This window comes from Phalacrocorax carbo, chromosome 15 (assembly GCF_963921805.1).
Source record: "Phalacrocorax carbo chromosome 15, bPhaCar2.1, whole genome shotgun sequence".
NCBI classification, from domain to species: Eukaryota; Metazoa; Chordata; class Aves; order Suliformes; family Phalacrocoracidae; genus Phalacrocorax; species Phalacrocorax carbo.
In genome coordinates, this window is record NC_087527.1 from 16,720,467 (window position 1) to 16,860,304 (window position 139,838).

General features: G+C 44.8%; 1 protein-coding gene across 1 annotated transcript; it reads left to right on the forward strand.

Annotated features, from left to right (window-relative positions):
* Window positions 1-39,744: 39,744 nt before the first annotated feature.
* HIC2 (HIC ZBTB transcriptional repressor 2) lies at window positions 39,745-121,463 on the forward strand. Its single transcript, XM_064466600.1, has 3 exons — window positions 39,745-40,178; window positions 105,727-105,870; window positions 112,086-121,463. The coding sequence occupies exon 3, from the start codon at window positions 112,122-112,124 to the stop codon at window positions 113,832-113,834; it is 1,713 nt and encodes a 570-aa protein (XP_064322670.1). The 5' UTR covers window positions 39,745-40,178; window positions 105,727-105,870; window positions 112,086-112,121; the 3' UTR covers window positions 113,835-121,463.
* Window positions 121,464-139,838: the final 18,375 nt, after the last annotated feature.

Consider the following 139,838-nt stretch of genomic DNA (forward strand, 5'->3'; position numbering starts at 1 on the left):
TACCATTTGGCAATGGACTTCAAGGGTGTTGAAAGGATAACTGGCAGGTCTTACATCCCAGGAGGTGTTGCTTTTGATTAAAACAACTGACATTTCCTCAAGATCAGTTTCCTCAAGATCAGTCAAGAAGACTCAAAATACTACAAAAGCATCTGTGTATTCACAGGGAGATGGCATTAGATGACTGATTACTATTTTCATGTCTAATTTCTATGTTTAAAAAGGTCCATAAACCCCTAATTTTATATTAAAGGTGTATTTCATTCACACCCAGGTTTTAACCTGAAGAACTATTGAGGGGTAATAGAATGAACCAGAATGCTGAATGTAGGTTTTAATAAATTAACTTTGAAGAAAGGCATCATCTCTCAGGAACCACACTTCCTGCACGAAATCAGAGAACGTGGTCCAGACTCCTGCGACTTTGCCTGTACCTGTGCCCTCAAAATTAGATTCCCTTACTGTACAGGCTATGAGCTTCTGAGCACGGCCTCAGGCATGGGGGAAATTCAGCCTTCTGAGCACGCAGGTATGCAGCATGACTGATAGAGCAGTGGCTCTGCCAGACACACAGATATCCACAAGGTAACCCCGTAAAACAGAGCCAGAACACTCATGCTTGCCTCACTCCAAGAAATACTCCTTTTAGAGCAAAGCTGACACAGTCTGAAGATGCGCTGATAGGTGCCCTTCCCAAGCAAGGCGTACAATACTCCTCCCTTCTTAGCTCAGGTACCTCTGTACACATTTGATGGAGCAGGCTCTGAAATAACATCACATTAAGCCAAGTCTAGTTTTATTAGATTTCAGTATTTCAACAACCCTAATATTATTTTAACCAATGAAAAGCAGGAGCGTCAGCCACTTGAAGGAGATGTATTTTGCTCTGACTTTTACCCCTGACCTTTCCTGCACAGAACATTTCATTCTTATGACCCAAGCACAACTGGTGCTTGCTGTTCAAGCTGTTACATCCATGTAGAAGGAGGAAGCAGGGCTGGCATTAGCAACTTGCTGCTCATTCATAGTCAGGCCTGTGACAAAGCGACAGATCCCACAAGCAGGACCCCGCCTTGAGGCTGGCACATTTAGAGCATGCTGGTTGACAAGAAGATTGATCTGTGTTAGGTAGGAACCTTCTTCATGGCGTACTATGGATATGTGCTCACCCCTTGTTGCCTGTAGGTAAAGATGTGATGAACATCGTTTGGCAGGGAAGGTTTAGATCAGGATCTTCTTACAATAAATCACTAAAGAAAATAATTCCTTAAGTCACTTATTCCCCCACCACATGACCAAAACCATGTCCCCAGCCAAAACGCTGGCATCCTCCATTACACGATGGGTTCACTTCTGGTTACATGCTAAGGGACAAATGCCTTCAGCCCATGGGTGCCTGGCCAGTCACAGCAGAGCCCATCCTTTCATGTATTAAGGGAGGAGATTAACAGATATGCCAGCTGAACCACAAGTGGGCTTTTGTCCACACAATGGAAAAAGCAGTCGAGTGGGCCGGAGGAATTGTTCTGCCCCCTTGGATCTGGCTCCCAGTCTGTGGTTCTTCACACTCGCTTGACTGAAAGGATCTTTTCTAAAATAGGTGGAATAACAGTGTTTCTCACTCAGGCACTGACTATCCCTGCTGCATTCCCCAATTCAGCTACCCTTCAGAAAAACAGAGAAGTGGCAGGAGTATTGCTAGTGCAATATATGACTATCAACTTCTGTTGTCACTTATTCTCATAATTCACAGAAATTAAATTATTAAAAAATTAAGAATACGCTATATTTTAGGTCACCTTCATTTCTGGTTCTTCTTTGCTAAGTGTTATCATAACTTTCCTTCAGCTCATACAAGTAACTTAGTTCAGAAAGTTCCAGCACAACTGGTTTATAACTGAGCTGTGAAACATGAGGACCGAAAGGCTGTCCTCGTTTTTCACTAATGCTGTTCATCCCAAGATAAGAGCACACGGAGAAAGTTCTTAATGCTTTGAATAAGCAAATCACAGAGTAGGAAACCTATCTGAGTTTTAAGACAAGCTCACCACACATTACTGATGATCCCAGAAAGGGCTCCCAGGTGACAAGAAACATGATAACGACAAAGATATCTTTTCAGCAGCATTTACATTGCATTCTATATTGAAAAATAGCCCTCCAAAATCTCACAGAAATCACTATTACTTACCTTACAAAAGGCCCAGGGAGAACAGAACTTCCATGGCTTATGGCTTTTAGAAATTACCTGTCAAGTGTGTAATTTTAAAGTGATTGTCTTCCATTAGGGCTACAGTAAACAGCATGGTGGAAAATTCAATCTGATTAGCTTTTCTAATGAGCTGCAGGAGGTTGTGGAGGCCACAGCAGAAGAATCTTAAACATTTCATCACTGATTACAAACCTGCCTCTGAATTAATCAGATAATGAAGTGCATAGATTTAATGAACCTAATGCTGATCAACAAATTATCAGTGGTCCTTGTACATTTTTGGCAGGCTAAACACCTTTTTTCTAATATTTCCTAAAGCAGGAAGGTTACAAGAAGTATGTGCTTCATAGGTAGTTTTTCATGCAATAACCAGTAGATGTAAACTTTATAATTTACACATTTATTTAATTTACTCACAATGTGTTCAAGTTCCTGTTGGGTCTCCAGGACGCCTGTTGTTGTCACAGATGCAATTCAGTTTAGACAGCAGCAATTAAAAAGATGAGCTAAATCCTGAGAACTTTTAACTACACACTCACTGGAACAAATGGAGCTCTTACTCTGGAAATGAGAGCAGGACAGGATTTGGAGATTGCCAGTGTACTCTGTGCAAGGCCAGATTGCTAAACCCAAGCCATCCCTTTGGGTAGAATTACTCACCACAGCTAGGATTCACACTGCACCCGCACTGACCTCCCGGGGTCCTCTCTGCATCCTTCCCTCCTCCAGCGTTTCTCTTCCCTCCACGTTTCATTCATGTTGCTAGAGTTTACTTACATACTTCCATTTTGCAACAGAAAAACCGGCCCTAGCACCCCAAAGCAGCAGTACCTAGTGGGGCAAGAGAACAAAACAAATAGAAGCCGCTGGTAGGCAGCACTATGTTTGAGCTTCAGCAACGCCAGTGCTCCCTGCCAGGGTTACACCTCCGCGGCGGCTCATCAGCCTGATACCTATTTCTTGTCAGGCAGAGACCTCGAGCTGGTTTGAGACGCGGGGAGAAATGGCTTCACTGGCTGTTTCTTCTGAATTTCGGATTACTCTGCTCTTGGGATTCCTTTTAATTTTCTGCTTAGTCACCAACTTAATACTCACTGAAAGATCAAAGCCATTACCGTTAAAATCTAATATACTGCTCTTGGCTACTGCCAGAATCAGGGTATGGACTAGCTAGACCTTTGCTCTGATCCAGTATGGCAGGTCTTATGTTCTTATTATGACTTAAAATTTACTTTCTCCAAAGGGATGTGCTTGTAGAAGTCCATCTGCCAAGTGATTCATGAGAAGTGGACATAAAAGAGAACTGAATATGACTAACTGAATACATTAAAAAATTTAAACAAGTATTCCTGGCAAATGAAAACTTGAAAGATCTTAAATAAAAACACTAAGAACTTGAATTTGTCACCTCTCTAGTATCTGTTTTGCATTTTAAATGGTTGCACCTTTGATGAAACATTTTTTCAACATTATGTATTGCCCTTTTCTTATAAAAACATATGTGGCTTTTCCTTTCTATCTCAGTTGTTTTGGATTAAAGCAGAAGAGGCAATTACAGAAATATCAAAGAGAGAGACAGAAGCAATCGCATGGATCAAATTATTATCTCATTGAAATCCAGGGGCCTGTTACTTGCAAGTTCAGTCAGACCAGGATTCATCCTTGGTGCTTGGAACAGTGGCAAATTTGTTTTAATCCTCTTGCATTACTCATCTGTGCCCAATATGATTTATCCTGCAATGTCAGGTTTTTGGTATTTGTCTGAATAGCTTTTCATACAGATAGCTCTGGCAATCAAAGGTACTCTGAATAAAAATGCCAAACTTCATTTGTAAAGTAGATTTTGTAAGACATTTCATTTTTACCTCAGTTACTGACTTTGAACATTCAGAGTCACTGTGAAAGTAGAGCTGATTGATAGACTACTTTTTAAAAGTACTTTCTACAACGTTTGCAATCGAGGAGTGGGAATAAGCTCAATATTATGGCAATAACCATTTTATACATTATTCCTGACATCACTGTGTATGCTTTCAGGTGGTGGAATGCATTTGTTGTAAATACGGTATCTTTATGACTCTGATAGGGCACAATCAGCATAGATCAGCCAAGCCAATAGATAGGTGACTACATCTGGAGGTGGAAAGACGTTACACTGGCACTCATATAAAATAATCTCATTTTTCTGCCAACTGCAGACAGAGCATTGCGCACGGTGGTTTTGAGGGTGACACGTGTCTCTAAAATGTCTTTTTCTAAGCACAATTTCGAGCATCAACTGTCTCATTGCTTTGGAGTTTTCATGACAGGCTTCATTTATAACATTAGAAAACAGGACGCTGGAGCATCAGCAAGCTTTTCAAACCCCTAAAAGAATAGGAATTCTGCTGGATGCCATTTAAGTGAAATGGAAAGACAGTGACATCCCAAAATAAACAAAGACTAAAACTGTGAAGTGCTTCACGTCCCACTCTCTGCTGGCGACGCTCAGCTTTCCTCGATATCAAGCCCTACACATGTAAACTAAAAATAACCTAGAAAACCTAATTAATAAACCTGACAGCCAAAAAGTAAAAATTACTTTAACTGCATTATTCATGGCCAATTCAGAGTATTGCTATTTGTTTACCAAAAATAAACTAACCTGAAACATTTCCCACTGGAATTTGGGCACTTTGGAATTGTTTTTTGCTGTGCTGACTGGCCTCTTCTCCCCCGCATCTCTTTACAGGAATTCTGCAGTGGATGTGAAACAGCTTTAACACCTCACACACACCACCCCCCCCCCCCCCCCCCCCCAATTAATTGGTTATTTCTCAACATAAAATTCTTAAATAAAGATTTGTGGGGGATGATGCCTACTTTCAGAACCTTTAAATTAGCACAGTATTTTAAAATGGAAACTATGAATAACATTTATATATTTTTTTTGTCTGATGCCATTTGTTCTCATTCTAGATCACTTGGGGATAACTGATTAACTTATTTCTAGTTATTTTGGGGTACTCCATGCAGGCTGAGGCCACTTTCAGGCAGCCCATCAATAAGCCACCAAGACCTCACCAGTTTCCGGAGGCAAACGTACATACAGAAATAGGAGGTCGTGTTTATCATGTGCAAATCATAGAAAGGACCTGCCTAAATTCAGGCTCAAGGTGGCAGTTTGGGTTTGTTTGTTGCTGCTTTTTCTCTTCTTTCTTGAGATGAAACGCAATGGCAGCTGTATGTATTCAAATCTTAGTCTCACCAAGTTTTTCCTTTAATTTTGGGGGGCTAGATTTGTTCACGAAACATCAGTCTTCCCAACAGTACAATTTAAATAACTAATTTAATACTAAACAATCAGCAAATTTTCTGCAGAGCTCTGTTGCTTCTGCCACATATCCCATCCTGTGAATCAAAAGTACTTCTGTCTGGGCATTTTTCAAAGATGTCTAAAAACATAGGGCTGGATGGATCCTCAAGATATCAGTGACCTGAACTCTCGGTGGACCTTCACAAGCAAAAGCTATTGCTATACAGGTGGGTTAGAACTTGGGTGAGGCTTTAAATGGAGTAAGAAGAAACAGGGATGCTCTTTGGACAATGTAAGAGCAGTTTATAGCAATAAGAAATGCACAGAGAGGGCTGAATTCACTGCTGTCGTCAGCTACTCTGACTCTTGATTTGAATGAATTTCTGCCCTTTTAGTCCAACCTGGCCAGACCTCCTCTCCTGGCCAAATACTTCTGAAAGCTTCCAGAATACCTAGTCACAAAACTGAGGACTTGCTAGATTAATGGCTTGTACAAATTTGAGTGACCCAACTGCCACACGTTCACTCATCACTCAGGCCTGCTGGCACCCTGGACCTGTGGCTGCGTTTTCAGGGGTGCAGAACTGTGAAGGTTGCAAGTCAAATCCACTTTAGCTGAGCAAAGCGACTCATATGCCATTTTTTGAATATATAGCTCTATAAATCTCAGTATGGCCTTTTGAACTGTATATTACTATAGAACTGTGGGAAACCCCTTTTGGGAGAGAAGTGGCACAGTTGATATTTATCACTACAAAGTCTATTGCAACACGCTGTCTCTTTCCTTTGAAATAAAAGCTTTTGAATTACAGATGATCAAATATATTCACACCCCAAGCGAAACCAGAATATTTCTGGCTTTTTGCCAGTATCGGCCTGGGTGTGAAATATTTGACATTTTGCATTAATTTTTCACAGTAATAAAAGCACTTTCTCAGCTAAAATCTCCTTTGCCATCCAGCAGGTGCCACTGGGCTCACAGCTAGTTTAGACACATAGAGGTGAATCGGTAAGTCCCATGACTGGAGACAGCAGTAGTCCTGGGCATCGCGCTACATGACTGCTTATAGATGCCACCACGGTACAATCATCAACCACATCTAGAATCTGACAGATTAGCGACAAGCAAGACTTTGAGATATATTTTAATAAAGGTAATGACATTAATCTATGCACATGACCGGTGAAACAAGGCTGCTATGTGGCCTGTGTGCAATGTGTCCGAGTGGCCCTGATACAGCCACCTCACCTCAGCATTTCCAAAATCTGTAGCCCTGCAACCCAAATGTTGCATTGACTTATCTTCCTCTTTCATGTATTGGCATTTCTTTCCTTTGGGGAAGGAGGCACAAGACTTTAACGAACTGAGAGAGAAGATGTTAACCTTGCAGGAGGGATCAGTCGCAGAGTGAGTTCTGAGTTCACCTCTAACACCCGCGGTCGTTTCAGTGTTGCTGCTAACAGGGTAAGTGCCCCTCTCTCCAGGAGACGAGGAGTCACCCCATTAAGCCCCGCTCTCGTACGGTTAGGGGAACAGGGGCTGGCGGACCCGCGAGGACCCGCAGAGCAGAGGCGGACAGATTTCATGCCGCTGAGCTGCCCAGCTCCTGTTGAGACGCAGCGAGGGAACAGATCACACTGTCTCTGCAGGACCTCGGAGACATTCGCTTTCTCTTTTCTTCCTGAGAAAGTAAAGCTGTCAGTCCTACTTCCAATGTCTCAACCAAATTGTCATGGCTGTAATTAAATAGAGAGGAAGAATACATATTTCTCTTCCTGCTACAACAGTCACTTGTAGCACTCGATTAATCTCCAAGCAGAGACCTGTCACTTGGAACCTCACGGGACAGAAAGGATGCTGCCACTCATGGGTCTGTGTTTTTACAAGGGAACATTTCTAGCTGTGAGGTTCAGACTCTCACTTCTGGCTCATTTGAAGACAGCCACCCTGGGCCTGATTTACAAAGGTATCAAGGCCCCTCGTGACGCAGATGGGAATCCAAGACCCTTGAGTCACGTTAGTCTCTAGCGCCATGATCTGAACAGGAGTTCTGTGCTTAAACTGCTTAGAAAAAAAAATTTAATTACTTTTGGACTTCTATTCTCTTCATATAGGTATTTAAATGCCATTGTGAGCCAGCAACAGTTTAATTCTTCAAATGTTCTCTTTCTTGAAAGGAGTAAATAACCGCTTTTTGCCTCTTTACACAGGAAAAATTGCACCATGAGACCTGGTCCTACAAGCCCTCCAAATTCTGGGAGGTTACCTTATGGTAAGTGGACACTGAACAGCAGGACTGCAGTCGGCAGAATTTTTGTGTTTGGAAGCTACCTAACTTCCACCTAACCCTGTTTTACAAATATATTTCTACAAAAAAAAAAAAAAAAGTGGGGTGTGTGTAAAAAGAAAAAAAATCCATATACCTTAAAAATGTTTAATTATATGTGAATGGATCTACATAGGCATCTGCTGGCCAGCAGACTTTCCTGCTCATTTATGATGTTAAGGGTTGGGATACATGACCCAGTGGGCAGGAAATTAGGCGCACACACGCAAGTTTCTCTTTCTGCCTCACATAGAAATGGGATAAAGAAAACCTGGGGGGGAAGGGGATGGAGCAAGAGAGAATGAGAGACAGAACGATCACAGTTGTTCCAGCTCTCCACCACACACATTTTACCAGCTGCCACCTCCAGCCGCGGATGGCTTGCACGGGGGGAGGATGCTACGGGAGAGCGCTGGGCCCTGTGAACACCCATGCGCATGCGACGCACAAATGACAACAAAAGGCACTATGAAGCCCGTATACGCTCCACACTGCCTGAAATGCAGAAAGCCACTTTCAGGAGACAATTTACAGAAAAAATAAAAAGTTTACAAACTGGTTTATGAGACAGTTAAATGGTTCTTGAGGGGGGGTCTTTATAATTGAATTATAAGAACAAAAGAAATCTGAGGAGCAGGCAGAGGCCTTAAGGCCCAACATGCTTGACCTCATTTGGTTTAATTGCACTGCTGGCTCTCTCACTATAGCCTCCACTCGGAGAACAGTCTCTGGAAATCATTTAAACTCCTTGCTTCAGTTGCCTTTGTTAGTGATTTAGTCAATAATTTTATTACCTCTTTGGTAAGATAGCTCTGAGTGCCCCAGTCTTTGATTAAAAGCCTCTTCGGTTTGAATCTTTTAGCGATATGAACATATCTACCCAAGATCTTTATCAGAACCTTCTATAAATTTTATAACTTCCTCCTAGTCATCTTGAAGATGCTGTTTTCCACTGTGAATAAACCCAGCTCCCTTTGCGTTGTCAGTCTGTCGGGAGCACGGCGCAGAGCTGATGGCAAGCTGAGCTCTGCAGACCTTCTCGAGCAACAGAGCAGTGCCAGCAGGAGGGCGGCCAGGGCTGCGGTCGTCATTCGGCAGGGAGATCGGAGAAGTGTCTGCAACCAGGGCCAGGCGGGGCCAACAGAGGTACTGCAGCACCGGTGAATCAGGATTCGGTCCTACCCCTGCCACCTTTAACACTGTAGCCCGGGACTAACAGAGCGCAGATTTTGCCTTTCTGTGTGCTGTTAGTGGTTATAGCAGCGTCGACGCCACAATCCCCAAGACTTTTCCCTCTCTTTGTACATAACGAGTGCTAAATTTTGATCAAGCCCTGGAATTCGTAGCTTCAGACTGACCTTTTTTTTTATATCTGCCCTCCATTAACTTCTTTCTTTTTCTTCTTTATGTTATTTCTTTTCAAATCAGCTCCTGTTTTTCAGGAGGGTTTCTGTTCAGCCACTGATCTCCCAGAATCACAAATTCAGTGCAATATTTTAAACTCCAAGCGATCTGAAGTGAATGCCTGCAAAGCTGGAAAGCCGTTATCCTTCTGAATATGGCTGTGGCGTTCAGTTTTCTGGGAGCAGAGCGAGTGGCAATAATAAAATGGGCACCATTAAAACACTCAAACTCCTGGTAGCCTGATTCCACCAGGGCTCAGTCCTGCTGTGAGAGGGCTGTGGAGGGCGGCCTCCTTGGGAGCACATTTTGGAAACATTTGGGTCTGATCCTGGCCTGTCTCATGCTCCTTGTGCAAAGTGGGTCTGCTGTGCTCCCTGAGCAGCGCTGCTCACCACTGTCAGGATGCAGTTAGGCAAAGACACAAGCGGTGTTACGTGGGTCCATCCAGATGGTCTCAAGTAGGGCTGCCAGGGAAACTCAAGCTGCAGGAGATTATAGTAGGAGGTGGCAGTTTTTCACCTGTCTCTGAGGGCCTTGTCCAAGTGCTTCTGGAACATCGCCAGGCTGGTGCCGTGATGCCTCCCTGGGGAGCCTGTGCCAGGGCTCCCCCACCCTCGGGGTGAAGCCCCTTTCCCTACTATCCAACCTATACCCAGTGCTCAGCAGCTCCCTGTGGAGGTTCTCCAGGGCTGGAGGAAGGCTCCTTGCACCTCCAACCCCACATTGATCTTGAGAACAATCTGCTTCCTAACACCAGAAGTTCAGCCAGCTCTCCCATAAAGCAGCACCTGCACACTAGTGCCCGAACACTGCCCACCTGTGACACTGTCCTCCAGCCCCAGGCTCAGTCACAACCTTCCTGCCTCAGTTTCCCTTTCTGCAGGATTAGGGTAATTGTGCCGGACACCTCACGGGGGGGGGGGGTGGGGAGGTGTGTGTGTGTCAGGGAGATTAATGAGCTCTTTGTAAAGTGCTTTGAATACGAATACTGCTATGGATAGTACGTGCTAACTATCAATTATTAAGTGGGAGTCAGGTTTCAGGAGCCTTATAACAGGGAAAGGTTAAGCAAGTGTAATAGCAGAAGGCATGTAATGAAGCTCAGTACTGCCCTGTAGCACTGGCTATGAAAAGCTAATATCCACAGCAAAAATTCCAGCTCTGTGGCCTATGCAGAGTATTGTGCTCTGCTGCTATAATGATGACACTTAGAATTAGACCGACATAACCTAGAGAGCTCTGGGGACTCATCATCTCTGAGATTTCACTTAATTATTGGCAAACTCTGTCATTTAGTATCCCGAGCAGGCTGCGCTATGTATAACCAACACATCTAATTTGATTTCATCTTGAATTGCTCCTATGAGTGGTCTTGAATGGAACTGCATCTGGTATCTTGGCAACGTCTCTTCTCTTGGAGAGAGCTGTCCTTGAATCTATAAAATGGATCTCTTACGGCAGGGGGTGTGTGCGTGCATGTGCATGTGTGCACGTGTTGGGGGGGATAAACCCTCTGAGAGCACACAAAGGGAGGCTTTGCTTACATGCACGTTTGATGTGTTTAAGTTTTTAATATTTTTTCCCAGATAAATTATATCAATGAATTTTTGTGTAAATCTTTTTTGAGCTAGGGCAGTGGATTTAAGAAGCACTCAGGCTACTTCATCCTTAATTAGAGCTTTCAAGAAGGAATTGGTTGCTGGTCTGTACAGACAAAACATTATTGCTTTCCCCTCTTCACAATATACAATTAGAGGGGAGGGTGGGGGGCTCAAATGTACATTTCAAGGAGAAAAAAATAGTCATTATAAAAGTATAGTTAGAAACTGAATTTTCTGTGTAACCTGATGAAGCTCAGAGTTCTGGCTTGTGGGATATAGGGATCACTCACCTTCCCACTAACTCAGGATTTCTCCGTCCCCTGCTGGAGAAGAAAACTCACCCCAACTTCCATGTACAGCATAGAAATGGGAGACAATTCACAACCCATTACCTTCTGCAGGGCTTTGGACCTTGTACTTTACATGGGGACGAGCCCAGGTAATTTATTGAGTGGTTTGCTCGACGATGATGTGCCTTCCACCGCTCTTATGGGGGAACACGGGTAATGTGCAAACAGAGCATATACACTCACGTGTGACATTTTTTCAGTAGCTTCTCTCAGCTTCTATTAGGACTTGATAAAATGTCATTTTCTGAATTATAGGAACTTCACCTGCCACTTAAAACTTGTCCTCTGCTTTTGCTGTAACAGACTTAAATCACTGGAGTTATTCCGGATATTGCAGTATCCTGCTTGTCAATAAGACTCAATCCTGCAAAGCTGAAAGCACAAGGACTTCTTTCCATTTGTTCCCAGAGATGGAGTATCTTATCACGTTTGGAATATAAACAGCTATAGAGAATCCTCTCCCTTTGCTTCATGATTGGAACACACCGAGGAGTCACATTTTGGAGGAAGTATGGCTCTTTCAGCTATGACGAAGAGAGGGGTACAGCAGGGAAGCTCAGGATAAAAATAAAATGACAACTCAGGTTTGTTTTTATGCTCTATAACTCAGAAACTATCTGACACTTTTTCACTCTTCTCTTGGTCATTCCCAGACCACCAAATTAAAGTTGTGGTGGGACTAAAATATAGATTAGAATCCTGGTAACTTGATTAACTGCTTGCTTCCTTGACAAACTGATATTCATAGAACTCCTTTTCCCACAGGAAAAGAAAGCTGTAGGTACTTCTTGCTTTAAAGACAGGTCTTTTACCAGAATCTAGGATGGCACGAACTGCCTGTGTGCAACAGATATTGTCTATTTACCCCTTTACCTTCCTCAGTTCTCTTAAGCACAGTGAAGCCACGGTAACGCAGGCATTTGTGAATATACTGTGTTTGAGTGGTCAATGTACATTCATCAGCTCTAATAAAATGCTCAGTGCTTCCTGGATGTACAGGATATGAATCAGTTAATGTGAAGAAGATGACCACATAGCATCATCATTACAAAGCCGTATTAGCATTCTGCTGCCTGCGGAGCAGCTGTGGTCGTGTGTTACTCCGCACATTTCAACAGACTGAGCCAAAGAGAGGTAGAGGAATGCAATCCTCTGCTCAGGCACATAGGAGCTAATTATGAAAAGGTGTGATCTTTGATTGGTATTTTCTTCTGTAATTATACCCCTTCCTTACAAGGGCTTCTTTCCGACTGTTCCTCCCGATAACAGTATGCTTTTAAACACAGAGTGATAATCGCTATTGTTACTTGCACTGCAGGTTTGGTCAGAGGCAGGAACTTTGTATGACCTTCCAAATAAATGGAGAAAAATTGATGCTAACATCACGATATTTTGGGTGATTAATAAAGGAAGCAATGTTCGGAATCAGGATGGAGTTGGTAGTGTTGCCAGGAGATCTCTAAGTAACCCTGCTGAAGCACAGTTCCTGCAGCCCGAGAGCGACGCTGCGTGTGATGCTTCCAGTTCATGCATTGATTCCACTACATTTCAACAGAGTTGGACTAACTAGCAAGGAAAATGTTCATAAGCATCTATGAAAATATCGGATGTCAGGATAAAACTAATCAGAACAAAGCGACTTACGGCTATTTTAAAGTGTAAGTAGATCTGCCTTTAATTTTTTGGAACACTTTTGCTCAACATGGACCTTTCTCCAATTTAAAGAATGAAATACTATTTTTTGTTACTTTTAGATCCAAACCATTGTGCTGGCACTGCGCAATGGAACAGGCTTTTTTTAAAATTCCAGGACAGCCCTTTGATTTAAAAAAAAAAAAAGATGACTGCCAGACTAGACAATCTCTGAAGGTCTCTGCCAGCCTTATGGGTCTATGATTTGTTGTCGGCCTGGAAAAGTCTCTGCTCTCGTTCCTACCCATGTAGCTGCACTGTCTTCATTTTACAGAGGGGTGCTGTCGAGAAGCTGAAGCAGCTTGCCAAGAATCAAAAAAAGGGATCAGTGATCAAGTCTGTGCAGAAATCAGACTTCTTGTTTTCCACTGTCTAACCAAACACCTCGGACAGAACTGCTCAGCTGTCAGATCTACCCCGCAGACCTACATTCTTTACTGACCTTGGTGCCTGATCCTTCCAGTCAAATGTCAAATCCACAATCGTTTTCATGGATTTCTCTAACGTTCCTTCACCCTCCTTCCTCCTTCCCGTCTCTTTCTTACTTCCATCTCTTCACATAGCCACAACATTGCCTGCACGCCTCCCCAGGCCCCCATTGCTGCTCTGCTCTCCAGGTCAGCCTTCCCATCACTGCCTTCCCAACGGCTTTCGGGGTCACAGAAGGAGTGAACACATGTGCTGAGGTGGGGAGAAGAACCGGAGACAGGTTAGACTTGTGAGAAGAGAGAACGGACCGAAGAAGGGGACCCAGGCTGTGCTGGCCTTACTATAAACTGGAGCATAAACTGAAGTTTGTGAAAACTCTCATGGGAGAATTTAACGCAGAATTACCAGGAAATGCCAAGAACATTTCAGGCTCCCTCCTCCCTGCCATCAGCAGGTACAACATGCCTGGGCATATGACACACTCTCAGCCACGAGACTGCAGAGTTCCCTTCCTTATTTTAATCAAACTTGCAATGACCCCTCAGTATTTGGCTTCCAAAGAAGATGAGGGTTATGCAGTCATGCTGTCCGCCTGTTCCTTGTCCCAGTAACGTTTGAACTGGACGGCCAGTTTCAAGGAAAACTGTTTCAAAGCTATTAAGTTCCCACATGTTTCATGAAAGTGAGTGTCTGGACAGAACATGAAAGCTTTTGCCATAAAAAGTCCCTAGGCCTCACAACACAGATCTGGAGGAGGATGTGTGGTTGTCCATCCTGCTCTGAGTTAGGTTCAAATGTATCTACATTTTCCCCAGTGATTTATTTTTGACTCTGAATCTGTTCTTGAAAACCTCTAGCGAGGGGATGCCTCAGCACCCCCTGGCAAACGCAGAGCTGCCACCTAAGGCTTTGCCTTCCTCCACATGCTGCTGCCACATCATCTCAGTATGGAAGCCAGTTTTAGAGAAACATAAATAAAGAAGCCTAAAAGGCAACAGAAAAAGGACAATACTTCTGAGTAACAATGCCAGGTACCAGCTCCGTATCCTAAGAAAACTGCTTCAAAACACAGCAGCTGTCTAGAGAGGCAGGCCCTTTCAAAATTTAAAAGACTATTTTGAGAAACCAGTCCCAATAGTCCCATAAGCACAGATCAAAACGCAGCAGTGCTGGATGTTGCCAATTTGTTGCTGACAATGCTTTGTGTCACTACCCTCATTTAGGAACACGAGATGGAAAACACAGTCCTAATACCTGCTTATCTCCAGTAGCCTCTGCTCCTTGTGTCATTTCATTTTTGGTATAAATCTACTCTATGTGCCATATTCTTTAGTGAGAGGCAGGGACCTGGGGCTAAATGTACAGAAATATCACCAAGACGCATCCCTTAGCCTTGAATCTGAGCGAGGAAGCATTACCGCATTTTGAAGCGCCGTGAGATAGGAGCACACAGCCAAGTGCCACCTGCACTAACAGCCCTGCGAAAGGCGTAACGGTGCACAGCGCACAAAGGCACCCGAGCCTGCAACGCAGCAGCCTCCGGCGCCCTTGCAGCGCCCAGGACCAGAGCCCCGCAGCAGCTCAGCGTGTTGCTGACCTGTACCACGGCTCCCGGCCCCAGGCCAGCCCCGGGCTCCGTTCGGGACCCAGCAGAGGGCACTCCGTATCAGGCGCCAGGAGAAGATGTCCTGGCGGCCAGGGCGAAGCCGCCTTGGGATCCCGCTTTGGCCTTGGGATCCCGCTTTGGCCTTGGGATCCCGCTTTGGCGGTTTGCGCGCCTCAAGGGCTGGCCTGCTCGCTTTCCGCTCTCGCAGAGGCATTCATCGAGAGAGGAAATCCTGACAGAAAATGAGCTTTCTGGGAAAAAAACAGAGACATTCACTGGCACGTTGCTTGGTTTGCCAGGGGAAAAAGTGATAGCTTTCCATGTCCTCCAGCTCATGGCCCCGGCTCCGATTGAATTACTTCTGCCAGGTTTGCTGGCAATGCCTGAGAGCTAGGGGTTGTATTTCAGTATTTATTAAAAAGAAAGAATACAGGGAAGAGTAGAGAATCTTGCTTTAATGAGAAGGGAGAAGGCAAATGAGGGATTTGCAGTATTTGCCTTCCTTTACGTTTCTGTGCAAACTGGTCCCTGACTGGTTGACCTTCCCCTCTCCCTGCCATCCTGCCAGACCAGCTCATACTCTTCTTCCACTCATGCTACAAGAGCGCAAAGGACGTTTAAAAACCCATCAGCACTCATAGAAAGCATTCGGCAGTGCTGCTCAGTCACTCTGTGCTTGGGCGGCACCGTCCCTCATCAATAGCGCGCGCGCGCTGTGATCGCAAGCTCCACGGGCCATAGCTGTCCCTGATTAAGAAGCACTGAGGGGATTTAGTTCCGGCTTTCCCCTTTCAGAGCTGTCCTTTTCTCTGTTTTCAACATTATGTTTTATTTACTCTATGCTGAATGCTCTGTCCCTGGACCTTCTACCTTCCCGGAAAAGTTACTTCAGGATTTTGCCAAACATGCTGGGGTAGGGCAGAGGCTGGGCCACGAGGAAGCCGGGCATCCCACCTTCTTCCCAGTACCGGTGGCTCCGAAGTGTGCCAGCTCACAATAAATCTTCCTGCTGCTTGCCAATGAGCTAACTGCCTCCCCACACGCAAACATCACAACAAAGCTGCAAGAAAGGCTTTGTTAAATATTTTGGGGTACAGGCTGCCGTTTAGAAGCTAATCCCAAAGATGCGGGGAGGGTTGGAGCTGGCAGAAGGGTGTGGGAAGGTGGGTGGCAGACACACATTTACGCCTGAACCCTGCCTGAGTAACACGGGGGCCTGGCCCCACGAGTAGGACTGTGCTGTGGGGTGGGGATGCACGTGCGATCTCCATTCCGCCTTGGCTTATGCCTGCAAGAAGAGCTGAAACACTTCCCTTCCCCTCGCCCACAGGAGAGAAGTGACAGGTGCGAAACAAACCTCAGATGACTTTGGGGAAATAAAAGCATTAAAAATCAGCTCTCCATATGCTCTTTTGGCTTCAGATTTCAGTTAAAATCACCTCTTTCTATTGACAGGTTTGGTTCTCGTTTAAGCGACAGCGGTGTCTATTGGGCCCGTCGCTCAGGCTGTGGCTCAGCCTTGCTGCACAAAGGCTCGTCCACCTATTGCTGGCTGCCTAGGTTTCAGGTTTTGCATTCTTGCAGGTGACTCAAGGAAATAAATCTGATTTAGTGACTTCTAAAAAAATTATTGCTTGTAAGAGACACAGACGGATTGCAAACAAAGGGCTGGTTCCTGCTCCTGTTGAAGGCACGGAGTTGAGGCACCAGAGTTCATTCCCGACTGCTTTAGGTTTTCAGGGACAAAGAATGAAGTAAGAGCCAGCTGTAAGGCCAAAAGCGAGCACTGACTTGCTAACAGACCCTTGTGATTACCTCTGAGGGGAGAAATGCAGCTTGTAAAAAAAAAATATAAGAGGATAACTGCACCTTCTCCTTCATGAAAATGAGCAAATTCCAGAGTGTTTCTTCTTCTGCCTGTGAAGCGATTTGCTTCAGCTTCATTTCACGTGCTGTCTCACACAATAGCCTCCGGGGATTCTCAGGGAAAAAAATTTAGCTGCCTCACCTTCTATGCCCAACTCCTGCCTTCCTGCAAGAAAATTATTTGCTGCTTTCCTAACAAACCAGCTTCAGTTGTCACTGTAGTTAAGGTTATGTCAACACTTCTATTATAAACTCCTCTTGTCAGGAATTTACAAGTCGGCTGTAAAAATTCCCTTTGCACTTAATTCTGGCATAGATGAAAAAGCCCCAGGAGCACATTAAAAAAAAAATAAAAATCAACATTTATGTATTAGATTTTAACACTTTCCAAGAAATGAAAATTTCAGTGTTAATGCAGACACTGTATCATCAGACAAAGACCTAACCCAATGGCTCCGGTCAGCGTGTGAATCCTCTACTGAAATAAGTCACCTTGGAGCACCCTGCGGCTCCAGTGTTGCAAATATGGAAACGTCACTCTGAGTGCTACCGCAGGAATGAGAACAAAAGTCCCCTGAAAAAGTCTCATCTACTTATACTGCAATAATTAAAATGCACGCCATCCTGTTTATTGAGGGTTACATCCTGTTTTTCATACCAAGAAGCTGAATTTAATGTATGAAGGTTTCACAGGAGTTGAGGAAGGATTATTTTTATCTGTCTAAAATATTTATCTCACCTTCAGTCTCACCTGAGCCCCTCATAATCACCAGCACATTTAGCTTTTCTGGTGCATTATTGTCGTTTATTTTCATTTCAGAAACAGAACAGTGATACGGAGAGAGGTTAAATGATTTGCCCAAGGTCGTGGAGGACAAGCCTCTGCTCTGAGAGAGGCACTCATGCCCCTGCCTGGGATCCACCCAGCAGATTCTCCATCCTCTCATGGCTTGCTAAGGAGTAACAGCAATTTATCGTCCTTAATACAGCTCTGAGACTGCAATTTCTTCTGTCTTCCCTGGGCTACTACATGGCAGGATTAAACAGTCGCTAGTTTCAGCCTCCCCCACCTCCACCCTTGTTTTTTACAGGTTTAAGAGGAGCCTGAAAAGGTCTGGATTTGGCCCCGGGGAAGTCTAGAGAGCCCATGTAGGGGCTCCCCAAATCCTCTGAGTATCTGATATTTTGCTGCTTACCGACTGAAACAGTGACAGGCCAGGATTTGCTGTGTAGGCAGAGGTGTGTGCTTTGGTATTTTGTCCAGCCCCATATTGAAGCCGAGGAGTACATGGCACTAGGCTCAGCCCTGTATGTTTTGAGGGGAAAAAAGGAGAAGGCCAGGAGAAGGAAAAATAAGATACAGAACAGGCTTAAGCATTGTCAAGATAGCCTTTAGTTCATTTTCAAATGCTACAGGAAATCAACAACTAAAAGAAATTATAAATAATCCAGTCAGAACTAGTGCAGCTTCAATAAGACCACATTTTTAAAAGTATGATTCCAGCTCTGTAAACTCTTCCACATACTTAATGCATGCAAATATCTACACCCATGCGTATGACTTACCTTTGCAAAGTTATGCTCATGTTTGCAGCATTGCAAGCCACATTTTAAACAAAGACTGGGATCTCTATCTTTTACCTTCCTTTAGCTGTACTGGCACATGCACAAGGAACACTCGTGACAGCTAAGGAGGACAGGTAGTAACCCTGAGACAAGCCAGGTCCAGTTTTGAGCAAATGATAGTGCAAGTCTGGAAGGAAAAGCACCGAATTCTGTGTAACGGCATCAGGCCCAAGAAGCGCAAAAGGAATTTACAAAGCAAGATTTTCTGTACTATGGTCCATTGGCTTTTGATAATAAAAACCACATTGTAAATGGCCAAGAAATTAATCTTTTAAAGGCAGCTGTAGCCCATGTGTATTAACTATTTTTTCAAAGACATTTCCTCTGGATTTTTGTTACCTTCTTTAATACATGTTTCCAGCCAGCAGAGATCTTATGCTCTGTGGGCGAAATATAATATGCATTTTTAAAACATTTATAAATATGTATACACCCTATGGATTCACATGGCACTGTAGGAGCTGTGTTCTGGTCTGCCTTGGAATGAAGGCAGTCTTTAAAAAATAATTAAAAATATACTAAGGTGTACGTCCAACACAATGCATGGGGATTCAGCCACATAAATTTCATTAGCGCTAATGAGAGGTGTGCAGCTAAAGCCCTGCATATCAAGACATCATGCATAAAGAAAAGCCTGTCTAATGATGTATTTACTTATTAAACCAGAACAGCTCTGAAGGGCGTGCATGTTTATCTATTTTTATTTATTCATTTTCAAAAGAAATGAAATGCACACATGCACGCACGCACGCACACACATCTACACTCCGTAGAACACAGAATTTCTAAATTTTGATAAATTGATATATGGAAATATCAGTTAAAATGATTCTTTGGTTATTATTATTTTTTGCAACAGACAAGATTAAAATGTCCCTTGAGGTTGCAAACCAGAAACATGCAAATAATTTGACTATATGGCATGGCACTTCTGTGCTAGAATAAACAGGTGTGATAATAAAGGCGTTGGTGGTATATTTTAGTAGAGTTGAGATACAGTACTCAAAGCTGGGAAATTCTCAGTTCATCTACCTCGTTTTCTCAGCTCTCACTTTCGTCTTTATAAAACTTCCTTTTCTCAACAGCAGGGCACATAGAGGGCATTCAGTCTGTGTTAGGGGAAAGCCTTGCTTTTAGTGCACGCGTGTGGGTCAGAAACTGGGTATTTTTCATCAGTTTTGTTAATTTCCGGACATGAAAGAATGCATTTTATGCAATTGTTTATTTTCTTCTCCAGATTAAGTGGGTTCCCTTGCTGAATAGCTACAACATGCATTTGCTGCCAAGTTCAGGGTCCGAAGATGTTGCTATCATTTGAACACTTCGATGCCATCTACTAGATCATTGTGTATGGGGCCAAGTTAGGGCCAGCAGGGTAAAGGCAATTTATAACCCACATAGTGACATCAATCTAACCTAGCAACCTCCCTAGCAACACTGCCAAAGCATCACAATGTGGCCCCTATAGCTCAGATGATATGAAGATAGTAGCATTGTTAGGGTGGGAGGTTGCCACTTTGGCCTAGCAACAAATAACAGCCTGACCTTGGGATCTATTGAAAGCTGAGAAGCCAAGCAGAACAGAGGGAGAACCACCAAATGAAAACCCACGGGTTCCTGCCTGTTTCTTTTATGTAACCTAAACAAATCCTTCAGAGAAAAATATGGCCATGCTTCCAGACACGCTGCATGCATGTATATTCAGCATTGCTTTTCCACATGGCTGGTTAAGAGCTGTACAGCTTTGACGTTGTGGTTTGGAGATCATAAAATCTGGGTGCAGAAAAAGGACGACTACAGAAATCGCTACAGCCAGTTCAGAGTGGTGACAAGCAGGATGCATGTCGCTACTGAAGTGCACTGGTAGGCAAGGGCTCACACACACAGGTATCGCACGTGTTAGTCGCGGAGCTACATGCACACTGGGATTTGGGTTCACTCAAGAAATCTAGCTGTAGCCGGCTTATATGCAGCATTTTGTCACTGAAAATAATGAAATGGCTATAAATCACCCCCCCTTCTCTTTCTTCTTGTTACCCATTCAAATGAGCCCCCTATACATGCCATTGTGCCAGTTCTCCACATGCAGCTGCTGAAGCAAGGTAACGTCTCTCTCCCATACACACATCAGGTGTAGGGCATCCTCGAAAGACACTGGAGCTATACGGAGTTGGACCTGACCTGCTTGATGCTTCCAGCTTCTAACGATGAACCCATATGCCTGGGGTTTGTAGCTGAATACTGCTTACAGCCTCTTCACAGTTACAGTGATTCAAAGACAACTGAGAGAAACAAGTGGGAAGTATGGAAAAAGTAAGTGATGCATTTGTTTCTGTGCAGGTGGCCCTGAATCAGTGTGCTGGAGGTTACCTGATCTCAAGCTTCCAGCCACCGTTCGGTCTTAAAAAAATACGTAGTGGCATTAGGCCAGCAGTTCCTATGTGAATCATGACGCCTGTAATTTCAAAGCTACCCTGTATAGTGACCACTTCTAAGACCAATGAGTGGGGCTAATTCACCTCCCCCTCCCTGTTTGCTGGCTTTAAGCTACCAGCTGGCCAGTGCAGAGAAGCTCAAATTGCAGCTGCCTTCGCCCTCTTTAGCATTCAGGATAAACAGATGACTTTGGTTTGCAGCAACAAAACATTGCATATGTATTTTCAAAAATGTAATTTCTTTTGTTAAATGAAACGGTTTTGCACAAATGTGTGGTTCTGCACGTGGGTGTGTGTATACACACACATTTACATATAATTACATATATTTAAAAGGGGATTTTTTAGGTTTTTAATGCCTTCCATTTTGTGCCTTGTTTCCCCCTTGTATAACACTTGGTATCACTTTCAGTTTATAACTTCTCTTGAGAGAGTAGCCACAAGCCACAAATAGTCAATTGTCTCCTTGCAGCAGAGTTTAACAAAGGGACTGATAGAGCTGAACTGGAAATGGTATGTCTATACTGCAGTCGCTGCTACAGTAACCACAACCGTAATTTTGGTAACACGAAGTACGGGGCAATTTATCTTATAAAACCTTAGTGCAAGTTTCATCACAGCATATAGCATCTGTCCATTAGATCCATTTCTATTTTCAGCCAAGACCGAGGCAAATTCAAAGACATTGTATGAAGTGTTTGAAAGTTTGCTCTTTTGCATGTTTCTTAAATTTAAGTGCATCAAAAAATAGTGAGGACTGGGAGAAACCTCTCATGTGTTAGTGCCACTTCATCCATTCCATACTTTTTCAAACTGAAAATGTTCAGCTGGATTTTTTTAATACCTTGAATTTCCTGTAACAGCCCTTGTTGGAGATGCGCGTATGCGAATGGTAAAGCAGAGGGGCGCAGCAGTAACCGAAGCAGTATCCTACCTCCCTACGATGCAGATCTGCTGGGATTCCCACAGACATGAAGAAAAATGAAATTTCAGCTTGCCGAAGGGCTTCCCAGACACTCTGCTCTGTCTCCTCCCGCTGCCATCCCCGCAGCATGGTCTCCTCGGAGGGTAGCTTCCAGACTGTGAAAGAATGGGAGGACAATGGGAACGTGGATGAATTCTTACAAACTGACCATATGACTTTCTCCATGTATTTCCTGCTAAGCTTCTTGGTAAACAGTGATAATCTGTCTCTAGCCCCAGTGCTGGCCACAGCTTTCCCCTCAGGGAACTGCTCCACATCAGTCAGCGAGCCCTCTCTCCCCCTTTTCCATCTAATTTCCTTCCCCCTTTGAACCACGCTTCCCGACAGAGGGAAGGGAGTGGGGTGTGGAAGTTACTCCTCCATACAGGCCTGCCAGAGAATGAATGGTCACTACTGGCTGTGCATCTTTTCCTTGGCACCATATTTTGCCAATCTGTGGAACATAATGTGTGAAATACACTTGCAAAAAATAACCGAGAAGCAGCTCATTTCCTACTCCTTCCTCATCACTCGGCACCTCTAAAACTCCACCCTGAGCTCTCCCCAGTCCCAGCCACAGTGTTCAAAAGCTCCATCTCCAGCTCTGACTGTCCTCTGCCCTCCCAAGGCAAATCCAGCCCAGAGCAAGAGCCCGCTGTAACGAGGAACCCAGGGGAGGTTCAACGGGACCCAACACCAGGAAATGACTTGATTTCTCTGCTTACAAAATTCAGTGCGGTTCGTAATTTTCCCAGTTCTGAAACTAAGTAACTGAGGTAAATACCAAAGTCAGTCTCAGCTACTTAGAGGAGATAAAAGACTTTTCAATGAATGTTTCAAGAACCAGGCAATACTTTTAGATGATAGAGGTCAGGACTGCATTGCATGGATTTCTGTATGTGTGTAAATTTAAGTCTTAATAGCCATGTTCTTTAAAAAATAAAACCAGTGTTTAAAAACAAATACACCTTATTAAATACTTAAAATTCCTGTCCTTTCCCCTAGAGATCATGCATGACTAGCGCTGAAGCTGGGCCATCGCAACCAAAAGAAATGACTGATTCTGATCAGCAGACCTCGATCGGAGCATCAGGGAGCTGGTGGGGCTGGGGGAGATCATAGCAAACTCGGCATGTTTGGGTCTGGGTTTTGTTCCACCTGTGAAAGGGAGGATGAGAGATGCAGAATCTGGGATCCAGTTTATGTAGAGTCCGTCCATATTCCATGTAAATTTATGTGCCTCTCTGGTGTAAATCGGGTTAAACCTCATACACAAGCGCTTGGGAAAACACAGGCTCACCCAAACACATTCATTCCTGCACAGGAGGGAAAAAGAAGCGGCCCTGCATTTGTGAGAGGAATGCAGCTATATATAAGGATCCCCAGTGCCTGCGGTTAATGCCAAGGTCAGCTCCAGCTGACACCCGTGCCTGAGGCTGTGGGGGAAGGGATCGCTGTACTCCGCAGCGAAGCCACAAGATGTCAGGAGACTTCTGCACTGCTGCTGCGCCGCTGCTGCGCTGCTGCTGCGCCGCTGCGCCGGTGGGGCACTCGGCACTGGGGCCTGGGCAGCGCCTGGAAGCTCCCGCCATCGCCTTTCGGGCCAGCTCGCTTCTCCCCTGTGCCACCCTGCCTCCCTCCCGTGTCACTCCGTTTCTCGATGAAAAGGTGCGAGCAAGAAAATGAAAATGCTCTGCTTTCTGATGGCTTTTCCCAAGTCCCTATTTTACAGCTTGCTGACTCCCTTGCCATATATCTACATGTAGCTTCCTCTAATATAACTCGCTTTAAATGGTTAATCGTGTTCGTATTCTCCACAGGGTGCCCGGCAGTTACAGCACGCTGCGAGGTCACCGATTCTCCCGTGTTTTCAGACACCCGCCGTATAGTCCCCCCATGTCAAACTGAAAACTGGTCATATGTGAGAGAACAGCAGTTTGCAAGAATGGTCGCGCCGAAAGGGTAAGCAAGCTCTCGCACAGAACTGCGCCCGGGCTTGCATCCAAACACGTTGTGTTATATCTTTAATATGAAGGGGTATTCGTACGACGCGTTTCGTTCTTGCTGCGCGCACTCTGCTAGCGAGAGCTCTAATCGCCAGACACTAACTGTGTGCTATGCCCAAGTCCTGCAGGAACCTGCTGGTGGAATAAAGCCTCTTCCCACACTTAAAGTACACCCCTGTGCTAGTTTTTGCATGTCAAGCAGCCAGAGCACAGCTGTGCGTGTTTCTAAAGCGGCAATGGCCGTTCCACGTGGTTCAGTTCCAGCAGGTGGTATTTGGGGCGTTCACGATTGCTGGGAAATTGCACCTAATTGCAATTCTTTAAAATATTCCTTCAGATCCAGACTGGTCCGTAGCCAACATCTGTCTGGTGGATTGACGGAGCACTGTCCAAGTGACTCCCATTTTGTTGCTGCTGTCAGATCAAACCCAAAATGGTGTCCTAAGGAAACCTGCTGCATCCCTTTCCCTCTCACACCGACACACTGCCATTTACTTGCCTCTACTTGCAGAATGAAACTCTTTTATGGAGAAGTAATTTTTTCCAAGTGCAAAGCTGGCGTAAGCAGCGGAGATGTGCGGCCAAGATCTGCACACTGCACAAACTGGGAATTTCAGGGCCCAGTTCTCTACTTTACTGTTATTTTCCTACCCTTGCTTCGGCTGTAAGCTATCGCTTGTCTGAATCAGTAACTCTGACCCCTCTCTGCGAGCAGGTGTGAACAGAAACACAAGGCTCTTACCTGCAGGGAAGAGTCAGTCCCTTGCTTTTCCACACTAGAAACTGCCTCTCCCTGATTGGAAAGTGCTGTGAAAGCTCAGTTGCTTTAGACAACTTCCATCTTAAGATACTTCCTAGTATACACTATGTCTGATTTCCCAAGCGGTTACACCACTTCATGCCAGTGTATCTCCAGTGACTTTGGTGAGACCTACTAACCTACGTTACATGACAGCACTGTTGCAGCCGTGAAAGGATGAATCAGGGCCACTGAGCGCCTGGAAACTGCTGTGAAGCCAAACGCACTGTGTGTTGCCATCCTTCATGAAACCCGGTGTTCTGCCCAGGAGTCTGTGCAGCAAGAGATGTACTGGTCCTTCAGCACTGCATCACCTGTGTCACACAACAACTCCTTTTTGGGTTACTTTTTCAAGGTTAGAAAACACTACAATTGCCTGCTGCTGTTATTAAATTGTGAAAGACAGCTGTCTGAGTGTCCCAGCCACCAAGATCAGCTCTGGTCCAGCAGGTACCCCATGCTGTTCACAATCTTATCTTGCTTCTGTATCCAAGTTCAAGAGCTCCTGGATACCAAATTGATGCAATGAAGCCTCTCTTTTGACATTAAGCAACATCTGCACACCCAGGTTTTGGGTGTCTTGCTAAGATCTAAGGAAATCAGAAGACACTAGGGAAAAGTGAAGAGTATTAACGTTATTAGGGTGATAGCTCATTTGCCAGAGCAACGTCAAGAAATTCAACGCACATCCCAGTGTGTCTTGCTCCCGTTTCAAGAAGAGTCATTGCCATAGCTGTTGAGGTGGTATGCAGAAATGGATGCCTCGATACCTCGAATTCAAAGCACAAGTACTGGTATACAGGATATTTTTACACATTGAATATTGAAACGTTGAGTTTGGTAGTGACCGGAAATTTTTGTTCCACAGATTTTGAGTCAGTCTGTGAAATGACATGAAAACCACCGAGTTTATGTTCACATGAAAAAAAAAAAATACAAGCACAGATGGTACCTTGTCTTTCTGGCAGCGTCAGCAGGTTGAACAAGGATTAAGCAGGTAAGAAGGGTGAAACATAGGCTCCATGGCTGCCACTCTTAGAGCTCCCCTGCTAGAACTGATTTTGACAGAATTGTGATTCTTTCTGAACAAGAAACCGTCCCGCCCGGTCCCCAAACGCCCACGCTCTCCGTCAGGCCTGAGGCTCATTAGCGGAGCAGCCCGGGATGCTCGCATTGTCGCTCTGCATTTGGCACCTGTAACTAGAAAATGCCTTCTTTCAGCTCAGTCAACCCAGCGACCAGCTAGCCGGTCAGCGATGGAACGAGCTCTTCTGGCCATACCGCGCGGGGATGAGGGAAGGCAGGAAATCAGTGAGCGCTGAGCGCTGAGTGCAAGCGGGGGAGGAGGATGTGTACAGGTGTGAGCCTACAACCCTGTAAATCAAGTCGTCTGTTCAACTTGCCACTGTTACTGTGAATTCTGGGTTGAGCACCGATGTGTAAGAAGTACAAGCTCTGCAAGACAAGGCTGCAAATTCTGAGCTTCTGTGCAATGGCTCTTACCCTGCATTTGATATAATCAAATCATCCTATTGTAATGAGGGAACAGAGCATGCAGATTCTCTTCTTGTGTAATTCAATACTGCTGCGAATTAAAGGAACACCAGGGAAGCAAGAACTACAGCCCTCTGTCTCTTTTAGGGATGGTGCACACGTTAATGTACAGCTTGACTGTTTGGTCACAGCCGCTTCGTGTGTACGATTTGCTGTGCGGCCCACGGCTCGCAACAACGAAACGGATGGCTTTGGTTTTGTCATTGCGACACCAGACTGGCGAGGAAAATACGTACCTGGCCTTTTAGAGTGGGTGCACATCAGGGAATTATGGCGCTTTCATTTTATCTTAACAGCACATTTCCCAGAACTACAGGGAGAAAACCGTCTAGATACCAACTGACATTCTCTTGTCTTATAAAAAGAGTTGTAAGAAAGTAAAAATAATGCTAACGAGAGTTGCTAGGTACAATTCTTATTTTCTGTTATAAATGAAGTATTTGATTGTAAATACTGACACCCACCCAGTTCACCAGCTCTGCAGTTTATATTCTGGAATACATTTTAGCTTCTTCCAACAAACACTGCTTGGAGTTCGGTAAATTTACAGTTTTTCAGAGAGTCAAGGAAGAAAGTTTAAGTCTTAATAATCCTGACAAATAACTAAATTCCTGTATTTCAACTAAGACCTTCCTTCCACTGAGCCAAGCCCTCAGCACACTGCATGGCACATCTCAGGCACTGCAGTACTTTGTCGTCAGGACCGTCTTTTGCTTGCACAGCTCTTAAAAACTGGATTCCACCTTGAAGCAAAACTTCTGGTGACTAGTAACTGCATGGTGTTGGTACCTTGCCTGAACTGAAAATGAGGGCTGACTACTTGCAGGGCTGCAAGCAGGTAAAAAATGACATTCATTTAATTTAAGTTTATTTCTATGTCCAGGATAAGACAAAGGAGAGAGGCAGCAGATTTGGGCAGCTGAACCAAACTTCCCTTAGGTATTTGCAATTATTTTTAGGAAAAATATTCTGATTACCCAGTAACATCTTGCTGTCATATATGACACTAAACATTTGACGAGTGAATTTTTGCACTGGGTAGAATGATTTAGCACCTTCTTACTTTCTGGGACAGTTTTCTAGCAAAACCAGCAGACTCAGGCTGAATACTGGCATGATGGATCTTTTCAGAAATAAATGTTAAAAGAACTTGTGTTCCGTAAGTCCAACCCTTTCACAGGGAAACAAGGACAGCAATGTGTGAGGACTGCTATGTGGTGTAGTGTGGTTTTGTGCCTCACGCTGGCGGAAAAAACAAGTTGACAGCAGCACAATTTGTAAACCAATTACTGCTCCTGGAATTGATAGTCTAACTGGGGATCTAACGGCATCAGGTGTTTGACTGCAGCACTGGCCAAACAAGGACAGACAGCAAATTAAGTGCTATCCTGAACAGCAAAGAAAATATTACATTTCTTGCTCTGAATTAGCAACACTGAAGTTTTTATTTAGACTTCAAAGTCTTACACAGAGACCAAAGCAGTATGCTGCTTTGTGGTCAGGTTACATTAAAAAAAAGTAACAATGCTAGATTGAAAAGAAAACAAAAAGTCACAGAATTTGCTCTTGCATGGAAACGACCACAGGCTCTGGGAGCATTTGCCACTGAGCCATGTGACCGACCTTCCCCTGCCCGTGGACGGTGGATTATCGTCAGAACTATTTGGACACATGCACATGACCTCACAAAAATGTGCACCAGCACAAATATACTTTTTCTCAAGCCAAAAAGGGAACAAAATTTTTCATAAAAGAGACCTAAGCCTTGCTCTTGTGCTAGTGATTGGCTTAGGTAATGACTAATTAGATGAGGTCATCACTTTCTATGTCATATAGGTACAGTATTTATGGAGAATTTGCTCATTCTAATTAACAGAGTAGAAATAGTTTCTTGACAAACTTCATTTTCCTGAAACTAAGAGCCTTGAATTTGTTCCACTTTTGATCTTTCTTCGGTGGCTATGTTTGCTTTACATTAAAATAACTTCTAACATTCCCATTAAGGATAATCCCTCCAGCAGCCACAGTATGACATTTCTATATTAATCTTTTAAGCATTTTAGAAAAGCAAGGTTTCATGTTTTAATAATCACAGTGTTTTTCTCCGAGGAGTTGTAAAAATTTATGGGGCCTTTCTATCCTATTTGACTTCTACATCTTTAGAGTTTGGTGCTAATGGCCCATTCAGCCTGCTTACTCTTTGACTCCTTCTTTATTTCTTTTTCATCTTCTTACAAAAGAAAAATTGCTTCCGTGCCTTACGCTGTTGCAGATGCTATTCAAGTGGTAAGTAATTTCAATCTAACTAGCTGAAAAAACCCCACAGTTTACCCTCATCTCGGAATCACTTGGGGGTCTCCACTGTAGACATGTGCATACAAATCCTTTAATTCTTAATTAAGAACAAAATATAGCCATTTGTTTAGAGTAGCAAAAGCAGCAACAACGATACACATACATGCATTTTTAACAGGTTATCAGCCCATCTTAAAAAATCCCAAACTTTTTCTGCGTTAGTATTTTATCCCTTTCTTGCTTTTTTAGCAGAAAAATAAAAGTAATAGATTAGCGATTTATGTTTATTATAATTTTAAGATGGCCATAAAAGTGGCTGTCCATTGCCCCTGGAAGCATTCTTGTCCCACACTACTCACACTTTGTTCTATGTAGATCCAGGAAAGCCATTGCGGCTAATAAAAACCCAGCCACGCAATCACAGTAACAAAACAAGCAAATTCCCCCCTCTGTCACCGAGACCTCTCTCACTGCTCACAGTTTCACGTTCTGAGAGCCAACAAATCTCAGCCCTTTTGGACAAAGCAATTTCCAAAGTGGAGAGAAAACAATATGCCTGCTTTAAGTCAAGATTGCCTCAGTTGATTTCTGTTGATGAAATCCCTGCAGAAGAGGAGATACAGCGTCTCAATTAGGCAAGTCTCAAAGCATTTGTGGTTCCAGAGAACAAACCCAATATTCTCTGTTCCAATGCAAGTGGAAGACACTTAGTGGGATCAATTTCTTGTGAGATGCTTCACTCAAGAAATAGATTGACATGACTCGCGCAAACAGCATTACTGTCAGAAACGGGGTCTTACCCCTTCCTGAAGCCACCGCAGCCTAGTCTTGCCTGACTGCCCTGTAGAGAACCAAGGGGATCAAAAAGTTTTGCAGTGTCTTATATAGCAGCAATAAGCTGTTTCTTGATACAGACTACTGCGGCCCTGCAAAGAGGCTGGGACAAAGAGGATAAAGAACAGAGCAGTCAGCAGCGCTTCGGAGTAAGTTTGATAATGAAGGAGACGAGAGTTTCAGGGGCTGGGAACGCTCACCAAGGAAACTGCAGTAACTGTAGAGGAGTGGGAAAACGTAGTTTCTATTGCATATTCAGGACTGTAATCAAAGAGATAAATGCCAAGAAGATCTGCAGCATCCAGGAACTGTCAGGGTTGTCTTGCCACAGCTTCCTCGGCGATCTTATCCTAAGACAAGTGTTTCATAACAGACTGAATGATATCTAGAATGCAATTTAAGAATAGACATGGAAGAAGCAACCCTTTTTTGCACCAGAAGACTCCATGCCCTATTTAAAAATAAAGTAAGGGCATGGAGGCAACTCAGTCGCCACCACCATAGTCAGCACTGCCTCAATGCCCCCGGCAGCCAGTGGGCAGACGGGTCTTCCCTCGCTACAGCTCTGTGATTTACTGCATGCGCATAAAGCCTGAGTAACATGAGTGCCTCCTGTATGATTTATAGAGGCGTGGGTTGCTCATCTAAGCAGGGGAGTGGGATGCAGAAGTGCTTGTGCTCTAACCAGTTTCTGACACGGACTCCTGAGCCCAAGGCACGTCATGTTGTTTGTCAGCCTCTGGCCAAGTTCTCAACTCCTAAAGCAAATCCCGAGCGTTTTCAGATGTGCAGTTAGAGGTTCCAGGAGAATGGGGAGAGCTTGCAGAAGTGCCCAGCTGTTCCACTCCAGGTCCCTTCCTTCTGTGTATCCAGCTGTCCCCTCATTCAGCACCCAGGAGTGAGCACTGCTGGGTTCCTTGGTATGCAGGAAGGTGCAGTGATTTTCTTCAGCAGCCACCCTTTGCCTCCCACCTCTGGAAGGGCAAATGCAGCATATCTACTGTGCTGGATGAAGAGAGCAGCGATGATGTTCAGCTGTTTCACAACCATGTACTTTTGGTCCTTCACTACTCCAGAATTTCCTTTTGGCCCTTGCTTACCTGAGCACTTCGAAGAAAGATTTGCCTCTTTGTTTCTCTATTTGTACAATTATGGGTATAAAATTTACTGCTCTGTATCCTTCTCTAGTGTTTGCAAAGCCAACAAAAAATGTAATATCCTAAATGCTGCATTTTTGCTGACAAACTAAAGATATTTTTCAGCAAAGATTGTTGATCATATATACAGTTTTGCTCTCTACATCAAGGTTGATCTTTAGCGGACATTTAGGATAAGTACACTATTACCCAGCAACGTGTGACAGTTTGCAAATGTTACACCAAGGAATGGGGCTAGCATCACAAGTTGGGACATCAAATCATCACCAGAAGTCAGGCAAAGGTTGAAAATATCTTGCTCTGATCCAGACCAGGTCCTGCTATGGCCCTCTTCAGCCTGTGAACAGTACACGTGTGGTACTGGGTGGCCACTGTGATGCTTTGGTGTTCAGTGGTATTCGCACTTCCCTGTCCCCGCACCATCCTGTCACCCACCATTGATTAGAGCAGGCTAAAAGCTGCTGTAAATGACACTCTGGCCCAGGGGCCCTAGAAGAGCACCAGGGTTTCTAGTATGTTGCTTTTTACATGCATTGTCCTTAAGCCAAAACAGTGTGAGAACATTGCCAGAGATGTTGTGCCTCCAGAGAAACAAAAGGAAAAAAAACACACAAGTATTAAAAAGAGGAAGGAGAAGCAGAGGGCCTGCATTCCCATGGATAACCCCTAAGCCGGTACTACATCTAGAAATCTGCAAGAAAGCGCCACTCAGCCCTCGGTGCCTATACAGAAAACAGTGATGCTAAATCACGCACAACATTCATAACCAGTCTTCTGTCTGCTCCTGAAAAAAACCCCAATCTCTCGTTCTTTGTCCTCTGAACTATAGTCACCTTGCATTACACGGTACGAAATGACTAGCCAGGCTTCCTATTGTCATTGGCGCTAATCGCAGAAGATGAATATGAGCTGACCAATGGTCTTTATAACCTTGTTTAACAACATCAGGCACTGGGCTGGAGTCTCCCTTTCGCCCATACCATTCCAGTGCCTCCAGTGTAGTTACTTCTGGTGTACACCAGCACCAGCGAAATCCGACTCAAACAGAGAGGCACTTCTAGGGCAGAAAAAATCCAACAACACTTTCAAAAAAACAAAAAGAATGGAAAGTATCAGTACCCAGCGAGTTTCTATGCTTTGCAGCTCAGGTGCACAGAGAAACCACTTTCCATGAAAACAGCATAGCATGTGCTAGAGTAAGAGAAGCTGGCCTTTGCAGCAGATCCCCCGGCAGCATAAAGCAAAATGTGTTTCACACCCACGTATTTCCACTAGCACTTGAAAAATCACAGTAAATACAGTCCATGTTGCTACCAAACAAGAAAACGTCTCTCTGGTGGTAGAGAAACTTTTATCTTTGATCACCAGTGCCCTGCTGGCACTGGAACATATTTATTTTTTAGCATTCAGTGACCTTTGATACCAGTAACTACAGAGGGCTGCCAAGCTGCCCATGGGCTCTTCCATGCCAGTCTTTATCTGCTTTGTATACCGGGCAGTTTGAAAATGGACTCTGCCTGTTTGTGGAGAGGTAGGTGGGACAGGTAGTGAACCCTATAGGGACTGTGCCCGAGTCTGTGAGTGCACGCGTGCATGTTATGCACGCACCTGTGAGTGTGACACTGATTCTGAGGCCACTGATATTCACCTATGTATGTGTGCATGTAAGCAAGGGAACTGCAGGTTCCTTCTCTTATACAGTATAAAAAGTGGTATTTGCGTGGCCATTGGCTTTGAAGAGCAGTCTCCAGCTGGGCTACTGCATACCCTAATATTCTGGTGTCCACTTAGTGCGGTGATGAGCCTTTTTATTGGCCTTGTATCTTGTGGTTATCTTCTCTACGCCATTAATTAAAAACACTGCTGCGACCTGACCAAACCCGCAGTGCTCCCTGGGCTTGTCCTTCACCCTGGGTGCTGGGGACTCTGCATCGCCCAGGTGCTCTACGACGGCTCCATTTTTGCAGCGGAGTTCCCAGCCAGAGAGGCCTATGTTGCCCTCAGCTAGCTGTCCCAGCAATGGCGGCGCATGGCTCATGTTCACCTCGATGCCACTCGCTGAGAAAATGCCAAGCTGGGGAGGAGCAAAAGGTGGCTTTTAGTTAGACCTCCACCAACTAAATCAAGCTAAAATTACCGATGCCCTTTGCTTACGTGCCACTGCTTGAGAAGCAATCTCATTACGTGTGGTAAACACGCGAGCTTAAAAGCATTCAGCTAAAACCAATCCTTCTGCTGTCCCCTGGTCACCAACTGGCAACAAAGCTCCACGTCGACACCGATCTGGCAACCTGTAGAGTTCGCCCTCTATTACATTTTGCTTCTATAAGCACAGCTATTATTGGAACTGCTTACTTGACCATATTGTATGCTTTACCTCCATCTGACAATAATTCATTCTTCCAGCTCGCAACATTAATTACTTATGCAGACTGTACACACCACCATTCAAACTACATGTACATGATGAAAGCAAACAGATTTTCTGTGCGGCTGGATTTGGTGGGCTTTTTCCCTACTATTTTTATCTAACGTGAGGACAAGAGGATATTTTTAGGTTACCTGTACCTTGACAGTCAGCACCCCAAATACTCAGAAATGTAGCATATTAACAGATGCTGGCTGTCTCTGTGCATATTACAGACAATACAACATATAGCTCAGTATCTCTGTGCTACCCAATAAGCAACAGAAGCAAAGCTTCACTTAAATATGTAAATATGTATTTATGGATGGATGTGTGTGTGTGTAGACATACATATATGTACTTACATGCAAACACACACACAAAAAAACCCCAAAACAAAACAAAAACCAGGACCAAAAAAGCAGGTCAAAGTGTACACGTGCTTTTGATGATTAACACTTTCCTATCTGTAACATTAGCAACAGAAGACTGGAAGAGATCCTGGCACCTCAAGAATTCCCAGCCACTGCCAGCAACGTACTGCACATCTCTCCTACCCGTGGATCAGCATTCGTCTGTAAAGGAGTGGCAGATTTCAGCGCTCTGCTCTTGTTATAAAGTGTGTCTTATGATTACCCTGGGCATCCTGATGGACTAATAACTCCTAATTCCTGTGGGGAGGCCCTACACAACAACAGACACAGCGGTCCAGCAGCGCCCTGTGTAACGCCAGCAGTGCCTTCCTATTGCTACTGGAAGGACCTTGTCTAGGGTCACATTTGTCATTTCTAGTGCTGCCTCATGAACTGATGGTCCACAGTCATCCACTGACAAACTAATGCATCCTTTTTTTTAACTTTGTTGTTGTTGTTGTAGTCTGTTTTCTTCCTTCAGGAGAATCTATTTGTCTTCATCCTTCTGCGTAGGGTTCTGTATAGTTGATAGAGAGACAGACACATCCACAGAACAGCTCCTCTTCTCCTGAACTAAGCATCCAGAAGAGGCAGGATGGACCTCCATTCTTAAGGTACCTTCCTGGTTTTGCTGGCTGCAGAAGAAGCCCTGATGACCAGCTTGAAGAAGACACCTGATTTTGGATGGCTAATGGTGAAGTGCAAGCCAAATGGATGTTGTTTTTATATGGAATTGCATCCCATTTCCATTGCTCGTTGCTTTCACTGTCTTCCACCTCACCAGCCATGATACTCTGATCCTGTTAATAACAGTGCCTCTTGACTGTTTCATCAGAAAGTGTCTTTAGCGTACTCCAGCTTAAATGGCAGTAGATCGTTATAGTGAATATTAAACAAGTTCAGTCTTGAATCACTGGTAATCTCCCTATCCCAACAGTAATCTATTGGCACCTCTCCTTCAGACACTTCTGTATGCATTTTACTGTTCCTGTACTAATCCCCATCTTCTCCATCTTAATTAATAACTTCCCATGTGGCATCATATCAAATGCTTGACTAAAACCCATATAGATTAGATCTACAAATTTCCCCTTGCTTAGAAAGTCAGTTATCTCAGCAAATAAATAGTTCAGGATACTCAGCAAAACCAGCATTCTGGTTGCATTTTATCCTACTTATCTTCTTTCGCTTTCTCCGCCTTTTTTTCCTAGTTAATTATATTTTCCTTCAAAACTCTTCTGAATGCCTGAAATGGTCTCAGAATCAATGGGCTCAGTGGCTACTTAGATAACTTTCTAATAAATTTAAAAATAAGAGTATTATATCTACTATTTTCAAACCATGCAAGAACAACCTCCAGCTCAAATATTTATTTCAAATTTGTGGTACTTGTTCCATGGGAATTCTGGTCTGGAATTTACCTGGTCTCCCTTGCCTGAAGATGTTGAGCTCTTTTAGATTTGCTTTCCCCTTTATTGGGACAGTTTCCACTTTCACCCCCTCATTCCCACTAGTCATGCTGGTTTTGCTCCCTTCTTCAACAGCATTTTTCCTCTTAAAGCTACAGCAAAGCTTTCTTTTAGATTTTGGGCACAAAAGTATTTTTAATCTTTTCCTTGTCCAAAGGCTTTGTAGTAGCACCAGTTCTTTTCTGTTCTGTTTATTTGCATGGCTGAAGACATGTTTCCTTTTTGTTTTAATTTCCTTCTGACATCTATTTCAGAGTCATTTTTGGCCAATCTCACTTTATTCTTAACACGCAGTGGTAGTGGTTTTGTTAATCAGTTGTTTTCCTTACTTTTTATTGCCCTCCCATAGTCTAGTGAAATTATGCCATTGCACAGACTATATTAACTATCACGGTAGACATAGTTAAATACAGATGTTTAGTAGATAGGTACAGAGTGAACATATTAGCGATGAAATTCACAGGCCAAGAGAAATCAAAGATCTTGTTATAATGGAAGCAATGTTTTTTATTTGATTAGAGTCGCAAAACCCCTTGCATCAGCCCTGCGTATGCCAGAATGCCCAGCAAAAAGCTTCAGCTCGTAGCAATAAAAATATTGTATGTTCCTTCTCTTCTGAGGAAATTAAAACTTTCTATCACTAAGAATACAACAGAAGCAGAAGTGTACAAAATAGTGCCTTGTACAATCACTATATGACTAGCCTAATTTCTCAAACTGTTACCTTCTGTTTATTTTTTTTTAATTGGGTTTCTAAGCCCATGATTTTGAACAGAATCCTTACAACGCAAACCAATGCAGAGCTGAGCAAACCTGTGTGCCACTGCAGCAGAAAACTAGCTCTGACTTGGGGACCTTTGTGGCTATCCTTGATATGAAGGGTTCAGTTTACATTCACAGTTTCTCATTTTTCTTGATTACATATGATTTTCCTAAAAGATTGTATTTTGATTTTCAGCTGAGGAAAAATGATGTGTAGAAGTTGTGCACTATCAATTTTAAATTAGTAAAAATAGGAACAGATATGAGAAATCAAGGTATCATTACACAAAGGTCAAAATGTAATGTTTGCGTCCCTCCGTCAACTGCACTTGAAAGACCCTAGATAGCGGTGGGGGAACCAACTAATCCAGCTAAGTATAAAGGGGCTATACTGACGACAGTATATTCACATGTAAAGCATTTGCAGCTAAGAGACAAAAAGTTTTCAAGACCCATCTTAGCATAAGGTTGGAGTCTCCTCCGTGGACACGTCGGAGTCTCTTGGAGAGACCTTCCAGACACATATGTCTGACTGTAGAGGGATATTCCTATTGGAGGGACAGTAAAATAAAGTTTAAGTGTCATGAGCCGTCGCCAGCTGTTCTGTGTGTTACCATTCAAGCACAATTTTCCTGGGTCACTGCAATGCTTCAGAGGATGCCTGTTTCAGCTGCAATCTGATCTTCTGGTCCTCAGCATTTTTAGTGGCACTGCCAGGACTACCCCACTGGAGAGGCAATGACCACAAACCTCTGCTAAGAAAGTTTTTTTTCTTTCTAAATTTTTAGGGCTAAAACCTTTTTTATTCTCGAGGAGCAGGCTGGTCAGCCCCGCTTTCACTTTGCTTTCAGACATACACCCTACGCTGGCATTCTCTGCCCAGTATGTTTTGCTTAGTTCCTTGAATTATAGGTTTTTTTTCCTTTTTGCTTCAACTTTTCCGCCCAGCTTCACCCATCAGTTTGCTACTGTAAACAACTGTTTTGCCTGCTAGATGGCACTGGACATCCACCAGCGTTGGGACTGAAGGCAGGTGGCACTGAAGAGCCGTAAGGGCACATGGCCACCCTTTGGTCGTTATTCTATTTACTTTCTGCAATGGCATTTTCTTTGCTCAGATTACTTCATTCCTCACCCACAGCACTGGTTTGCCACTATAACAATTCTACCCATGCCCTCTTCCTCTTTTAGGATGAGTTTAAACCTGTTATTAGCACAGCTACGAAGGACTGGAGCTGCTTCTGAAGCCGTCAGTTGGTTGAAAATGGCTACAACCAAACCGAAGGCCTGAAATTCCTCTGGGTTTCAGTAACTGACTTGATTTGAGTCTAAGTAATTTGCAAATAATAACTTATTTTGAGGAGTTAGTATTAATTAATCTTTTCTGCCTGGAAGCAGCATTATAGAGCTATTTGTGCATAGATACTGAGGGCTAATATACAAGGGTGGTGTGAAATCTGTTTTTCTTTGGATTCTATGCTGAATTCTTTGTACGCTGCTAGGACAAAAGTCTGTTCATCATAGCTACCTTGGATGCGCTGTATTCAGCACAGTCATCAATACACCGAGGAGGAAGTTGAAGCTTTCGTTCGTGTCTGCAGAGCACCCGGCACAACCCACTGCTGCCATCCGGACTGTGCTCTTTTTAAAATAAATGTTAAAACCCCCAGTCAAACAAAACCAGGAATCAAAGTTAATCCCAAGTATCTGGCTGGTAATGGAAGTGTCTCTTTCTTCAAAGTATCCGCTCGCCCAGACCATCCTTCAGCACACGCTCACTGCACCGCAGCGCCTGTAACCAGAGTGCCACCATTACCCTTCTAGTCGCGTCCTTCACCTGAGAACGCTGTTCTCTGCACCTCAGGAACGCGCTTGCTTTGCTCGCACATGGGCACATGTTTCACCAGTGCCAGACGTGCCCACAGTGGGTGTGATTTCTTGGAACTGGAGGGTGTACCCTCTGTTTGGATGGCAAGTTCCCTGGCTGTGGTTGCTTGGAGACATTATAGGTATCACGGTATCTACCTTGCGTGCCTGTAGATGTTTTCCAGGTAGGTGTGGTCATACTTCTACTTGGCTCATCAGATTCTCCACAGATGTCCATGTTTCTAGTGACAGCGCCAGGTCTAGCTTTCTCATTAATTCTTTTTCAACCTTATAATTATCATGTATATATGAAGTTGAATGCCGTGTTGCATCCTACCATATCATTTCTAGGTGCCAGACACCTAATTTCTATCTTTTTTTTGTCTCCTCTCCACTGAGAATGTGCCTCTCTCTCCATTTCCTTAGGGATGCTCAGAACTGATTGTCCCCAAACCTAGAGAAGATTCAAATACAAGTAAAGCTTTTTGCAGACTAAATCTTGTGGTGGTGTTTTAGGATGTTTCTCCCCTTCTTCTCAACCTTCTTCAGTCTCAAAAGTTAATCACCTGCCTAGCAATGTTGGCAGACAGACTGAAACGCTTGTGCTTCAAGCTGTTCCTGTGCAAAGCCTGGCACCTTTAACAAATGTCTGATGGAAGTGGGTTTGAACTGAGGTGTTGGTCTGTGAACTGGCAGGGGCACATGGACCGTGCTGCTGACTGTTTCTGGGGCAGTCTCAGCAGAAGGAAGGAAGACTCAGGGCAGAGGATGGCATTCTTGAGGTCTTGAGATGCCATGCAGAGATTCACAAAAGTGTGTCTTTCTAAACCCAAATGTCTAAACTTGCCTGAAATAACTCTAGGATGCATTTTCTCCCTGTTTAGATAACAAAGCACAAAGACTTCTGTGTATTTGCCTACCAATTCCTCTGGCACAGCGTGAAGCAAATGGCTACCTACACCTCCCTGGCTATTTGCAAGGCCACTTAGCTTTAAAATACAGCTAAAAGCAGCACCACAATCTTAAATTAACTTTCCTGGTGGGGGAAGAGTCTTGAATCGATCCTTATCTACATCATTGGGTCTTCTGCTGACAGTCAGGTTTGCTGTTCTCACCACTGTTAAAGTGTTCTGCTCTTTATTGGGTGTACTGTGAACAAACCACCAGTCCAGACCTTTCTGATACGGCTGTTGTGATTTGCCTTATCTTTATTTGCTCCTCAAGCCACTTTGGTAGAGCTGAAGAAACCATCTCCTGCAAAAACTTTGAACTCTGGATGAGCAACTAGAAAATATCTTTATTATCAGGGAAGGAGAGCTTAGGCTGCAGCTGGGATCCAGCTGAAGTGCATGCAGACTGCAGGGATCGGCACAGGAAGTGGCTGAGAGGGTCGCTGGCGTTGAGGCTATTAGGGAATTCTTAGGGATGTGTTAAATGGTAGGCTCAGCTTCACTAATGAACCACCTTGCTCAGGCTACAGAGAATTTTGGTTATGGGTGGTTCTGTGGGCACAGAAGAAAAGAGAACATCATCTCACACTTGCAGCTAATACAGTGATTCCTACACGGGATAGTGGAAGAACTCCTGTGCACGACTACAAGAAAAATGTTTACACGCATTTCTCCTGTTATTACAGATCAATTAGCTACGGAAGGGAGAAAGTGCTACAAAGGTATAATTCAGATTTCTGCGCAGTTGTACTTTGTGGCAATGGTCAGCAAAATTGAGATGGTATCAGTTCACTTAACATTTTACAAAATAATGGCTTGAGCTTGCAGGCTGCGCACATGCTTAGTGTAAGCATCTGAATAGCCCCTGCTTGCTCAGTGTGATTGCTGATGTGCTTAAAGTTAAGCATGCATGAAAGTCTTTGCAGGACCAGGGATGCAAAACACAAATAACTTTTCCCCTTGATATGCTTCCAATAGGTAAATAACTAAAAAAAAAAAAAATGCCCAAAACAAAACTTCAGATTTCTACAGGTTCTATGTATGGGTGCAAAGGCCATGTCTTCATCTGCGTCTTGGGTGGTGCAAAATGCACTGTCAGCCCCTAAAAACTGGACAGGAGTGATAAAAAGCTAATATGCAAATTGCGTTCTACACGAGGAGGTTTTCTTCATTTGCGTATAAAGCTCATTTCAGATTCCAACAGAGGTACAAGCTTAATCTATATCATTTCCCTTAACGCACACTTGAGACCTCCTCAGTGATGGGAGAAATAATCTTAGCAAGCGCCTTTTTCATTGCTCCAAACCCGGGAGGGAGCAGCAGTATTCGGGCTGCCGGGAGGCAGTGGTGGGGCTCCGCGCTGGGTTTCGGGGTGTGGGTGGCAGGGAAGGGGGGGCGGCTCGGGGTGGGGGAAGCCCTGGTCCCTCGGTGGGAATTACCCGGCTCCCCGTCCCTCTCCCAGCCCCGCCGCGGCAACATTTATTGCAAAAGCAGGAAATTGCTTATTACTAAACTAGCTGGCAAAGGAGCGGGAGCCGATGCTGTTCCACACTGGCGCAGCACTTGCTTAGCTGCAGCTTTCCCTGCCTCTCCTTGTTCCGCTCTTTCTTCTTCTTCTTCCCCCTCTTTCTCTCCTCTCTCCCTCTCTCTCTCCTCTTCTTTTTTTCATTTTGGCTTCTATTCAAATGTGGGTCAGGGGTGAGCGGCTCCCAACGTCACAAGCTTGCAAGATGGCGCTGGGAGGAAGGCTGTGAGATGAGGAACAGGCTGGTATAAACCGAGAGGACAGGAGAGGGAGAGGAGGAGGAGGAGGAGAGGGGAAGGGGAAGAAAAGCTGCTGCTCCAGATGCAATAAGAAGGTAACGCGGAGCGGGGCGCGGGCGGGGGCGCGGGGCCGCGCGTCCCGCCGGGGCGGCCGGGCGCTGCGGGCTCCGCGGTGCAGCCCAGCCCCGCTCCCCCGCTCTTTATTCGCAGCCCCGGGTATTTGCCCATCCGCACGGGTCCGCTCGGGGGGGTGGCCGGGGCGGCGGGGGTGTCCCTGGTTCCCTGCCCTGCAGCAGCCGTGCCCGGCGCCAGCGGTAGCTCCATTCAAAAAGCCAGCGATCGTTTTCTTTCCGCTCCTGCGCCCCTCTCTCCGTGCCCCGGGCCCCCTCCCCTCGCTCGCCCGGCGCGCTGCCCCGTCGCTTTGGGGGCCGGGTGTGCCTACGGTGTGACCGCCACCGCGCCTGCCCGGGGCTTGCAAACGTTGGCTATTTGGCTGAAGCGGCTGGAAACTTTCCCCCTCCTCCCGTGCCATTTGTGCGTGTGAGTGCGTGTGCGCGCAGGGGTGCGCGCTGCCCCTTCCCCGGCGGCGGTGGGGTCGGGGCGGGGGGCGCAGCTGCTGCCCGCCGCGGCCGGCCGGCCTGGGGGTGACCGGCGGGGCGGGCAGGCAGCCCCCGAGCGGCAGCTTCTGCCCATCCCCGCTCGCCCCCCCTGCAAGTAAGCCGCATTTTATTTATTTTTTCTTCCCCCCCCGAGAGGAGGGAGCGGAGCCTCGGGGTGCCGGGGGGGCGTGTTTGCGCCGGGGATCCGGCCGCATTGTGGAGGAGAGGGCAGGGACGGGGCTCCCGGGACTTGCGTCGCCTCCTTCCCCCAGCAGCCCATCCGCGGGGCTGCAAGGCGACGAGCCAGGCCGGCATCCCCCCGCCCCAGCGCCGGCCCCTGCCCCACCGGGCACCCCCTGCCCTACCCGGACCGCGGTGAACTTTTGCCCCGGCTCCCCCCTTCCCCGCCGCCCCCCTCGCCCTTCGCGATCGCGAGAGAAGGACCCGCCGGCCCCGCTCGGTCTGCCCGGCGCTGCGGGTCTCCGGCTTTTGTTATGGCACGGTCTCGGATGCAATGGCCGGAGCGCAGGAGCGCGCACCCTCCCGCGGCCGGGGGCTCGCAGGACCCTGCCCGCCCGGCTTTGTGCCCCGGAGGCAATGCGCGCTTCCCCGGCCGCGCCGGCCAGGCGCGGAGCTGCCACCCGGCTTAAAAAAAATTAAAATAAATGTAAATTGTACGTCCAGGCCAGCAATATTGTTGCCGAGGCGCGTAACAGTGTAATTCGGGGAGCCGAAGGGCCGGGGGCTGCCCGCGGGCGCCCGGTGCCGGTGGCTCCGCATCCCCGGCGGCCGGGGCCGGGCCAGCTCGGCGGCGGGGCCAGCCGGCCCTTTTTTTGGTTTTCTGGTCGCATTTAAAAGCGAGGCGGGGGCGTGGGGGGGGGGATGCGTGAGGCTGCGCGGCGGCCCGGGAGCCCCGCGGGCGCGCAGGGTGGCCGCGGTGCCCGCAGCGCCCAGCCCCGCTCCCGGCCCGCCCCCGGCCCCTTTGTACGGGCCGAGGCCCGGCGGGAGAAGTCAATTATTGACTTGTGCTTGGACCGGCCCCAGGTGGGAGCGGGCACGGCGGCAGGAGGGCGGCTCTCGGCGCGCCCCCCGCGCTCCCCGTTATCGCGGCCGCCAGCCGCGCTCCCCGGGGCGCCCCGCGGCCGCCGGACACCGCGCCCGGCCCCGCCGCCGCCGCCCGGGCCTGCCCCGGCCGCCCGCGGGGACGCCGTGCCCCCAGCTCCGCGCCGCGGCCGCCGGGAGCCGGGGCCGTGCGGGAGGCGCGGGCGGTGCGGGCGGCCGGGGCAGGCCGGGGCCGTGCGGCGGTGCGGGAGGCGCGGGCGGTCAGTACCTGCGAGCGGGGCGGCGCGGCCCCGCGCACCGCGTTCGTGAGCTCTGCGCGAAGCCGAGGGTGGGAGCAGGCGGCTGCCGGCCCGCCCTGGACGCCGCTTAGCTGTTGGAATAAATCTGAGAGAGGAGCCAGAAACCGGTTAAGAGGAGCATCAAAATTGCGTCCTGATCATACGCTGTCCTTTGACCAAAACTGGTTTAAATTTATTGCGGAATGCTGTTTATATCTGAATGGCTCCCATGTTTTTCCACAAATTAAAGGGGAAAACAATATGCAATAGTCACTTTCATTGGAAAATGTCAGAACTATAAGCAGATGTTTGCTGTGCTTGATAAATACAGTGTCTAAACAACGAGCATTTCAGGATGACTTATTACTATTTTTCCTGACTCAGAACTATAGTGTATACCGCAGCAGCTCTGGAGGGAAAGCTGTAAATGGCTCCTTAGGATTTCACAGCAAATCTACACGGGGAAAATGACATATGGAAAGAAAATTGACTTATTTCCACAACTGCAAGTGGCCTCCTTTTTGCGCCTTTTCATTAGCAATCTAATCCTAAAAGCATTACGAGCAATTATTTGCAGTGGTGCCTGACATTCTAGGTCTAATTATTTAAATCAGTTTAACTTTTGATGGTTGACCCATTAGGTCAAATCTGTGTGCCCTTTGTTATATTTATTAAAAAAAAAAAAAGGAGGGGAGGGGGCTCTTCGAACTTGCCACCTGCTACTGACATATCATTTGAGCTCTGGAGGAGATCCGCATTCAGAATAAGCAACCTCTTACATTTGTTACTTTCCATTCTCACCCGGGTAAGGAAACCCCGCATAAGTGCCTCGTTCTTTTGCCTCTCAAATCCATTGCTTAATCACGGCACACGTGCACGGCCACAGGGCTGTAAGCAGGGGGAACGGGAGAATCCGAGGGTACGGCAGGTTTTTCTTATGTCATGATCCCTAATCCACGCGAAATGCAGACGAGGTGCACGTCACAGAAGGGATGATTTTTCAGTGTTTGGGGGAAAAGCTTCTTCCAAGGATCCGGGAGAGCTCTGAATCTTTAATGCATAAAGAAATCGCTCACGTTAGTATTCACATACGTTGCTGGGCGGAATGACTTATGGATGTGTAGATAGCAATAAGTATCGCAAGATGCTCGAAGCACTTGGCATCACGTGGCCCGCTGCGGTGTCAGTGCTGAATTGTTTGGCAGAAGCCAATGTGTGACAAGGGGTGGGGAGAGAGGGAAGGAGAGAACGAGAAGGTTAGAGGCCTTATTCCAGGAGGGTTCAATTTATGTTCAATTTATTTTGCCTAGTCGTTTAAAACAACTAGAACGCAACCTAACGCCGGTCAGTTTGGCTATGTAATGGATTGAAACTCCCTCCAACAGCCACCACAGCCCCAAACTGGCGGCCACGGCATGAAGTCTGAAGTTGCGAACAGCAGATCTTGCTAGGAGAGTTCTCGTTTTCTAGCATCTTTACAGCTCATCGTAATTAAGAGCTGTCAAACAAGAACTGTATGTTGCACACTCGTTTGACCTTGTATAGAAAATAGGACGTGGGTATCCTCTGAGCTCCTGCTAGCTTCTTTGCTGACAGATGTAGGGAAATAGGATAATGTGTGAGAACTGAGGTGCGTTCGCCTCCGCACCAGCACTCCTGTTCGTGCCGACTGCATCATTTAACCCTCTCGTCCAGCCTGACGAATGTATCGCAGCCTGATAGGAAGAAGGTGTCGCTATGACGAGGTTGTCACGTTTTCTCTACACAACCCAAGTTCCCCGTCCCCTAACCAAATCTGACTGACAAAGCGTACAAACAAAACTGCAGTTTCTGACAACATCTGGGGAGAACATCCTTGCCACAAAGTGGCATTTCAGCGCAGCAGCAAATGTGGTCTTGGATGGGGAGAAAGCAGAATCGCATTTGTGACATAGCCATTTTATCGCTGTTATGGTGACAGGCAAAGCTCAATGGGAAGGGGGACCGTTTCAGCATCAGCGGACATGCCTACCCTGCTGGGCTTGGAGAAAAATTAACAGGGCTCAGCTGCGGGACTGCAACAACAGAGTGCCGACCCAGCCATAAGCAGGAGAATATCTTTTAAAAAATAAAGGTGACTTCTCCTTTGGTTTGATGTGGATTGAACACAAGTGATTAAACCACTAGGGCTGCTTAAATGGATTTTTATCTTGCTGTAGTATCGGGAGCAAGGACAATGCATTGCAATAGAGATTCACTCTGCTGTGCTGTAGCTCATTGGCAAAGCAACTGCACTCGTTTGTTTGGGTCCTTTTTTAACCGGCAGTGACAGTGTGGTCACTTCTCTGAAAAGCAGCAGAAACAATGTGGAAAAAAAGTGTTCCTGAGAGTTGCATTTTCTTGTTCAGTGAGCATCTCCAGGTTCCAACAGGATGCCAATTTTAAGCTGGGTTTCTTTCCTTGAAGTGTACGTGTATTACAAGCTAGCTGTCCAAACTTGTAAGTTACTCATGCTTCTTGTTTGCAATTCCTGGAAAGAAAATTCACCCTCCAGTGCTGGCTCCCACAAAACAAGGAAGAAATGAAACAGTGAGGTCAGTGCTGAACTTTAAGCTGATATAAAAGGGGTTGTTACAATAGCTGTAAGGAGGAGACTGCAACACTGCAATAGCCGTACCTGCTGCAAGTGACAGGTGGGAGAAATTCTGCTCTTTTTCATCTGTGTTTGGATGATGGCCCAGTGCTGGCCACAAACTGCAATCCAGGATTAATCCTCACATAGTGTTTTCTTTCTATATATCAGATTTCTCATTTTGTTAATAAGCACAGCCTAGCGTGCACTTCAAGTCAGCTGTTCTGGAGTGGAAGCAACAGGGTTTTGCATCATTGAAATGACGGATCTTACGCTTTCCTAGAGCCTGCATTGTTTGACCAGTGCAGGGTGGAGGGTGATCCTTGTAATCACAAATCCTAAACAGGGATTCTAGTTCCTGATTTTACTTAATGGAAAGGGGTGGGGAATCTCATTTATCCAGGATTACATATGTACTGTATCGCATTTTCTGATGTGCACGCTGCAGATTTGAAGGGGCTAAAGAGTGATCTTTTGAAGTCAAGCAGCCGTTTGGAAATGGACCTGTTGTGGGAAACAGTTCTCAGCAATGGCCTTCCTTCAGCACTGGCTTTCCTACTAGTGGAGAAAAGACAAAATTGCTCAGCTCTTCTGCAAAAATTGTCAGAAGACACACGCACTGGCAGCTAAGCTGGGAGAGGCAGCGTCCTGGTCTTCAGCTGGCAGTAAGAAAAGCTTAGAGAAGTGCAGGGAGTTTCCTGCTCAAAACTGTCATCAGGGGCTGCTCTCCCAGTAAAAATGGCCCTGAAAACAGGGTGTACTTCTTGCTTCTGTTGCTAAATGTTCTGAGGGATCTATGCAGGAACTAGGAACAACTCCCTCTTGTTCTTCCAGCTTTAGATACTGGATGGAAAAACTGGCCAATGTCCTCGCCCAGGTTCTGGACGGGAGGTAGACGCATTTCATGGCAGTATGCTGGCCTGAGGCACTCATTGTCCTTCAGTCTCTTGGAAGAGGGGGTAGCTTTCAATAATATATCAGTTTGCCCTGTCCGCTCCCTTCCCCCACTGAACCAAAACACTATGCAAGATAAAATTGTCTTCAGATCAGCCTTTGGCTGTGAGTTTTAAAAGACAGACATGATGGACTGGCTGGGGAAGAGGCCTCATATGGTAAACAACCCTACTCTGCCCTTCATGCTGGGCTAGTCCCATTCATTCCTGGACTGGTTTAAGATGACAGGGGTGTACAGCAGATTCCTTCCCCTAAATGTGGGCTCATTTCCTGTTGTATAAAGAACCATTCAGTGTGTGGATTCAGTTTTCCAGGAGTCATATAAAGACACTGCCATGTAGGACTCCACTTACTGCATTTCCATCTGCTGTCAAGATGCCACCAGCCAGTTTGACAGTTTGGAAATCTTTTCTCTTGTCCCATAAAGAGCAGAATAGGGTAATTTGCATTGCCAATTTTAACTGAGAATTGAAATCAGCCGACGAGAAACCTTATTTTAAAGCTTGTCTGTTTGCCTATGTGGTAGTTACTCTCCAGTGGAAAGACTGGATCTCACTAGTTTGTACCTATTAAGACATGATGTTGTGCAACTAAAAATAAAGTAAATTTGATATTATTTTTTGTTAAGCAGGAGGACAGGGTTTAACACATTCAGGCTATGACTTAACATCCAAATCAGAAACAAAATTAATTTACTGTTATTGTTTCTGAGAAATGTATCAGGCAACTTCTTATATAGCATTAAATTCAATGGAATGCCAAACCTGAGTATTCTGAAGTGTTAAATAAAATTATTTGGAAAATATTTTCTCAACAAAATACTTTCTGATGGCATCCTGAGATCCCTTCCTATGTGACCTATTCTGTTATTCAGGTCCATTTTAAATGCAAAGCAAAGGAAATGTACTTTGAGCAAAAGGGAATTTATTTTCTAGTTACGCTGCTCTTTTATGAGTTCAGAACGAGCAGATATTAGTCCCTAACACGTCATTTTAATTTGGAGGGAAGAAAGCTTTCCTGCCCTTCTGCCCCTCCTCAAATCTCAATTGCTTTCTCCAGTCTGAAAGAACTAGTTATTGACCTAAAACTGAAAAAAACATCCTCTCTGTCCCTTTACAAGAGGCTCCCAATGCAAAAGGTTAGCTAACTGCCCAGGACTGGATGAAACAATGGAGTAGTGCCTTTCTCTGTTTAGGTATTGACTTTCCTCAAAACTTCACTGGCAAACACATACAATTGAAGACAGACTTTTTTTTAAACAAGACCTATTTCAAAGAAGGTTTGAAATTATGCCAGTGTATAGCGAGACTTGGACTTGTGCTGTTATTATTTCATGTTGTTTCCCCTGCCCCTGGAAGGGTGAGGTGCTTTGTTATTCCTGGTTTCCGTTTACCCTTATAAAGTGTTCCGAATGGTCCTCATGTGGAACTTCTGGCATCAAACTTCTCGAGTCCTTGAAAAAGGCTCTTTGTTCATTTTCTAGGCAGTTCAGATGCTCTTTGATAATGTGATATTAGTGACATGATTATGCCCAGTCTTCAAAGAAGAGTGTGGACATCCTTCTAGGCAGGAAAAATATCTACCAAAGTTGTAGATGGCAGGGAATCCACTAAAAACGATAAATGTGCATGCGCATCTATGAAATCTGCATAGCCAGAACTGTAGTACCAAAATGTTCAATAACAGGAATTTTGGCATGAGAGTGAGAGTGGTCTTGTAATTCTTCAGATGTCAGCAGGCTGATGTTTGGCTGAGTGGTTTAAAAGTAACATAACTTACAACTCGAAAAGTTTTACCCAGAAACCTTGGTTGTAAGTACTCACTGTTACGAATCGGTGCAGTGGTTGAATGTACGCACGCATTTAATTCTTCTGGGTGAGCTTGTGGTCTAGGGAACTCTGGGTTCAGTTTCTGCCACTGATTTAAATTTTCCATGCTATGGTCATGAAGGAAGTTAAGCAACCTAAATTTTCTTCATCTTTAAAGTATGGAGAATACAATGTCCTTGGTTTGTCTTGTATATTTATCTTATAAGTGCTTGTAATATTTAAAAGTTTGCATAATGGGACCCTGACCTTAGCAAGGGCCTGTAAATGCTGTCATCATACACATAATTCCAATAAAACTTCAAAATGGTAAGGTTGCCAGAGGACTAACGCTTTAGTATTGTGCAAAACCCGCGGTGGGGGAGGAAGAATAGAGAAGATTGCTCTCCAGTCCTCCAGAAATGCTACATTTCTTAGTCTCCACTGTACTTTATCAAACAAGGCTTTCAAAATTGCAATGAAAATTGAAACATGCCAGCCATAGAAATTATTCACTTTTTGCTACAGCATTGAAAATATTAATGAGACTAGACTTCCCTGCAGTGAACACTGGGGTTTTTTGGAGGGTCTGTTTTGAACTGCCGGTCTCTTCCTGGGAATAAATAAATGCCTCTAAATAATCCCTTTCGGGATGTGCAGAGCAGCAGCTTGCATTTTTTTGTCTTTCCTCCCTGGGTTGCATGGTGTGGTGCCAGTGTACCGCATGACGCAACAGTCTTGGAAATTCTTGGAAAAGCACTTCCGCTTGCTCTAGGTAAAAATTGTGTTGGCAGCAAAGTTGACTGCTGTTTACAAGCTGGCAGCATTCTTAAGTGAACTCCAAGAGAAGTAGTTTAATATATGCGGTTCTGCATACCCATCCAAGATGCAGAGGTGTTTGAGACTGTTGGCCTGTTATTATGGGTGGTGCCTCCGGAGAAGGAATGCCTTGAGTATTTCCCCAAGTGTGGACCTCTTTTTAGTAGCTGTAGTCAGCTGGCTTACCCCAGTTGTGCTGGGTCTCCCAGCTTCTGGTTGCTTCTTGTAAACGATGGGTTTAATTGCCATAGTGATACTCCTTAGCTCCCAAGTGAGGGAAAAGGTGACCTGAGTGAGGAGAGAGGACTATACGCCATTATCTTCATTCTGACAATCTGTTTTGGTGGCTAAAACAGCGAGTTGAATATGAGAATTTGTTTGCCACTGATTTGTTGTTTGATTGTGGAAAAATCATTTAATCTGCCGGTACCGCTCTATTTCTACCTGTGTAAGGGCATGATATTTTGAAGATGGGCTGAATTTCCATTAGCATTTAATGAACAGTAAATAACAGTAGTAGCCGCTATTGTCTAATATTTCATCCTGTTAATAGTGCAAGAGGATTTCAAGCTGAATGCCGTACTAATAATTCAGTGTCTTGTAAGTGGAATCAAATGCGGTGAAAACTAGTACATTCAATAGCACTGTAGTACTGGAAATCATGCTGTTATTGAAAAGCTGCACGGAGGTGTAACTAATAACAGAGGACAGTCATGGAAGGAAAATATATTTTAAGGGGCCTGCCGGAACAGCGATCATTGGAGTATGGAATTAAAATATTTGCCTATCCAGCAAAGAGAGCCTTTCCACCCAAGGATCTCAAAATGCTTTCATAATTAGTAATATGTGACTTACAGCTGTGTCTCTGGCATCTTCATACAACTCTTTCTGAGACGTTTATATGACTTTCTGAAAGCTGCACAAGGGCTCTTCCCTAACAGAACAGAAGCCATGGTCGTAGCCAGACAAACTAGCTTCCTCTCCCAGTAGACAAAAATGACTGATTAAGCAGCCCAGTTGCCCTCTTTCATTGGTAATAAATGAAAAATCTCCCTCTCCCTTCCAAATTTTGAGAGTTCATATGCAATGGGACCTGGGCTACATGACACCAGCTGCACCGTTTCAAAAGACTTATCAGTAGTTTCCTGCCTAATACCTAGAGCATCTAATACCGTATGCCAGAGGCTTGGGATGTTCCCCATCCATGAACTGGTTGGACAAGAAAGGGGAAAAGGAGTCCATGTGAGTCCAAGCAAGTTTACATGTGCGCCTACTCTGCCATTATTCAGAATATTTGCCTATTGGTGCTCACTTCCTCCGTGGTTACACACGGACCCATGCTACCTCTGTGTTTCCCTAAAACAGCTTGGGTTGTACCCCCACCAAAAAGCAAGAAAAATACCCCAAACAACCCCAAACCCCCTCTAAACCTTCTTGGTGCAAAACCAAAGCACATCCCCTTTTGAGGTGGAGGGGAAGCTGCTTCGTTACAATGGCTTTGACCATCAAAAGCGGGGAGTGGGAGGGTATCTGACAGCGCTAGCTCTCTAGATTGACTGGCTGGGGTCACGTTTTTGTAAGTGAGAAGGTAGCAGCTGTCCTTTGTGGCATGCAGGACGCAGCATTTCAGGGGAACTTGCAGATTTTTTTTCCATAAGAACTGCTCCATGCTGTGCCATGCTGCTGTCCCACCCCCCCCCCCCCCACCTTCTGTGCCTCGGGAAGGGGGGAGCGGCTGGGTGCCCATCAGGAATGCTCGCACTGGCATGGGGAAAGCAAGTCTGCCTCTGCTAAACCTACACATTAGTGGAGACTAATCAGTCAAGTTTGCTGCTTTAACCTTATTTTCAGTTCCTAGTTTTTTAAATCATCAGGGAAGAAAGGATGGCAGCATCTCGAGTGAAGTCAGTGTAATGCCAGGGTGTGGGATTTCCATAATTCAGTGCCTGTCTTACTGTTTTTTAACAAAATGCTTGAAATTAAAGACACAGAGAGGTAGTATGAACATGGTGGTTTTGCAGTGAAATAAAAAAATGAACAGTGCAAACTGGTTGTTGGTCAGATCACAGTCTTCAGGGGAAGCTGTCTCTAATAGATGTCAGTGTAAGGGTAATGCTGCACTTGGCACCAAAAATTAGATTTAATGCCATAAATGGAGATAAAGCACATTGCAGCTGACAATATACTTCCAGACCATGTCCCTGGCTAAAGAGCTTGCAATGCAAGGCACAAATAGGTGCAGTATAGATAACTGATGGGGGGGGGTCAGATTCTGCAAATGCTTGCTCAGGCACTTTGCTCGAACTCATTGTGACTGCTGGAGTAAGAGCTTGCACAATCCAGCCTGAGAAGTGGGGCTGGAGCCTTATAGCTGTTGGGTAAAACAGAACTGCTTGGGGGTTTTATTTATTTTTCAAGTGCCCGGTGAGGCGGGCTTTAAGTAAAAGCCCGCTTCCGACCCTGACTTGCATGCCTGTTTATTTGCTGCAATCGCCTGTAACCTAGAATTGCAAAACTCCCGTGGATACACCAGCGATGCCTTTGTAAAGTACCCCTAGCAAAAATTCAACTGGATTAGAAAAGCACATGCTTCTTTCAAAACGCCTAGCTATAAAGTTCAGTCCTGCCAGCCTGGTGGGCCGAGAACATTTCGGAAAAGGTCAGAGGGCCACATCGCATGCTATGGGTCCAATTTCCCAGGCTGATTTGTTGCCTGAACTCTCTGAAGGGAGCGGAGCACCTGCAAATCCCCTTCTGGGGATTCCCTTAAAATGTGGGGAAGCCTCCAACAGGTGTGTGGAGCTGGCATGGCCGTGGCCCAAGGTGGGGAGAGGTGTGGCTGGGACACGTCTGAACCTGCACTTGGGCTGGAGCAGGGAATCAAAGAGGCTGCAAGTGGTAGCTGTTCTCAGCTCCTCGCGTTCCCCTGAGCATAGGGAAGGGATGCTAACCTTCGCCAGGCAGAGTTCAGTAAGCTACTCCTCTTTTCTGCAGCCTGTTAGGAAGTAGGGAGTTGCAGCTGCTTGTCCCCCCCTCTGAGAGGCAGCGGGTTGGCTGCTGGGGCAGATGCTGACTAATTGTATCAGCAAAGAAGTGGGAGGCGATAGAGCTGATTCAGATCCCTGGTTTAAAAATCCTGAGCCTGGCTGAGTGAATGCCTGATTAATGTATTTTCTTCTCAGATTCATTTGCTTTGAGGTCACAGTTCAGAGGCTCAAGAGGCAACAGGCAAGACATTATGAGTCTCTCTGGATGTGTCACACGCTCACCGCCGAGGTGCTCTCCGTGTAAAACGCTTTGGCAAAGTGAAGTCCCAGATAGACTGCGGTACTGCCGTGTCAGAGGAGGCTCTGGGTTGGAAATCTGCTTGGCCCTTTTTCTTAGGAGGCAGTTTGTTGGCTGGCATTAAAAAGTTACTCCTTCTGGTGGGTCACTGGATCTTCTTCATTAGACCTTTCTGGCTTATTTCAAAAACTTAATGTTTAAGGGATAAACAAAGCATTTTTTATGCTTTCATTGGAAGAGTGTAAGCGCTTCATCTGAGTAGGAAAAGAAAGCACAATTATTCATATGAAGTCAGCCTCTACAGTGAACGACTGAACAAAACTCTGACTGGAAGAGTACATCAATTCTACTGAGGGCAACAGACTTTTTAATTCTGTTCATCCCCAGAAGTCCTACAGAAAAATATGTTTTCTCCCTCCTGCTTCTTGTCAGAGGATTTGGCAGATGGAAATCTACCTTCTTCCCAATCTAGTTTCCAGAATGTATTTGCTCTTCAAGAACAAGTCAGCACAGTAATCCTGTTTCATGTTAACCGCTATGAAATATGGTGCTAACTTTCTAGCCCTATGCTGGCAGGAAATGGGATTTAAGATTTTTTTTTCCTTGAGTATAGAAGAGTTTAGGAGCAGGATTTAAAAAAGAAAAGTTCCTTACAGTCGTCTCTCTGAGTCTTATTTCCACAGGCTAATCTTTTGATTAATCTAATTGGTCTATTGTGCAATTTGGTGTATGATCTTAACCACGATAGTCTTTAAATGCAACCGGACACTTCAGATCCCTGTTCAGGCTTCAACTCTTAGTCCAGTGTCTGCTTCTTCCAATTTATGCTTTGGTTGTCTAACCTGTTGGAGCCTTTGCTTCCTCCAGAACCCTCAGTTGGGCACACACTTGCTTTTTCCAGCCATTTCTATGTATTTGCCGTATCACTGTAATCTCTTCATTTTCTAGGCTGTGCCTATTCCTATGTTTTCTCTGTCTCTTTCCACACAAACTTTGCACCATATTTTGGGCCATCCTTCATAAACGTAACAGTAATTTCTTCACTGTAAGCTACTCCAGAACTTCACAGAGTCACCAAATAGTCTAGGATTACATCCATGCAAGTGCTGATGTAGCATCTGTTTGTGCATGAAGACTCTCTTTAGAATAAGATCTGGGTTTCAAAACTCTCTGCAAACATCCTTCCTATTATAATACTTGAAGGCCACTTGGCACAAATCTTTTTCTTCCTGACTTCCATGAAACTGATATCCCAGTAAATAAGAAAGTATCATTGCAGATACTTTTAGGGACAGGGAAAATGAAGAACTTCTACTGTGACTTGCAGGAATATCTTCTGGCTGTTCTACCGTCAACGTCCCCCCGCTTCCCTTAGTATACTTTTTAATGTTCGATTAATTCTTCTGGAGCGGAAGAGTCATATGATAAAGTTCCAAGGAATATTCCAAAAGAGACAAACTTGAATGCGTTGCTGCTTTGTCTTGCTAGATACCAGTGGTTAGATTAAAGCCTCTGGTTGTACAATTCTCACTTGTTCTTGACCTCAACCTCCAGCCTGTGTCAAAGTGTTGCCTTCTAGAACTGCATGCCCTTATGTGCAGAGGAAACTTGTGACCGATGGAAGGTTTGATATCAAATGCTCTCAAATCCTACTGAAATGAGTACGTTGAGGGTGCTCATTGCTAAGATCGGGCCCAACTGCTAAGATGCAATTTGCAGATCAGATCCCTCCTGTGGTTGTGTCACAGAGCCTTGGAGAGAAACAGTAGATACTCTTATTCCCTGCCATAGACAGTCTTGAGCCTTCTCAGCAAATTGATCATTATTTGTTATACAGACACAGGTATCACTCTCTCTTTAATTTAAATATATCTTAATAATACCAGGCATGAGTGTTTCTGTGTGGAATAACTGAACTCAGTTACGCTTGGCGTTCAGTTACAACAAGAAAAAATGGGTTTTGGTACTTAGTGCTGAATAGCAGAGGCCAACTCATCAAGTTTTGACGCTGCAAAAATGCTATGTCTGAATTTCTTAAATAGTGTGCGTCCATAATAGGCCCAGAGACATGACAGCACATGTGGAGCACATGAAGGGGAAGACACAGGACATGAATTTTTCTGCAGGTTTTAACAAAGCCAGAATCTTCTGTGCCCTCTCTGCTCTGCCACACAGAACAAAAGCCCCAGGGGGGTTTGTTTCTGAAGTCATCTGAGAGCTGCCAGCACAAAATGAAAGCCCTAAGGGTTTCTCCAGTCATGGAAGGGGCATCCACAGCCTATAAACGTGAAAATGCAACTGAGCTGCACTTTGAAAGTGAGAGGACAGTGGCCTGGCACAGTCACTGGGGAGTCACTGAACAGGCAAGACTGACACAATGTGGAACTCATGAACTTGTGCCGAAACAAGTCATTTGCTTAACCGGTATGTGACTTACTGCATGCTGGTGGCTGCTGGGCCCCACATCCCGAATGTTCCTTTACCACCTTCCCTGTGTCTGTGCATAAGTCAGCTCCCCTTTGGGAGGGGAGGGATACTTGATGTGGCACAAAGCCTGCTGGAAAATGCCAAAGTCATGCCTAATTTCAGACCTGGGCACGTGGGATGCCTGGCTCTAACAAGTAACATGAGTTTTCCTCTGCTGCCTTTCAAGAGGGACTGCCCAGCGCCGTGTCGGGAGGCAAGGATCCACGGGGCCCGTGTGAGGAGCAGCATGAGTCTGCTCGCATGTTTGGCTCCATCATACAGACGGGCAGGCCTTGGAAGTGAGTGATGTTGTTGCTTTCCTCTGGAGGCCTCAGCATGCTGCTCACCCTGGGGCAGAAAGCGCTGCAGGAGGGAGCTGCGTGGGCGGTGCAGGGGTTCTTGCTCCAGCCTTGGCTGTCTGAATCCCCGGCAGGCAGAGCTGCCGCGTGGCCACTGCCATGGACAGTCGCACCTGATGTGTGGGAGTTACTTGGCACCTTGTGGATGTAGTTTCCCATTGATTTTTGGTGGAATTGATTTATAGAGCTATTTAATGGAATTGATTCTTTTTACAACTTTTTCCCCCTCTTAAAGACCAATTGTTTTTCTTGAGTGATGGCTACAAGTTTGTGTTTATGTATTAATATGCTCATGCACCCGCAGTCCCAACTGTGTTCCTTCTACTTGCACTGCAAAAGAAAGTCTCAATCTCAAATGCCATCTTAAATTTTAACATTCTATTTGATGTATGACCTGGAATAAATTAAACGTGCTAGAACTTGCAAGGTGAAATCCTAGTGGTGGGTATAACCACAAAGCAGTGTTCTATTAAGCCAAGGACTGTCGAGAATGTCTGTTGTGGTTGTGTCTGGGTTATGAGTGGCTCCCTTTGGTTTAGTGTAGGTGGATATTTTTATTCTGCCTGGCTTGTGAACAAGGGGATGAAAATTCAGAATTTACCTACTAGAAGTGTAAGACTCTGCTGAGTTTTCCTTTACAAGCCCATAGGTAGGAACCACATTTTTATCCTAAACCCAGTATTTTTATTGTACTTAATGTCTTTCATTGATTGTCACTCCAAAGTGGCTTGCATTAAAAAAATATGATATTCTGTACCTGGAGGAGTATTATGAAAGACTGAATATCATAATTCTCTGCTGTTATTTTGCACTTCGCAGGTCAGTTCTGTCAGTAAGTTTAACTCGCAAATCTGTGTTGTGGTTTTGGGCTTCTTTCTTTTTCCTTCCTTTCTGTCTTTCTTCTTTCAAGCAGCACCAAAATAAATTTGGGCAGGATCCTAGCTCTGGGTGGGACTCCTGAGCAGATATTATGCCACCCAAATTTCCAGATCAGAGAGGCTTAAACATGTGTGCTGAGGGCTTAGGACCCAGCTAACAACTGCCTGCCAGGATACAATGAAATACATCTCTCAAATAGCCAGCACCCAAGTCATACAAGGTATTAATAATCCAAAAGTACCCCCTTGAATGGCCATGTGAAACAAACAGGACATCAACCAACACAGTTGTTCGGTGTGATCCCGGTGTGAAATTCAGCTAAGCAATTTGGCAGCTGTATGTGGTACTAACTAGAGCTTCCAAGTGGTGGTCTGATGTAGCCCTAAGCGTAGTACATTTGGGTAATCTAGTTGTCACCAGAGAAGTGACAGAGAGAGAGTCTGCACTAGTCAACATCCTATTTGAATAGGAAAGCTCTCAACTTCGTGACTGCTTATCAGAACTTCCACCCTTGGCCAGCCATAATCTGTAGCCATCCCAAAACTGTTGAGAATCCAGCAGGGCCCTCTACTGTGCATTTAATTTATATTGTGAGTTTAACAGGATGGCCAAGAATAATATCATTAGTATGCTGAATGTGCAGCTGCTGAAGAAGTGGGTTGTACATGTGAACAGAACTTAGCAGGAAAACCGTAGATGGTACGTGCATGATGCAGAGCAGATAATAGCAGTTTATCCAGTTGTCTTATATCTACAACTCTCAACCCCACATACCATTAATTTCAGAAAAGGACTCCAAATGTAAGCAAATTGCTCTGACCCAGATTTTAAACTGGTAAAAGAACTTGAATTCATATGCAAGACAATATGGGCCCTTTTGCAAAACATGGTATTTAGATGTGGCTTGCTTAGAGAAGCTTCCAACAACAGACAACCTTCACCATGTGTCCCAGAAGACAGCGAAGACTTTACTCAACATCTTAGTGATCTTAAATGGCAGCCTTTGAAAGGGAAAACTATATCATTACTTTGTAAATTAAACCTGCAGCAGTTGAATTATACAGTAGTTTTACAGAGGTGTTTTATATACCACAGCCACGTTGTAAACTAGATTTTGTTTGCTTGGAATTATACTAGTGATTTGTAGTCTGTCTCTGACAGATGTGTGTGTGTCTCTTTCTAACCATCACATGCCCTAAGCAATTATGCAGAGTTAACAAAACCTGGAGAAGGCAACTGCTCTTATCTGTCTTGCCCCATGCCAAGTCTTTGCCTTCAGTCTCTGCTGGGAAATAGTAGAAATTCCAGGCATTCTTTGGAAGGGAGAGGGTTAAGTTTAAAGAGAAGGGTATCTTGTCTTTCACCACTACTGGGGTGGAAAGATTTTCACTGTGCCTGCTCCCTAGAGGTGCTTCGTTATGGGTGTGATGATGTGGCCTTGGCATGTCCTTGTGGGGTAGGTTGGACATTAAGGATCTGTACTGCCAAAGTTCTTCCTTGTCATATGGACAGATTCTGGCATTGTGATTCTCAGGACATCAGAAAAAGCATTTATGTGAGAATACGGATTTCATAGTTGGTGTTATGTAAACTGGTCTATAGCAAAGTCTTTGTATAAAAGCATTGTTTGCCTTAGGGACCGCAGAGCCCTAAGGCTGTCACTGGGTGCTCTACAAGGACAACCTCTTCCCTGAAGAATGTCACAGTCTAAATGGACAGCATAGGCAAAAGGTGAGAAAGGAAGCACAGGCACGAAGAGATGCATTATTCAGCCAAGGTGATGTGACAGATGGACAGAACTAGGAGGAGAAGCTAAATTCCTTCAGTGCCAGTTTACTTTGCTGCCAGAACGGACTACTGTTATTACAGCACTCTTTTTTGCATCCTTACTCTCCCAACTAAATTAACTTTCCTTGCCTCAAGGACTGACACAGTCCCTGTACAGTCTTATGGTGTGTTTTAGCTACTGCAGAGAACTGAAACAACAAGCACACAAACAAGTTACTGCACATGGACTGATCGTTGCTTACTCTCTGTGAGGCTTTAGCTCATGGCAGTGAAAGGTAACCAGATCAAACAGTTTTGTGCCCAGGACGAAGCAGCCACACAAGCACAAGTTGCTTCTGGATTTGCACAGCTACACATTAGCCTTGCTAGTTCTGGAGAAGCCTACCTTCTGTTTCGGTCTCTGGGCTCGCGGTGCTGTGCACACTCGGGTGTAAGGCTAGGCAGTGGTGATGGCACGTGCACGTGCTCCTTACCTGGCCTGTGTCTGAGCTGTAGCCAGCTCTCCCATCAAGTCACAATGGTGTTAAGTTGTTCTGGACTGTGTAACTTAAAAAAAGCAACCTCAAAGTCCGACCAGGCTCAGTCTGACCTCTGGCCACCTACCCTCAGAACACAGAATGGACCCTGTTTTTATGAGTCTCCTTGAGACAAAGTGGCAGTAAGCAGAAACCAATGCAACTTCTTACTGCCCTGTACTCCGCCCTGGCTCCATGGGATGGTTTTATCGGAAAGCTCCTGTGGTTGCCCACTCTAATCTTGCTAGTGTTTTAAATTCCTTGCCAGACTCCTGCCTTACCAAGAGTTTGAGGGATTGCAGTTCTCTAGTGCTCGGACTCGGAAAGCTATGAGATGGAAACAAATATTCTTGCTCCAGAAAATGGTAAATGGGACCAAACAGTTACTTACTCTTTGTGTGTTGCCTTGGTAAATTTAAAGACTTCCGTGTATTAAATGATGCAATAGCAAATTCCTTACAAAAAATAAAATGCCTGTAATAAGATAATGGTTGCTCTGGTGCTAGCAGTAACATGGCATTGAATATCTCTTGGTTTGGCTTCCACAGTTCAGGGGCGAGGGGAACTGGAATGGTGTTTACTGAGCCAATAAACTTCTCACTAAACATAATTCATGGGCTCTGGCTGGCTAATAACCAGGACCTCAATGCTCTAACAGTTGGCCCCATACATTTTAAAACAAAGCTTTATTTGAAGTGGAAGCTTTAAGAAAAATAAACTTTAGGATTTAGTGGCCTCTAATATTATCCGCCTCCACAGGCCATGAGAGATCTCATAACTAGAGAGTGCATTTTTAAATATTTCTATTGCAGTCTCTTTGACCAATGCTAAAGGAGTGCTTGCTCCGGAGACTCCCTCAGCATCATTTTTGTCTGTTGTTTTCAAACTTACAGGAATCCATATGCTTCTTTTAAAACAGCACTGTGCAGGGATTTTTTTTCCCCAATTTTTGTTTAAAAGGAGTTTCTGCTGACCATTTGAGTGCCCTAGGCAGTCAGCATTTCTTCAGCTGTAAGAATAAGGTGAACAGCTGAAACAAGGCTTACTCTCTTTAAGATGGCATTTAAAAAATTATTTCCATAACCTTTCTTACAGCCCTAGTTTTTCTCCAGAGAGGAGAGATCTTCATCTGAACAGGTTTATTTAAACACTTGCTAGATTATGTAGCAGGATTTCCCTTCCTCTCCTCATGAATGAAGACCTGTGCTTTTGCAGGTTCACTCAAGGAGCGCTCCTCCTCAGAGCGCTACAGAACTTAAGATTTGGATTGGTTTCAGGTCCCCGTCATTTCCCTGCGTGTAGAAGAGTATTCTTGTGTTCCGTGTTTGTTCAGTTTCTCATGAATGAAATTTAAATTCTTATAGAATCCCTAGCAATTCTCGGAGGGGTGTGGGTGAGTGGTGGTTCGGCTCTCTGCTGCATGTGTTATTTGTACTGGGAGCAAAGCAGTTCATTTTTAAGGACTGGGAATTAGTTAATTTAGATTTCTGCTAATGGTTTTACCTTTTCTGGGAGACCTTGCCACTTTGAGCTTCAGCTTCTTCCTTGGACAGATGAAGAAACAACGCCTGCCTGCCTCCTGTCAGATGCTTTGAAGTCTGTAGATGAAAGATACCATATGAATGCAAAGTACTTGCCAGTTAATGTCAGCAAGTCATTTTGCTTGTACCTTGATGGAAAAAGCTTTATTGTAGGCTTACAATGAATGGATCTGCATATGCACCAGTAGTTCCTTCCCTTTCACTCAAGTTTTTTTTGAGAGTTATAGTGACTACCTCTCAGAAAGATAGAGGGTGGTTAAATCACAAGCAATAAAAGATTATCAGAGGAAATTTCTTGTCATGCGATAACTTATAGATAATGCTTAGTCATATTATGAAAAGGAAAGAAAATAGTGACTATGCACCCAGTCACAAGGAGTTCCTGCTAAATACTACCTCGTTCTCTGTCTTTCAGAGGCTATCTTCTCATGCAGAGCTAACCCTAGTTTCATCAATGCATAGAGAAGTTCTATTATTATACACCGTTTTGATAAGCTAATATAATTAGTGTCTTGGTCCATAGATGAGGACCTCTACTGTCCAAAAAGAACATTAGGTTATTAAATCAATTCTCGTATTTTTTACAGTAATAAGTTAAAATAGCATTATTTATATACTGCTTGTCTAAACTTAGATAAGTAATTCAACTGTATCAGTGTTTGCTTATCCACATTCTTCTGCTCTTAAAAACCAGCACAAATTCACTAGGTAGGTGTAGGCTCTGGATTTCCCGGCTTTCGTTGCTTGGTGTGGCAAGGTCTTGCCTGTCAGCTATTTGTGTCTTGCCCGTGTGGCTCTGCCTCCCCTGCAGCAGATGGGCAGTAAGGAAATGAGGGCTCCAGTGGGTAAATGCAGCAGCAGCAGCAGCAGCAGCTGCTTTCAAGAAGAGTATCCGTGAAGCAGGTCACAAGTGAGATAGTGTCTGGGCATCTAATCTGGACAGATATCTGCTAACAATTTCTGCTGCCACACAGACTGGGAGACCTGGAATTGAAGGCTAAACTGGCACAGAGCCAAAGTCAACAGAGAGAAGAATTTTTGGGTAGAAAGGCAGGTCTAAGTTTCCCCAGACTACAGTTGTCTTGGGGAGCTTGGGAGCCTTCTGGCTCCACAGGAGGAAGAAAGAGGCCTTGCCAAATGCCCATTTCAAGCATAAACACTACCCCAACCCCCTAGTTCTTAGTCTGATACAGGTATTTACTATTCTGCTGGAAGTGAGTTGACTTACTCAGAGGTTGTAGGGAATTGGCTTTGCAGGTAAACTTTGATGTGTTTTGATTTTTTTCAGCTCTAGAGGCACAGATCCTATAGGGCAATGACTGATGTAGCCTGATGCTGAGGGACGGTCGTGTCTAGTGAGATCTGCTGGTTTTTTTTAAATACTGCATTTTGTATTAACTTGGGCTGCAGACCACAATTCTGCTCTCTCCCCTGGTTTTGTAACACATTTAGTTGCATGGGAACATCCTGCTTCTTGCATGCGTTGGGACTTCCAGGGTGAGAGCCAAGCCCTGCTCAGCTTTGTTCCCAAATTCTGCAGTAGAACACAGGACTCTGAGAATGCCAAGGGCCAAGGTGCTCTGCCGTATGCTCCTGGCATGCTGCTGGCATGACTGTGCAGGGCCAGATGGAGATGGAAGGCGATTTAACGGGGCTGTGTGTTATTGGAACTTGCCATCTAGCATTCCTCGCTTTCCCCAGTGTGTTCTCCCCCTTCCAGGGTGGAATGCAGTAATTGCCATACCAGAAAGAAGCCATGATCTGTCTGTCTAATCTGCCCTCCTTTCTCCAAGAGAGGCAAACGCCAGATGCTTAAAGGAAAGGTATAAGAACTCCTAAAACAAACAACTATGGAATAACTTGCCCATAGCGGACGTTAGTGGTTGGCTTATGCCTTAAGGGGAGAGAGTTTCTAGCCTTTACATGAGCATTCTGTGTAGCTGGGTGTTCTCTATCACATTCAACGTACTTGCACTTAAGCCATTCTTGCTGACTCCCTGCCTCTTGCTTCGGGGACCAAGGAACTCCACAGGTCAGCTGCACCGCTGCGCACTGTGTTTGAGTGGTCCCCAGTCTCGAACATTTGGAGGGACGGGGATAGCTGGTATCGTTGCCTGTAGATCAGCAATTAACTGTGGACACCTGATATTCACATCTCCAGTTTATTTTGTTTGCTATTTTGACTGTCTGCTGGCTTTCCTTGATTGCCTGTTGTCAGCAGCCTGTCTCTTGTGCTAAAGGCATAAACTGTGCTGGCCCATGTGCTTTTTCTGCAGTGCTCCATTGTGCATGCCTCTAGCCTCTGCTCTCAGTCCCTTCTCCCTCTACCTGTACACGAGTCTGTGCTGTACACAGCTTCGTGCTGTGTCTCGTGTCTTCCCTCAGCGTCAGGCCCGATGAATGTACTCAATGTTCCCGGCCTTTCAGTAGCTCTTCCTGGAGAGGATCCTGAGAGACTGTGTTCATGGCAGTATTACCAAATGACAGGATTTACTCTGTTCAGTAAACTGTGATCTGAGCAATTCCCTACTCCTCCCTTCTAGACACAAGAGCAGGAGGGTTCGCTCCGTTGATGCTCGGTGACAGCCACCAGTAAGGGACCACTAAACCTCTAATCTGAGTCCAGATAAGAACTACTATTTAGTTCTCTCCCTCCTCTTCCATCGCAAGCTGCACGTTTGAACAGCGTGTCCTGCCGCATAGGAACATCGCTGGTAACTGGTGTGAGCTAGCCTCCAGCAACTGAAAGCAAGACAGAGAGAGGCCTGGCTAGAAATGAGAAAGACCTCAAGCGATAGCTTCATCCTCTGGTGCTGATGTAGAAGTCAATACTACGCAGGGCCTGTGCTCACCTCAGGGACGAGGAAGGGGAGAGTGCTTTTTTTAATTATGTATTGCTAATTCTTTCCCAACCAGCCAGCCTGGGATTTCCTTGCATTCTGAGGCAACACTTTCATCTGTCTCCTGTTTAACAACCTTGACTTGCTTGAGAAGTTGGTTTTCCTTCTTGTGGAAGGTTGCATTGGAGCCAGAGTGTTGTTTACTTAATATCTATAATAAAAAGTCTTTACCCTTTTTTTCCTTCCTCTCCTACTCAGAAAGGGGTGGCATGGGAAGTAGCACGTATTCTGTGGGGGAAGATCTTTGGGGTTCAGCCTATTTAGTAACCGCAGCTACCAGACTGCCCTCACTTCAAGCAGCTGGGCAGCCTCCCTTGTGCTAGGTGGACTTCTATAGTCTACGGTTCTGATTTGCCGCAACCTTTCCCAGCAACCCTAGGTAAACTGAAGTGGAGACGTTAAGTTTCTTTTCCTAAAAAACAGCTAGAAATTTACCATTATTGCAATTTCTCCTCTGTGAAATGATTTTTGCTGAGCCCCTTTGATGAAAAAATGTTGTGTTGGTGCAGCTAGCTGAGTTGTGGTGTCGTATGGCCCTTGACGAAGCCGTAAGAGGTCTGTACTGCTTAGGGAAGCTGGAAACATACCCAGCTCCTTACGAACAGCACAACAATCTTGCTTCTAAAAGGTGAGAGCTATCCTCTCTGTCAGGTGGTCAGATCAGTAGCTCATGGAGATGGTGGAGGCCAAATCTAGACCCAGGTCCATAGGCAGGCTTGCACAGATGTGGCTGGGATCTGGGGTCTGTCGTTTCTGTGTGTGAAGTCATGCCGTGAATGTTTCTTACATGCTGTTGTCTTTTCCTATTTTTTATTATATCCATGTCCTTTTTCCTTCTTATATTTTAATTTTTAAACAACACATTTGTTCTGGTGGATTGAAACAAAAGGCAACTGCAGAGCCAGAGGTAGGGGTTTTTTTTTAATGCACCTTGAGAATTGTAGGCATGAATAATTAGAAGAATTGAATTTATAATTTCAGTTAGTTTATTTTTAAGTGGAGGAAAATGAACGTTCGTTAGCATGGAAATGGGGAGACTTCCTATGCCACATTCAACTCCAGCATAGCATGTAACTTCATCCTCGGTTCAACCCACTAATCCCTGCATGGGCATTCTTAGAATTAAAATGCTCTTAATTCAGTAAAATGAGATAAACCAAATTAAAGTTCCGTTTCATACTGATGAATGAGTGTGTCTGTACGGAGATATAATGTGGTTTATCTAATTCACTTTAAATTCACAACTTTAGTTAATCTGAATTAAGTTTCCCAAGTCCTGCGTGTAAAGATCTCTTTATTTAGAAAAAGCTGCTCTTGTGGGAAGAGCAATGGACTCAGCCCTGTCCTGAGGCATTCTGGCGTGCAGCTAGCTTTTTCAGAGAGAGAGAGTTTCTGGGCATTAGCAAATTGTCTACCACATCCTTTTCTTCTCCTTTCAGAACGCCTCTGTGCCACCTCCTAATACTGAGGTTTCTGAGCCATTAGTCTCAGTAACTTGCTCCGTTTTTATTTGCTGTGCAGCTGAGGAAACAATATTTCAGCAACTTGTGTCATTTTAGAACAGGGAAAGTTAAATTCATCCTAAAACCAGCCATGAACACAGCCTTTGATTTGAAACGCCTGTCAGTGGATGATCACTGCCCAGGCCAGATAGGGAGCGGGGAGCAGGATGTGAAATCTCTCTACAATAGCAAAGGTTTGTGCAGTAAAAGCCCACCTGTGCTGCATTTAGATGGAAAGCCAAACCATCAGCACAACTATCTTTTTAGGGTCGGAACTTGAGCTCAGAAGTTCGCTTCTCGAAATACGTGCTTTTCTGCTTGGAAATGATCTTGAGGTCACGTTACCCTTTTCTTATGAAAGGAAGAAGTGGTCACATGGTCAAGTACAACCATTCAGGACAAACACAGCTTAGTGAAACTTGCTGCTTGCCAGATGCAAGGAGTGCCGAACCATGTGAACTTTGAGGTTTCACCCAGTTCTGTTGATTGGACTCTTTTCTGACTCTTGCCTTAATGGGAAGTTGTTCATAGAATCGTTGCATTGTCTCATGGGCTGCTGTTTTTGCCAAAACATCAGCTGGCTTCCTCTAAAATTTTTCATTTGGAATGTCCAGTACATTGATCATGGATGTTATGAATAATGGGCAGGAGATAACAGAGCAAAAAATATTTTCTTTTCCTTCACCTTTGAGTTGCAGTACAGGGAAGGTGGTTTTCTATGGGTCAGTTGATGAATTCATATTACTTCCACCTGGCAAAGTCATGCCTGCCATGTGGAAGTCTCCAGAAGCCCTGAAAACATCATGCACTGTGCATGTGTACTATAAATAAACTTTTAAAAACATAATTTAAAAACACCTCTGGCAAAGCACATGCTTAACTGAAACTTGCCTGGTGAAGGTTGACTCAGGGGTGTAGGAAGGAGACGGGGAAAGAGCAAGTGGGAGGAAATAAATGGAACCTGCTGTCAGAGAAAAGTCACTTGTTTGTAATTTTCAGGCTGTCCGAGCTCTTGGCATGTCAGCTTTGGGAGATCCCTAGAGTGACTTTCTGGATATTTGCCCTTGGCACGCATGTGTGTGCGTGAACTGAGGATTCAAGTATTAACAAAGCAGCATGAACAGGTTTAGTCAACCTATGAGAAAAGGATCAGATTGTCTTGGAATTGTGGTTGATTCTCTAAATCTAGGAATCCAAACAGCTCCCGCTGATAGTCTCCAATCAATTAGACAGCACAATTTCAACAAGTCCTCTGAATGAATTTTCATGTGTTCAACCTGCAATTTGGATAGCTGCATCCCTTTATTTTAAATGGACAATACAGAACCAGAGGCCGTTTGGGGAGATGGAACTCTCTTAGGGGAAATTCCCAATAGTGTCTGTGCAGGTATATGATCTGCACTGCTGCTGTCTCAAAGCAGGGATGGCTCACTTGCTTGTTGTTTAAAGATGTATGAAAACATGAGGCATCTTTGAGCAGGAAAAAGAAGCCTTCTACACCAAGGCCTCTTTAGACTGGCCGCTAAGGGGTTAAATGCATTGCCCAGTTCCGAGGAAGCCGGTTCCAAGGGAGGTAATGACTGGAATAAGGTTTTGCTGCAGACACACGCTGATGTGCTTGCAGCAAAGATTGCAGGCTTATCAGTAAAGATAAACATGCAAGGGCTTCCAAAACCATGTGTCCCTGCCACTTGTTTGGGATCCTTTTTCAGAGACCAACAGAAAATATAAGATCTTCTTCAAGATAGATGCTACTTCGAAGAGGGCAGCCAGCAGACTTTGTAGAACCAGAGACCATGCATTACTATGTGGTTTGGAACAGGTACAGGAGATATTAGTTTACCTGATTCAAAATAGTACTTGAAACCTTGCAGTATTGTGCGGCGTTGGCTCTTTTCACTCAATCATCAGTCTTTTGCTGAGTGTCCACGCGCTGGACAATGCTGGGTTTTGTTGTCCTCACTTAGTTACTTGCCACAGCTGATTTCTGCATGTGGCTTTCTGCTGCCAAGCAATCTCCAGACTTTACTACCCATTTGTTTGCCATTTCCCACAAATACTTTGCATGTTATTTTATTTTAATCCTGGTGCTGAGAGGAGGGGAATAGAGATAATATTTCTTTAAAAGAATGGAATAAAAATGCACAGGATCAGCCACAGAATTTCTGGGCACAGAGCAGATCTCTTGAGTTGCCTGCAAAAAGAATCACAATGGTAATACTAGGTATAATTATGGTGTAGCCTGGTAAACAATATATTTTCCTTTATTTTCCTCTCCTCTTGCTTCTATCACCAAACACTGCAAAGCAGGAGATGCAGAAATCAAGCACCTGGCTTCCTGAGGTCGAATTCCAAAAGTCTGCATTGAAAAATGCAGAAATTATTCCAGATGGGTGAGGACTGGCACTTTCTTTCTGTCCATGAAAGTCTGTGCCATTCTGAAATCTCAGCCTGGGTCCCTCTATTTTGCCACCGAGTCTGATTGACACCTACATGTGTGTGGCCCTTTTACACAGGGGTGGACTTAAGTTTGAAAATCCGGACATTTTTGGACTGTGACAACAGTTGGTATGGTGTTTCAATCCGTATTTTAGTTTTTTAAAATTATATAGATTATTTTAAAAGGGAGTGTGGCAACTTATTGCAAAAATCAGAGAGGAGAACAGTTTACAAAAACAATTCAAAAGTTCCTCTCAGTGGACTGAGTCTTTGAATGTGGAAACAGGGACAATTTCAAAAAATTCTCTTAACCTTGCAATGCGATAGATAAAGCCAGTTCTGAGAATGTGAAAATGTGGGCTCCATGTGCTAAAGCTATTTGAAAAGAGGTGTGAGTGAAGGGGCTGAGGTTGGTGTGAACGTCAGACTTCCTGCCTTCTGCACTTTCTGTGTCGCAGCTGTAGCACGTTCAGAGAGTGGCACTTCTTTTAAAAGGGACTCTGAACTAACCCAGCCTTTCAGGAAAAGACTAGCTGCAGCCAGAAATTCTGGCCCATCGCGGGACGACAAGAGGAAGAGCTTTGTTACCAGTTCGTGTTTGATCTTAGCTCTTTTTTTTTCTTTTTTTGCTCTCAGTAGCATGCTAATGATACCTGTGGGAGGTGAAAAATGGGTGAATTCCTGCTAGGGTGCGGACAAGTTCGCAGTTTAGTTCTTGTCCTCTTCTTCCCCTCTGGTAAAAATTTTGGGGGCTGTCCCAGATACATAAAAAGGAACTTTTTCATAGAATAATCTTCTGTCTTACATCTGCTGAGGACTCTGAATCAGAAAGGCAGTAAGCAGTTGACTCAGTTTGTTTTGTCTCCTCTCCCCCTTTCTTATGTTTAAAATTATGAGTATTTATGGGAAATGACTGGCTTGAAAGCCTAGGACAAGTCTGAGCTGCCCATAAGCCATTCCTTTGTGACAGTTCAGTTTTCCCTTGTTCACTTTAAAGCTGAAATGCCAAGTGCATCCTGAATTCCCATTCTGTTTCAGATGCCAGAGTTGCCAGTTTCACATTTCTTACATGTGATTCTCTACCTATTACCCCACTCTTGGTATCATAAAATCCATCAGGGTGGGTAAGCTTCACCCTGGGTCAGAAGAACAGGGTGACGGTGAAACAGAAGGGTGCCAAACGTGGAGGCAAATATGCCCCAGTTTCTGCTGTTGCCAAGGGAGAGGGTCTGCAAGTCTGCGATAAGGCACCAAAAGGGATGGGTGGGCCCCCAAAGGCGGCGATCTGGGTGCCAAAATATCTTGCTCCAGCTTTGCAAGGAGCAGCATGCAAATGCTTCAGAGGGAGGGCTAGCTGTGGTTTGTGGTTTAGGGAGTTGACACAAATAGTCTCGGGACCCTTTTTTATGGGCCTGCGAAGCAGTTCTCTGCCCGGGGAAGCAGAGCCTGTCCTCCTTGGTGTCATGCTTTCTTGCTGAGCAGGTTCGAGGCTGTGCTCAGAGCAAGCAGTCATGGCTGTCTGTCAGAAAGGCTCCCAGCTTAAGAAGCAGGGTCTAGCATCCTACATAGTTCACGCAATGTTAGAGTTAGATTAGGATGGACATGTCTGTAATTAAACGCTTGGGTTTGGGTTTCTGTTTTTAAACTCCTGCTGCAAACCAGCAGTCAGTACTGTGGCAGGCAACCTGCGACAGTGCTATTGTGCCAAAGAACTGCATGGGATAGGCTCTTTCTTCCTTCTTCCAGTAAGTGAACTGTGTAATGTTTTTGTGGACAGAAAATACAGATCCGTGTGATGGCCTTCATTGCTGACCAAACTTCAGTTGCAGCCAGACATAACTGAGAGCAGTTCTTACCTGGATTCACTTTCTCTCAATGCACGTAGCTGGTCACATGGAGGGAAAGTGAAATACTTCGACAATATATATAGCACAAATGCCTGGATGGAATAAGAAGAAACAAAATGTGTCAGAGGGAAAAATGCACTGCAGATCTTTTAAATTCAATAAGAAAACATTTCCATAGCTCAAATATTTCATTCTGCATGAAAGGCTGATGCTGTACCTGGTAAAAGTCACCCAGATGGAGGGTGATTGCTACCTGGTACTAAAATACCAGCGTGCCTATTGACCTGTACTGTGCTCCTCGTACTGGCAAAGCACCAGTTACGCTGGTGTCCCAGTCTGCTTCCCCTCCAATGGAGAGGAGTTCTACAGGGATGACCAGAGGGAATCTTAGTGATACTACAAAGGAGCCTGTTTGCTTAGGAGGGCATATGTACATCTTTTAACAATCCGCTTGTGTACCTCCTTTGTGGGAGGATCCCTGACCTTATACAGGGAGGGACAAGTGCTAATTAACTTAATTCTGGGAACAGGAGGTGGTATGACCTTTTCCAAAGTGATTCTTTTGGGCTAGAGTTTACAGAGAGGTATTTGCTAGGACTGATGCCTGGGTTTGCTATAAAAACATTATTCATAGAGAGGTGTAAAATTCCCTGGTGTGGCTGGGGGAAGAAGTTAACCTCCCATCCCTCTGGTTTGGGTTCATGCTTCCTTGCCTAAAATCGTTGGCACTGTGGCCAGATGTATGTTATTTAGTATCAAAACACAGTTATGTTTTCTGTCTTATCTTTTAGCACTGAACACAGCAAGTAGATCCAAGTTATTAGACCATTGTTTTGGCCACCATTCACCGTATGTTGTGAACATCCCATATTTTATTGGTGCCCCAGAAGCAAATTAATTTCTGGGGCATTTTTTTTTTCTCTAGCTATCAAGATGTTGTCTGTCCTGAGCATCTTCCAAATTTCTCCCTCTTCTGCCAAAGAAGCGGTAAGGATTCTTAACGCCACCTCTTTGCCATACTCCCTCCGAGCAGCTCAGGGACACAATTACAACCACCCTGAGTGTGCCTACGCCATTTGATTTTTGCTTTTGCTACCAGCGCTAAGCAATCACTCCCAGTTGCCCCGGTGCAGACAAGAGCGGAAGCAGCTACAGCGCTGCCTTAGCAAGTGCAGAAAGCAGAGCTTATGGAGGCACGCCTAAGGTGAGCAGGACAGAGGGCCATCCGTCTGACTCTGCCGAGGAAATGAAACATGGCCCCCACGAAGGAGACAAGCGGCTGAAGATCCCCTCTGGCTGGCCACATGTCGGGCTCACAGAGCATCTAGGAAGCCCTGGCTGCTGAGAAGTGGGCAGAAAGCTGGCCGTGGGGTCTTACAGCTTGAGAGAGGTAAGAAGGCAGCTGATGAGACTGAATTTTTTCAGGGAAAGAAAGATCTTTGGTCCCTGCTCCCTGTTGTCTTCTAATGTTTTTTAAAAAACCCCAACAAAGCAACTCCTCCTCATTCCCCACCACCACCCCCTACGACAAAAAAGCACAGGTTTGCTGGACCCTAAGAGAAACAAATGTAAGCACCTCTTTGGAAAACACTCCTGAGGCCTGCGGCCATCCCGCATTCCTGAGGAGGCTGCAAGCCTCCTCCCCGGCATGCCTGCCCAGCAGGGCAGCTGGCTCCAGGGCTCTGGAGGCCACGCTGCAACGCTGCCCCTCTCACTGCACCAACAAACCTACCCCGAGCCTGATTAGGGGCTTGGCCCTCTCTCAAGCCTATTGCAGCTATGGTTTGTGCTGCTCATGCTCGGGAGACGGCTGCTCGGGAGAACAGGAGCAGCACCTTTACCATGCGGCGTTTTCTGCCATATTCACTCAAAGGAAGGCTCCACGACTGAGGTGTTGCATCTATGAACACTGTGAAGCAAACAGCTGCCATGTCCTGATCCTCCTTCTTGTCACGGCATTGCCAGCAGAGCAGGAAGTTTTCCGGCAGTAACTAGGTAAGGTGTATTTATTTAGATGAAAATCAAGGTAAAATCCCTATTTCCCATTTGGTTTGACCCCTGTTTACAAAGATCTAGTAATGCATATATGTAGAAGAAATACCTACATGAGTGAAAATGTGCCCTGCTAATATTAAAAGGTACACTGTGGAATTTTGCCTAAGGATAAAATGTAATTTTAATTGAAAGCTGCTGTAACTTGATAGGGAATATCCATAACAGTCTTGAGGATCTACTTTAAAATATAGTTAAACACGGAGCCAACTCCCACCACCCTGTCTCTTAGAGCTACATGTCCTCTTTGATCCATCCATGGTGCTTGCGATTCCTAAGAGACATGCATACTGCCAGTAGCCAGAGCTCATTAATATTTATATGGTACCTTCCATCTTAAGATGTGCGCTTTGCAATTATTAATTAAAACAATTTCACAAACCCCTAAAATTTAGCTCCATTTGGCTTACAAAACTGAGACCCAGAATGTTCATGTTTCCTTGCAGGAGACAGAATGAGATTAGGAATGAGGAAGCTTGCCTGCATGGACTCCTATTATGCTCTATTTCTTTATCTTTCCTTCACCAGTAACTCTTGAAAAGGCAGCACAGGCTTCCTTTGTCAGTAAGATGCACTATGAGCCTGTTTTACCTGGGCCATACGGAGAAGGTGACGGGAACCTGCTCTTTCATTGTGGCTCTTCGTGCAGCGTTTGCTTGCTTTATAGAAAGCTTCTTTAAAAATACAACCTGGAAACAGCTTGGCAGCTCTGCAGAAACAACCCTGAACAAATCTCTACTTGAACATGTTGAACCCTTCCCTAGCATGCTGTATTTTAGTTCCCAACTAAGAGCAGAGAGAAGGGATGGTGGGTTATACCCCACGCCAGACGTGGGCTCTCTCCTCTCAGTCCTTCCTGGTGCATATGGAATGAGGGAGCTTGGCTCTCGGCGTGAGACTGATAACGGGAGGGAGGGCTTGCCATGCGATTAGACCAGTTCACTGTAAACACCTAAGTTGCACAAGTGGCTCAAACTTTGATCTTTTTGTTGTGGAAAAGAAATCTGAGACTGTGAAACCTGCCCTCAGTCACAAACAAGGAGGTGGACATTACTCAAACCCAACTGTGGAAATGTAAATACAGATAAATGCGATCAAAATGGAAAAAGCACTTCTTTCTTCCCCATCCCTTGCTCCCTGGCGTAGAGAATCTGCTTTTACCAGGGGCTCCTCTTCTGACTTGCCTAGCTGTTTGTGAGTGCAGGCCCCAGTCCCACACCTGAAACGCCCAAATCCAAATGCTCCCGAGTGCTGTCTGGGATAAGGTTTAAGCCACAGGTGCAATTAAGCTTTTAAGTGGTAAGCCTATTTGGTTAGGGGCACACCTAGAGCCTGCAACAAGCTGAGAGAAAAACGATCAGTCTTTCAAACTGACAGGTGGTTCCTGAAATACTGCTGGAAGGGTTAAGAAGAAGCTACAACATTCGTAATTCTCCTGGTATTTATTGTAGCAACTCTCTGAACAAGTTCTCTGTAGATGCATCTGGCTGCCCTAGTGAGGTGGGACTTGATTTTAATTACAAATCTGGTAATGGATTATCAAAATGATGCTGTTGCTAAGGCCCTGGGCACACTTTTCTTAGTCCTTTCTTCCCCCCACCCCTTCCTTCCCAAATCTGCCCGAGCAAACACTGGAGCAAAAGGAGAACCAGAGAATTGCTCAGGTTTCACAAGGCTGTAGGCTGTTAGCCTGTGGTCTCTCTTCCTATTGGCATTTGGAGCTTTGATTAGATTTTTAGAGGAAAAATGTCACAGCAGGTTGTCCAGTAAAATGCTGGTGAATATTTTAAGATGCAAATGTTCATAGGCACTCAACGAGCATATGAAAGATGCTGGATGTGAGACCTCGGTGATTCCTCGACCTTCTGATTTCTTTGCACTGTGTTGTAGCTTTGCTCTTATAGTCATTAGGACATCAGAGACCTTTGCTTTGCATAGCCTTGAGTTCTTGGGCAAGGTTTTGAAAGTGGAACATTAAGACGTGTTAGCGAACATGTCCTAATTAGTCTCTACCTTGGCTACCACATGCTCAAAGGCCGTGAGCCTTACCTACACTATGCCTCTCAAACACCTTCAACAATATAGCATTTTATCCTAGTCTAGACAAAGTCTTAAGGGTTACGTTGTCTAGTCAACTAATCACTCCTTTTAGTGGGAAAACTGCTTTCCTTCAGGATGTTTCTCGGCCTGCTTTTTCCTTCTTGCTGTCTCTTTTCTCCTCCTTCCCTCTGCATACCTTCCCTGCAGCAACTTCTGTTCCATCTGCTGTAATGTAAGCATTAACTATTTAACTGCTGAGTAGGAAAATCTCATCATGTGAGCTTTGGAACAATATTGGGGTGGGAACAGAGGAGTGGGAGACAGAGGAGGGACGTGTGAGTTCCCAGTTCTCTATCGCAGGCTGACCTGGGAGGGCATTAGTCATTCTTGATGCCATGAGGGTGTTTAACGTCTCTTTAATCTAATGGGTAGAACGGCTGAATGGGATTTGGATGTAACTGAGTCCTAGTAATCTTTTGCTGCTGAACTTGCTGTCTGACCTTGAGCGAGCTAGGCCTGGCCTTTCAGGCCTGAAGTGGATAGAGGGCAAGTACCATAGCTGAGTGCTTTGAGATTCTTGAATGCAGGAAACATACTCATGCAAAGGACTAGTTGCTTTTCCTGTATAATAAAATACTGTGGGGGTCTGGAATTTTTTCTTTATGTTTTTGCACCAGGTTGCACAGAGTGAGATGAGAAGCTGGAGAAGATCTGCAGTTCTCCAAGCAGTGAAAGCCCTTTTAGCTCTATGTTCCCAAGCAGCCATATGGGGGCTTTTACCCAACTGACTTATTTCCTTGTGCGATCCAAATTTAGCTGGTGGCCCCCTTCTCTCCCCTGGCATCAGCTATTCTGAGCATTCTCGCATTATCAACATTTCAGCTCCTCTTTGTGCCTGCAGTACCTAGTTGCACAGTCAGATGTAGTCAATAGTATAATACTTGTGAAAATTTGGCAGACTCCTGGGGGACTGTGGGCGATGTGCGGAGAGGAGGTGTGCGGGTGGACTCGGCAACCCACGTAGCCAGTCTCTGCCCTGAGGACTTTTCATGGCTAGTCATAATTGCCAGTTTCTCGCTTGGTTTTGCAGGACCCTGAAAGTTGAGTTGGAGATGGGAATTGGACCTTTTCCTTTCTGTCATGAAAGAGAAAGGACTGAAATATTTTGATAATTGGAGAACTAATGAAATTGCTATTGTAAAAGAGAAGAAAATGGTATTCTTAGCAATTAGCAAGGGAAAACATTTCAGTCAGACTGAAACTATCTTCTCATTTGTATGGGGAGTTCATTGTTAGCAGATGTTTAATTTCCGTAAGCAATTAATATTTGGAAAGCTTAAAAATTATTTATATACATGTAAAAATCCCTTGTATTTTACTTCAGTCAGGGAGTAAACACTCACAGTGTCTCTTCAAAGACCCCACAAAGACCAGAACTGGCATTCTTGATACTTTCAAAGAACAGATGGGCCTATGTGTAGGAGACCACAGAGGAGAGGGTAATTGTGTATATGGACAGGGAACAGAAATCAAGGAAAAAATACCTTTAAGGAAAGGGACAGAAAATGCCAATATACTCATGCTGTCTGCCTTCATCACAAAAAACCCCACCTCCCCTCCCCCATCCCCACCTCAAAAAAACCCCAATTCCATTTAGAAAACATCCTTGCAGATCACGTGGCAGCTGGCAAAGGCTGCTAGCCCTTCTGCCAAAGGCAGCTTAGACTCCTAAAACAAAGCAAACTGGGTTGAAATTCTAGGCATTAAAATACTAAGGCAGCTGCCTCCCTGACATCCTGGGTCGGACTCTGATTTCAGTTTCGCTTCTGCTACATCTTAGGTAATGTCACTGCTACGGTGCAACTGAAATGAGAACCGGGTCTGCTAATCTTGACGCTGGGTCACCCATTGGTAATCCGTTTGTTATCTGTTACAGTTGTGGGAGCACACGCCCCCACTCCCTTTAGACTGCAGTAATTTATTTAGTCTATTTTATGTCTGATGGTCACTTGAAACTGTACCTCTTGCCTGTCAGCAGCTGTGTGTTAGCTTGTTTTGCTAAGTGACTATCTAAAGTGAGACTTCCTCGTGCAAATGTGTATTTTAGACACTGTCACCAGAAATCCAGTGGTTCTCCTCTCTCCCTACCCCTCCCATCCCCTTCAGCTGTTTAGATTTCAGGACACATGGCTTAAATGAACGTTTGCTTGGAGTTTGCAAAGTGGCTTGGATGACAGGAGAAATCGGATCACACAATGAGAGTTCAGAACCCAGGCACCAATTGGTACAACAGGAGTCTGCAGCTCCCTTACGCTCATTATTGTCTCGGCATAACATTTAGCAATGTGCATTTCTGACGTCCCCCTCTGAAAAATGGTAACACAATTGAAATGAGCAGGCGGAGGAATGCCACCACCTCCCTTAGAGCGGCTGGGCTGTCAGCCTTTGCTTTCTGCGGTACCCCCAAGGGCTGTGGGTATCGGGGTGGAGAAGGGCCTGCACACCTTATTGTGCCTTCTTGCTTACGCTGGAGAATCTCCAGCTTATCCTGCCAGTGCAGTGACTGCATGTGGAGGAGGGGGAGAGGCTGTGTTGCAACCTCTGAGAAAATTAGTTGTCTCTATTTTATCTTTTGCAGCTGCAGCACTTTTTTTCCCCTCATCAACCCGCCCCCCCCACCCCGCCCCGATGCGAGTGGTATGTCTGAACCATATCCTTCAAAACCAGTTTTCTAAGCAGATTAGATGGGTAGCAGAGACAGCTATGCAATCAGGCAAAAATGTGCACTCAAGCCTTCATTTTGCACAGTGGCCAGAGCAGTTAAGTGTCTCCCACCTGGACTTTTTTTTCTTCTTTCTCTGCCTTTCCTGTTATTCTGCAGTACTGTGGTCTGTTGCTGTTGCAGCCTGAAACAAAATGCTCGTTCTGGTCCTTAATTATATCAAAAATAGGGAGGGGAAGGAAGTTGGGTTCCATGCTAATGCTCATTAACATGACACATGAAGCATGCTCCCGGGCTGGCATGCTTCACCATGCAAAGTGACATTTGCTCCCTGTGAGCATGTTGAAGGGTAATCTGGGGATTACCCTCGGGTCCTGCAACACCAATCCTCCCCTGACCGGATTGGAAAACCAGCATCTAAGTTTACTGCCCCTCTGAATTCAGTATACTCTCCTGGACTGCCACCACATGTGAATGCGGTCTCTTGCTGCCCCGTATCTTTCAGTGCTCCCTATCAGCCTTGTTGCATGCTAGGAATCTGACAATAATGGTCTTCACCTGCTTTGAGATATCACGCGAACCCTTAAGCATCAGTATTGGTTTCATGTCTGATCTCTTATAGGACAACGAGCTGAATTTAGGATTAAGCCCTACAGACAAGTTTGGAAACCTTACGGCTTGTTCAGTGTGGGTGGAAAATGGGGATAGGTTAGTGGGCTGAGCGGCAGACCTGAGGAAAAGAGTTGAGTAAGCTTTGGCTGTCATCCAAGAGAGGAAACGGAGCAAAGTGTCCCAGGAGGCATTTGTTGCTTCTCTGGAGGAGAGGAAGGAACTCAGAGCAAGGTGATCCAGAAATGCTTTTTCCCTCTGAGTCTGGAGAAACACCGTGGCTAAGAAAAGGAGGGAGAGAACTCATACGATAAAACTAGAAAACAGAAGTTGGGGATTGAGGTTTGGGGGAAGAATAGAGAAGGAGTGAAAATAAGCCCTTTATTTCCCATATAAGGTATGGAGAAGGAAAGAAAAGAGAAACTAACCTGAAGACTTTCGTGTGCTTTAAGAGTAAGAAAGAAGCTACTAGAAGCCCAGACAAACAAAGTTATATTTGAAACATTTATAGAAACCGTACTTTAACATGTTGGCATGATGCACTTGATTATCTTCTGCCGATCCCTCACAAAGTAAAGAATTACTTTGAGAAGAAGAAAAAATTGCAAACAAAAGACTCAATCGTACTGGCATAAAGGGAGTGAAAAAGTGGGTGGAAAGCTGGTTGGATGTGTCAACCACAAAATCGGTGAGATATGATCATAGAGAATTCAGGTTTTAAAACACAAGGAAATCATGCAGAGTTATTTTTCACACCGACTTGTAAACAGCGCCTTTGGGTGAGCAGTATTGCCAAATTTACCCTTGTTACAGGGGCAACTTACAGTAAGTTCCCACTAAAGCCATGCACCATCTGTTTGAGTTACTCAGAGGAAAGGTTTGTCTCCTTACTCCCCTTCGATTAGATGTGACAGATTAATGTCTTTGAGGGCAGATCACTGTTAGGCTAAATCTTTCTCTGGTTATGATTCCTTATAACTATAAAACAGTCACAAGGTTATGGGGTTTAAAAGGAGAGGTTTATTGCAGTTTCCAACACTGAAACTACAGGCTAAGTGTCTCTCCTTTTTCTTTTTTTCTAAAGTAAATCAAAACCATGCATGCACATGCACTCTACCCCCTCAGATATACAGAGCTAGGGGTAAGAACACACATTACAAGAGAAGCATTATACAATGAGTCTACAGGAAAACTACTCAAATAGCCTCTGTGAATACATACTAATCCTCCCACTGAGTCCTGAGTCCTCTCCACTTGTTTTAAGAGCTGTTTGTTGAGCAGGAGTTGGTGGCATCTCTAGCGTCTGGGGCAGAACTCGAGCCTTCAGCAGCTCCACCAGCACTTGTTTCTACCCAACTACTGTAAAAGCCGTGTCCGTGCCTCGGCTAGGAGCAGCAAGGGATTGACCATTCAGACATCTGTTGCAAACCTCTAGTTCAACACTTGTCAGACTCTCTCTAAACTAGTCATTATACTCGGTTGATTAACTCAATCCTACAGGCCTTGGGTCACAACAGGAGCTGTGTAGGAGGCAGAGGGGTGCTGATATTGCTATAATTTAAGATCCCTGCTCGGGAAATTTCTGTAAGAGTGAGCTTCGTTCACTGGATTATTTTTAAGACAGCTTGTAAGAGTGTTGCTGTGGTCAGTAGGAGTCTGATTTGAGGTTTTCTTTGGAATGGATTTTTTCAGGGAAAAGCAGAGTTTCTTTAAAAGAGAACTTTTTTTTTTCCTCCTAGAAAAGCCCAGTTCTAGATTTCGGATCACCTGTAAATGAATAAACTAGCTTTTTACCAGAAATACTACATCAGACTGCCTAGACTACCTGAATGGGAATAACTCTTTGCTTTGCTTTTCTTTTACTGGTCTGAAAGGTGTCACTCAGAATTGGTTCAAAACACCGTGTTGGATTCTGGGCAGTCCTCGGCTGCTCAGAGAGCTGTTGTCTGATGTACCCGTCCTCTTCTGCCGGATGCCAAGGGCCTTGGCCTTCCCCTATGGCATTACAGCTCTCCTGGAGACCATGCTGTGCCGCCGGACACTTCGGTGTGTGCTATGGGAACTGTCTTGCAGCCAGGGAGTCTGACCCAGAAGTGGGACCAGGGTTATCAGGCTGCCAAACTGCAGTATCTGAGGCAATGCAACGTTGTGGGAATAAAAGCGGTTCAATAGTGTACTGACTCAGAACAAAATTTCTCGGGTCAGGTCACCAAACCAAAATGAACCAACTTTGGTTTCAGTAATGCAAAAATATTCCATTTCAAATGACACAAAATGCACTGGTGTTCACAAATAGGTTTGTGGTTTTTTGGATTTTTGTTTTTTGTTTTTAAACTTGTGAACTTCCATTCTACAAAGAGTCTCTAATTTCAGTTTTTCTCTCCGATTTGGGATGAGTGTGAATGCTGAAATACTGGAATTTCTTCCTTTCTGGGGAGGAGGCAGCTGGTGAGTATGAGCAACCAGTTTCAGGGTTAGGACAGCTGACTCTGAAGACCTGTACACTGGAGCAGAGCAGGTGATGGTGGGGCAGATAGGGGATGGAGGGGAGGGGAACAGACAGGCAGAAGCAGGGAAGTGGGAGACAGGAATGAGAGGCAGCAATGAGGGCTAGAACAGAAGAGTAAGGAGGGGAGAGCAGAAGTTCCTGCCTGGCTCCCTGGGCTGTAGGAACTGGTACATTTTTGTGCTGTGTTATGCTGCTGGCCGTGCCTAGCTCAGCACCTTCTGTTTTGCTGAGTGACTGGCAAGCTGGTGCCGCACCAAGAGCTCCTGTCAGAGGGAGCCTGAAGAGCTTCACAGAGGGCAAGAGCTGGCTGAGGTGGAGCTGGAGGTTCACACCAGTGCACAGCCAGGCAGTGCTGCGTGGTTTCACTTCTGCTCACTGAGCAGTTGAGTCCTTCCGTGCTAATCGGATGGGGGTGAATGCAGGGCCAAAGATGAGCGTTTCTCAGTTCCCATCCAGGCTCTGAGCGGGGTGCTGCAGCCCTTAAGCCTTTTTCTGCAAAGTAGAAAGAACAGGAACTCTTTTCTGGTGTGACTGGGAAGGAGCACTAGTGACTGTTCCTAACACACTGCAGAGTGGTTATTATGCTGTTGCTATTCTTATTTAACAAGTTTCTTAACTTTTTTTTTTTTAAAATGTACCAAATTGATACACTCCATCCATCAGCGATGCCCTCCAGGAATGAGTAGCTAATTAGAGAGCAGGACTTGTGAAAAGACAAACCCGGGTTATGCACAGAACAGGTTTCTCCAGTATTTATTGCCTAAGTTACTGGCCAAGCTTCCTTGTAAGTAATAGTCAAATAATCGGCCTGGGTCCTTTTGTGAATGGTTTGAGTCTGTGTGGTCCTCCTTTGTTAGAGCAGCTCATGGCTTCTGAAAGCTTCTGCACCCCCTGTTCTGAACAGCAGAGCCTGGTGGCACCAGCTGCTTCTGCCTGGAACAAACATTTGCATGTGACATAATAAAAAAAAAAAAAGCCAATTTAAAAATGTATTTGCTTTTCCTTATCCCCTCATTTTTCAGCCCTTCTTAAAACTCTGGAAATATTTAGAAGATGAATATACTTAGCTTTTGCTACGAGCATCTTTTAAACAAGTAATGCTTGAAGAGGAAAGAGAAATCTTTCCTTCAGAAATAAAACAGCAGCCAGTGTTTGGAAATATTTTAACAATAGACCATATGGGAGTCCCAAACTATTAAGCTTTATTATTCAGAAGGCGGAAAATGTGGTTTGATATTCAATTGATATACAGCATAAATGAGAGCCGCAAACTCGGCTCCCTTGAGCTGGGATTCAGATGTTCTCTTGAATATAATAACTAACGCTTTGGCCTAGTTCCACAGAATGCATCCAGCCTGCTGATCGCAAGCCAAGAAACTGTAGGCTTTTTTTTTTTCCTTCCCCTCTCTTCTCCAAAGTACTTTCCTCTCCTGCCAGCGTGAGCTTTTGGCCTGAATATAAATCTCCTGACATTAGATGCGTATAGAAAACGGGGAGGATGCTAATAGCACACAGCAGTAGAGCTCTGTGCGTGTGCGTGTGTTTGTTTTTCTTCTGCTTTAATGATACGGTTTTCCCTCTGTGATGCGCTGCCGGGGGATTACGTTGGTCATCCTAGGTGGGAGCTTCTCTATTCCTGTTTCACTGTTTGTTTTCAGTGCTGTGGGAGCAGGTGAACATCTTTTGGGGTTACTGTGAAGTGGTGCCAGAGACCATGAGACTGGAAGTGGTTTCAGTTTCTTCCCACCCCCCCTCCCTGATTTGACTTGCATATATTTATAATTGCCCTTTCCCCTTTCTATCATGTCTCTCTCAACCTTCTTTCCGATGGGGAAAAGAACCCACAAAAGTCACTTATAACATATTACATACACAGACTAAGATGGCCTATATGCAAAGGCAGACTGATAGATACACAGATACTGCGACCAAGTAATGGCAGGCTGGATCACCTGCTATTTTTTGACACAGGATCCCGGACTCACTCCGTGTACGGGATGGACCAGCTTTGTCAGTGTGAACGTGGGAGGTGTGGTATGAACGAGGAGTTGCAGGGACACAAGAAATGGTCTTGCAGGTCTGGCAGTTGGACGTTGCCCTGAAATATTGAGTTCTGTGTCTGTCTTTGTCAGAGAGCTCAGCTCCTCTGAGATCCCAGTATCGTCCTTGGAAATGCCTGGACTATGTCCATGGAAGCTTTCTGCCCTATGCCCCCGCCAGAACCCCACTGCCTGGGCACAGAGCTCAGGCATGGAAAATCATGCAGTGATGTTTAACGGGTATCCAAATCAAGTCAGACTCTAACAGCCTAGAAGCAACCTTAACAGAGTATGTTTTGATTCCGTTCCCTCCCTATAACACATGCAACATGAGATGGCTTTGTATATATTTTAAGCTGTAGGTGTTCAAAATTTTTCTCAGGTTATTGTGCTGCAGGACTTGACAAATATTTGTAGGTAACTCTCCCCCCATTTTGTGAGAGACACCCTCAGCTATGTCAGGTCCTACCTTTTCTGGCCTCTCAGAATCTGAAATCAACCAAAGAACCTTCTCTATAGCCTGTGATTTCCCCTGAGTAGCTGCAAGGCTCCAGCATTAAGCTATCTGGCATTTTTCTCTAAAAGTTTGATAAGCCCAAGGAAAAGACTTTCACTTTACGTTTAAGTCCAGGAATGCCTGTAATACAGAACACTGTAGAGAATATAAATTATGCACTCCGAATGTGAAGTTCAGTTTTGGCTTCTGTCTTTCCTCCGTTTCTCTTTTCCGTTGTTCATGATAGCTGAAATTTTCCATGTTTTTGTCTCAACCCACACACAAATTTTTTCCTTTGGGGAAAACTGGAGCAAAATCAATTTTAGTGCAATTTTTCAAGCCTCTTTGACTTGCACCTACATCTGTTTGGTGTGGGGGAGTGGAATTTTATCATAAAACGTTTGATTTATTTAATGTATTCAATAAGCATCCAAGATGTGCCAGGTACTTTCTCAGCCTTTTTTGGATTAGAAATCTTGCAAGCTAAGAACTTAATAAACAAAGAAGCTACAGAACTCAAAATTTCCCTGCTGTTAAGGTCTCCATATATCTAAGGAACAATCCCCATTTGAACAAAGCAGATCCAGAGACTTGTGAAGTACAAAATGTCACATGCAGTACAGCTGAGATCTAACATTACAGGAACAACTATTTTTTTTACATATTTCCTGATGCCTTTCTCTGCCCAACTTACAACAAACTCAGCTGAGATGTGTCCACACAGCAGCTCTACTTCCATTGCAACTATGAGGCTATTTTTATTGATGAAGCCATTGCTATGATTGCATGACGCTGTGCTAAGGGCTCGTCTAAACAGGGTCATTGATTCAGACCAAGGTAAGTTACAAATCTGAGCCGAAGACCTATGCCCAATTAACTTCATCGGCCTAATGAAGAGGTGATTGGGAATAGTTAATAAGGAATAGCTGTTCTGGAATAATCTCTTTTCAAGACAAAGCCTTACTCTTTCTGTAATTGCATTCTAGGAAGCTATTCTGTACTGAATCAGCATGGGATAGAGTGCCTAGACGACGTTCAGACCAAGCGCAGCTAGCGGTGAGTGGGGCAATATACACTGGGATGCCCTATTGCAACTATTGTGAGTGAGCAGAAGAATAGCGGAATTGGTTGCCTGTGCATCGCTCTAGAAGGCAACAGAAAGTATTATATCAAAAGCACTGTACAAAGGCCTCTCTCTTAGCAGGGATGAGGTATGAGCTGCCTGTTACTGTCTGAGCATTAACCCCCTGTTATGGACAGAATGCGTGTTTCAACTCGTAACTGATTATGATTTGATAAAATGTTGGGGTGTGAAAGGACTTGTGTGCTTTTTTCAATGTATATATTTACATTATTATGTGGGGAGAAATCAATTTATCAAAAATACCTGATTGTTCAATAGTGGGGAAAGACAACTGGTTGGAGGAAAACCTGTATTGTTTCTAAGGTGGACAGAAAATTAGTTTAAAAGAAATTTGCACAATCTTTTTTTGAGGAGAACCTACACTAACAAACTAACCAAATGAAGGAAAAGCCAATAATTTATAATGCCATGAAAACTTTCCTGCAGCGTAACATTTTGTGATGGACCTTGCCAAGGAGGATGGGCTGGAGTAGAGATGGTGCTCTTGTGCTTTAACGCATTGTAGTTGTGATACATCTGCTGTTAATTCATAGTTCTCCTGACTTTTGGAATTCGTCCCTTCCCTTAAAAGGGAAGGTGGCAGCCTGGGGTGGACAAGCTCCAACTGCAGCCCTGTGGATGTTAATCCACCCTGACTTTCTTAAGCCTCCTACTTAAATCATTATCTTAATGAATCACCATTGCTGCTATCTTCAGTGCTACACAGGAACATGCAAATTTTAAATAGCCTGGGGGAAAGACCTTTTTGTCTGTAAACTGCTCTGATACTTGCATTTAGATGTTGCCATGATAGGTACCTTGGATACTACTTTCTGCCTAACCCCATGGATAGGTCATTGGGTGCAGTGTATCACCAGCGCACGCCTGCTGGGCGGCTCTCGGGCCTTGCCCCTGAGAGATGGATGTGATTCTGCTACTGACTGTAGGAAGCAGCTGTAGCTCAAGCGGTTGAAGCCAGATCACTGAGCAGGTTTGTCGTTCATCCAAGTGCCTGTTGGCTATGCTTTTCTTTAGTTGCAAAATGACAAGGAGTTAAGGGAGTGAGGATGGGGGTTCCCCCCTCAGCTCCGCAGCTGCCATTGTGACTTTGGGGCAAGTTTCTTTACCTCTTCCTTCACTTGACTTTTTTCACAGCATGAAGAAATATGCCATGCAAATGTGAATGTGTCAACTAAATTTTCTCCCAGTAGGTATCAAGAAATTTAATACAGCAGGAAAATTACCAGTTTGCTAGAAAACCTTAAGAACTTTTGGTTGAGGAAAAACTGAACATAGCAAAGCCTCTGCAAAGTACCTCCGAGCCTTTCAGCATTGTTGTCCAAATTCTTCCTTGAAGAGTCAGCTTGGCTAGGCACTGAGCTCTGCCCACTTTCAGCTCTCCCAGATGATCATTTCGGAAATGTTTACTTGTAGACAGTGGGTATGGAGAGGGAGCCATGTATAGCTGTTTCAGATGGCAAATCTTTGTGGTTATTTGCAATACACGTTGAAAAATCTGATTCTTTTATTGATTAAACCAAGAGCTGAGGAAGCTGTGTTATGCAAACGTCCTAGGTGATAAGAAGTACTCATCTCAAATTGCAGAGTAAATTCACCCATTGTCCTCTTTCTGTGCGTTAGAAGAAGAGCCCATTCCCTTACTAGGGATAACTTTTCCTCACCAATAACAGTTCCACTGCTGGAACAATGGCAGGATAAATGCAGAAGATACCAGGTGAACAGAGATCCTCTAGTCTCACCTGGGAGAGGACCGTATTAACAGAACTGAGGTTAAATGCATTTTCTGCAATAATACTGTCAATTGTCAAGCTCTGCTGGGAGAGTTATGCCCGCAAGAGGCCAAAACATCCATCTCAAGGAGGGCATCCTCATTCTTCTCAGCTAAAGCTTCTCTGAAACCAGTTGAGCTGGAACTAGATGTTTTCAGACTATGAAGAAATGCATTTTTCTTGGCTCACGCTAAAGATAAGTAACATGTTCTCAGTTGGTTACCAGAGAAAGGGGATGTGAGCAAACAGTACGTGCTGACTTTTTGCAGCTCAGGGCCTGGACAGGAGTCCAGTGTGAGGCAGCAGGTTCTGTTTCCTCACCCGCCTGTGCACACCTTCACGGACAGCAGCAAGTAACTAGCCCCAGGACTCAAACATTTTTTCCTGCCTGGTGCAGCTCTGAACAGACTGTCACTTTCTTGCAATAGTGTTTAAGATACTTTTTGTAAACTGCTTTACAATTATGATTTTTCTGCTCATTGTGAGCAGACCGTTGTGTTTTCTGTATTCAAGCTCCTGGCTGGTTCTGATTCCTTGTTGGATGGCAGCATTTTATAATACAGGTGGTAAATTAACTGGGGAAGCCATCTGTTAGATTCAGCACTTCAAGAACAGTCAGACTAGGGATTTCAGAAGAAATACCAGAAGTGATTTACATATGTGTGTGTATAAATATGCGGGGGTGTGTGTGTATTTGTATATATTTCAAAAGAAAATTGAGGTGACTAACATTTGAGGCTGAGTGCAAAACTTAATGCAACTTTTTCTAATTCCAGTCTTGGAAAGTAATGGTGACGGGTGTGGGCAGGTCTCCGGCTGACTTTCTGACTTGCCTTTACATCAGAGCTCCAGCAAGAGATTTGATGGACTTTCTCATCCTATTGAGTAAAAGTGATGTTCTATCCCACATTAGTTTCCTTAGGAAACAGAAGGAACGGGACTCTTCTCCCCAGTACTTAACATGTTACGTTATTTTTGCAGGCACAATATGCAAAATGTTCAGAAAATGAGATATCCAGAAGGAAGGTTTAGATTTCGATATGCTGAACTGACTTACATTATTTGCCTACCTTTCGCATGCTATTTTACGCTTGTAGTAGTAGAGCTTTGTTGATTTACAAAGGTTGTTATTCCTATAGTTTAGTCATTCAGATTCAGAGGTTTGTAACTAGCGAAGTAAAATGTGTCTGGGCTGTTATTTTGTTAAGCTGTCTTGAGCTACTTTTGTTAAGCGCATGTTCACAGGAGTCTGCGCTTGCTCAAATTACCTGCTCAGTTTTCTGGTCAGGTATGCTGAGATGCAGTGTTTCAGCTCATAACTTCGTTTTGTGTTATCTTTCTCATGGTCCGTTACAACTGCTTCCCAGAAATTCTGAAATTGGGGTCAAACAAACTGCTCTGATGTTTCTCCCAGCACTCACTCATTTGGCAGCATTTGAGCTGCTGCTAAGAAGCATAGAGAAACTGCAGCTGATCATTGTGACTGACAGTGCTGTTATGAACAAGTGATGCACATAGCATTACACAGGTAGATGGATTTTAATCTGCAAGCATATCTATCATTAATTTTAAGGGCTTTTGGAACCATGGTAGTTCAGCTCAGAGAGGGGAGATAAGCCAAGCAATTATACAGAGCAGCTATATTTGGTGAAGCACATCTCTTGGGATTAGCAGGGGCTCATGAGGCAGGGTAGTGAATTGTGCATCACAGTGCCAAGTCTGACTGATCCTTCAGGACAGTCAATTATTACATGGGGATGCCAGGGATATTTCTTAAGACTGGGATATTCACTGGGATAAGCTTAAGAAAGTTTTGCTGGTTGGTCCGTATAGATTTTAATGCAACAATGCTTCTGCCAGCTTGTTGGGGAGAACCACGTACTTTCTGCTTCTCTGGCTTGTGGAACTTCTCACTGGGTGTGCAGGTCAAAGTAAGTGCCTGTGAGCTGTGAGCGGCTGCGAACTGCCATGCTTTTGGGAAGACTCTGAGCAGGGGGAAATGGCAGGGATTTGAAAGCTGTGTTTCACTGGCTTGAATGGGGTAAAAAAGAGAGATCTGTGGCAGCAGTTGTTGGGAGATGAAAAAATTCACCTGTCACCTCAGCAGACTACTTAAGAGCACTATCTGAAGTGAGTCCCCAAAAAGTTCTTGCAGAAAGACCAATGGGGAGAAAATGCTACACCTCCTGAAGAATGAGCAAGCTCTCTGGATGTTTACCCAAGCTGGTGAGCCAAACAGAAACCATCAGTATGCTGCTATGTAAATTCATGCTGTGCCAGTATCTTAAACACTATGCAGGTCTGATCACCACCTCTCCGAGGCAGCGGAGAACTAGGGAAGGGCCAGAGAAGACCATCAAAGATGGGTCTCAAGTCAGTCAACGTGATTTCTCTCTTTGCCACAGAGAAGAGATGACTTATTACAGAAATTGCAGATGTTTTACACTGTTATGAATGGGGTGGGGAAGGGGAGTAGGGAGAACCATTCTTCACGGTTCTTCTGTTAACTAAACTGATTCAAAGCAGGCAAAGAGGGAGCACTCTGTCAAGCAGCAGCTACCATGTGAAACTCGTTGCCAAAGGGTGTTATGGATAGCAGAAGTCTAAACAGATTGAAAAATCGATGAAGGACAGATAAGTTCTTATTAAAAGTGATGGCCTGGATGCAACCTCTGAATCAGATCTTTAACAACTGCACAGGGTATAAGAAGGGAAAAGACTGCCTGTACTCTATTTCACTGCTTGCCGCCCCCCCCAACCTCCCCCCTTTTTATTTTGCCCCTATTTTGGCTACTTCTGAAGAACAGAGAGTGTGCTAGACCTTTGTTCTTATAATATGGCGATTTTTATAGTTCAAAACTAGAAAGGGAACTAGCAACACTGCAGTGCACAAAACTAGTTTTGCCTTGTGGCCCACAAGTAAGGTAAAGCACACTGAAAGAAGAGAATTAGGAGCCAAATGCCTCCTAATACGTTAAAAATGTTTGTGTTACAAAATGCCTCTGTAGCCTGCTTACTTTGTTAAAATTCTGACTTAACAAAAAGCTGAGCTTGTTAATGAAGCTGTGAGTCACTACAGTGTTTCTAGTTATTTTTCTCACTTCCTGCGTTTGGTGGTACAGTCAGTTGGGTTGCCTGATAATGCACCTAATGAGCCAGCTTAGGCATTTTAACTTGAGTAGTAGTGACACCTTGGGCTGGAAGCCGAGGGTGGCTGCCCTCCGCAGAAAGGACTGGGGAGCACAACACAGGGGGAAGAAGGAGCAAGTCGGGAAGGAGGCTGAAGATGAGACGAGACACTAAAATCTCTTGTACGTGCATAAAAGCAGGGAAGTCTAATACAGAGCAGGGTTTATAGTTGTGACTGCAGTGGCAACAGTCAGTTGGTATTTGGGAGGTGAAAAAATCAGCTTTACATTTTGCTAGACGATTGTACTGTAATACAGCACTGCCTCCTGGCAGGGAAAGCAATGTAATGTAAAGCAATACAGCGTGGAAGAGCAGTTGGAGAGCTGTCAGAAGCTGAGTAGCTTGGAATGCTTCCACGTGAACCTGGGAGCAAGCGAGCTCGCTGCAGTGTGGCATTCCCCTGCCCCGAGGAGGAGTACGGACTGCAGCACAAGCGTGAATAACGCACCTTACAAACAGTGCAGCTCAGCTCTCTGGAGGAGGGCTACAAGAGGCTTTTCTAGGCAAATTAGTGAGAGTTTCCTTCTTCTCTTGGGAGATTTCTCTTCCAGCCCACAGAGCCCTTCTGAGTTCACATGCCAGGCAGCCCTGGGGCAAATGAGTTTGTGGCTGTCAGCTGTCATTGCCTGGCACACCTGAGTCCTCAAGGGCACAAGGCTGCCAGAAGGGTAGCCGGAGCTCTCCGAAGTGCAGGCTGCGGGAAAGCTGCTGGGGCTGATCTGATTGGGCAAACAAGCAAGGAAGGAATGAGTGGGGTTTTTTAACAGTGTGTATTTCCAGAGGGCTTTGGTGCATGGCATTGGCTTTTATTCCAGTTTTCAGATGTTGGATGTACTTAGCAATCTTACTTGTGGTTTTTAACCCTCCCCCTCCCCCTGCCCCCAGCATTTTCCTTCTCTTCAAATCCTCTGCCTCACTCTATGTATTGCTACTATAAATGGCTTAGGATGATGGGTCCTGCTTCTTACTTGGAGCCTCTGGATGCTATTAACAAGTAATTGCTGGAAAAGCTTGTTTAAACATCAAAACCCTACATTATTTTTTAAATTGCCCTTTGAGGTGGCTGAAATGCTACTGAAAGATTACTTTCCTTTAATATTGGACAAGAAACCTTATTAGGTAAGGGAAATAGTGTTCTTACTAGGCTATTTCTGAGGTACCAAGTCACCTTCCTTTTAAAGTGGGATGTGCAGTTGTGCTGCTCCTGTTTGCTTCTCCCACTACACCAGAAAAACAACTGATGTTTGTAGCAAGGAGCAAAGAGGTTTGATTGGCTTTATCCCTTCAACACATCCAGACTTTCTCTTCGAAAAACCTGTAGGGATACAACGATTCATTCTGCATGTATGCTATCCGGCCACAACTTGAAATCCAGCAGTAGTGGTAAATTATACAGGGAGATTCTCTCAGTGTCCAAGCTACAGACACAAGGGTTGCCAGCATGATGCAGGACCAAGGCCCTGTGTCTAATGCACTACTACTTTTCCTGTTGTAATCACATCGGTCAGATTACCGGATGGTTAACCTGCGGTCATGGATGAGCTTGAACAGGATCCCCCACCATTCAGAAACCAGTAGCTATGCGCATGATATACCTCACTGGGTTCAGGCTGTTGTTAGATTGGCTGAAGCGCAACAGGTCTCGCTCAAAACGTAACTGAGGTGTGTTCTGTCAGTGGCTGTGTGAGTCCCCCTTAGCCTACTGGCAACCATCGGATAGCCAGGTGAAATTTGCATTTATTTTACATACGAAAAACTATTAGGCAGACCTCCTCACAGGATGAGTGTCCCCTGACTTTAAGAACAAGTGGTTCGTTTTGCTTGGACGTTCACGCAGCCACAGAGCCGCAGCAAGTGTTTTGACTTTTTATTCCTTTCTACTCTTTCATGTACGTGTACACGCGTTATTGCAAGAAAGCAGCATGTGAGCTCATAGCTGTGCCGCATCGCTTACTGAAGTGCTTGCTTTAAAGCAATGACAGAGACCTTCTGTGGAGGCCGTAGAAGCAGTAGCGAGGCTGCCCAGGTCAGAGCCCCAGCAGGCAAAAGGAAAGACTTCATTTCAGGTTTCCTAAGCTTGACAGGCAGCCAGGTCTGTGCTAGCAATTAAGGCTGAATTTTATAAATGGAACTGCTACCTTAGGGAGGAATAAACAAATAAGGAATTTAGTGCAGGAATGGTTTGAGAACTGTCATGGATTGTGAAGACAAACATGAATTTGGAAGTCGCGTGGAAGGGTTGCATGAGCACCTGTTGCTTCTGCACTGTTCACATAATGTTATGTCTGACCAGGTGAAGGCCTGTCTTCCGTTCCTCTGCCATCTTCCTGGTAGCAAATTAAGCTTTATCTTTTTACATTTGGCATGTGTATTAGGATTTTTGGGGGATAAAAGGTTTATCTCTAATGCAAATTGCTAAACACAATGTGGACAGATGCAATCGCAGCCTCTCCGTACGTGTGCCACAGGAAGGGAAGCAGAATGCATATCGTAGGAAATTGATACACACCTCTTGCTTTCATGGTGTGCGAGCGTTTCTCTTTCCCCACTGTTTTTCAATTTGTATTTTAGCAGTCATTATGCTAGGAGTTTGTGGGATATTGAGCAAAAGCCAAGTGCATCATCGGCGTCATGGCTAAAAGCTGCTGAATTGAACAATCTTTTTAATACCTAGGAAAAAATACTTGCTTGAATTACATAGCTGCCTTAAACAATTTTCATAGATCTTAGTGAGTTCAGGTCTGTCTTAATTCAGGCACTGCTTGTCTTCTGCCAAAGGTTTAAGGAAAGAGAGAATGCTCAACTGCAGAAAGTCGGTTCCTAAGCACGAGGTACGAACATTTGTAAGAAACTACTGGGCTTTTGACAGATGTAGCTGCTTTTGCAGGGAAACTTTGAAGCTGGTTTTGCTGAATATTTTTTTTTTATTTGGGTTCATTTAATGCAGAAAAGGATTTCAGTTGAGAAAACAATGCAAGTTTAAGAAACTTAGGATGCTTGTTTTCGTGTTCTAAGCTGGTCCAATAAGAACTAGATATAATGGGAGGCAAATATCTGGTAGCTCTAGATCTTGAAGGGCAAGGCAATGAGAATTCAATTTTAAATCATCAGCTACAGTTCACTTATCTTTAATAAAGAGTTTGTTTTAAATGTTAAACATGTTTGGACTTAAATGTTTAGTATGCTTGATAAGAAAATCAAGTCACAAAATTCTCAATGGACGGTTACTTTTTAAATTTTCAGGCAGTAGGATTCAAATGAGAAAAATAAAATGTCTAATAAAAGTCATTGGCTGTTTATTAAAATAATAAAAGGAGAAAAGTGTCAGCTGGGTATATACCTGTAAAATAGAATAGATGTTTCAACTGGAGATGGTGCAGCTCTCTGGTTAGCAAAAAATAATACCAAATTGAGAGCAGACTATATTTAGTTGCAAATCAATATGGCTTAGCAGCTACCAGCTGCTGATCATCCTCTGTGAAAATAACTAGAGTGTAAACGTAAAACAAGATTAAAATTGGTAGCTTTAAATCACTCTGATTTAAATCTACCCTTCCCCTACCATAGGATGCTATCTGAAAAAATAAGTAAGTAAAACCACATTTAGCTGCTGGCATGGCATTGCCATGACTTTTCCTGTATTCGCTATGATGTGATAGGGGATAAAGGAAACTCCCTCTGTGCGTTCAAATATTAAGTCACTAATGCAACACTTGGTCCCTTTTTTCCCCTCCCCTTCCTCTGCCTCTGTTACCCTCCCCCAAAATTTAAATGGGCCAGTGAATTTTGAATTTGCCATGTTTTACATACTTCTCAAGGTGTGTCAGCTGCCCCTGAAGATAAGTGCACCTGGCCTCCTATTTTCCTGTCTTCTCTCTGTTTATACAAACTGAAAGAGACCCCTAAAGAGGTTTTTCTTATTTTACTCCTGGTCACATGTTTGGTACTGTAACTTCCAAAAATTAAAATTAATTATGACCTTAGAGGCAGATAGCCCGACAGTGAAACAGCTTGTAATTTATTTCAACTCTGAAATCCCACTGGTTAAAATTGTGTAAAACTTTCCAATAATTTGTTTATATATTATTTTAAGAAAAAAATACCACGTCCAAAAATTAAAATTAATTATGACCTTAGAGGCAGATAGCCCAACAGTGAAACAGCTTGTAATTTATTTCAACTCTGAAATCCCACTGGTTAAAATTGTGTAAAACTTTCCAATAATTTGTTTATATATTACTTTAAGAAAAAAATACCTTAATAATGAATCTGGTTCCACAGTAGAAAAGGATAGCTCTCTGGTTAATCGTTGCTATGCACTAGATCACTAATTTTCTCCTTAATGACAGTAGGATTTTTGCCATTTTCCCCCATAAAACTTCTTCAATTATATAATGAATGCATTTGGTTTAAGGGGATGCTCTCTAGGATTTTATGCCCTGAAACAGGCATTTCACAAAATAGCTGTAGGTTGGTGAAGAACCTCTGTTGGATTAAATGCTTGCAAGTACTGACAAGAGTGGGAGTTGAGCATTTGGATGGAGGCCTGTACAGAGGCTCATGGACAGCTCTGTTCTCAGCTACTCCTACTTGAAATGAGTTCGTTTTGCTCTCACCAAAAAAATTAGACTTTGAGTCTTCAAAGAAAACGCGCATCCTGCTGTCTCTCCGTGGGAACACACAGCTCCATCTGGGTGTACGCAGAGGTTGCTCATAAGAAGACCTGGTTTTCCCAGAGTCTGAAATGTTTTTGAGGGGGAAAAATGAAGTGAATACTTGCGCTTCTATACTAAATGTGGGGATTTGCTTTAATAGCTTCTTAAATAATTGTTTCCGTATTAGATGCGTCACTAAGTATGAAGGTTTCTGGAAGTGCATGTTCACAGTCGGAAAATACAGCTGGGCCTCCATTTGTCTGTTGGGGACACAGACCTGCTCTTGTGATTTGGTTTCAAGTTGCTCGAGAAAGACGTGACAGTGTATATTCTAAGATCTCATGACAAATGTGTGAAGTTAAGTGCTCTTACTAGGCTGACTGTTAACTGGCCAGGAAGTCACTAACACTGCGGCTGGCGAAGAATAAAAATGTAAAGATGGTAAATCTTGGTTATGGGAAATGGCTCCACATTTGAACTCCTGGTGTCTGAGAACATGGGGTGGCATTTGCAACAGATGTTTTCCCGGTAATCAAAGACCCAGTGTAATAAATAGTTGGTTAAAGAGTAAGAGTTCACCTGGCAGTTAATGCTGATTTTTATGGCTATGGACTTAAGACCTCCTGAAAATGAGAAATGCCAGTAGTAAGAAGTGTACGTGTTTCTAAGGGGGGGTGGACTTTTGGGGTCCTGCTCATTTGTTTGAGAATGAGGTACCATGGAATGGCCTTGTTCTGGATTCATTTCAACAGAGACGGCTAGTGAGATGAACAGATGACTGGGATGCAGAGTATGTAAGCATTTCCCTTTGCTTCTGACCTGTGTTGGACTGATGACTTGGGTTCATTGAACCCACTCCATCACCCGGCCCTCGAGGGGTTATAAAGCAGAGGTGGACTGAAAAAGTTGTACCTATGCCACTTGAGAAGAACATTTAGCTTGGCACTGCCTTCATCCCTGACGGCTGCTCACGATGCCTGGGGTCATTTATCATAGGGATGAGCAGACAAACCTGCTGTGTGCTCAAACCTGGAAATCTGAATTAATTAACCAGTGGAATAACTTATGGATGTGGTAGATTCCTCGTAAATTAGACTTTTCAGCAGGATTGGTGCGTGCATTCTTGCTCGTGCACTCTCTCTCCTAAAAGCTGTTGCCTGAATGCAAGAATCGCCCGCTGGAAAATGAAGGCACTTGTGCTGTTAGGGAGGAATAAGAAAGGAGGACCCTACAGGGCCCTGTGGTCCATGTGTGCTGGTCAGCAGCTTCTCGCATCCGTTGGTACTCTGGCTCCCTGTTAAGTACTACAAGATGCTTTTCATGATAGGTGGCATGGGGGCAGTTCTTATTCATGCTGAAGAATACCCTTGTATTGTGACGCAAAGTTACAGCCCTACAAAGTAGCTCTTCTCTTCTTATCTGTGCCACTCATGAAGATGTGACACGGAAGACGCCATCAGTGTGTTTGCTGCCTTAAAAATTTTCTTACTGGCTCTTTCAGCTGCTTAGGCCAGCAGCTAGGATCCTCCAAGGCTTAGTGAAGAATTATGTTGAAATTGCCAAGGGGTGTCTCTTCCAGCACTGACTTAGGGATGTATGAGGCTCACTCCCCTTTGTCCTTTCCTCATCCTGCACAAGCTGAATCTGCCTTGTGCCCATTTTCTGCTTGGGGACAGCTGAGTGGACTTTGCTCTGTTAGCTGTGCATCTTTTTTTATTTACAGGAGGTCTTCAGAGTCTCTATTTGGCATGAATCAGTTGAGAATTTGCTGGTAATAAGCGCAGAGGAGGGAAAGAAAAGAATACTTGGAGCCTTCTGTTCACTTTCTCTTGGCAGTGCCTCATTCCTGCTCTTGGAGGAGGTCTTTTGCTTGTCCCTGAATTGATTCAGCCCCCAGAGCACAAATGCTCGGAAGCTGCAGTCACAGGGTCACTGTCTGTCTCCAGAAAGTCATGTGGCAAGGGGCTCTGCCTGCTCTGGAGAGCAGCTCCCCCCTCCAAGGAGTTACAGGATACCGCTGGGGGTAGCTACAGCTGGTCTGCACTGGTACTAATATAATCCCGCAGGACTGTATCCATGAGACACAAGTGTGACATGCGAGGTATTTAAGGAGACACACCTGTTTTAGGCACAGGCCCGGGTATTGCATGCCTTGGAAATGGAAGGTTTTGGCGGAGCAGGAAAGACTCCCATTTCATCCACAGGAGGGCTTTGCTTTCTTCTTTCTCCCCAGTTTCACATTATTATATCATTCCCTAATATTATGCAATCCTGTGGCCTGTTAGCACCGGGCTGTTTCAAAGGCCAGGCTAGTGTTTGCATTTGAACTTTTTTTACCTTAGTGTGTGATTCCAGAGTGATTAGCAGGAGAGAACAGCTTCTGGGCTGAGTGATGGTTTGGGTGTAACTGCTCCCAAGAAAGGGCAGAGAATTCGGAGAATGTCATCTATGTGCGGGGTTGGGTTTTTCAGTCCTTTAGATAATTTAGGTTTTGTTATGTTTACCTGTATTTTTATTATAAGGCCTCTGTCTTGCAATTTGGAGCAGTAAATCACATAAAAGTGATATCATCTTACCAAATTTTGTACAAAAATATTTTGTCCCTTTGGTTTGAAATCTCTGCATATCTTTCCTTCTCTTCTTCCCGTCTGCTCCCCCATCCCCAAAATTGTGTGAAATGGCTACTTTCCATACAGAAGAAAAAACAGGCAAATGCAAAATATATCCTCAGGGTTGCATGGTATAAAGAAATCTAAGGGTTGCTTAGATTTTTATCTCTCTTTTTTAAGGTAATCTGATGCTTGTTTGACAGAAGATAATATAAATTTTTTTGCCAATGAAAAGGGGTTGTATTAAGATGGAGGAAAAAAATCACAGGGTCTGTCATATGGCTCGACTCCATCTGTCTGTCTTGTCTTTCGAGTGGAATGGAAATTTTCTCTCAAACTTCTTTATGTGCCTTTTTTTAATGTTAATGTGGAATCTCCTAGTTTGCCTTGGTCTCACTCCACAAGCCTCTTCTTTCCATGGATTCCTGTTCTTGGTGAGGTTTTAAGTGCTTGTTGGTTTGGGACCGCTACCAGGATTGGGGCCAGGATTTCTCCGTGCTTGATAGATTGTTCTGTGAAAACAGTAGCAAGTGGACAGTCTTTCCCTCCCATCCTTATTTTAAATAGAATTTGCCAATAAAAATTCAGTTTGCCAATTGTTTGTAGAAGTAATAATGGCTGGTGGAAATAAGGAAGAGAAGGTGAGAGATGTTTTACTCTAGGACCTGGTTAGCTTGGGCAGTTCGGTATTTAGGGGGGAAGGTGGTTATTATTCCCTTCTGTAACAGCTCTGAATTCTGAGTGGGGTGGACTGGAATAACCAGACCCTGTGGGACAACAGATTTTCCTTCTCAGAAATGAAATGTTGTTGGCAGGGAGAAGATCCTGGGAATGGAGCCTCCTCGGCTCCAGCCTCACCTGGCCCATGGGGTACACTCCCTGCGAGCAGGTCACTGACCCCTATGGCAAAGGGATATAAGTCTGAATCTTGTTAATCCTAACCTGAAAGATGACTGCAGTGTGGCAAGAGCTTCCTCGCCTGCATGGGTAAGCAGGGGTGCTGACCGAGAACCACAGTCCTCTTTAGTCCCTGTATGCTGGCATTCACAGTTTGACCGGCCCCAAAGCCTCAAATTGTCTTCCTTCCTTGTGTGGGCAGATGCATTTTTGTACGTACGAATGTGAACAACACCTTTGATTATGACACTAAGGAGCAGGATGTCTCATTGTAAGGGAAGCATCGCCCTCACCTAGCTGTGGTGCCTCCCAGGCTAGCTTTGTACCCCTGCACATCGCCACATTTTGCTGCTCAGACACAGCCTAAGGTAGACTCGGCCTCACTGTCCTTGCTAGCTGGTAATGGTGGGCTCACTCCTGCCCCTGTCCCTGCTGGATTCTCCCAGAGTTAATTATTTCTGACGAAAAACTGAAGAGATTTATTCTGGGTTTTTTTTTTGGGGGGGGGGGGGGGGGTGGCTGGGTTTAGTGGGATTTTTTTGTTCCTTAACTGCACCCTGCAAAATGACCTGGCTGAGTTGTTTCCAAATACTGGCATCTCTAGGGAAGGGGTTATAAATTGCTAATTTAAAGCCTGCAACAGGATAATTAACTAACCAGTTTGATGTAAATGGCTTAATGGGGCTTTACTAGCCCCTTTGAACTTAAAGTAGCACTAAAAAGTAAACTGTAAATACCTTCAAGGAAAGTACTGGCATGCTTGAATGTACGGCTGCTTGGTTGCAAGGAGCAAGCCTGCTCGACTTGCCAGGAATCCAGTGGCCTGTGTGACAGCAAACTTGTCAAGGGGGTGAGAGGACCAACCAGGCAGCCCTTGGGGAAGGCTCTGCAGCTACCCTAGCTCTTCAGGAAGTGCATAAGCTCTGATATATCAGGCTTTCAAACCTGCCTTGCCTGCTTTGGAAAATTTAAATCACAACCTTGGTTTAAATGCAACTGTAATGAATTTCATCAGGATTGAAGGAAAAAAAAAAAAACCACCACCCTGAGGGGGAGGCAGCCACTAGAGTCCACCCTAATTTTCCTGGAGTTGTATTTGCATTAAGGTCTTTTGGCAAGTCCAGGCAGAAACACTTATTACACTTTGTTTCAGAAGACCTCGTTACCCACTGAATCTGCTGAGACAACGTACTGCAGCCCTGCAGCAGGCTCCAGTTTCTGATGCGTCTTGGGGACTTTTGGGAAAACCTTTAAACTTTCATTCTTGCTAGGCTGTTACAAAATTCCAGGGGAGGAAGTCAACAATTATTAAGCATCTAGATCTAGAAATGAAGATCATAACAAAATGGAAGCATCTCACGTAGTTAGGCATTGATCTCAGTTCTGACTGTGCAAACAGGGGTGTCGGGAGAATTTCAGGCCCAAAGGCAGGTGGAGCATTGCCCTCTGCCCCAATGTGTGTGGGAGAGAAGCCCAGCCTGGTCCGAGCGCTGCTCTGCTCCATCTTCTCGTTGCACGTGCACCATGCAGCACCAGCACTAATTCACATAAACTTTGTTCTCTTCATTGCTCCTCTCTCTCACCACCATCTTCCACCTATTGCCAGCAGCCTTCCTGGGTAGTGGAGGATGTTTTGGAGTTTGCAGCACAATCCTCAGTTACTGCTGTGACCTCTGACATGTGGGATTTGGCTTTACAGCCAGCTTTGCTGTGGGGTGTTCCTGCTCCTTGCTGTGCTCTCCTGCCTGCTCTGTTGCACTACCCCGAATACCGTGGGGCTGTAAGGCTGAGCCGGACCAGGACTGGTGCAGGAAGATGGTAAAACCTAACCTTCACAGGGGCAGCCCTGACTTGGACAGGCTAAAACAGATCACCATGCCTCGTCCTCTCTGATGATGGATCTATTTCTCTGTGGTTTGGTTGGTTGGTTGGTTGGTGGGTTTCTTTTTTTTCCCAGCTGGGAAAATAATGGGGAATAATGTACCACTGGCAATGTTAATGCTGGCTTTAAAAACAAAGCACTGAGGTCTGCTGTAGAGGGCAACGATGCACAAGTGCTACATCTTATTTTAAAAACCAAGTGTGACAGAGGACTCTGTCCTGCACTCTGAGTCAGTCAGGTGTCTCCGGGCCTATTGTATGCGAAGACCAAAATGCTCTATGTGGCCGTCAGAAGAAGAGGTAATAACATGGCACTTCTTTGCTCCCACATGTTGACTGAAGAAGTTGGCACCGTGGCACTACCTGATTGCTGTGTGTGGGTGGGAGCACAGTGCGGGATTAATTTGGGGTTGATTGTGTTGGCAGGGATCTGTCAGCAGAGCTTGCCCAGCTGCCTGTGTTACGCTGTAGATGTTAATCCTTCACTTTTATGAGCGCTAACCTAGATCACATATTTAAAAAAATTCAGAACGCATGCGCTGTTAGACAGAGATACTTGCAAGCAGAAGAGCTCTGTACACATGCAGTGTTGACAGCTGGAGACTCCCTTCAAGGAACGCCAGAACACCTTAGCATGCCAGCTTTGATATCTTGGCATCTGACTGGGAAATGCAAATACTCAATCTTAATCCATCATTCCCACATGCTGATATGTATCCAAGGGGAACTTCTGTGAATGTTGTTGTTATTCCCATATAATTTCAGCTGTTCCTTTGCTTCCCAGCACCACCCCACCATGTGTCCAACTGAGCGCAGTGTCTTCCAGGCCTTTTGTGCCAGATCTGCTGGATTTGTTTCTCTCATGGGGAGGCAAAAGGGCACTAGTGTGTGTGTGCAGCAGAGGAACAAACTCTGTGTTTAGAGGGGGTGGGGTTGTTCTTATGAGGCTTTTCTCTTTCTAATCCCCCCCAACAAAACCCTTCTGCAGATTTTTAGATTCCTCACCAAGTCCTTTAAATAATATGATCAATTAAAAACCGAAGTGAACAAAAAAAGTTTTTTCACACCTCCCAGGAAAATAAAAATCAAGTGAAAGAAAAAAGTGGATTGTAATAATCGTCCTTTCTTTCACGTGAGGGGTGGTCACGGTTGGGGCTTCTTTCTGAAGTTCTGGTGTGCTTTACATGTCTTCTAATAATCATATGTTTTCCTCTTATAATGAAAGCTTTATATGAAAAATAATAAATACATACGAATAAAAGCTAGCATGACTAAGATTTTCTACCATGCCACCCATCGGTCATTTTTGGGCACCTCAGTAAATTTCAGCACAGTTGTTAGTCCTGGCTGAGTCTCTGCGTATCTCCCAGTGACCCAGTCTCTTCTGGGGGTGAAGTAAATTCTGCTTTGCCATCTTGCAAATATTATTTTCTCGGCAATTTCACTATTTGTTAAAAATAATTGTCTTTTAAAAAAACCCACAAAAATTTATCTTCCAATGCACTTTTTTTTTTTTGAAACCCACTGAACCTGACACTCATATTTAATTTGTTGATTCAGTAACAGGGAAAATGCGAGCAGTAAAACCCAGCCCAGCACACTCAGTGGCTGCTGCTAGAGAAAGAAAAAATTATGCGTAACAGCGCTTTCCTGACCTTTCCTCTGTTTTTAGAAACATGAAAAATTTAATCAGCACTTTTTTCTGGCTATTGCAAATAATAGAAAGTTGTGTGAAAATCGGAACATAATGAAGACAAATCTTGGAGTGGTGTCTGCTGCAGGTCTTGGGTGCGCTCACTGAATTGCCTCCTGCTTAGAGAGCAGCCGGAAAATCCAAGTCCTTTCCCAACATGTCACAACCAACTTTTTCAAAGGATGCAGTAGCTGTGCCAAAGCACCTTGCCTATTTGTAAGCAAAGGCATTCTACTGGGACTATGTCTGCTTGGGCCAGCATTCTCACATGCAGCTGGCTGTATTAAATCAATTTGATGAATTACTATATACTTTTAAATCTTTCTACAGGCAGGTCCCTGCTATTTCTTGCCTGCACAAGATTAAAAGGGCTCTTACATTACATACCCTGTTATAAGACTTTAATTGTCTGGAATGGGTCTGCGTGTGCAAAGACTGGTCCTGGAAGGGTCTGGGGATTTGGGATTATTGTCAGGCTTCTTACACTGAGGCAGCAGAGAAAGAAGGTCTGTGAAAGCTGTGCTGGCATCTGCGATGGAGGATATTCTCTGATAAGGAGGATGCCACCTCTGCCACTTAGTTGACTGTTGTTTGGTTTTGGATTTTAGGGTGGTTTTCCTGCTGTTAAAATGTTTTCTCTGACTAAAGTGTCTGCCAAGAGAATGCCGGGGGAAGGGAATACATTAACCCTAGATGGGCTGACTTGATGGGTCAGAGAAAGCTGGATGGCATCGGAACATCCCTATGGCTGCTGAGGCTTATCTCTTCTCAGGTTCACGAGCCTCAGGACGTAGGTGTTGTGGAGCACCGGCACTGTGCCATAATGGTGCTACAGTTTATTCAGCCCTTCTCTGTGACAGAACCGTGTGTGGCTGAGTCATGTGCAGCCAAGGGCCAGGGACTGAAAGCAGCTACATACTAGATACAGGTGTTTGGGAATGCACAATGCCAAGAGAGAGATTTTAGTCCAAACATATCCTCGCTAAACATACGTTTTGCGTCCTCTGGGAGTCTCCTGACGCTGTTATATTAGTGGGCTCTGCTGGAAGTGGTAAGGATACAACCATTTATTTTTTTTTCTTCCATTCCAAGGTGTAGTATCCACGTTTGTTGTGGCTGGTAGCAGTAGTTTGTACATGTATCACTCCTTGGGCCAGATCCTGATCCTATTTGTGTAGGTATAAAACTGCTGAGTTGTTTCATCTGTGTAACAGCGGTTTCAGTCCCTCTGGCTGTTTTGGTTTTTCTGTTTTGGTTCTGCTTGGTTTTTTGTTTCTTCTTTAACTGCTTTCCTTGCTGAGAGGGGAGAGCTCTATGGGAAGTGATCCAGCAAACTTTTAAAATAGCCTTTTAGTGTGGGTTTGTTTTAGGTTTTTTTTTTAACTCTTGCTCAAGCTTTTAAATACGTGAATTGTCTCTGTAAATTCTCATCTGAGTGCCTATGAAACATGCCAGTCAAGCCTAAATCTTGTAGGAGGTGCGGCCACATTTGTGTTCCCAGAGCTCTCTGGCACAGACACCTGGTACACCTGTGTCTCCTGCTAGTTTCAGTACTGTCACAACTTCACCCCTCATGCCTGTTTCTCTGGTACCTCCTGTTTTTCCCAAGGTTATCTTCTATAAATAGAATTTGCTCCAGCTTTTCATTCCCCCACACCCATCTTGAGGAGAATAATTACCAATGAGATGGTTTTAATAGTGCTGAAAGAAGGAGGGTGATCCATTCTGCTTGCTCTTTGAGGCATTTTTCTGACAGGAAATAAATGCACAAATTGCTTAGCAATTTCCCTAGGTGACAAATATAAAGCGACTAGCTTTTGAAATACTTAAGCTTGAGTATTTAAACATTTGATAAACCATGGCTTATCTGGAGAATAAAATTGTAATTGTTTTGGTGCCCACAGAATTCCATGCAAAGGTCTCAATCCGAGTATAAAATCTAGTAATTTCCTTAACTGTTGTTAGACTGGTGGAGGTAACTGTGGTATCTCGTGTCCCCCTGTCCAGAAACCAAAACTGTGCTCAACCCAGGCTAGCAGAGATGCTTTGGGTGATGCCGCTATCTGTCAGCACGTGATACAGCAGCCAGAAGACGCAAACACTTAGAACATTCATAAACCAGAAAAATGTCTCTAAAATGAAAAAAAATAACTACATGAAAGCATGTAAGGGTTTGAGGTGATGGCGCTGACTTCACTGTCCTTTAAACTATACCTGCAGCAGCCCGGAGCTTAGTGTCGTATAAACCAAGAGAAATGAAAGAGAAGCTGCCTCTGTAGGCTACGTGACGCAACTGGTGAGCAATTGCTCAGATAGCAGGGTGCTCTGCATGGAGCGAGTGCCTACAGACAGAAACGCTGGGTAAAGGAATCACTGCTGGCACACGGACACATGCTGGCGAATTGGACTGTGTTTGGGGGAAGAATAAAAATCTACGACAGGTTTTTTAAATCACCTGTGACATGATCACCTCGTGATAAACGTTAATCTCTCCAGTGTAATGCAAAGCATAGCACGTTTCCCAAATAATCTCTAAATACAGACTGGTGCGTGAGAAAACCAAGTCAGAACAGCCAACCTACGGTATTACTGCACAGAGCTCGGAATGAAATAGGAACAGAAGTACTTTTTCGGGTTTTACAGCCACCTCTTTGCTCTACTCTGACAATTATTTATTACCACTAATATTGTGCTTTGTAAACTTACGCGGTGCTTTATGAAGTAAGACGTGTTTCCTATTTTAAAGATCTTATAATCTTGTGGGTTGATAAGGGGTTCAGATGATCCCTTGGATGTTCATAAATAGCATTAGCCCTAAGAGTTTTATTAGTGCTGGGTCCTTTCAAGCCTGTGGCCCTTTTTTTCTTAACAGCACTTGTCTTGTTGAATGCCGAAATAAGGATTTTGACACCTTGATCTTCCAGGCTGGAACAGTGTGGGCACTCTTTTGTTTTGCTTGTAGTGAAAGAGCAAACCCAGGCAGAGTCCCGGCGCAGTGGCTGTTGCTCTGCATGGGTTTAATCCACCGCCTTTGCTTGCCTCTCTCCGAGACTACAAACGTGGAGTTTGGGTGATGGCAGCAGAGAGCAAGCTTGGGAGGTTTGTGTGTGTGCGTGTGTGTGCGCTCGCTGTGTTTTAAATAAACAAACAATGGAACAGCAACTTCAACAAATTGTGAGTGGTGCTAATTTGTTATAGTGCTGTCTTGCCTTCTGGCAGTGTTGATTTAGAAGCTGAGCAGACTGGAACGGATGCGGGAGCTGCTGGTTCTTTTGCTGTGGGGTGTGTATATAGTTCAGTGTAAAATGCTTCTGGGGTCCTGTCCTGAGGAGCTTCCAGATTACAGGGTAAAAGCACATGCATCGGCTGCCAATCCCCTTTTCAAAACCAAATCTGGGGCAAAAGTACCTTCCCCTCTGCCTTGCTCCTCCCCTTCCACTTTTTTTAAATGGAGGGATGTTTTAAGTCTTGATTCATGACAAGAGCCTATAATTTGTGTGTTTTGAGGACTGCCAGAAACCCCTTCAGTTTGACAGGAATAGTGCAGAGGGAAGGAAAGGAGGAAGATCCTTTGCTTTGGACTGTAGCAAAGTTTTCAACACCCCATGACCTTGCTGGGCTGCCTTTCATAACGTGCCTGGGGCTGTAATCCCCAAAGCTGAGAAACTGTCGGACAGAGAAGGCTGGCCAAACGCGCGTGAGGTACATGCAGCCCTGGGCCCTGTGCAGTGCTGCAGGATAAGGGTGGCAGGATGGGAGCCTTGCTGGGAAGAGGCAGATTTTGGAAGCATATGTACAGTGACCTCCTTGCAGCTTGTGAGATGAGTTTAAAGAAAGTCTGAAGACTCAAGTGAAGAAGACAGAGGAATAAAACAGTCAAAATGAGAAGTAGTGTTTGAGGAGAGGCAGCCAAAGAAATTAAGAATTTGGAAGATGAATAAACCCTGCTTTCCCCTTAGGTTATCTTCAGCTTGGACAGATTTGGATGCAATGCAGAGTTTGCAAAACTTTGGGTCTGTTAGTCCTTCTGCTTTTACAAGCAATAGTGGCTTGCTGGCATCCTCTCGTTTGCCAGGCTCAGAGTTGCAGAAACATTTTTTGGTGGTTGCAGAGAACCAAACGTACGAGGGAGGGTTCAGGATGATCAGTTAAGCATCTGATTGGGAGGGACGTTTGGCAGGCAGTGCAGTCATGATACTGCCAGGACCGATTCTTAAACAGTGGTTCGCTTGAAAGGCTTCACAGGAGTGGAGCTTAGAGACAAAGATTTCTCTGGGAGGTGCAGGTCTGAGTACGTGGTCAGTTCTTGGCAAAAAAAGAAAATATGGTGGATAAAGTGCAAAAGGGGCTGCATTTAAGGCATTGTTTATTTGTGTTAAGGAGAACTGCTTCTGCTTTTGCAGGTATACATGAGATACCGGAACGAGATTTGGTCTTGTAGAAGAAAATGAGACAGCAAAGTTTGTTTCTGTGCTCACTGGTATCTATCATGTGGTGAGAGAGATGACGTTTTGGTCCAAGGCTGTTGCTACCCATGTCCTTCCTGCAACCCTCAGCATGAAACCCAGTGTTAACTATTGCAACAAGTTCGTGATATTAGCAGTATCCGTATGTAGATACTCCTGTGCAGTCTGCTTCTCTCTGCAGAAAAGTTTGCTGAGTCCACACAAGAAATAAAAATAAGCAGGCCAATTGGGAGGATCTTTATCAAACCTTCTCCCATTTCTCCCGGTACTCTGAGGCCTTGTTTGCTCTAACAAACCCTGTAACTAAGGGCTCTGAGTCACAATCGCTAGTGCATTTAACACTCCCAGCCGCCTGCCTCATCCCTGTCCTGGAGATCCCTCCCCAGTTGCAGCGACAGCTCCAGTATTGCTGCATTTCATAACCCAGCTATCAGCTTGTACTTGTGGTGACTCAGAGCCCTAAATCTGTGCTGCAGCTGGGAGGGTGCTGTAAGACACTTGGGAGAAGTTGGAAAAGGGTCACGATGTTCCTTCTTCTCCACAGTGCTATGTGCTTTTGCCCCCAGAGCACTGCCCAGCATGGAGCTGCCACCCTGTGCACTCCCTGCCAACTCTGGCCTACCGCACTGAAGGACACGTCCCAAGCTTTTAGGACCACAAGCATCTTCTCACTCCATGTAATTCATAGGGCTGTTGATCCTGCCTAACACTCTCTAGGATTAGCTGGGAGGTAGCAACAACCCTTTAGTCATGTCCTAAATTCTTGCATTGTAAATGGAGGATTCTATACATCAAGGCTTAAAGGTAGCTGGGAAACAGAAGAATTTTGCATACCAAAGGGGTCTTAACTGGTGGATGGGTGGAGGGTATCCTTCCTTCTGTGTGAGCTCGGTTACTCCACTGAATATGTGGGTACTTTAGTGCAACAAGGAGTCTTTAGATTAGCACGGGACATCAGAGCTGCCTTTACCACTTGCAGTGCAGGTACAGTTGGAGCTGAGCTTGCTCAGTTGTTGCAGGGCTGCGGAAGAGCCCAACATCTATTGCTGCTCACGAGCTGCTGAGGCTTTATTTGTTTTGTGCCACTGCTGTGTTCCTGAGATCAGCTCTGCTCTGCAGAGATGCAGGAATTTTTAGTGCCTGGCTCAGCTTGACAAGATCTGCAATGTCCGTGCCTCTTCTCCTCCCACTAAGGGGTTTGGGTAGTCTTAGGCTTCTTCATGTCAGCAGTGAAAATAAACGTATATGCAAGGGCTCTGTTTAGGAATTGGCAGGAAGCTTCATTTCTGACTGCAGTGTGATGTTCTAACAGTAGGAAACATCTTTGTTTTAAGCAGTCCTCTGCTAATCTCTGCCCTAGAGGGGAGAAGAGCTTGCTTCACAGTAGCAAGATGCAAATTGCTGTAATCTGGGTGTAAATCTGCATTTGAGCTCCTGTCTCAAAAGCTGTCCAAGAAATACCTTTATGCAGCCTTCAGCCTCTCTTAAGCTGAGTATTGCTGGTATTGCTGAGTGTTTTGCAGAGTCCTGATGCTGGCAGATGCAGCCAGTAATATGCTGCTCGTATGCAGCCTAGAGTGTGTGATCTCTTGGAGACAGGGGAGCTCCAGATCCCTAAGGCTCTGCCCCGTTATGCTTACAGTTGCATGCTTCTTAAATGTGGGCTGGCCTGTTCATGCTGGCAGTGGTCCGTTCAGACTAGTTCAGCAAATGCTCTTGGCTCAGCATAGCCCAGTTCAGTAAGCAAACACTTGCTTACATTTCACTTCTTCATTGTATTGACAAGATTTAAAAATATTCAGTCCATAGCAGTCAAAACAAGGCGATCTGAATACAAAAGACCTATTAGTTCAGTGTGAAAGGGATTTAGTTACAGAATTGTGGGGATAAGAATGCAGGTGGGAATGATGGGAACGCTGTCCTGGGCTTGAGCCCAGCAGATGTCCAGGAAGAACTATCTCCTTCCATTCAGTGTCCTTTTCATGAAGACACTTTCTGTTTGCCAGGCCAGATCATTCTTTACGTTCTCTCATCCAACTACATTAATTACTGTAAGTCTTTTTCATTTGGCCTTTTATCTTTGAAGGTTGAAATGATAATCAATATTCTTCTAACTTTTTAAATATTAGAGTTCTATCTCCAGCAGCACAGCTGGAGACATGCAGCCATCAATGTGACAAGAGCTCTGCAGAAATTTCAGTTCGCCACGAGGGTCTAAAAACCTATTTTAATTCCCTGTGAGGCTGCAGGCTTATTTCTGTTCTGGTTTTTTTCGGTTTGTTTTCTTTTTTTTGTTCGTTTTTTTGTTTGGTTTTGTTTTGTTTTCACTGAGGCAGCATCGCCACTTGTAGAGAGGGACCTGTGCTTGGCATCTGCCCTGAGACTACCCTCCTTGATAACCCTGCCGGAGCTGACACAGGGCCTCTGGGGGAAGGAGGATAGGCACTGCAGAGGATACCCTAGGCTTGAGGAGCTGTGTATCTGTGGACGGTGCCTTTCCCTGACATGGAAAAGAGATTGTTGCCTTTTCCTTTGGGCAGGGAAGGATGGAATTAGAGTTCTTCGGTTTTGCGACTCTTGTACCAGCTGTAGTTCAGCGTGGATCCACTTGGTCTCCAGTCTCCACGAACATAGATTAAATTATCAGCGGAGCATCATTGTAAATAGGAGAGGGTGTACAGTACTTTCTCCTCCCGTCCGGCACCACAGATGTAACAAATGCCGAAGGACCCAGCCTGGCCCAATGCCATAACATCTCTAGAAGAGCAGGATTTCAAAGGCTTGGGAAGGGCGACAGGGAAATGGGGACAACACAGAGGATCAGCGTTTGTTTCTTCCATTGCCTGTACTGTGCGGGGAACGAGACCATGAAGCTCTGGCGCCAGGCTTTTCTCATTGCAGAGGCATTTCTAAATGGTGATATTCAGTTGCCTGAGTTTCTGGGCAGAAGGAAGCTGGTACAGACATCCGGGGATCTGCTGTTCTTGGATATATATGGACTGGTCCCCCTGAAGCTCAGTGCCGTTGGGACTCCTGAATGGAGGTGGCCAGAGAGAGCCACCAAGAAACTTGCAGAGGCCTTCCGCTCTTTCCGTCGCAGTTCAGCACTTCTGGGGAGACGGGGTGGAGGGGAGGTTGTTCTAGTAGTTACATATTTAAGGCAGGTGGCCATTTTAAAATGTACGTTTCAATTTTGATTGCAGTTTTTTAATTGCATTTAACAGCGTCCCTGCTGGTTCTCCATTCTGCATCCGTGCAGCCACGTTCTATTGATGGCCTGTTGTGATTTCAATGGAACATCATGGGATGTACCTGGCACGTCGGGCAGCACTGGATGGAGGTGCCTTTAGCCCAATGTACCTGGCATGGTAAGCGGCAACCAAGTGGTTAATCTGCATTCTACTGCTCGTAGTCTCAGCCTGTATAGCAAGGTGTTCCTGCTTTGCTGCAGCCTTGCACTGACTGGAAATCACTTTGCTCTCCTGACGTTAGTGCTTTCATGCACACAGGGCCCCTACCCTTTTCACCCGCGGAGATTCCCCCTCCCTGGACAGTCTGCCATGCAGTAGAGAAGGGCCTAGCTAAGTCAGGCTCTCCTTGTTATTCTAGAACAGGAAAGAGAAGGGGCTGGGGAAATCATCTGACTCTTTTTCTTCTCTCCTTTTTGGGCCAGGAGCTGGTAGCAGTTGAGCATGTATTGCCCACGTACCTATTATCCAAACGTTGCCGCACAGAGGTACCAAACAGGTGCTTGTGTCCATAAGCAAAGCTATTCTGTTTCTGTGGGAGTCGTGAAAGAGCTGCTTCAGGGAGCCGGGAGGGCAGTTCTGCCTGGCACTAATTGGCATGTAACAAACTAAGTGAGGGCCACTTTAAGTTTGCTGATGTGGTATCCTCTGCTAAATGATCCTCCATTCTCCCTCTCCTTCCCATGTCCACACCTGCAACATCAGCTGCCCATCCTGCTCTGTCCTGCATGTTGCTTTCTCTCCCTTCCCAGCTTTGCAGACCTCTCCCCGAGTAACTTGACATGTTGATCTTACCTATTTTGAAGTGAGAGATTCCTGTGAGGAAAAACAAGGGTGCCGCATCCTGTTTTCTGCTTGAGCCAGCCTCACAGAGCTTTTGCTGCTCCACTGCCAATGATGAAAATGCATGTTCTTTTCTCTCCTTCTGAGTTCTGCTGCCTGCCTGCTCACAGGGACCAGGGATAGGGAACCATCTGGGCTAACACACAGCTCCCCCATTCCTCCCTATGCCTCTGCTGCTCTGGAATGGAATGTGAATACCTTTACAAGGCATGGGCTAATGACCTGCCAACTGAAGCTCCTGGCGGGAAGGTTAGTGGCCACGAAAGACCTTCTCAGGGATACCTTGGGAGAGTCCTGGAAATAGGTTGGGATGTGGGGAAAGGAAGATCAGATGAGCCAGTGAGCAACAGGAAAGCTCTCTTCCCAGTGGGGGCTTCAAGTGTTTTGAAAAAGTTAGTTCATCTGAAACTGAAGCGTGCAGAAGTCATCTGTTTCGGTTTCACCCAGATCCAGTAGCAGCTGGACACAGCATTTTTAATGCCAGAAGTAAACTGGTGGGAAAGAGCAATGTAGGAAACTGATTTAATTTTGTCTTGCTCTTCCCCATGCTTGCTGCTGCAGTGTCTGCTCAGTGCAGCACAACTGCTTGGGAAGGTGGAGAAATAAGTAAGCAGGCCCCTATCTTTTCCTAGGTATACTATAACATGCACAGTAGGTTAATGCTTTAATGGCATCTAATGTGATACATCACATCTAATCTGTTTGTTGGTTTTTATCTGCAGTACTGTTAGTTCACTGTTCAGGTGCTCGGTGTCTAGCCTTCTCATCCATCCACAAATCCTCTACGTGAAATGAGTGATTCCTTAGATCTGTTTTTGATTGATTCTTTGCTTCACTGGTGTTGCTTCTTAAAAGGTAAACAATATTCATATGCTGCAATCTATAACTCAGAGATGAAATCAAATAGCATCTCCTGCCAGAGGTTGCTAAGCTAACACATCTAGCATTCGTTCAGCAATTACTTTTAGGAAGAGATTTAGTAATATTAAAGAGAATCAAATCTGTAGCGAATATGTATATTTTATACTATTCAAAGGGGTGAAGGGATTCCTCTTCTCCTGTACTTTGGCAATCTAATTTTCTGTGATGTCCAGAGCCCGTGGAAATTGAGAGAAAATTAAGTTTTTCCTGCTTTGTAGTGAGACCAGCACAGCTCCTGGAGCAGCCTGTGTCTTCTGCACAGCGGTCATGCCCACAGGACCGCAGTGTGCCCCCAGGCTGGGCACAGCAGCTCGCAGTAACCCAGCTCCTTGGGCAATATTGCTTTATGAAGACCCTATCAGCTCTTAGCTTGCGAAGCTTTGTTTGATGTGTGGCATCTGCTTGCAGCATTACTGTATTCTGTGATTTGTGCCCTGTATTTTCATGTCTTTGCATGTGCTGTGTCTCAGTGTCATGGATATGGTAGAGGTAGTGGAGAGCCTCAGTCTCGCTTCATTCCCTACTTGCACAAGAATAATTGAGCAGGTTCATTGCTCTGAAAACTATGTGTCTTGGACGGCTAGGGAGCAAACTGAATCTGAAAAAAAGACCATCTCTAATGCTGTTTGTCCAAAGCCTTCTGTGATCCTGTTTTAAGTGCAAAGGACTGAAATTCAGCACACCAAATTCAGTGATAAAAGACTGTGGCCCCAGTGAGACATCTACATATTCCTGAGGTCTGGGGTTTGGTTTTTTAAACTAGAAATACAGTTAACCCTTTTCTGAGCCAGGGGTCCTCCGAACTAGAAGTACGTTTTTTCTATCTTTTTGCAGAAAACAAAAAAGGAAGCATTCTTAAAAATGATACTGAGATACAAGAAATATACCACTGTGATTTTTCAGGGCTTTTTGGGGCTTTTGTTGTCGTTATTGGTGGTGGTGATGTTATCCAAACGTTCAGTTTTTGTTAAGTGCCAGTCTCTGCAAAATGATGGGCAGCAAGGCCTTTGTAAGGCAGCACCTGCCATTTGTTTGGGAAGATCTGCTAACTTTCATACTGGACTTAACCTCGTGGTTGTCTTTGGTCCCATGCTTTCAGCTAGAAGTGAGATTTTAGGAATGCCACAGATTAAGGAATAATGCCTGCTTCTCTTTCGCTAACAAGTTTTCCAACACACCCCTCTTCCCCCACCTCTGAAACGCATCATTGCTAAAGAAGGGTTTGTAACTGGTCAGCTCTGGAGAATATCTGGAACAGATTTATTTTTGTTCAGGACTGCACAATACACACAAGCCAAGTTGATGCTATAAAGCTTTTGTCAACAAAGGTACGTCAGTCAAAGGTGTGTTCTCTGACCCATGTTGGTGTCCTGGTAAAAGGTCTCGGTGGGCAAGTCTGGCAAAATCTTAAACATGGGGGTCTAAACCTGGCTGAAGGTTTTGCTGCCTTGCACCGTTACACTCGTTTTGTTGGGGTGGATAAATCCATGTTAGACTTCAGCTAACAAATTCAAATTTGATATGCAGTGTTATAGTGCTTAAACCTGACCACTGCTTTTAAAATCTACTAAAGGTAATAACACACCTCATACTTATGTCCTACTGAACATGAACACTTCTGTAAAATTTGACATGTGTGATAAATAGAGGTAATTTAAGCAACTTGTACTATGCTAATTTTTATGCTGCAGAACATATTGAGGTTTAATAATAACATTACCTTCCTCATGAAGGTCAGTAAAAAGCAGAACCATAGTTCTACCCATTTCCAGGGCTTTCCCTAAAGGGTCTTTACCTGGTTTCAATATCATTTAAGGCAGGGGAAAAAAAAAACCAGAAGTAAAAATCGAAAAATAATTCCCATTAGTAGCTGCAGCAAGCCTTGGCTCTTTGCAAAGGCTTTGACAAACACGTATACAGAGATTGCTAGACCTCTGCTTCAAGCGCCACATGAATGGGAAATAAGCTCACTTTTACTTCAGTAACATACATTTTTTAAATCAGTCTGCTTAGGCAAAAAATATTGGCTGTGCTCTTTCCTTTCCTTTCCTGTATTTGTCCTTTATGGAACACTTAAAAATCATATCCAGGGATTTTGTGTTATGTGCATGGAGAAGCACCGTTATGCTCGCAGCAAAAAGCATAGTAGTAGGCTGTCTCTTTCTATTCTTAGGCAGGATGCATTTATATATATAGATGCTGTGTTGTGTTGCAAGCCATGTTTTTGTCCTTCCCTATCAATGTATCTCGGTGACCCAGAAGTAAGTGCTTTTACTGGTCTGGCTAGATAAAAGTGGGTATTTGGTGCCTCTGTGTTGTTGCTTCTTCCTCTTAATCAGCAATTCTGGAAGCAAGCCACTAGAACCAGACACATTGCCTGCGTGCTGCAACTCTGATGTAACTAATTACAGCAAAACTTGTTTTTAAAGTGCTCAACACTGTTCAGTGGTGGTAATCCCTGTCTATCATGTTTTTGTGATGCTGCAGGGTGAGTTTCTCTGCCAGAAACACTATAGATGGAGAAGAAATAACTGGCTAGCACCATGGCCAGCCTGTGTTTCCTCCTTTTGGCTGCCACCCTTTCTAAAGCCAGCTACCTCTGGGAACATTAACATACACAGAGGCACAGTGGTGAATCCACCATCTTCTTGGGTTGCCATGCATTGCTGAAACAATAGAGAAAAGAAAAGCAGAGCAGCCATTTTAGCAGTGGGTCGAGGTGATGAGCCACTGAGATCAGTGTGGATGCTGAGTTAGGCGCTAGTGCACTGAACAGGGGCCACAAAACTCTACCGAATGTGTAACCAAGTACCAGGCTGACCAGCTAACCAAGCGAAGAAATGTGTCCTGTGGAAGAAGGGAGGCACCTGCTTGGCAGATCTGTTGGTAAAAGTGTAAGTACCAGGCTAGTCAGGCAGCAAAGTTGGAGGAAAAATTGTACTTGTTTACTTTTTGGTAGCTTTTTTCATAAAGCAAAATCTTTTCATTGTGCAGAAATGGATGATGTAAATTTACCACCTTTCTGCCAAATTAAATCTTTCCATTTATGACCAGTTAGTGAGGATCAGGTTTGAGTAGGGCTGTTTTTAATACTGACAGTATCACTCCAGTGTACATACCTAACACAGAGGGAAGATAATGCTGTCTAGTGCTTCATCATTTGAAATCTGATGGGACAGAATGTGGTAATGAGACTCACAAGCAATAAAAACATTAACTGATGATGATTTTAAGAGAAAATTTAAGCTCTTAATTTCTATGGACTTATACCCTACTCCTCCTTCAATAAGAGAAATATGTTTCAATAATAATACGAACTGGGAAAGGAAGGAAGGAAGTGAAAGGCTAAAGGTGGCTGTTGAATGTTTGGTATTTAATTCCTATATTTGAATGTCAGAAACTAAATTAAATCAGAAATTAAATCCATTTTAATGGATCAATGCCCATTACAGGTAGTAGTTGACACTTTCAAACAACAAAAAGTCAAGGAAAAAAGTTTAAAAATTGATCTCAGATTCCGGCATGCAGCCCCCAGTAGAAATTCCAGTTTTATGTATTGTAGTATCTACCAAACGTGCAATTGCATTAGTTCTGAAACACCTCAAACTAGATACTCCATACAGTCCCTACTGCTGGGAAAGCCAACAGAAATATCTAAACTAAAGAACATAGTGAATACCATTTGTGAAATACATGAACTACACAGAGGTAGCCACAATTTTCCTCTCTTCCCAGTACTTCAGGGTAGAGAGACTGTGACTTGAGATATATTACTTGATTCTATCAGTTTAAACAAAATTCCTTCAAAACTAAAGGCAGGGCAGAATTAATTTACAAAACCAGTTTCAGATTGTTGAAGACATTTCGTGGCATTTAGCTAACTCAGCATCCTGAATTTCAGCCAGTTCAGGGTTGATTCTAGCCCTTCCTGTCAGTGGATTGGGATATGGACATTGCTGGGGGTGTTTTTTAAAGCAGCCTTCCATACTCTTAAGGAGATTTCCCATTCACACCTCGGTGTAATTAATTTGGATTTAGTTGCTACATGTCATTTTCTCAACCCCAGAGCAGCTGGGTGTTGTAAGATTTCAACATATAAGAGCCGAGAAACAAACTATGTTAAAAGCAGGGAAGCTGCAGCTTATGCTAATTATTTTACATGCTCAGATATGTAAATAGAAGTGAAGTAGATGCTTCCTTTTTCTTCTTTTTTTCTTGCTCCTCATCTTCCCTTCAGGTTTGTGACAGGAGAGGGAAACAGCTTTCCCCTGTACCTAGCTATTGTTTTCCTGCTGGTATCTTTTGAATAGTGATTCCAGCCAACGATGATTGCTTTTGTAAAAAGATATTTACGAATCTGATTTTTGAAAGACTTGAATCAAACCTAAGTATGAAAAATACTTCTCTCTGTATTCCAAGCAGGATCACAGCTTGTAGGGCTGAACGTACCCAGAGCTCCTTAGTCAGTGTCAAGCCTAACATAGACTGCACCATGTTAAGCCAGTCTATTAAATGTAGACTTGTTTGAGTGGAAACAGCAGGTTCACACCTCTCATCCTCCTGTTTTGCAGGTGGTAAGGTGAAAGTGAAAGGAAGAGAAGGTGGAGATGGAACTGCCAAATCATGCCAAACAACTGCTACTGCAGCTGAACCAGCAACGAGCCAAAGGTTTCCTCTGTGATGTGATCATTGTGGTAGAAAATGCCCTGTTTCGTGCCCATAAGAATATCCTGGCAGCCAGCAGCATGTATTTCAAATCCCTCGTCCTGCATGACAACCTGATTAACTTAGACACGGACATGGTGAACCCCACCGTGTTCCGGCAGATCTTGGACTTTATTTATACTGGTAAGCTCTTAACGACTGACCAGCCCGGTGAACAGAACTTTAATGCTCTCCTCACCGCAGCAAGCTACCTCCAACTGCACGACCTGGCAGCTCTCTGCAGAAAGAAGCTGAAGCGGAACGGCAAGTCCTTTGCTGGCAAGGCCGGCGGCCTTGGTGTTGGGAGATCTGCCAGGAGTCAGAGACTTTCCACTGCTTCGGTCATCCAAGCTCGCTATTCAGGGTCAAATGAGGGGTTGAAGGGCTCGCACTCAAAGGAGCTGTCAAAGGGAAAGCTCTCCGATGACGAGGTCTTCATCAGCAGCTCCAACCAAGAGAACTGTCACTCCTTAAGCAGGGGAGCCAGTAAGAACGGCGGTGGGGGCAGCAGCGCGAATGGGAGCACTGGGGATCAGGAGCTAGGCCTTGACCTGTCCAAAAAAAGCCCGTCGCTCCCTGTTGCAGCTTCCCACGATGACACGCAGCACAGCGAAAGCCAGCATGGCTCTCCCCAATCTGCCTCAGCCCCCGCAGCCAACAGTGCCTCATCATTTGACGAGTCTGGAGTCGGAGCCCCTCACAGCATGGCGGACAGCAGTGACCCCATGGAGATGGATCTGAACGAAGAGTGCCACCACTCTTTGTCGGAGAGCAGCCAGCGCAAGGGCCTCCGGCACTCGTCCCGCAAGAAGGAGTGGATCAAGAAAGACAACGCCTTTGACCGAAAGGAGGGGGGCAAAGACAGGGACGAGGGCGAAGCGCTGCCCAACGGTATCCTGCTGGGGACCTTGTCCAAGTCCGTGGAGCGGAGTCTGGCTGGGGCCTATGGCGCAGACCTACCCTACCCGTGTAAGGAGGAGGTGGAAAATGGTAAGGAGAACAGCGACGACAGCGGCCAGAGCGAGAGCGAGAGCGGCGGGCATACTAGTGCCAACTACGTCTACCGGCAGGAGGGGTTTGAGCCAGTGGCCTATGGTGACAACCTGTATGTCTGTATCCCCTGTGGCAAAGGCTTCCCCAGCTCCGAGCAGCTCAACGCCCATGTGGAGACACACACCGAGGAAGACCTTTACATCAAGGAGGAAGGCACATACGGCGGCAAGGACGAAGCTGAGGATTTGTCCAACCCCAACCAGTCCTACGCCGCGGAGTCCCGTCCCTTCAAGTGTTCAGTGTGCGAGAAGAGCTACAAGGATCCAGCCACGCTGCGGCAGCATGAGAAGACTCACTGGCTGACGCGGCCCTTCCCTTGCAACATCTGCGGCAAGATGTTCACACAGCGGGGCACCATGACACGGCACATGCGCAGCCACTTAGGGCTCAAGCCCTTTGCTTGCGAGGAATGCGGGATGCGCTTTACCCGGCAGTACCGACTGACAGAGCATATGCGTGTCCACTCAGGAGAAAAACCTTACGAATGTCAACTGTGTGGTGGGAAATTCACCCAGCAGCGCAATCTGATCAGCCACCTGCGAATGCATACCTCTCCCACATAAGCCAAAGACTCCAGAATGAGCTTCGAGCCCATCCGCAGTGATTTACCTTTCTGTAGACTTGCTGCTTAAAAAAAAAAAAAGAAAAAAGAAAAAAAATAAACAAAAAAGGGGGCAACTCCCCATACTCTGTTCAGTCATGGGAGGCCTAAACAAATGTAGCTTTAACATTTAAAAAAAAAGTTCCTTTTTTCCCTTTTTTTAAAAAAAGAAAGGTCCACAGCCAAGCTGATGCCTTTAGTCCAACTCTCCCTCCAAATCTTGGTGATCTGGCAAGAAATGCCACTTCCTTTTGCGCACATCGACTTCATTGCCATATTGATTATCTGGAGCAGGTAGGGGGACCACAGGGAACTTTTGCCCCTGCTGGCTGCCCCCCCCCTCTCTCTTTCCTTAGTGTTACTGTCACCCTACTCGCCTCCTCTTTTAAAACCAAACTCGGGGCATTTCTTGCTGTTAAAAAGAAAATGAAGTCCACCTTTTCAGTGGCCTAAGTAGCTGTGAAATAACGTAGCATTGCATTCACAAGCGCGGAAGCTGTGTCTGTGGACCATCTCAGAGGGCTGGCAGCCCCTTCGGATGCTGTGGGAAAGCCACAGCTGTAGTGGAACCCACCACCCTTCCCCTGGGCTGGCAATGGTGGGGAGAGCAGTCTACCTAGGCGTTCACCAGCCAGAGTGCTTCACTTAAAGAAATGGCGATGCCTGCCCAACATCCCTCCCTTTTTTGGTTTTGATCTTTATCCTTGGCACACGTAACCACACGCCACCTTTTCCCACAAAATACACAAACCTCTTCTGCCTTACCCATGACTGAACAGGGACTGGATGCCCTGGGAATTTCTTTCAGTGAGCAGGGGGTCGTCTTTACTTTTCTAGTAGTTTCGTATGAATATTCTTTGCTTAGAGGTACTTGTTTTATTAAAGGAAAAACCATTGTAACGTTTATGTGAATGTTTGAACTGGAAGGTCTGAGGTTAATTCTAGGGTGGGTGGGCGGGGAGGGGGTTTGATGTAGGCTGGACTTGCTACAAGTTCCTTAGGTACTTTTTTATTATTTTTTATTTTATTTTTTGTGTGTGTGTATGTTTTTAGCTTTCCTCCCTCACTAAAGAACGAGTCTGTGTGGGCAGACTTGTTACCTTTGCTACCTCTTGAATTCATGAGAACAATAAGATGGTTAGTGAAAGATTAGGCATTTTTTTTCTCTTATTGTAAGTAATTAAATGTATAAAAGTAGAAGCTAAATTAAAGTTAAGGGATTTTTACCACCCCGTCCTTCCATCACAAGTCAGCTAGAGAAATGTTAAAGTAAAGCTCGGCCAAAGACAAAAAATACGTTGAGCCAGAGGCTTTTTTGCTTTTTGCCAAAAGCAAAAAATACGTTGAGCCAGAGGCTGTGCTGGCTGCTTGGACTGGCTCATTCGCAGTCTCTTGGCTGTTTGTAGTCACTTTTAGATAAAAGAAGAAAACTTCTCTGAGCTTTCTGGGCCCTTTCCAGCTTTGTTTATTGAATCTGGATACTATGGGGAGGGGAAAATGTCCCCCTCATCTTCCACTCCCCCAGCACATCTGGGTCAGTCTGTAAACACCTGGCAGGACAGAGGGTGAGGGCATAGCAGCCTATAATTTACTAGAATCCAGAGTGCAATAAGGTGGGGGAGAGGAGGAAAAAGCAAACCAAAGTGTTTCATATCCTCCCTTTTAGACAATTTAACACACGCACACAAAAAAAAAAAAAAGAAAGAAAAATGAAAAGAAAAAGAAACAAAATGTTCTTGCAACATCTGCATAAGACATCACAGCCAACAGCTGCTATTGGTTTAGGAGAGAAGACAGAGAACTTAGCCCACCGATTCTTGGCCCTCTTGACTTTGTTGGCGTGACCTTGTGGAAAGCTATGGCTTATTTCAAGCCTCCCGTGACTGTGGTGGTAAAAATTCGCAGCCAGTAGAATCATCCCTTCTGAATTGAGTAAGGTTTACACTTGTGTTTTTTCATTTGTTTTTTTGTTTCGTTTTTTTTTTTTTTTCTCCACTCAAACCAGTATAGTCTCTATGCGTAAGGTTTACCAAACCTCACGTTTTGTCTTTTTTAAAAAAACAGAACCAATTTTTTTAAGTTTCGACCAAAAAAGAAAAAGGAAAAAAAAAGAAAAAAGTGAGCATGTTTGACTAAAACAAAGAAATATAAGCTTCATTTTCTATTGGGTTTTTTTTGTTTGGTTTTTGTTTGCCTTTTTTTTTTTCCTTTTTTTTTTTTTTGTTTGTTTGTTTTGTTAAGGTAGACTAGTCCATAAGAAGTTTTTGGGTCAATTGAATGAACCGAGGAAACTGGAATCCAGGCTCCAAGCAATAGACAACCCAGAGGCGCTGAGCCTTGGCCTGGTGTCACGTTACAGGGAACACGCTCGCCCCTCTCGCCCGCTGCGCTCCAGGGTGCTTCTCCCAGTGCCATTGTCTGCTTGCTCCCCGACGCCTGCGAGCTGCGGAGCGCGAGAGGGGAGCACGGACTTTTGTTTTTTCTAATTGTGCTGAGATGCGCTGTTTTCTTTTCGGGGGTTAACTGGGTTTTTAGTGTCTTTAGCACTTCCACATTTTGAATATATATTGAATTCTTTTCTCCTTGATTCCTTGCCAACTCCCCCCCCCACCCCAAGAATGTCCCCAAAATAGCCTTTGGGGAGGACAGGGAAGGCCTTGCCGTCTACCTTTTTCTCAGAGCAAGTCTCGGCAGGGCCCAGGGACAGCCGTGCAAGATTAGTTCCTAGGCACTTTCACCCTGCCTTTACCTTCCCACCAACCACCCTAAACCTGAGCTGGATCCCACGCTGGCTTAGGCTGCAGCAGATCTGGCTCCCCGTGCTGCCGGCTGGCTAAGGACCCATCAAGTCCAGATTTTCAAAACAATTTTTAGCTCCCTTAGTGAAAAGGGCACGGCTGGGATGAGCCCCGTCCCCCGCCGCGGGTTTGCCCCGTTGGCTGTGGCCCTGCGGTTTGCCGGGACGGGTCCACCACCGCGGCGGCACACGGCCAGCGAGGGGGCGGCAGGCGGGTGCTGCGCAGAGGGCACCCTCGGGACAGCAGCTCAAGCTGTGACCGACGGAGCCGGGCCACGGAGCAGCCCAAGGTGAGAGGAAGCAGAGAGCTCCTCAGCGGGCAAATAACCTGCTCCCCCTCACTTAATTCCATTATTACAAGCGTGTGCGTGGGCGATGTAGCCTCTCCCCCTGCCCCCAGGCCCCCTCTTCCCTTGCTTCTTAAGCCTTGAGAATCATCTTGAAATTTCAGGACCCAATGCTGTTTTTAAAAGATTTTTTTCAGAGTGTCTTTTTTTTTTACTTTATCCCCTCCCCAGCACTTAAACAATATGACATAAAGTCTGTGTACAGCAAGAGTATTGTACAAAAGGAAATTTTGTTCTTTTTTCAAGTAGCTGTGTAAAGTTGTGTTCCATAGATTGAGTATAAACAAAATTTTCCAAATTGTGACAGTAATAATGAATAACTAATAATACTCAAAACTTCAGGGACTGTTTCAGGCCTGCTTGGGGCCTAAACACTCAACTGCATTTGTACGACATAGTATTGTATCAAACATTTTTCTGTATTTTAATGAGAAAGCAAAACACTAGTTTCATATTTAAGATTTTAAGAGTTTTAGGGTGGGGGGGAGGGAGTTGCATTTTTGTTTTGTTTTGGTTTTTTTTTAATTTTATTTTAATTTTTTTTGAAATACACAAAGAGCCTCAAGAGGAATAAAACAATTTAAAAACAAACAAAAAAACAAAAAGAAAAAAAAAAAAAAAAGAGGCCAGGCAGCTTAAGTATATGCTTTAGTCACTTAGTTCCAGAATGTTTTCGGAATAACAGGAAAAAAAAAAAAAAGATAAAATAGCAAAAGTTGTATAAAAGAATAAAGAAGCTCATACCCAAATTCACAAAACTATTTTTTAAACCAAAGCACATTTGAATGAGTATGGAACCTCACTTGGCTCAGAAAAGTACTAATATATTTATCTCATTGTTTACATAAACTTTTACAGTTTCAGACCTCAACAGATCTAGCGGCCAGTCAAAATTAATCTTTGCTTTTTCCATTGGTTTGTCTCTGAAGGCTGCGCAGTGTTCCCCAGCTTGGGAGGGGAGATCTGTGGCCCAGCCTGCATTCCAGCACTGCTCGGGAAGGGCGGGGAGAGGGAGGGCGACTACAAGTGTGGCACGTAGATTTTTTTTTTTTTGTCTTCAACCCATGAGAGATGTTGCTGGGAGTGAGACCCAGGCACTGTTGTGGAGGCATTCCAGACTACCTCTTCCTCAGAGGAGCCTGAGTACCGAGAGGGTAAAGAGAAATGTGAGAAGCTCTAGAGATAGAGAAGGATGTTGGCAGAAGATGGTGGGAGCTGCTGTACCCAGCACATCTCCTTAATGTTAGCCATGGGGAGCTGGGCTGAGCTGTTTTCCAGTCCTTTACTTGCAAAACCTCCAAAAAAAAATTCCTGGCAAAAAACCCCCAAAGCCCAGCTCCGTGCATCTGGGGGAGTTAGCAGGAGCCACAAAGACCACAGAAGACACCAAAGAGCTATTGACACGCAGCTTCTGTGAGGCTTTGTGGCTGCTGACTTGGAAGAGTACGCACAACTCTGAACCGCCCCGCTGCGCCGGGCAGGGGCTGCGGCAGAGGCAGCTGATCTCCCTGCGGTGACTTGGGTAGCTTTAACGGTCTGGCATGAGGGCGAGAGCACGGGCGCCAAGCTGCCTCCTGTTCAGAGCTGTGCCGGGGCCTGAGCCGTACTGTTCGGACCATCTGAGCCACCTTCTAATTAAACAGCTGGACTGATTCACTCCAGACCTTACAGTCACGCGCAAAGAGCCCAACCAAAACTCCTAAGGCTTTCTAGGTGGAAACCTAAGCTTGATTTGCATGTTAGAACAGTCTAAGGATGACCAATGAAGATGGTTTGCTAAAATACCGCTGAAGCCAAAAAAAAAAAAGGTTTTAAAAAAAGCTCCCCATTGTTAGTCTTGACCCTTTGTAGCTTTTACCTTCTACACCAAAGCCACCTCAAACATTTGAGGGGGGGCTGATGGAAAATGAAATATTAATTTTGCCTGGTCTTAATATCTAACAAAGATGGTGCAAACACTATTTGACAGTGTTGTTTTTGTATCAATATGTATGTGCAGTAATGAATGTATTTATTTCTCAGATTCTGTATGCACAGTTTTGCAATGTAATTCAGAAAGTTGCAAACACAAAGATGTGTCCGCAGGGTCTTCTCTACAGGATTTCAAAAAAATGAAAAAAATATATTAAAAAAAAAAGAATCTCAGAGACTCTCAGCATAGCCATAAACCATAACCTGTGAAGACAATACAAAGACTGGACTTTTGTAGCTTTGCATAGAAGAGGAATTTATGTTTTGCTGTATTTAAATGTTTCCATTTACAGTGTCACTCTTTTAAGATTCCTGTTTTGGTTTTTGTTTTTTTTTTTCCTCTCTCTCGTGTGTGTGGAAAGCATTGTTTTCAAAAGCAGTGCAGGTTCAAAGTCTGGGTTAGCAGTATTTTACCGTGTCGCTTCAGTTCTGAAAAGCAGGAGTATGGGTCTTGACCGGGGAAACATCCAGCGCGCCCAGTGAAACAGAATGAATTGTGAGGTGACTGTTGGCAAAATCCAGAGAAGGTGAAAGTCATCAGAGGAATGGTTGTGTGCTTCCGATTGCAGCTGGTGCCTGAGACAAGTCTACCGTCCCGCCTGAAGGACAGGACGCGGCTCCTTTACTAAAGTCCCCCTCACCCCGCACTTACTCTCTACTGTGGTAGCAGTAAGGATCTCGAAAGTGGGGAGTCGATGCCTAAGACAGCGAGAGGAAGCTTTGTGCCAAACCCAACAGCCCCCGTGCCATCCTGCGATGGGCCTTGCAAACTATACGGAAGCGTCAGCTTCCCTGTAGCGTCAGGCGTTAGAGTCCCTGGGAAAAGGTGTACTTTGCAAAGCCTCTTGTTCCAGTGTTGGCGGAGTAATGGACCTGCTACAGCCTTGAAAAATAGCATGAAGAAAGGATGTGTGTTGATTTCTGGATATTTGCCAAATTCAGAAACCTGTCCAATCAGCTGTTCTGGAGTTAAGGGAAAAGCAAATAAACAACAGAGACAAAACCTCCCTGCATTTTAGATGGGTTTGAGAGGCTCTAGATAGTAAACATCTAGCTCTCTCCAGACAGCAGAAATGCTCATCATTGAGATGGAATGTTTAAATAAACATTTGCTTAAGCAAGAGTTTAACATTTAAATGAGCTCTGGTCTGTAATTCTGGAATAATTAAATAGACTTCTAGCATTTTTTCTTAGTTTTTGTTTAAACCTAATGATTTGCTCAATGTCAGCAAGGTCGCTCAATTTATTGTAAAACCCTTTCTTTTCATAAGCTTACTCTTGCATTCCAGAACTGGCCATATTCTTAAAAAAGAAAATTTGGGGATTCCTTTCCATAGCTGAAAGTAGCTTGTTGCAATGTTTTAAGTCCCGTGGTATTTATTGTCCTTATTTTAGCGCAGGAGACAAGCAAGCAAGCAGTAGCTGATTCTCAGCCCCTTTCCATTCCTAGTATTTTTTCAGAGTAGGCTAAGAAATTTCACCTTTGATGATTTCTAATTAGACTCACTAAATTTGCAGCTTTCCTTGTAAAAGGAAAAGATTTGGGATCCTTGTGAGGCAGTTCCAGCTCTGCTCTAAGGCTCCTAGCTGGACCTCCTACTCAGGAAGGCTTCTTTGTTTCAGCCCTAGTTCATCTCTGTGCCACAAGAGAATTGCTCTTTATTCCACTTTCCTTGTTTTAACTGACTGGACTCAAAAATACTGAGACATAGTTTAGAGCTAGAAATGCATTTTTTTGCTCAGTTGTCTCCTACCACCATTCTCCTCCTCCCCTCCTCCCCCAATTTTCCTAAGTATTTTGAAGCCCAGTGTTGAACACACAGGGATCAATGGGTCAGTGTCTTTTGAACAGAGCAGACCCTGTGGGATGCAGCGGGGAAGATCTACACCAGCACGCTGCATGCAACGTTGCTTGGCAGTTAGGGGGGACACTTCACAGCACTTGCTTTCCCTGAGGAGTGGGACATTTTTTAAACTTGCTCATTCACAAGTTATCAATCGAAGCACCTCACATAACTCTTGCTTTGACTTCCACAGGAGTTTTGACTGGCTGGGGATAACTTTTCTATGAGGAGAGGATCTTGTTCTGGCTAGCTGGATATTTTTCTCCGTTTTATTTTAATATTTTATATACAACTGAACGAGGGATGTTGCATCTCTCTTTTTTTTTTTTTTTTTTAATTTTAAGCCTTAACTATCAGTCAGTCTAGGAGCCCTGGATGTTTCCTGGGGAGGGGGAGAGGAGGGGAGGGCAAGGGAAAGGCCGACATTCCTGCTGCAATGTTCTGTTCATTTCCTTCAAGAGCTTGAATTCAGGTCAGAGCCACACATAGTTGTGGCTCCAACTCAAGTGTCATATAAAAAGATACAGAAAGTATAATATGATCTCAGCATTCAGAAATTTGCAGTCTTAATGTACAGTGATGAGAAACTGTTATTTTATGATCTTTTCATTAAAAGCTTGATTGAAAAATTACATCTTTTGCTCTAGAGTTCACCTTGTTCCTCTAGCTGACTCCCTCCATGTTTTCTCCCCCCTCATTCGTTCTTGCCGAGGGGTCCGAGCCAGCTACTTCACAAAGCAGACACCCCCCACCCCCCCAATACACCTGAAGAGCTGCACCCAACTCCGCATTTCATGCACCGATGCACTTTGCCCATAAGCCAAAATCTGACGTCGGTTAGAACACAAGAAAGGATGAATCGCACGGGCCAGGCTGGCATACAGTAAATGTGCAGGCGATGGATAACGGAGGAATCATAATTTCACCTTTTTTGTTGTGACCCTGAGCAAGTTTTGAAAAGTTACCCTTGCTTTGTCCTAACCGCAGTTTGAAAGCAGTGTTTGCCAGAGGCAGTAGATGGACCTGCCGATCCATAAATCCCCTCAGTCTATTTGGGCTTAATTCTTAACTCCCTGGGCACATCTCTGAGGAGCAGAGAAGCAGCTGAGGCAGAAGTTTCCTAAAATACGTTACGGTTCTCCATCCACCTGTGGTGCAGGTAAAAAGGGGAAATGCTTCCAGGGAAGATAGCTATGATGGCAAAAGCACCCACTGCAGATTTCAACCTCAAACGTTAAGATGCAGACATCTTTCCTTGGGCAGGTTAAGTGTGACCCTCACAAAATTAATTAACATTTTCTCGGCCTGGGTTCTTAACCGTGTTTTCTGGTTCCCAGGCCAGCTCTTTGAATCTAAGGAATCTTCAATAAAATACCTATTTAATGGAGGCAAATGAAGCATCTTTACCATAGCACAAGAGCCAAGCCTAGTATTTTGCAACGTTCCACTTTGTCACGCTACTCATCACCACAGTTTTGCTGTTTCTCTCAGAGCCTGTTGGATTGCCTTAATATGCAGCAGAGTAACTCTGGCACTGAATTAATATATTTCATTTTATTTCTTCCTTTTTTTTTTTTTTTAACTCAATGCTGACTATATTTTAAAGTGAGTGACTGAAGGAGTTTCAAGTTTAGTCAGTTTTCTGACAGGTTGCAAAGTCAGCAGCACTGGTAAGAAAATCATTTTTATTTGTCCTTGGAGATGTGTTTTACCCAGCAAGGTTAAAGAGAAGGACAAAAATGAACAGAAAAACACATGAAGAGCTACAGAAAACCAGCGGCTGTTTTTCAACAGCTCAGATGTGGTAATGAGCCAGTACTCTTCTCCCAGCTACCAGAGACTTGACTTTTCCTTTTTTTCCCCCTTTTTTCTAATTTCTTCTGGAAGTTTTTTCTTCCTGGCTCCCATTTCTCTGCGGCAGAGTGGTTTCCAGCATAGTTAATAGATTGCATGTTCTATTTTACTTTCTTTGCCGTGGTCAGCTCCTTTTCATCTCATAAGATCCTGTGACAACTATACAAAACTCTTCATATAATAACTCACAACTGAAACGCAGCTGCCTCTGCGGTGGAACACTGAAATATGTGCAACTGAAGTGCAGAGCGCAGGATGTAAAGGATACCAGATATGCCTGGAATGCCTGGGAATTTGTACTTTCTTCCCTCTGCTTTCATTGCCCCCATTTATCGGTAGGACTTCTTTTCTCCCAAACCCACGCTTGCTTTCTCTCCACTACCCTTCTCCCTCTTGAAGAGCAAACAGACATCGGGTCAAACCTTTGAATGATAGGTTTGGTTTTTGCTTTTCTGCAGGAAATATAATTTCATCAACATTGGAACTTTTCTAGGGAACAAAACTTATTATTTTTTTTAAATGAAATTTCGTTTCAGCCACTGTTGAGGTCCCATTTGGACCCTGCTGTGTAGGTCCAGATGCAGAATGTTTGTTTCATGAGAACTCTGACAACCAATATCACATGAAGAATTTAAAAAGGGAAGGACAGTTTTTTTAAAAAGAATAATTTCAGGTCAGTAAAAGCCAAAAGACTAGCCATTCACTTTGCAAATTATTTCTAAAATATGCCTTCATCTTGTTTTGTATTGAAAATAAACTTCAAAGCACTGAAGTTTTATCTGCCAGTAATGCCAAATTTTCGACAGCTCTAATAATGCTGAAGCTGTTACCAACTATTAATTTTGTGTATCTCTCTGTATTTTCTTTGTCTGGGTGCACTACAAAGTTGCCCAAGTTTAAACAAATTTATTTTGTGTGCACTTGTGCAAAGCCTGCTGTGTACCAAGCTGAGCGTGACCTGGCTTACATCAGTAATAGCTAAAGCTAGTGCATTTGCCTTAGCAAAACTCATTGTTCTGTTCTTCTTCTTTCCTTGCACAGCGGGAACCACCTCCTGCAGCCCCCCATAAGCTGCACCTTGAGAATCCAAGCAAAGGGGTTGGAGAGGCTGGTTGCTGTCAGCAGAGCATTAAGTCCCTCGCCCCTTCCATGAGGTGTATACTCAGTCTTCAGCTCCCAGCTCAGGACTATGGGATTCTTTATGGCAGAAAGCAAACTACCTAAAATGCAAGCAATGTAACGCTTGCATCCAGCTGGGAGCCTAGCCCCTAGACTGCAAAGGTAATGCCGCTTTCATCCATCCCTGCACATTACTGTTTGCCTCAGGTCACAGCGTGCTTCTGGTGACACTACTGTTTCTTGCTGTTTATTTCATTAAGACTGTATTCTTCCAGCATCTGAAGCCAACACCCATCCTATCCCACACCTTGAGGTACCTGGATTACAAAACCTGGCATAAAGAGCCAAAAATAATACAAAGTTTTCTATTTGGACCAAATTACTTCCCTCTACAGCTCCTCTGGGCGCTGCTCTTGCCTCAGTTCTGCGGTTTCCTCCCTCCTACAGGTCACCACGCCACATCTTCCTTCTTTCCCTTTATGAGCTCTGCAGCAGCGATTGGTTTTGGGTGGGTTTTTTCCTCTACAGTTGTGCTGTCTTAGTGTTGAACACTATTGGAAACTGCTGCAGAGCAAGGCCTGAATCCGTGTTCCAGCTCAGCAGGTTGAGCCAGTTGTAAGAAAGCGCCATCTCCCTGCAATTACAGTGCATCCATAGCTCCAATACTACAGAGTGAAAAATGTTCCTCATGTTGTGTTCTGCTGTTCCAGGTGCTAAGAAGAGAGGCCAATGTAGCGGGTACGTATCAGCCTAGGAGGGGGTTGATGGTCCTGCCTACTTCCTTTGCTTTCTGCCTTCTCACCATTTTGCCCCTTACCTTAGTTTCTTGCTTACAGAGAGCACTGGGAGAGGAGAGGCCTTGTGGGTCTCTCAGCAGGAGAGGGTAACTTTTTTTGTAATTTGGCTCTGAAGCAAAGGCCTAATTCTCTCTGTTCTTGTCCATCTCTCCTTCTTGTACACAATAATTAGGTTTAAAAAAAACAGACAGAAACCTGCACCCCTTGCCTCTCGATTCAGACTCAGCTGTTTCATTTGCTTTTGGTTAGACATTTTTAATTTTATAACAATCAAGAACTCTTCCAGAAGCCTGACTTGAAGCAAGCAGCACTTAAGGCTCGTAAAACATATGACACAGCCTTCCTTTGATTTCAGAGGACGGCAGTGGCAGAGCAGACACTAGCTCTAAGGTTTTTTGGTCAGCCTCCCTGCACAGCATGTGTGTGCATTGTCTAGTTGTTTGGTGTGCACCTACTCCCCAGTACGGGCGCTGAGGGTTCAGATGCAGGAACCTGGCCAGACTACATAACCACATCCCCTGGCTGTGGCCGCACAGTGAGCGCTTTATGAGCACTAGGCAGGAATCGAGCTCCACACCTGGGCGGATGCTGCTTCTCTGTAGCCCTACGGCTCTCTGTGCCTTTACAGTAATGGGCCTGGCCATCCAAACGCCACCTGGGAGTGGCCAGACAGATCGGACCACAGGACAGTGGAGAGGGCAGCATCACCGGGTGTCACTTATCAGCCTCCCAGGCATCTGTCAAATGTGGAGAGCTAAGCTCTGGCTTTCTAGCCTTGTCACTGGAGGCTCTCGCTACCCCCGTTGCCTGGCAGTAGCCTCCCGCCCACTCCAGCTGGTCCCCTTGCCACAATAGCAGCCAAAGGCCAGCCAGGGAAGATTGCACAACCAGGCCTTGATCTGTATTTTCCACTGCTCAGCCAGCAAAACCCCTCCTTTTTTCCAGCACAGCTGTTTTCCATCTCTGCTCAGGAAACATGCCCTGTTTTTGATTCCTGGGTCTTGCTTTATGAAGCAATCATGGGCAGGCTGTCTGGGTGGAACGGGTCACAAAGTGGCTGTGGGATAACTCTGGATTCTGAATGCCAGCACAGAACAAAGGGGAGCTTTGCCAAGGCTCAGGTGAGCCTGGGGTCAGCACACAGACAGCCTACTGACGCAAGCACGAACGCAGGGCTTGCTTTCTCTGGGCCGTGGTGTTTGAAATCCCCCCTCCCTTTTCCTCTCCTGCCCACTTGCCACAGCCTTTTCCTGGTTAGATCCACATTTCAGTAACAATGGTGGGTGCATGGGTGATGGTATCACTTTTTTGCTACATCTTACTCATACAAAACCCCTAGACCAAGGTGGCGCTCTCGTAGACCACCAGCCTTATACAGCTAGGTTAATAAGCTGCCAGTTTGCCCCCTTCCAGGCATTTTGGTTGACGGTACCACGACCCACAGCTGTGTCTTGGCAACTTGTAGCCCTGCCATTAAAGACGCTCAGCCCACGGCACAAGCAGAGGATGGTGGGGTGGCAGACAGTGAGCGGAAGCCCAGGATGAAGCGCAGATCCAGATGTGCTCCACTCAGGAACACCAGCAGCCAGAAACACCCTTGCACTGCACTTCTTGGCTCTCTCCCCAAAACACTGGAAATTAGCCAACTCCCTGGTCATATCGACCTGGAAATTAGCTAGCTTCCTTAAGGGTTAAGGCATTAATGTTAACACCATCTATATTAACTAAAAATAATACGTGTGCAAAAAAAGTCTGAGTTACAGCTGTTACAGGAGTCATACCTTGGCTTTTTCGAGTCCTTTACATGTGAAGTGTGGTCCTTTAGAGCAAAGACCTATGAAGTGTCTTTTAGGCTGGAGGTAGAAGGGTAGAAGGTAGGTAGAAGGGGCAGTTACGATGGACAGCCTAAGAGCTCACAAAGATGTGCTCCCAAGCAGGCTTTGAGATCACCAAGGGCAGAACAAATGGTGGAGGAACCTGATCACTGCTTCTCTTTTTTTTCCCAAAGGGGCAGAGCTAAAAACTATCTGGGCACCATCATCAGACTGCCTGGCTGGGCATCTAGGTAGAAGCAACAGATAGAAAAACAGAAGAGAGGCAGAGTTCTGCTGCCTTTTCTTTTACAGATTCACACTTGATCAGTTCCTGGCCACTCTAACTGGTTTAAGGGTGTCCACACAAAGGACTTACTACCATAAGAGGAAGGATTCAAAAATCGCTTAATTGAATCATTACTGTCATCATACAAGCCACAGCCTGCACTAGCAGCAGTTGACATGAGGGCAGCAACTAGGGAGTCTTCTGCTTATAGCCACTTCTTTGCTTTTAGTGGGAGTCTTTGTTCCGGGACTGGGGTGCAGGTGGGAACTGGAGGAGGGGAAGGAAAGTAAGCAGGCTCGGATGTCTCCAGCAGAGCATTGCAGTCCTGCCCAGCAGACAGATGTAGCCTGCTCTTCCAGTGTCGGTCTCCTGAGCAGAGCGTGCCACTCACACCAGATTGTGCAATAGCAGTTCAGGATGTGTACAAACACTGGCAGGAGTGAGAGATGTCAGTCCTTGGTGTAAACTCTGACCTAGCCTGGCTTCAAGCCACTGATCACAGTGGTGAGGTGTATATATGCCAGGGCTTCTCACACGCTGCAAGTGCACTCTACCCTTCCCAAAAAGGTCTGTCAGGCTCCTCCTGTGCTTTGCTTTCTATATGTACACACGACGCAGTCTATGAGCACTTTGTCCTGCTGCTTTCCTTTGAAGGCAGCAAAGGTGAGAGGGATCTCCATTATTTTAGACAGCATTTAGCTTAATCTCCTGAACTCCTTACAAGGTGGGTATCTTTCAAACCCCCCCGACCACTGTGAACACTTTCTACAGAGCCATATTACTTCCCTTGGTTTGGTTGGAGTGCCTGCCATCTCTCATTACAGTTTTGCCCTGCACAGTATTGTTCTGCAAACTATCATACTACAGAAGACCTCTGACCACAAAGTCCAGACCAGTTCCCCGTCCATAGCAAAACTCTAATACAAGTAAAACAACAATTTTCAGATGGATCACCCTTTCTGTCGGCGTCAGGTAGCCCAACAGTGGCTGAGCCTGGTCTGTGCCTGGTCTGTGGGGCACATCCTCCCAGCAGCATGGCCCTTTCGCACCCTAGGAACCAGTGAAGCAACATTCTTGAGCAACAAAGGGAAGCATGACACAGTGGCACATAAAGTGAACTTGTTAAACCTCTTCCACTGCCATGTTCTTTCTGATGGGCTCTGATTTAACCTTATCTCCAATGCCAGTACCTTCCCCTTTACCTTCATCCCCAGTTTGTTAGCCATTTTTACGTTTCATTTTCTTTTGCACGAGGCACAGTTAAAGAAGCTTAAGGAAGAGAAAGACTTGCTTTGTTTTGATGCCAAAGGTAATTTTTTAAAATTTCTTTTTTTCCCTTTTCTTTTCAGTTTTTTTTTAGTCTAAACAAGAGATGGCATACCTTTTGAAAAGCAGCTTCCTGGGGTTGCTTGTGCCCTGAAAACATATGCACCTGGAAATTCCAGTGCTTGAGAAGTGCTGTAGAAGATCAATCTGTAAAAGTTTTGCTGCACTTGGGGAGCTAGAAGATGGGCTCGATTCCATGCTCAGTGGCTTCAGTCTTCCCTAGAAATGACAATACACAAAAGCATCAGCACTGAAACATAAGAGCAGACTAAAAGATGAGGCTTTTCCTTTAACAAGATCTCTTGAACAGCCTTCCTCAACATCCTGGAAGAGTTGACTCTACTGAGATATTCAGAAAGGTGATGCTTTGAAAACCTGATTTCAAATTATGCAATATACCAGTATAGGTAACAGATCTTTCAATACTGCAAGAACAACAGTGCCAGAAGCACAAAGCAAAGCTTCTCCAAGCCTTCTTAACAAACAGACCCAGTCCTAAAAGTTTCTGTATTGGCTGCTTCTACCTGCCTCGTTAAGCCTGCAGAAAGGATAGAATTCAAGTGCATTTCTTTTATATGAAGCAAAGCCTGGCACTGTCTGCTGCTGGAGAGCGCTAAGTTCTTCAGACAGCCTTGAGGTGCTTGAAGGGAGGATCTCTGAACACACACAAAAATATGTGCGAGCAAACTATGAAGTCTGTTACAAAAGCCAGAGAGGTTTAAGCTGTGCTGCCCTTCAAAGGAGGTCTGTTCTGAGCAGAATTAGGTAACATCCCATCTAAACCACAACTGCCCATGTCACTAAAGCTGATGGAATTGAACATATATTAATCATGCAGTGGGAGGGAATATTTCAGAAAGGATTCTTTACATCTAGAAGCCTTTGATCATTCATTTAGCCTTTTGTTCCTTGGTACCTGCTACAGCCGAAGCACTCCATCAGACAGTCAAGGGGATGGCTGTTTTAGAAGAGTGCAAAGCTGCGTCAGGTTGCTCTAGGCCTTATCCAGTTGAGTTCTGAAAATCTCCAAAGATGGAGCTTTCATACACGTGCTGGGCTACCTTTTCCAGCACTTAAGCCACTCTCACTGTGAAATCTTTTTCTGTATATCCACTCGCATAGGTAATTCAGTAGACCGAGGGGTTTGCCGAAAATGCCGGCATTATACCCTCCTCCCTAACTCGATGTGTGGAGGCTCCAGGCCATCAGGAAAATTGCACAGTGACAGCACTACAAAGGGAGCCTGCAATGTGATTATGCATGGGCACACAGGCTGGAGGGGCCCAGGGATGTGAAGATGACAAAAGACATGGTAACTGGCCGGTCCTTGTCTTTGTTTCTCAAGGCCTGTGCCTACTGCGCTGCCACCCATGTGTGCTGTGCACATTAGGTAATGGTCTGGAAAAGCCTTCCCTCTGGAGGCATGTCCTGTGTTCGTGGTCTTTGCTGCTATGCGGCCAGCCAGCTCTCCTTCCTCTTCCATAGCTTTGTGAGCCTGGGGCTGTGGAGGAGTCAGCCCACCGAAGGGCTGCAAAGAGCAGCCATCCTCTTGTTCAGCTCTTCAGCTTGTTAAGGAGTGGCACTGTGCAATGCTGGAGGCAGAAGCAGGGCACAGATCCTGAGCAGCAGGTGTGGTACGGCACAGAACGAGAGAGGGCCTGAGAAGATCCATAATGCTGAAAGCAACGGATGCCCCTCTGTCTCTTAGGCAAGCTGAGCCTCTGACTTTATATGCTTTTACAGTTTAAGGCACAGGGAAGTCTATATTTAGAAAGTGGCAATAGGAGCTAATGCCACCCTACCTGCATCCACTCTGCTTTAAAGAGTAGATAGGGCCTTGCTTTCCTCTGACAAATGGGTGAAGGGAGGGACCAGGGACTGGGCATGTATTCAGTTTATTCTCCTGGCTTTGAAAGGCTTAGTTATAGTACGGCTGACAGCCAAATACAACTCTGTCTTGAGCCATTCCCTCTCCTCCCCCACTCAAGAACGATCTTTAAGCTCTCGACCCTCATCTCCACCCAAAATGACTGCCCTGATTTACTTTATGCTTTTTTGTTGTTTCCTTTTAAATCACTCCTAAACTAAGCTTTTGTTTGCCAAGTTTTCAGCCTGGAGCAAATTTTTACAGTCGAATTATAACCTCCTCTCCTTCCCCTTGAAAAAGAGGTGTTTTTCTGGACATGCTGCTGTCCCACCCATTACTCACCTTGCTGCTGGGAGGCAGGGAGATGGCAAGATTTTTAAATACCAGCATCTCAAAAGTTCAGTGTCACAGGCATAGGCACACATCTGGTTAAACCATTTCCCTCATATCTTGGCTCAAAATTCTTGGCTGAGACCTCTTATGGCAGTAGACGTGTCCAGGGAGCTGAGAGGGAGAGAATAAAGGAGACAAAGTGGTTAGGTTTCTCAGAAAGGGAATGGTTGTGGGCTGGAATATAAAGAAATGCCAGGACTGGAGAGTCTGCTCTCTCAGCACGTTACAGGGTTTTGACTCTTCAGGGCAGCGTGACGCTAACCCACACTTGAGAAGCTCCCTCTAAAGCACAGGCTGCAAAAAGCAGAAGACAGCTGAGGCCAGTGCCTTCCACTGAAGGGACAAATGGGAGACAGTCTGAAAAGGTACTGTGACCTGGAGTCTCAGAGGGACTTGGACACTTCTTTTCCTCAGGGATCTCAGTTTCCCCACTTAGAACCCAAAGAAAGCCTGAAAATCCCTGCTCAGCTGCCAGTGAATTCCCAACGCTGATTCTGAAGCCAGAAAGGTTCTGGAGAAGGTGTTTCAAAGCAAGCATCTTCATCTCCCCAACCACCTGCTTTACCAGTAGCATCCAGTCCCTCATGCTTACTCAGAGTATGCCTAAAAAGGTTATCTGTGGTCTGGAACGGGGTGTGGGAGGGAGCAAATAGGAGGGGAATAAGCCATATTTAGTGGGGAATTCCCTGTGGATACGACAGATCAGGATTGAAAGTCCTTCACTGGATTAGAGATTTTCTTGCAAAGGAACTGATGCCCAAATTGCTCTGTTACAACCTTTTATTATTTTTATCAAGTTATTTCCCCTCCTCCAACAAGATCAGTTAACAGGTAGTGGTCGCCTCCCTCACTCCAAGCAGATTGCCTGCCTTTCCACCACACTCCCTCTCCTAAGGAATTGTCCCATGGTAGGAGCCACTACAGTGTATAACAACATTTTTACACACGGACATTGGCAGCCAGTTGTATGGTTGCTAGGCTTTAAACTACTCAGCACACAAGTCTTCGAGAAAGGCTACTGGCTGGGAAGGAGAACAACCAGCATTCCGCACAACAAAAAGGCCAATTCTGGTATTGAGCTTCTCTGCAAAGAGGGGAGCTGGACCCAGGACTATGTCTGACCTTGGTGACATCACCAGATGTGAAAAGCCACACAAGATGGTGCATCTCACGTTCTGAGAAGGTCCAAGGGTAAGAAAACCACAGGGTAAAATGGATCTCGGTTGCTTTCCCCTATGAGTTAGAATCTAAGTGAGGGAAACTAAGAGGAGCCTCTTCCTACAGGCAAGCCCTCAGCTGCATATTAACTCCCACTGTCCAGGGAGCCACAGGAACTGAGGACAGAAAGGGGCCTTCTGGTCCATCCATCTGCTTGCTCCAAGGCAGGTCAGCTCCGCCTGCCATCCTTGACTGAAATTTTTATACTGTGTTTTAAATATTTCCTTCATAGACCCCACAGCTACCTTTGCACTTTATTCCAGGGCTTCACTAGCATCACTGCTATGAAGATTTTTTCCTAATGTCTCACTGTAGTTAAAAACCTTGACATTTTGTCCTATATGCCCTGGATATGGAGAACAAATTATACCCATTCTCCTTGTATTACTTGTATTGTCCCTCCAACCCTTCACTACTTCGTGATGTTATCACATTTCTCCTTCATTCTTCTTGTTTAAGGGCCTCAGGCTCTCTCAGCTCTCCTCTTCTAGACCTCCTAAATCCTCTTCTCGTACCTTAAGGCAAATGCCAAGCTTGCTATCTTAGCAGAAAATGGCATAGCCCCCACACTTTGGGGGCAGGGACTGAAGTGTAGCTACATGCCAGAATGTCTCAAATAATTGAGCCAGCTCAAAACTGTCTTCTTTCCACTGGCTTCACTGTGATACTACAGTTCACCCTTTTCCCCAGTTGTGATTATCAATTAGTCTGCAGGCTATGTTCCAGCACAGCCTGGAAAAAAACAACTTCAAAAGAAGAAAAATAGGGAGAGCTGTTTTTAACTGGGATATTTCCAGGGATCTATGAGAACTTCTGAAGCTAGTTTCACCTCCCAAGCCAGTTTATCACAACTACCCTCTAACAGGTGTTTTGCAAGTGTAGTTACAGAATCACAGAATCGCTGAGGTTGGAGGCACCTCTGGAGATCATCTAGTCCAACCCCCTTGCTCAAGGCAGAGTCAGCTATAGCCAGTTGCCCAGAACAGGTCCAGTTGGGTTTTGTATTATCTCTGAGGATGGAGACTCCACAGCCTCTCTGGGCAACCTGTTCCTATGTTCAAACACCCTTACAGTAGAAATCACTAAGAAGAGCCTGGTTCCATCCTCTTTATTCCCTCCCATCAAGTATTTACATGCATCAGCTGATCATATCCAACTCCAAAAACCTGCTATTTTCTCTCATCCACACATCTTTTTCCCATTAATACTTGCTCCGGTCAGTAAAGCAGATTCTAGTTTTAGGGAGCTGCCAGGGTGATGCACACAGCCAACAACTGCTCAGGTGTGCCCAAGCGTTTGTTTGCTCCTGTCCTGATCACATCTACATGACCAAACCTTGTTATGCTTCACAGTGACAAAGAAACAAGGATGCAGGTGCCTTCAGTATCAAAACCAGCATCAGAGGCAGGGATGAAGAACTGCTCCACTCATCATCTGTATCACAATCTTGACATTCATTAAAAAAAGCCCACCACCACCTCATGTCTAGAAGCCTGCAGGGTGATAAACACTTAAAACCCAATGTGTACGGAATCCTGCGATGCCTGCCTGAATCTGCAGGCAGCCTGAGAAGCACAAGTAGCTGTCACTTATCTCAACATAAGATAACTAAGAACCACAGTTCTGGAAAGGGTAGGAAAGGATAAGAGAACACCAGCCCAGTATCTTTCCCAAATACCAGATTTCTTACCCAGCCTCCAAACTACTATCCCAGCTTTTCCATGGAAGGAGTATGGTAGGGTGGAGATAGAGAAAGAAACTGTGCTCCTCCCTCTGCTCTCACTGGTGTGCCAAGATCCCAAATTGCACTAATTTGACCTTGCCAGACTTTTCAAGGAAACAATTACATGGGTCTCTGCCCATGGGACTTTACATTCAAAGTCTCCCACCCTTCAAAGATGCATGTGCTTGCTTGGCTTATAGCTGCTTATATCAACATTATATGAATAAGTTACAGGCAAAGAAGAAAGGCTGTGACATTCATGCTCTTGCGAGGGTCGACGGAGAGCAGAAGATGATCACAAACCTTTCCCTCTCCATCAGGTGAAAAACTTTCCAAACCATGGGCACTTGCAACCTTCCCCCTTGTCTAAAGCCTGACTTTTCCCTGGAATATTTGTCTTTCTGATATTTCCCCTCAGTAATGATCTAATCAAGTAGAATTCTTCTGGTATTAATCAGATGAGCAGGGGAGCACTTTGTGGTTAATACTATCAATGGGGATGTCAGGAATACTTTGACAGGATTACCCTTGGAATTTGCCATTTATTAACTAGGCCATTAGCTAAAATGGCACAGCTGGGGCGGGGCTGGTTTTGCTTTGCACACGGGGTGGGGAAGCTGAGGGTGGTGGAGTTCCATCTCCATCTGATTCAGAGATCTCAAACAGCTGCCCTGGCAGCCCTGATATATCTCTCCCCATCTGTGTGTCTTTCTTTGCTTTCCTCATCTCTTCCCATTATTGGGAAACCATCACAAATCAAGCTGCAGGTTGAGCTAGGAGAGCTTGCACCACCAAGCGTAGGCTTGTGGTCCTAAACCACGGAGGACAGGAATGAAACCCCACTGATACAGGCTGTTCTGCTATGGGAGGCCAGAGATAAACGCTACAAGCCCCTAGCCCAGGGCACCAGGAAGGAGAAACTGGGATTAGATATAGAGGCGTATTAGACTTGCAGAAGCAGCTGGAATACAAAGCAGGCACACACAAAAAGTTTAGGCAAGTGAGGGAAACAAAGCAAAAAAAGTTTTCTCTCCTTGAAACTTAGCACTGCTGTTTGCTCAACAGAGACAGATGGACAAACATGGTCAGGTAATGGACAAATACGATCAAACATTAAAAAGGAAACAAATGTAAAAATATAGCTGCAACACCCTTCCCCTCCAAGCGGTTTCCATCCCAAATTAGAGAGGCACTAGGCATCTTTTGCTGTGCTCCACACAACTCTACATGGGCTATTGCTGGAGGGAACTTCTGCACACTTCAGTTTCAAACGTCATTGCACCAGAGAAGAGACAGACAGAGGCACCCAGCACCAGAAGAGGCTGGGCCATGAAGCAAAGGGCCAAAGAGTGAAAGAACCTCCCCTAACACATAGCAGGACATGTCTTATTCATTCCTTACTCAGGCAGGAGCAGGGAAATAAAATAAGACCTCTGTTCAGTGCTATTCTTCTTGGTAGCACACCTAAGGAAAGACAGCAGGGATTCCCTCTGCACTGCTAGCTCTGCAGGATGAATCCCACGCGATGGCACTGGTTTCCTTGGAGGCAGGGGGAGCACAGGGCTCCAGAGCAGGGATTGTGGGGAGAGGGCAACAGGCGCTCCACAGGACAGACATGAGTCAGCATCTGGGAAGTCGAAGGTGCACGTAGACCTGACAGTGGCCAGGCTTGAAAGCTGCCTCTGAACAGCATCGCTTCCTCCCACTGCCAGAGACAAAACCCCTGGGTGGATGGAACCAGCCCTCTGGTGTGGTCCAGCAGGGCAATTTTTACATTCTTACAAACCCCAGAATCACAAAGGCATTGACTGAGAGCTTTTAGCAGCTCTCAGAATTTGTGCACTGCAGTACCTCTCACTGCATTCGGACACCCCACAGCATTTATTTGTCATGAGTAAGTCAGTGGACTCAGCAAGGAACAGAACTGGGCCCTTGCAGAGCATTTAGAGAGAGGAAAGAAACATTGCTAGAAACATGATTATTTCCTAGATTATAAACCAAGATACTGCATCAGCCCTTTACCACTCATTCAGCACAAACAGAATTAACTGAAAATTCAACAGCTACTCCATAACTTCTCACATTGCCTATGGAAAAACCTATCAACTCATGTCTCAAAGTCCAGGTGTGAAATTCCTATTTCTCAGTTTGTTCCAGCAATTGCTCTGGTGAGGGAACATCCCAGAAAAGGTATTTCTTCACCAGGTACTTTGCAGAAGTCTGGCTTCCAAACCCAAATTCCCTACACCCATGTCATCTTCTTCACCTTAAGCAGATCACTTGGTCCTCAGTTAGAAAGCAGGCTATGGGTTCTCCCTGAGGCAGCTTGCTCCAAAGAGGTCCACTCAAAAGATAAATGAAAAGCCAAAAAAATGTCAACATAAAATAGAGACTGAACCTAGCAAAACTGCTGCCGATATTCGGGAGCAGAAACCACATGCCTCTTGCCTGAACAATTTCCAAACCATAAATGATGTTTAATGTGGAAAAAGTCATAAATGTACAAAAGTTACTTCTAAAAACCAAAAACACAGAGTTTCTTACTTATGGCTTTGATGAATGAAGTGTTTTGTATTCTGGCGTCACTGTTGGCACTCCAAAGAACCTTTCTGCTAGGTGGAAATTAATGGCACTGCATGTCAGCATGTCCACTGGCTTTGCAGCAGGCTGGAAAGTGCCCTTCAAGATCCTAACCCAGGCTATTTCTGTTGACTGCTCAGCAAGACGGAATATATTATTCCACCAGTGGTATATCACAAGAAAGGGTTAAACAATACTGAAAGGGCTTTAAACGTTGCTGTCCATTATGTTCTTTTGTGCTTTCAATTTTTACCTGTCTTTCAGCTACGCATTCTCTACTGTCCAATTCAGCAAGAGACAATGCATGAATAAACCATGCACAAACCAGAAGCAGCTCGCATAAAGCAGAGCAGATTAAGGTACTTCAAAAGGACACAGGAGTTAAGGAAATGATGCTCTAGTCTCCTCTCTGTTGCTGTTGATTTGCAGACATTTCCAAGTGTGTTCCAAAACTATATTTAAAATTAAGCTTTTAAAGTAAACTGTTTGCACTGGGCGCCAAGATTGCTTTAATGCCAAAATAGAAAACTCTGTCTGTCTGGCACATGCATCACTTTCCAAGCAGGAAATCCAACAAAGCGTTTAATACAACAGACATCATTTGATAGTCTCAACTAAGACGCCCACTTGGCACTGGCAGTAACCAGTCTTCCATCAACTGCATCCAAAACCAATGCTTGTCTAACTCGTTATCATGCAAAACATTAATGGGAGTATCTTCCTCTTTTGAAGTCCGTTGGATCTGGAAACGTAGGCTGAAAACGCCTGGTATACAACCATGCAGAACATCTGAGAACCACCCTTCCGAGATGGAGGCAGACAGACATTGCAAAGCAGAGCTTCCCAGCCTTTTCTGTACTGTGAGTCACAACAACATCTACACATGGTGCTGGGGAATCCCTGTGGGAGCTACAGCCATGGGGAACACAGGGAAGCAAAGCTAATAACTATTTTATATATTTATTTGAGTAGCTGGAAGAGGTCAGCAAGCCTGTAGCTGCCCTGTCAGCTCTCTGAAGGCAACCAGTGGCTAGTCAGCAGAGCAGAGTTTTGAGTGCTGCTATCTGAGCTGTTTTCTTTTTTCCCCACTGCTACTTACTTTTCACATTATGTAATCCCAGACTTTTGTACAAGGACCTTTTTCTCTTCCTGCATCAGTGGGAGGCATGGGGTCTTCACCTGGTGTGAAAGAGAGCTATATGAACTCCTTCACTAACAAAAAGCAGTGTCACTTAGAAGCAGCAGTGATGGATAGCGTAAAAGCTGCTACAAAGATGCATGTATTTTTGCTTATAAACATATGTACGACACCCGATCCTCAGGACAGAGCCTTACTATCAACACTTGAAGATTCATAGATTGCCTAGGCAAAGGTGGTCTGTTGAAAGAAATTCATAGCTGAAAATATTACATCACCCTATGATCCTCAGCGATCCTCTGCAGCCTTGCCACTACTCAGAGAAAAGGCATGCTAACTACCAATGGAACTTTTTGAGCAGGTCCTGATAGTTGTTTTCATCATTTCTAACAACCAGTGACTCAGTTTTCCTTTTTCCCTCCCACACCTCACTCAATGAATTAAACAGGCTGTCAATGGCTCAAGGCCAAGTCTGGCCCTCTCACTCTGACAGCATACTTTCATTTTGCTGTGCAAGCACTTCTTCCGGGACAGGTGCCCAGTAAGTGCTTTAGAAACCAGTGCTTACTATTCACGAGGGGAAGAATTTCAGGAAAAATACCATCATAACATCCATGATGGGGTTTTTTATCACTCTTGTTACAGCCATGCACTTACAGCATGCCAGCCTTCTGAAATGTGCCTCTTTTGGGGTCCAACCCACTCTGGGTTGCAATTTTCTGTGCACCTGGAGTGACCATTGCCTCAGGTCTGGCAGCATCCAGATCCGAGGCAGTGCTCTCCCTGGGACACTGGGAAGCAGTGTTTAAGGCTCCTTAAAGCCAAGTAGTTAAAACTAAAGTATGTCAGACGAAATATACTCCTTAACTGACCCACTGTAGATTACCTGGTCTTTCCTTAAGGCTGGAACCAGAAAGACCCAAATCCTTCATGTCTCAGCAGACACCTAATTCCTGATCCGGCAACAGAGCTGAGTGTCTCCCCTAACAGCTCCTGAAGTTCTCTCTCTCTCTTTTTCACTGTCAGTATATTTTGCTATTTGACTTCTAAGAAGTTTTCTCCCCGACATAAGCAACTCCTACATCATATTAGTGCCTGGTGAAGCTAGGTCAGAGTCTGTACACACAGCTAAGTGTCATATACCAGATGCAGAAGGAATTGGCTTGAGTTCCACGTGAATGATGAGGCATTCTTGATCAGTGGCAGTTTTGCTTTACTTTCTCGCTCATTATCGAATACTGCTCCGGCTTCTTACCCATTTGCAATGTGCTTATGTCTTTAGAGCTTCTGTACAGACCCCAGCAATCCCGGCATTGCCCCATGCTCCATCCTGGTGCTTGTCTGTATTTATTTACCTTTCCTGTTTTTCCTATCCTTTTCCCAAAAGGCTGAAGCACTTTTTCCTCTCTGCTTTTTCTCAGCTACCATATGTGTTTTCCTCACACCTATTCAAAATTCACAACCATAACAGTCCAACATGCCACCGCTGTGTGTGTCACAGCAACAACCTCAGAGCAGCCATTCCCGGAGGTGCTATGGAAACACGAGCATTGCTGAAGGAGTTTTCTGGGCAACTCATGGCTCCTCACCTGCAGCCTGGGGGCACACCACCTGAAGCTGCTATCATGATGCCCTGTTTCCTACCTCATTTAGGGCAGAAGGTAAATTACAATCCTTTATTCCTCAGCATGGAGCACAGAAGTATCCTGAATCAATTTTAAAAAAAAATAAAATGCTCATTTCTTTTGGAGACTACTTCCAAACTTGATTTAAAAAATGGTTAGGAATTAAGATTACAGCGGTACATTATTCAAATGGATGAAGATCATCACAACTGTAATGCTACACCCTCTTTCTCACCTAAATTTACTGAGTTTCAGCTTTTAACCACTGAATACTAACACCTTTTTTTTTGCCCTAATTGGACAACTCCATTATCAAAGCTGTACTCTCTAAACAGGTACCAAGAGATTACAGTAAGACCCTTTTTTTCAGTAAATTAAACATATTGTTAAATGGGGTGCTAAAATTGATTCTGAATTATCAAATGCAGACGTCTCCAGCTCAAAACCCACAGACCAAGGGACAAGCATTGATACAGCTTTGAGTCAAGGGAAACATTGGGATTATTTCCACCAGCGCTGGTAAGAGTGTAGCCAGGTTATAATGCAATAAAGTGAACTCTGGAACCCCAAATTCCTCTAAAGGAAATGGTCCTTAGACCAGGCTTGAAGCTTTCTAGTGAAGAGACACAAAAGTTTGTCCTGTTGCCATACAGACTTTGTTTGGTGACTAAGTATGCCTGAGTATCTTGTTAACATGCCCTGCCATCTTGAAAGCTGACCCTTTGCAATAAGAAGTGTGACAAAGAAACAAGCTCTTGAATGCGGAAAAAAAAAGGCTGTATGCCCCAAGCACTGTAACCCGAATAAAGGTGCTTTCTAAAGGAACAAAGATGCTTGTACACAGGTGCCTGCTACAATTGCTGCTCCTCAAGTCAGCGGGTAAAGTGCAAGACAGCAACACTACTGGGAATTGGTCAGCACAGCAGTGTGAAGCAGAGGCTGGTCTGCTTAGCCTCTCGATTTCACAACAGTTCCTGAAAATTTCTGAGTTCCAGGAGAGCTGCTTGACTTCCTCTGAGCTGCTGCCTCCAAGCTGCATTCGCAACACTGGCGGCCTGTGTATTTCAGGAATGCAAAAAACTGGCACAGTGAGGTCTATGATTCAGCCAAGATGATGTGTTGGGACATGACTGAAGTTAATTAAAAGGAGCTTAAGACAGACAGACAAAAAAAAAAAAAGAGTTTGCAAGACTTCTTAAAGAGCCAATTAATTATTATGTGTGGCTGCACACGCCAGCTGGGCCACAACATGGAACCTCCCCAGCCC

What these genes read in the sequence shown, in the direction of transcription:
- HIC2 (XM_064466600.1), top strand. Translation starts at nt 112,122, where the DNA reads ATGGAACTGCCAAATCATGCCAAACAACTGCTACTGCAGCTGAACCAG.